Consider the following 144,179-nt stretch of genomic DNA (forward strand, 5'->3'; position numbering starts at 1 on the left):
CTAATCAGCCGGATTACTTAAACCTGGCTCTGGTTTCTAATCAGCCGGAGTACTTAAACCTGGCTCTGATTTCTAATCAGCCAGATTACTTAAACCTGGCTCTGGTTTCTAATCAGCCGGAGTACTTAAACCTGGCTCTGATTTCTAATCAGCCGGATTACTTAAATCTGGCTCTGATTTCTAATCAGCCGGAGTACTTAAACCTGGCTCTGATTTCTAATCAGCCAGAGTTCCGAAACCTGGCTCTGATTTCTAATCAGCCAGAGTTCTTAAACCTGGCTCTGATTTCTAATCAGCCATAGTTCTTAAACCTGGCTCTGATTTCTAATCAGCCAGAGTACTTAAACCTGGCTCTGATTTCTAATCAGCCAGAGTACTTAAGCCTGGCTCTGTTTTCAAATCAGCCAGAGTACTTAAGCCTGGCTCTGATTTCTAATCAGCCAGAGTACTTAAACCTGGCTCTGATTTCAAATCAGCCAGAGTACTTAAAACTGGCTTTGATTTCCAATCAGCCGGATTACTTAAACCTGGCTCTGGTTTCTAATCAGCCGGAGTACTTAAACCTGGCTCTGATTTCTAATCAGCCGGATTACTTAAACCTGGCTCTGGTTTCTAATCAGCCAGAGTACTTAAACCTGGCTCTGATTTCTAATCAGCCAGAGTACTTAAGCCTGGCTCTGATTTCTAATTAGCCAGAGTACTTCAGCCTGGCTCTGATTTCTAATCAGCCAGAGCACTTAAACCTGGCTCTGATTTCTAATCAGCCAGAGTACTTAAAACTGGCTTTGATTTCCAATCAGCCGGATTACTTAAACCTGGCTCTGGTTTCTAATCAGCCGGAGTACTTAAACCTGGCTCTGATTTCTAATCAGCCGGATTACTTAAACCTGGCTCTGGTTTCTAATCAGCCGGAGTACTTAAACCTGGCTCTGATTTCTAATCAGCCGGATTACTTAAACCTGGCTCTGGTTTCTAATCAGCCGGAGTACTTAAACCTGGCTCTGATTTCTAATCAGCCAGAGTTCTTAAACCTGGCTCTGATTTCTAATCAGCCAGAGTACTTAAATCTGGCTCTGATTTCTAATCAGCCAGAGTTCTTAAACCTGGCTCTGATTTCTAATCAGCCGGATTACTTAAGCCTGGCTCTGATTTCTAATCAGCCATTGTACTTAAACCTGGCTCTGATTTCTAATCAGCCGGATTCCTTAAGCCTGGCTCTGATTTCTAATCAGCCAGTGTACTTAAACATGGCTCTGATTTCTAATCAGCCGGATTACTTCAACCTGGCTCTGATTTCTAATCAGCCGGAGTACTTAAACCTGGCTCTGATTTCTAATCAGCCAGAGTACTTAAACCTGGCTCTGATTTCTAATCAGCCAGAGTACTTAAACCTGGCTCTGATTTCTAATCAGCCAGAGTACTTAAGCCTGGCTCTGATTTCTAATCAGCCAGAGTACTTAAACCTGCCTCTGATTTCTAATCAGCCAGAGTACTTAAACCTGGCTCTGATTTCTAATCAGCCGGATTACTTAAATCTGGCTCTGATTTCTAATTAGCCGGAGTTCTTAAACCTGGCTCTGATTTCTAATCAGCCAGAGTTCTTAAACCTGGCTCTGATTTCTAATCAGCCAGAGTTCTTAAACCTGGCTCTGATTTCTAATCAACCGGAGTACTTAAACCTGGCTCTGATTTCTAATCAGCCGGATTACTTAAACCTGGCTCTGGTTTCTAATCAGCCGGAGTACTTAAACCTGGCTCTGATTTCTAATCAGCCGGAGTACTTAAACCTGGCTCTGATTTCTAATCATCCGGATTACTTAAACCTGGGTCTGATTTCTAATCAGTCAGAGTTCTTAAACCTGGCTCTGATTTCTAATCAGCCAGAGTTCTTAAACCTGGCTCTGATTTCTAATCAGCCGGATTACTTAAACCTGGCTCTGATTTCTAATCAGCCAGAGTTCTTAAACCTGGCTCTGATTTGCAATCAGCCGGAGTACTTAAGCCTGGCTCTGATTTCTAATCAGCCAGTGTACTTAAACATGGCTCTGATTTCTAATCAGCCAGAGTTCTTAAACCTGGCTCCGATTTCTAATCAGCCAGAGTACTTAAACCTGGCTCTGATTTCTAATCAGCCGGATTACTTAAGCCTGGCTCTGATTTCTAATCAGCCAGTGTAATTCAACCTGGCTCTGATTTCTAATCAGCCGGATTACTTAAACCTGGCTCTGATTTCTAATCAGCCGGAGTACTTAAACCTGGCTCTGATTTCTAATCAGCCGGAGTACTTAAACCTGGCTCTGATTTCTAATCAGCCGGATTACTTAAACCTGGGTCTGATTTCTAATCAGCCAGAGTTCTTAAACCTGGCTCTGATTTCTAATCGGCCAGAGTTCTTAAACCTGGCTCTGATTTCTAATCAGCCGGATTACTTAAACCTGGCTCTGATTTCTAATCAGCCAGAGTTCTTAAACCTGGCTCTGATTTCCAATCAGCCGGAGTACTTAAGCCTGGCTCTGATTTCTAATCAGCCAGTGTACTTAAACATGGCTCTGATTTCTAATCAGCCAGAGTTCTTAAACCTGGCTCTGATTTCTAATCAGCCGGAGTACTTAAACCTGGCTCTGATTTCTAATCAGCCAGAGTACTTAAACCTGGCTCTGGTTTCTAATCATCCGGAGTACTTAAACCTGGCTCTGATTTCTAATCAGCCGGATTACTTAAACCTGGCTCTGGTTTCTAATCAGCCGGAGTACTTAAACCTGGCTCTGATTTCTAATCAGCCAGATTACTTAAACCTGGCTCTGGTTTCTAATCAGCCGGAGTACTTAAACCTGGCTCTGATTTCTAATCAGCCGGATTACTTAAATCTGGCTCTGATTTCTAATCAGCCGGAGTACTTAAACCTGGCTCTGATTTCTAATCAGCCAGAGTTCCGAAACCTGGCTCTGATTTCTAATCAGCCAGAGTTCTTAAACCTGGCTCTGATTTCTAATCAGCCAGAGTACTTAAACCTGGCTCTGATTTCTAATCAGCCAGAGTACTTAAACCTGGCTCTGATTTCTAATCAGCCGGATTACTTAAGCCTGGCTCTGATTTCTAATCAGCCAGTGTACTTCAACCTGGCTCTGATTTCTAATCAGCCGGAGTACTTAAACCTGGCTCTGATTTCTAATCAGCCAGAGTACTTAAGCCTGGCTCTGATTTCTAATCAGCCAGAGTACTTAAGCCTGGCTCTGATTTCTAATCAGCCAGAGTACTTAAGCCTGGCTCTGATTTCTAATCAGCCAGAGTACTTAAACCTGGCTCTGATTTCTAATCAGCCAGATTACTTAAAACTGGCTCTGGTTTCAAATCAGCCGGAGTACTTAAACCTGGCTCTGATTTCTAATCAGCCGGATTACTTAAATCTGGCTCTGATTTCCAATCAGCCGGAGTACTTAAACCTGGCTCTGATTTCTAATCAGCCAGAGTTCCGAAACCTGGCTCTGATTTCTAATCAGCCAGAGTTCTTAAACCTGGCTCTGATTTCTAATCAGCCAGAGTTCTTAAACCTGGCTCTGATTTCTAATCAGCCAGAGTACTTAAACCTGGCTCTGATTTCTAATCAGCCAGAGTACTTAAGCCTGGCTCTGATTTCTAATCAGCCAGTGTACTTAAACCTGGCTCTGATTTCTAATCAGCCGGATTACTTAAACCTGGCTCTGATTTCTAATCAGCCGGAGTACTTAAACCTGGCTCTGATTTCTAATCAGCCAGAGTACTTAAACCTGGCTCTGATTTCTAATCAGCCAGAGTACTTAAGCCTGGCTCTGATTTCAAATCAGCCAGAGTACTTAAGCCTGGCTCTGATTTCTAATCAGCCAGAGTACTTAAACCTGGCTCTGATTTCAAATCAGCCAGAGTACTTAAGCCTGGCTTTGATTTCCAATCAGCCGGATTACTTAAACCTGGCTCTGGTTTCTAATCAGCCAGAGTACTTAAACCTGGCTCTGATTTCTAATCAGCCGGATTACTTAAACCTGGCTCTGGTTTCTAATCAGCCGGAGTACTTAAACCTGGCTCTGATTTCTAATCAGCCGGATTACTTAAACCTGGCTCTGGTTTCTAATCAGCCGGAGTACTTAAACCTGGCTCTGATTTCTAATCAGCCAGAGTTCTTAAACCTGGCTCTGATTTCTAATCAGCCAGAGTACTTAAATCTGGCTCTGATTTCTAATCAGCCAGAGTTCTTAAACCTGGCTCTGATTTCTAATCAGCCAGATTACTTAAGCCTGGCTCTGATTTCTAATCAGCCGGAGTACTTAAACCTGGCTCTGATTTCTAATCAGCCAGAGTTCTTAAACCTGGCTCTGATTTCTAATCAGCCAGAGTACTTAAACCTGGCTCTGATTTCTAATCAGCCAGATTACTTAAACCTGGCTCTGGTTTCTAATCAGCCGGAGTACTTAAACCTGGCTCTGATTTCTAATCAGCCGGATTACTTAAATCTGGCTCTGATTTCTAATCAGCCGGAGTACTTAAACCTGGCTCTGATTTCTAATCAGCCAGAGTTCCGAAACCTGGCTCTGATTTCTAATCAGCCAGAGTTCTTAAACCTGGCTCTGATTTCTAATCAGCCAGAGTACTTAAACCTGGCTCTGATTTCTAATCCGCCGGATTACTTAAGCCTGGCTCTGATTTCTAATCAGCCAGTGTACTTAAACCTGGCTCTGGTTTCTAATCAGCCGGAGTACTTAAACCTGGCTCTGATTTCTAATCAGCCGGATTACTTAAATCTGGCTCTGATTTCTAATCAGCCGGAGTACTTAAACCTGGCTCTGATTTCTAATCAGCCAGAGTTCCGAAACCTGGCTCTGATTTCTAATCAGCCAGAGTTCTTAAACCTGGCTCTGATTTCTAATCAGCCATAGTTCTTAAACCTGGCTCTGATTTCTAATCAGCCAGAGTACTTAAACCTGGCTCTGATTTCTAATCAGCCGGATTACTTAAGCCTGGCTCTGATTTCTAATCAGCCAGTGTACTTCAACCTGGCTCTGATTTCTAATCAGCCGGAGTACTTAAACCTGGCTCTGATTTCTAATCAGCCAGAGTACTTAAGCCTGGCTCTGATTTCTAATCAGCCAGAGTACTTAAGCCTGGCTCTGATTTCTAATCAGCCAGAGTACTTAAGCCTGGCTCTGATTTCTAATCAGCCAGAGTACTTAAACCTGGCTCTGATTTCTAATCAGCCAGATTACTTAAACCTGGCTCTGGTTTCAAATCAGCCGGAGTACTTAAACCTGGCTCTGATTTCTAATCAGCCGGATTACTTAAATCTGGCTCTGATTTCCAATCAGCCGGAGTACTTAAACCTGGCTCTGATTTCTAATCAGCCAGAGTTCCGAAACCTGGCTCTGATTTCTAATCAGCCAGAGTTCTTAAACCTGGCTCTGATTTCTAATCAGCCAGAGTTCTTAAACCTGGCTCTGATTTCTAATCAGCCAGAGTACTTAAACCTGGCTCTGATTTCTAATCAGCCAGAGTACTTAAGCCTGGCTCTGATTTCTAATCAGCCAGTGTACTTAAACCTGGCTCTGATTTCTAATCAGCCGGATTACTTAAACCTGGCTCTGATTTCTAATCAGCCGGATTACTTAAACCTGGCTCTGATTTCTAATCAGCCGGAGTACTTAAACCTGGCTCTGATTTCTAATCAGCCAGAGTACTTAAGCCTGGCTCTGATTTCAAATCAGCCAGAGTACTTAAGCCTGGCTCTGATTTCTAATCAGCCAGAGTACTTAAACCTGGCTCTGATTTCAAATCAGCCAGAGTACTTAAGCCTGGCTTTGATTTCCAATCAGCCGGATTACTTAAACCTGGCTCTGGTTTCTAATCAGCCAGAGTACTTAAACCTGGCTCTGATTTCTAATCAGCCGGATTACTTAAACCTGGCTCTGGTTTCTAATCAGCCGGAGTACTTAAACCTGGCTCTGATTTCTAATCAGCCGGATTACTTAAACCTGGCTCTGGTTTCTAATCAGCCGGAGTACTTAAACCTGGCTCTGATTTCTAATCAGCCAGAGTTCTTAAACCTGGCTCTGATTTCTAATCAGCCAGAGTACTTAAATCTGGCTCTGATTTCTAATCAGCCAGAGTTCTTAAACCTGGCTCTGATTTCTAATCAGCCAGATTACTTAAGCCTGGCTCTGATTTCTAATCAGCCGGAGTACTTAAACCTGGCTCTGATTTCTAATCAGCCAGAGTTCTTAAACCTGGCTCTGATTTCTAATCAGCCAGAGTACTTAAACCTGGCTCTGATTTCTAATCAGCCAGATTACTTAAACCTGGCTCTGGTTTCTAATCAGCCGGAGTACTTAAACCTGGCTCTGATTTCTAATCAGCCGGATTACTTAAATCTGGCTCTGATTTCTAATCAGCCAGAGTACTTAAACCTGGCTCTGATTTCTAATCAGCCAGAGTTCCGAAACCTGGCTCTGATTTCTAATCAGCCAGAGTTCTTAAACCTGGCTCTGATTTCTAATCAGCCAGAGTTCTTAAACCTGGCTCTGATTTCTAATCAGCCAGAGTACTTAAACCTGGCTCTGATTTCTAATCCGCCGGATTACTTAAGCCTGGCTCTGATTTCTAATCAGCCAGTGTACTTAAACCTGGCTCTGATTTCTAATCAGCCGGATTACTTAAACCTGGCTCTGATTTCTAATCAGCCGGAGTACTTAAACCTGGCTCTGATTTCTAATCAGCCGGAGTACTTAAACCTGGCTCTGATTTCTAATCAGCCAGAGTACTTAAACCTGGCTCTGATTTCTAATCAGCCGGAGTACTTAAACCTGGCTCTGATTTCTAATCAGCCAGAATACTTAAGCCTGGCTCTGATTTCTAATCAGCCAGAGTACTTAAGCCTGGTTCTGATTTCTAATCAGCCAGAGTACTTAAGCCTGGCTCTGATTTCTAATCAGCCAGAGTACTTAAACCTGGCTCTGATTTCTAATCAGCCAGATTACTTAAACCTGGCTCTGGTTTCTAATCAGCCGGAGTACTTGAACCTGGCTCTGATTTCTAATCAGCCGGATTACTTAAATCTGGCTCTGATTTCTAATCAGCCGGAGTACTTAAACCTGGCTCTGATTTCTAATCTGCCAGAGTTCCGAAACCTGGCTCTGATTTCTAATCAGCCAGAGTACTTAAACCTGGCTCTGATTTCTAATCAGCCAGAGTACTTAAACCTGGCTCTGATTTCTAATCAGCCAGAGTACTTAAGCCTGGCTCTGATTTCTAATCAGCCAGTGTACTTAAACCTGGCTCTGATTTCTAATCAGCCGGATTACTTAAACCTGGCTCTGATTTCTAATCAGCCGGAGTACTTAAACCTGGCTCTGATTTCTAATCAGCCAGAGTACTTAAACCTGGCTCTGATTTCTAATCAGCCAGAGTACTTAAGCCTGGCTCTGTTTTCAAATCAGCCAGAGTACTTAAGCCTGGCTCTGATTTCTAATCAGCCAGAGTACTCAAACCTGGTTCTGATTTCAAATCAGCCAGAGTACTTAAAACTGGCTTTGATTTCCAATCAGCCGGATTACTTAAACCTGGCTCTGGTTTCTAATCAGCCGGAGTACTTAAACCTGGCTCTGATTTCTAATCAGCCGGATTACTTAAACCTGGCTCTGGTTTCTAATCAGCCGGAGTACTTAAACCTGGCTCTGATTTCTAATCAGCCGGATTACTTAAACCTGGCTCTGGTTTCTAATCAGCCGGAGTACTTAAACCTGGCTCTGATTTCTAATCAGCCAGAGTTCTTAAACCTGGCTCTGATTTCTAATCAGCCAGAGTACTTAAACCTGGCTCTGATTTCTAATCAGCCAGATTACTTAAACCTGGCTCTGGTTTCTAATCAGCCGGAGTACTTAAACCTGGCTCTGATTTCTAATCAGCCGGATTACTTAAATCTGGCTCTGATTTCTAATCAGCCGGAGTACTTAAACCTGGCTCTGATTTCTAATCAGCCAGAGTTCCGAAACCTGGCTCTGATTTCTAATCAGCCAGAGTTCTTAAACCTGGCTCTGATTTCTAATCAGCCAGAGTTCTTAAACCTGGCTCTGATTTCTAATCAGCCAGAGTACTTAAACCTGGCTCTGATTTCTAATCCGCCGGATTACTTAAGCCTGGCTCTGATTTCTAATCAGCCAGTGTACTTAAACCTGGCTCTGATTTCTAATCAGCCGGATTACTTAAACCTGGCTCTGATTTCTAATCAGCCGGAGTACTTAAACCTGGCTCTGATTTCTAATCAGCCGGAGTACTTAAACCTGGCTCTGATTTCTAATCAGCCAGAGTACTTAAACCTGGCTCTGATTTCTAATCAGCCGGAGTACTTAAACCTGGCTCTGATTTCTAATCAGCCAGAATACTTAAGCCTGGCTCTGGTTTCTAATCAGCCGGAGTACTTAAACCTGGCTCTGATTTCTAATCAGCCGGATTACTTAAACCTGGCTCTGGTTTCTAATCAGCCGGAGTACTTAAACCTGGCTCTGATTTCTAATCAGCCGGATTACTTAAACCTGGCTCTGGTTTCTAATCAGCCGGAGTACTTAAACCTGGCTCTGATTTCTAATCAGCCGGATTACTTAAACCTGGCTCTGGTTTCTAATCAGCCAGAGTTCTTAAACCTGGCTCTGATTTCTAATCAGCCAGAGTACTTAAACCTGGCTCTGATTTCTAATCAGCCAGAGTACTTAAGCCTGGCTCTGATTTCTAATCAGCCAGTGTACTTAAACCTGGCTCTGATTTCTAATCAGCCGGATTACTTAAACCTGGCTCTGATTTCTAATCAGCCGGAGTACTTAAACCTGGCTCTGATTTCTAATCAGCCAGAGTACTTAAACCTGGCTCTGATTTCTAATCAGCCGGATTACTTAAACCTGGCTCTGGTTTCTAATCAGCCAGAGTTCTTAAAACTGGCTTTGATTTCCAATCAGCCAGTGTACTTAAACCTGGCTCTGATTTCTAATCAGCCGGATTACTTAAACCTGGCTCTGATTTCTAATCAGCCGGAGTACTTAAACCTGGCTCTGGTTTCTAATCAGCCGGAGTACTTAAACCTGGCTCTGATTTCTAATCAGCCGGATTACTTAAACCTGGCTCTGGTTTCTAATCAGCCAGAGTTCTTAAACCTGGCTCTGATTTCTAATCAGCCAGAGTACTTAAACCTGGCTCTGATTTCTAATCAGCCAGAGTACTTAAGCCTGGCTCTGATTTCTAATCAGCCAGTGTACTTAAACCTGGCTCTGATTTCTAATCAGCCGGATTACTTAAACCTGGCTCTGATTTCTAATCAGCCGGAGTACTTAAACCTGGCTCTGATTTCTAATCAGCCAGAGTACTTAAACCTGGCTCTGATTTCTAATCAGCCAGAGTACTTAAGCCTGGCTCTGTTTTCAAATCAGCCAGAGTACTTAAGCCTGGCTCTGATTTCTAATCAGCCAGAGTACTTAAACCTGGCTCTGATTTCAAATCAGCCAGAGTACTTAAAACTGGCTTTGATTTCCAATCAGCCGGATTACTTAAACCTGGCTCTGGTTTCTAATCAGCCGGAGTACTTAAACCTGGCTCTGATTTCTAATCAGCCGGATTACTTAAACCTGGCTCTGGTTTCTAATCAGCCAGAGTACTTAAACCTGGCTCTGATTTCTAATCAGCCAGAGTACTTAAGCCTGGCTCTGATTTCTAATTAGCCAGAGTACTTAAGCCTGGCTCTGATTTCTAATCAGCCAGAGCACTTAAACCTGGCTCTGATTTCTAATCAGCCAGAGTACTTAAAACTGGCTTTGATTTCCAATCAGCCGGATTACTTAAACCTGGCTCTGGTTTCTAATCAGCCGGAGTACTTAAACCTGGCTCTGATTTCTAATCAGCCGGATTACTTAAACCTGGCTCTGGTTTCTAATCAGCCGGAGTACTTAAACCTGGCTCTGATTTCTAATCAGCCGGATTACTTAAACCTGGCTCTGGTTTCTAATCAGCCGGAGTACTTAAACCTGGCTCTGATTTCTAATCAGCCAGAGTTCTTAAACCTGGCTCTGATTTCTAATCAGCCAGAGTACTTAAATCTGGCTCTGATTTCTAATCAGCCAGAGTTCTTAAACCTGGCTCTGATTTCTAATCAGCCGGAGTACTTAAACCTGGCTCTGATTTCTAATCAGCCAGAGTACTTAAACCTGGCTCTGATTTCTAATCAGCCAGAGTACTTAAACCTGGCTCTGATTTCTAATCAGCCAGAGTACTTAAGCCTGGCTCTGATTTCTAATCAGCCAGAGTACTTAAACCTGCCTCTGATTTCTAATCAGCCAGAGTACTTAAACCTGGCTCTGATTTCTAATCAGCCGGATTACTTAAATCTGGCTCTGATTTCTAATTAGCCGGAGTTCTTAAACCTGGCTCTGATTTCTAATCAGCCAGAGTTCTTAAACCTGGCTCTGATTTCTAATCAGCCAGAGTTCTTAAACCTGGCTCTGATTTCTAATCAGCCGGAGTACTTAAACCTGGCTCTGATTTCTAATCAGCCGGATTACTTAAACCTGGCTCTGGTTTCTAATCAGCCGGAGTACTTAAACCTGGCTCTGATTTCTAATCAGCCGGAGTACTTAAACCTGGCTCTGATTTCTAATCATCCGGATTACTTAAACCTGGGTCTGATTTCTAATCAGTCAGAGTTCTTAAACCTGGCTCTGATTTCTAATCAGCCAGAGTTCTTAAACCTGGCTCTGATTTCTAATCAGCCGGATTACTTAAACCTGGCTCTGATTTCTAATCAGCCAGAGTTCTTAAACCTGGCTCTGATTTGCAATCAGCCGGAGTACTTAAGCCTGGCTCTGATTTCTAATCAGCCAGTGTACTTAAACATGGCTCTGATTTCTAATCAGCCAGAGTTCTTAAACCTGGCTCCGATTTCTAATCAGCCAGAGTACTTAAACCTGGCTCTGATTTCTAATCAGCCGGATTACTTAAGCCTGGCTCTGATTTCTAATCAGCCAGTGTACTTCAACCTGGCTCTGATTTCTAATCAGCCGGATTACTTAAACCTGGCTCTGATTTCTAATCAGCCGGAGTACTTAAACCTGGCTCTGATTTCTAATCAGCCGGAGTACTTAAACCTGGCTCTGATTTCTAATCAGCCGGATTACTTAAACCTGGGTCTGATTTCTAATCAGCCAGAGTTCTTAAACCTGGCTCTGATTTCTAATCGGCCAGAGTTCTTAAACCTGGCTCTGATTTCTAATCAGCCGGATTACTTAAACCTGGCTCTGATTTCTAATCAGCCAGAGTTCTTAAACCTGGCTCTGATTTCCAATCAGCCGGAGTACTTAAGCCTGGCTCTGATTTCTAATCAGCCAGTGTACTTAAACATGGCTCTGATTTCTAATCAGCCAGAGTTCTTAAACCTGGCTCTGATTTCTAATCAGCCGGAGTACTTAAACCTGGCTCTGATTTCTAATCAGCCAGAGTACTTAAACCTGGCTCTGGTTTCTAATCAGCCGGAGTACTTAAACCTGGCTCTGATTTCTAATCAGCCGGATTACTTAAACCTGGCTCTGGTTTCTAATCAGCCGGAGTACTTAAACCTGGCTCTGATTTCTAATCAGCCAGATTACTTAAACCTGGCTCTGGTTTCTAATCAGCCGGAGTACTTAAACCTGGCTCTGATTTCTAATCAGCCGGAGTACTTAAACCTGGCTCTGATTTCTAATCAGCCAGAGTTCCGAAACCTGGCTCTGATTTCTAATCAGCCAGAGTTCTTAAACCTGGCTCTGATTTCTAATCAGCCATAGTTCTTAAACCTGGCTCTGATTTCTAATCAGCCAGAGTACTTAAACCTGGCTCTGATTTCTAATCAGCCAGAGTACTTAAGCCTGGCTCTGTTTTCAAATCAGCCAGAGTACTTAAGCCTGGCTCTGATTTCTAATCAGCCAGAGTACTTAAACCTGGCTCTGATTTCAAATCAGCCAGAGTACTTAAAACTGGCTTTGATTTCCAATCAGCCGGATTACTTAAACCTGGCTCTGGTTTCTAATCAGCCGGAGTACTTAAACCTGGCTCTGATTTCTAATCAGCCGGATTACTTAAACCTGGCTCTGGTTTCTAATCAGCCAGAGTACTTAAACCTGGCTCTGATTTCTAATCAGCCAGAGTACTTAAGCCTGGCTCTGATTTCTAATTAGCCAGAGTACTTAAGCCTGGCTCTGATTTCTAATCAGCCAGAGCACTTAAACCTGGCTCTGATTTCTAATCAGCCAGAGTACTTAAAACTGGCTTTGATTTCCAATCAGCCGGATTACTTAAACCTGGCTCTGGTTTCTAATCAGCCGGAGTACTTAAACCTGGCTCTGATTTCTAATCAGCCGGATTACTTAAACCTGGCTCTGGTTTCTAATCAGCCGGAGTACTTAAACCTGGCTCTGATTTCTAATCAGCCGGATTACTTAAACCTGGCTCTGGTTTCTAATCAGCCGGAGTACTTAAACCTGGCTCTGATTTCTAATCAGCCAGAGTTCTTAAACCTGGCTCTGATTTCTAATCAGCCAGAGTACTTAAATCTGGCTCTGATTTCTAATCAGCCAGAGTTCTTAAACCTGGCTCTGATTTCTAATCAGCCGGATTACTTAAGCCTGGCTCTGATTTCTAATCAGCCATTGTACTTAAACCTGGCTCTGATTTCTAATCAGCCGGATTACTTAAGCCTGGCTCTGATTTCTAATCAGCCAGTGTACTTAAACATGGCTCTGATTTCTAATCAGCCGGATTACTTCAACCTGGCTCTGATTTCTAATCAGCCGGAGTACTTAAACCTGGCTCTGATTTCTAATCAGCCAGAGTACTTAAACCTGGCTCTGATTTCTAATCAGCCAGAGTACTTAAACCTGGCTCTGATTTCTAATCAGCCAGAGTACTTAAGCCTGGCTCTGATTTCTAATCAGCCAGAGTACTTAAACCTGCCTCTGATTTCTAATCAGCCAGAGTACTTAAACCTGGCTCTGATTTCTAATCAGCCGGATTACTTAAATCTGGCTCTGATTTCTAATTAGCCGGAGTTCTTAAACCTGGCTCTGATTTCTAATCAGCCAGAGTTCTTAAACCTGGCTCTGATTTCTAATCAGCCAGAGTTCTTAAACCTGGCTCTGATTTCTAATCAACCGGAGTACTTAAACCTGGCTCTGATTTCTAATCAGCCGGATTACTTAAACCTGGCTCTGGTTTCTAATCAGCCGGAGTACTTAAACCTGGCTCTGATTTCTAATCAGCCGGAGTACTTAAACCTGGCTCTGATTTCTAATCATCCGGATTACTTAAACCTGGGTCTGATTTCTAATCAGTCAGAGTTCTTAAACCTGGCTCTGATTTCTAATCAGCCAGAGTTCTTAAACCTGGCTCTGATTTCTAATCAGCCGGATTACTTAAACCTGGCTCTGATTTCTAATCAGCCAGAGTTCTTAAACCTGGCTCTGATTTGCAATCAGCCGGAGTACTTAAGCCTGGCTCTGATTTCTAATCAGCCAGTGTACTTAAACATGGCTCTGATTTCTAATCAGCCAGAGTTCTTAAACCTGGCTCCGATTTCTAATCAGCCAGAGTACTTAAACCTGGCTCTGATTTCTAATCAGCCGGATTACTTAAGCCTGGCTCTGATTTCTAATCAGCCAGTGTAATTCAACCTGGCTCTGATTTCTAATCAGCCGGATTACTTAAACCTGGCTCTGATTTCTAATCAGCCGGAGTACTTAAACCTGGCTCTGATTTCTAATCAGCCGGAGTACTTAAACCTGGCTCTGATTTCTAATCAGCCGGATTACTTAAACCTGGGTCTGATTTCTAATCAGCCAGAGTTCTTAAACCTGGCTCTGATTTCTAATCGGCCAGAGTTCTTAAACCTGGCTCTGATTTCTAATCAGCCGGATTACTTAAACCTGGCTCTGATTTCTAATCAGCCAGAGTTCTTAAACCTGGCTCTGATTTCCAATCAGCCGGAGTACTTAAGCCTGGCTCTGATTTCTAATCAGCCAGTGTACTTAAACATGGCTCTGATTTCTAATCAGCCAGAGTTCTTAAACCTGGCTCTGATTTCTAATCAGCCGGAGTACTTAAACCTGGCTCTGATTTCTAATCAGCCAGAGTACTTAAACCTGGCTCTGGTTTCTAATCATCCGGAGTACTTAAACCTGGCTCTGATTTCTAATCAGCCGGATTACTTAAACCTGGCTCTGGTTTCTAATCAGCCGGAGTACTTAAACCTGGCTCTGATTTCTAATCAGCCAGATTACTTAAACCTGGCTCTGGTTTCTAATCAGCCGGAGTACTTAAACCTGGCTCTGATTTCTAATCAGCCGGATTACTTAAATCTGGCTCTGATTTCTAATCAGCCGGAGTACTTAAACCTGGCTCTGATTTCTAATCAGCCAGAGTTCCGAAACCTGGCTCTGATTTCTAATCAGCCAGAGTTCTTAAACCTGGCTCTGATTTCTAATCAGCCATAGTTCTTAAACCTGGCTCTGATTTCTAATCAGCCAGAGTACTTAAACCTGGCTCTGATTTCTAATCAGCCGGATTACTTAAGCCTGGCTCTGATTTCTAATCAGCCAGTGTACTTCAACCTGGCTCTGATTTCTAATCAGCCGGAGTACTTAAACCTGGCTCTGATTTCTAATCAGCCAGAGTACTTAAGCCTGGCTCTGATTTCTAATCAGCCAGAGTACTTAAGCCTGGCTCTGATTTCTAATCAGCCAGAGTACTTAAGCCTGGCTCTGATTTCTAATCAGCCAGAGTACTTAAACCTGGCTCTGATTTCTAATCAGCCAGATTACTTAAACCTGGCTCTGGTTTCAAATCAGCCGGAGTACTTAAACCTGGCTCTGATTTCTAATCAGCCGGATTACTTAAATCTGGCTCTGATTTCCAATCAGCCGGAGTACTTAAACCTGGCTCTGATTTCTAATCAGCCAGAGTTCCGAAACCTGGCTCTGATTTCTAATCAGCCAGAGTTCTTAAACCTGGCTCTGATTTCTAATCAGCCAGAGTTCTTAAACCTGGCTCTGATTTCTAATCAGCCAGAGTACTTAAACCTGGCTCTGATTTCTAATCAGCCAGAGTACTTAAGCCTGGCTCTGATTTCTAATCAGCCAGTGTACTTAAACCTGGCTCTGATTTCTAATCAGCCGGATTACTTAAACCTGGCTCTGATTTCTAATCAGCCGGAGTACTTAAACCTGGCTCTGATTTCTAATCAGCCAGAGTACTTAAACCTGGCTCTGATTTCTAATCAGCCAGAGTACTTAAGCCTGGCTCTGATTTCAAATCAGCCAGAGTACTTAAGCCTGGCTCTGATTTCTAATCAGCCAGAGTACTTAAACCTGGCTCTGATTTCAAATCAGCCAGAGTACTTAAGCCTGGCTTTGATTTCCAATCAGCCGGATTACTTAAACCTGGCTCTGGTTTCTAATCAGCCAGAGTACTTAAACCTGGCTCTGATTTCTAATCAGCCGGATTACTTAAACCTGGCTCTGGTTTCTAATCAGCCGGAGTACTTAAACCTGGCTCTGATTTCTAATCAGCCGGATTACTTAAACCTGGCTCTGGTTTCTAATCAGCCGGAGTACTTAAACCTGGCTCTGATTTCTAATCAGCCAGAGTTCTTAAACCTGGCTCTGATTTCTAATCAGCCAGAGTACTTAAATCTGGCTCTGATTTCTAATCAGCCAGAGTTCTTAAACCTGGCTCTGATTTCTAATCAGCCAGATTACTTAAGCCTGGCTCTGATTTCTAATCAGCCGGAGTACTTAAACCTGGCTCTGATTTCTAATCAGCCAGAGTTCTTAAACCTGGCTCTGATTTCTAATCAGCCAGAGTACTTAAACCTGGCTCTGATTTCTAATCAGCCAGATTACTTAAACCTGGCTCTGGTTTCTAATCAGCCGGAGTACTTAAACCTGGCTCTGATTTCTAATCAGCCGGATTACTTAAATCTGGCTCTGATTTCTAATCAGCCGGAGTACTTAAACCTGGCTCTGATTTCTAATCAGCCAGAGTTCCGAAACCTGGCTCTGATTTCTAATCAGCCAGAGTTCTTAAACCTGGCTCTGATTTCTAATCAGCCAGAGTTCTTAAACCTGGCTCTGATTTGCAATCAGCCGGAGTACTTAAGCCTGGCTCTGATTTCTAATCAGCCAGTGTACTTAAACATGGCTCTGATTTCTAATCAGCCAGAGTTCTTAAACCTGGCTCCGATTTCTAATCAGCCAGAGTACTTAAACCTGGCTCTGATTTCTAATCAGCCGGATTACTTAAGCCTGGCTCTGATTTCTAATCAGCCAGTGTAATTCAACCTGGCTCTGATTTCTAATCAGCCGGATTACTTAAACCTGGCTCTGATTTCTAATCAGCCGGAGTACTTAAACCTGGCTCTGATTTCTAATCAGCCGGAGTACTTAAACCTGGCTCTGATTTCTAATCAGCCGGATTACTTAAACCTGGGTCTGATTTCTAATCAGCCAGAGTTCTTAAACCTGGCTCTGATTTCTAATCGGCCAGAGTTCTTAAACCTGGCTCTGATTTCTAATCAGCCGGATTACTTAAACCTGGCTCTGATTTCTAATCAGCCAGAGTTCTTAAACCTGGCTCTGATTTCCAATCAGCCGGAGTACTTAAGCCTGGCTCTGATTTCTAATCAGCCAGTGTACTTAAACATGGCTCTGATTTCTAATCAGCCAGAGTTCTTAAACCTGGCTCTGATTTCTAATCAGCCGGAGTACTTAAACCTGGCTCTGATTTCTAATCAGCCAGAGTACTTAAACCTGGCTCTGGTTTCTAATCATCCGGAGTACTTAAACCTGGCTCTGATTTCTAATCAGCCGGATTACTTAAACCTGGCTCTGGTTTCTAATCAGCCGGAGTACTTAAACCTGGCTCTGATTTCTAATCAGCCAGATTACTTAAACCTGGCTCTGGTTTCTAATCAGCCGGAGTACTTAAACCTGGCTCTGATTTCTAATCAGCCGGATTACTTAAATCTGGCTCTGATTTCTAATCAGCCGGAGTACTTAAACCTGGCTCTGATTTCTAATCAGCCAGAGTTCCGAAACCTGGCTCTGATTTCTAATCAGCCAGAGTTCTTAAACCTGGCTCTGATTTCTAATCAGCCATAGTTCTTAAACCTGGCTCTGATTTCTAATCAGCCAGAGTACTTAAACCTGGCTCTGATTTCTAATCAGCCGGATTACTTAAGCCTGGCTCTGATTTCTAATCAGCCAGTGTACTTCAACCTGGCTCTGATTTCTAATCAGCCGGAGTACTTAAACCTGGCTCTGATTTCTAATCAGCCAGAGTACTTAAGCCTGGCTCTGATTTCTAATCAGCCAGAGTACTTAAGCCTGGCTCTGATTTCTAATCAGCCAGAGTACTTAAGCCTGGCTCTGATTTCTAATCAGCCAGAGTACTTAAACCTGGCTCTGATTTCTAATCAGCCAGATTACTTAAACCTGGCTCTGGTTTCAAATCAGCCGGAGTACTTAAACCTGGCTCTGATTTCTAATCAGCCGGATTACTTAAATCTGGCTCTGATTTCCAATCAGCCGGAGTACTTAAACCTGGCTCTGATTTCTAATCAGCCAGAGTTCCGAAACCTGGCTCTGATTTCTAATCAGCCAGAGTTCTTAAACCTGGCTCTGATTTCTAATCAGCCAGAGTTCTTAAACCTGGCTCTGATTTCTAATCAGCCAGAGTACTTAAACCTGGCTCTGATTTCTAATCAGCCAGAGTACTTAAGCCTGGCTCTGATTTCTAATCAGCCAGTGTACTTAAACCTGGCTCTGATTTCTAATCAGCCGGATTACTTAAACCTGGCTCTGATTTCTAATCAGCCGGAGTACTTAAACCTGGCTCTGATTTCTAATCAGCCAGAGTACTTAAACCTGGCTCTGATTTCTAATCAGCCAGAGTACTTAAGCCTGGCTCTGATTTCAAATCAGCCAGAGTACTTAAGCCTGGCTCTGATTTCTAATCAGCCAGAGTACTTAAACCTGGCTCTGATTTCAAATCAGCCAGAGTACTTAAGCCTGGCTTTGATTTCCAATCAGCCGGATTACTTAAACCTGGCTCTGGTTTCTAATCAGCCAGAGTACTTAAACCTGGCTCTGATTTCTAATCAGCCGGATTACTTAAACCTGGCTCTGGTTTCTAATCAGCCGGAGTACTTAAACCTGGCTCTGATTTCTAATCAGCCGAATTACTTAAACCTGGCTCTGGTTTCTAATCAGCCGGAGTACTTAAACCTGGCTCTGATTTCTAATCAGCCAGAGTTCTTAAACCTGGCTCTGATTTCTAATCAGCCAGAGTACTTAAATCTGGCTCTGATTTCTAATCAGCCAGAGTTCTTAAACCTGGCTCTGATTTCTAATCAGCCAGATTACTTAAGCCTGGCTCTGATTTCTAATCAGCCGGAGTACTTAAACCTGGCTCTGATTTCTAATCAGCCAGAGTTCTTAAACCTGGCTCTGATTTCTAATCAGCCAGAGTACTTAAACCTGGCTCTGATTTCTAATCAGCCAGATTACTTTAACCTGGCTCTGGTTTCTAATCAGCCGGAGTACTTAAACCTGGCTCTGATTTCTAATCAGCCGGATTACTTAAATCTGGCTCTGTTTTTTAATCAGCCGGAGTACTTAAACCTGGCTCTGATTTCTAATCAGCCAGAGTTCCGAAACCTGGCTCTGATTTCTAATCAGCCAGAGTTCTTAAACCTGGCTCTGATTTCTAATCAGCCAGAGTTCTTAAACCTGGCTCTGATTTCTAATCAGCCAGAGTACTTAAACCTGGCTCTGATTTCTAATCCGCCGGATTACTTAAGCCTGGCTCTGATTTCTAATCAGCCAGTGTACTTAAACCTGGCTCTGATTTCTAATCAGCCGGATTACTTAAACCTGGCTCTGATTTCTAATCAGCCGGAGTACTTAAACCTGGCTCTGATTTCTAATCAGCCGGAGTACTTAAACCTGGCTCTGATTTCTAATCAGCCAGAGTACTTAAACCTGGCTCTGATTTCTAATCAGCCGGAGTACTTAAACCTGGCTCTGATTTCTAATCAGCCAGAATACTTAAGCCTGGCTCTGATTTCTAATCAGCCAGAGTACTTAAGCCTGGTTCTGATTTCTAATCAGCCAGAGTACTTAAGCCTGGCTCTGATTTCTAATCAGCCAGAGTACTTAAACCTGGCTCTGATTTCTAATCAGCCAGATTACTTAAACCTGGCTCTGGTTTCTAATCAGCCGGAGTACTTGAACCTGGCTCTGATTTCTAATCAGCCGGATTACTTAAATCTGGCTCTGATTTCTAATCAGCCGGAGTACTTAAACCTGGCTCTGATTTCTAATCTGCCAGAGTTCCGAAACCTGGCTCTGATTTCTAATCAGCCAGAGTACTTAAACCTGGCTCTGATTTCTAATCAGCCAGAGTACTTAAACCTGGCTCTGATTTCTAATCAGCCAGAGTACTTAAGCCTGGCTCTGATTTCTAATCAGCCAGTGTACTTAAACCTGGCTCTGATTTCTAATCAGCCGGATTACTTAAACCTGGCTCTGATTTCTAATCAGCCGGAGTACTTAAACCTGGCTCTGATTTCTAATCAGCCAGAGTACTTAAACCTGGCTCTGATTTCTAATCAGCCAGAGTACTTAAGCCTGGCTCTGTTTTCAAATCAGCCAGAGTACTTAAGCCTGGCTCTGATTTCTAATCAGCCAGAGTACTCAAACCTGGTTCTGATTTCAAATCAGCCAGAGTACTTAAAACTGGCTTTGATTTCCAATCAGCCGGATTACTTAAACCTGGCTCTGGTTTCTAATCAGCCGGAGTACTTAAACCTGGCTCTGATTTCTAATCAGCCGGATTACTTAAACCTGGCTCTGGTTTCTAATCAGCCGGAGTACTTAAACCTGGCTCTGATTTCTAATCAGCCGGATTACTTAAACCTGGCTCTGGTTTCTAATCAGCCGGAGTACTTAAACCTGGCTCTGATTTCTAATCAGCCAGAGTTCTTATACCTGGCTCTGATTTCTAATCAGCCAGAGTACTTAAATCTGGCTCTGATTTCTAATCAGCCAGAGTTCTTAAACCTGGCTCTGATTTCTAATCAGCCGGATTACTTAAGCCTGGCTCTGATTTCTAATCAGCCATTGTACTTAAACCTGGCTCTGATTTCTAATCAGCCGGATTACTTAAGCCTGGCTCTGATTTCTAATCAGTCAGTGTACTTAAACCTGGCTCTGATTTCTAATCAGCCGGATTACTTAAACCTGGCTCTGATTTCTAATCAGCCGGAGTACTTAAACCTGGGTCTGATTTCTAATCAGCCAGAGTACTTAAACATGGCTCTGATTTCTAATCAGCCAGAGTACTTAAGCCTGGCTCTGATTTCTAATCAGCCAGAGTACTTAAGCCTGGCTCTGATTTCTAATCAGCCAGAGTACTTAAACCTGGCTCTGATTTCTAATCAGCCAGAGTACTTAAACCTGACTCTGATTTCTAATCAGCCGGATTACTTAAACCTGGCTCTGGTTTCTAATCAGCCGGAGTACTTAAACCTGGCTCTGATTTCTAATCAGCTGGATTACTTAAACCTGGCTCTGATTTCTAATCAGCCGGAATACTTAAACCTGGCTCTGATTTCTAATCAGCCGGAGTACTTAAACCTGGCTCTGATTTCTAATCAGCCAGAGTACTTAAACCTGGCTCTGATTTCTAATCCGCCGGATTACTTAAACCTGGCTCTGATTTCTAATCAGCAGGAGTACTTAAACCTGGCTCTGATTTCTAATCAGCCAGAGTACTTAAACATGGCTCTGATTTCTAATCAGCCAGAGTACTTAAGCCTGGCTCTGATTTCTAATCAGCCAGAGTACTTAAGCCTGGCTCTGATTTCTAATCAGCCAGTGTACTTAAACCTGGCTCTGATTTCTAATCAGCCGGATTACTTAAACCTGGCTCTGATTTCTAATCAGCCGGAGTACTTAAACCTGGCTCTGATTTCTAATCAGCCAGAGTACTTAAACCTGGCTCTGATTTCTAATCAGCCAGAGTACTTAAGCCTGGCTCTGTTTTCAAATCAGCCAGAGTACTTAAGCCTGGCTCTGATTTCTAATCAGCCAGAGTACTTAAACCTGGTTCTGATTTCAAATCAGCCAGAGTACTTAAAACTGGCTTTGATTTCCAATCAGCCGGATTACTTAAACCTGGCTCTGGTTTCTAATCAGCCGGAGTACTTAAACCTGGCTCTGATTTCTAATCAGCCGGATTACTTAAACCTGGCTCTGGTTTCTAATCAGCCGGAGTACTTAAACCTGGCTCTGATTTCTAATCAGCCGGATTACTTAAACCTGGCTCTGGTTTCTAATCAGCCGGAGTACTTAAACCTGGCTCTGATTTCTAATCAGCCAGAGTTCTTAAACCTGGCTCTGATTTCTAATCAGCCAGAGTACTTAAATCTGGCTCTGATTTCTAATCAGCCAGAGTTCTTAAACCTGGCTCTGATTTCTAATCAGCCGGATTACTTAAGCCTGGCTCTGATTTCTAATCAGCCATTGTACTTAAACCTGGCTCTGATTTCTAATCAGCCGGATTACTTAAGCCTGGCTCTGATTTCTAATCAGTCAGTGTACTTAAACCTGGCTCTGATTTCTAATCAGCCGGATTACTTAAACCTGGCTCTGATTTCTAATCAGCCGGAGTACTTAAACCTGGCTCTGATTTCTAATCAGCCAGAGTACTTAAACATGGCTCTGATTTCTAATCAGCCAGAGTACTTAAGCCTGGCTCTGATTTCTAATCAGCCAGAGTACTTAAGCCTGGCTCTGATTTCTAATCAGCCAGAGTACTTAAACCTGGCTCTGATTTCTAATCAGCCAGAGTACTTAAACCTGACTCTGATTTCTAATCAGCCGGATTACTTAAACCTGGCTCTGGTTTCTAATCAGCCGGAGTACTTAAACCTGGCTCTGATTTCTAATCAGCTGGATTACTTAAACCTGGCTCTGATTTCTAATCAGCCGGAATACTTAAACCTGGCTCTGATTTCTAATCAGCCGGAGTACTTAAACCTGCTTCTGATTTCTAATCAGCCAGAGTTCTTAAACCTGGCTCTGATTTCTAATCAGCCAGAGTACTTAAGCCTGGCTCTGATTTCTAATCATATACACAATAAGGAGCACAGAGGGAAAAAGAACCCAAGTCGCCCTCCACTCATATAGTCACCAATACAACAATGACTGGGTCCTATAGGCAATTCCACATATCTCATACGTGTACCACGTATTTCAATTTTTTACAATGATCTCCCCTCGGGGTAGAGAGTATCACGTTTATTTTGCCACTGTAAAATAACTTATATCCCAACTAGACAGTCTGCATGCATGACATTAGTGTGAATCTAATGTGAAAAAAGTGTGAGAAGGCAAGATGACACCTCACGGGCGAACCACCATCGGGATATCTGGTAGGTACTCACCAGATGCACCCTGTTCTCATCATCGGCTGTCATCAAGCCCAGAAATGAATGTGTCCAACAGAGGAGTAATAGAAAAAGAAAGTGCAGTGAAAAAAGGTGAGGAAATAGAGAAATCTCATAAAGTGTTGCTAAAATGCATAGGTCTGCACGGTTTTAACACTTTATTCTTTACTTCGTGCACCCTATCAATTTAAAAAGCAGGGCTGGCTGTTAAGCATACACACCAGTACCATACGAGATAAGCAGCTAGAGTTCTTAAACCTGCCACTGAGTCATAAGCAGCTAGAGTTAGTAAACCTGGCACTTGGGTCATAAGCAGCTAGAGTAATTAAACCTGGCACTTGGGTCATAAGCAGCTAGAGTTATTAAACCTGGCACTTGGGTCATAAGCAGCTAGAGTTTTTAAACCTGCCACTGAGTCATAAGCAGCTGGAGTTGTTAAACCTGGCACATGGGTCATAAGCAGCTAGAGTTATTAAACCTGGCCCTTGGGTCATAAGCAGCTAGAGTTTTTAAATCTGCCACTGAGTCATAAGCAGCTAGAGTTCTTAAACCTGGCACATGGGTCATAAGCAGCTAGAGGTATTAAAACTTGCACTTGGGTCATAAGCAGCTAGAGTTCTTATACCTGGCACTTGGGTCATAAGCAGCTAGAGTTATTAAACCTGGCACATGGGTCATAAGCAGCTAGAGTTCTTATACTTGGCACTTGGGTCATAAGCAGCTAGAGTTATTAAACCTGCCACTGAGTCATAAGCAGCTAGAGGTATTAAACCTGGCACATGGGTCATAAGCAGCTAGAGTTATTAAACCTGGCACATGGGTCATAAGCAGCTAGAGTTCTTATACCTGGCACTTGGGTCATAAGCAGCTAGAGTTATTAAACCTGGCACATGGGTCATAAGCAGCTAGAGTCCGTATACCTGGCACTTGGGTCATAAGCAGCTAGAGTTATTAAACCTGCCACTGAGCCATAAGCAGCTAGAGGTATTAAACCTGGCACATGGGTCATAAGCAGCTAGAGTTATTAAACCTGGCACTTGGGTCATAAGCAGCTAGAGTTCTTAAACCTGGCACTTGGGTCATAAGCAGCTAGAGTTCTTAAACCTTCCACTGAGTCATAAGCAGCTAGAGTTCTTAAACCTGCCACTGAGTCATAAGCAGCTAGAGTTCTTAAACCTGGCACATGGGTCATAAGCAGCTAGAGTTCTTAAACCTGCCACTGAGTCATAAGCAGCTAGAGTTCTTAAACCTGCCACTGAGTCATAAGCAGCTAGAGTTATTAAACCTGGCACGTGGGTCAAAAGCAGCTAGAGTTATTAAACCTGGCACATGGGTCATAAGCATCTAGAGTTCTTAAACATTCCACTGAGTCATAAGCAGCTAGAGTTCTTAAACCTGCCACTGAGTCATAAGCAGCTAGAGTTCTTAAACCTGGCACATGGGTCATAAGCAGCTAGAGTTCTTAAACCTGCCACTGAGTCATAAGCAGCTAGAGTTCTTAAACCTGCCACTGAGTCATAAGCAGCTAGAGTTATTAAACCTGGCACGTGGGTCATAAGCAGCTAGAGTTATTAAACCTGGCACATGGGTCATAAGCAGCTAGAGTTATTAAACCTGCCACTGAGTCATAAGCAGCTAGAGTTCTTAAACCTGGCACTTGGGTCATAAGAAGCTAGAGTTCTTAAACCTGGCACTTGGGTCATAAGCAGCTAGAGTTATTAAACCTGGCACTTGGGTCATAAGCAGCTAGAGTTAATAAACCTGGCACATGGGTCATAAGCAGCTAGAGTTATTAAACCTGGCACATGGGTCATAAGCAGCTAGAGTTTTTAAATCTGCCACTGAGTCATAAGCAGCTAGAGTTCTTAAACCTGGCACATGGGTCATAAGCAGCTAGAGGTATTAAAACTTGCACTTGGGTCATAAGCAGCTAGAGTTCTTATACCTGGCACTTGGGTCATAAGCAGCTAGAGTTATTAAACCTGGCACATGGGTCATAAGCAGCTAGAGTTCTTATACTTGGCACTTGGGTCATAAGCAGCTAGAGTTATTAAACCTGCCACTGAGTCATAAGCAGCTAGAGGTATTAAACCTGGCACATGGGTCATAAGCAGCTAGAGTTATTAAACCTGGCACATGGGTCATAAGCAGCTAGAGTTCTTATACCTGGCACTTGGGTCATAAGCAGCTAGAGTTATTAAACCTGGCACATGGGTCATAAGCAGCTAGAGTCCGTATACCTGGCACTTGGGTCATAAGCAGCTAGAGTTATTAAACCTGCCACTGAGTCATAAGCAGCTAGAGGTATTAAACCTGGCACATGGGTCATAAGCAGCTAGAGTTATTAAACCTGGCACTTGGGTCATAAGCAGCTAGAGTTCTTAAACCTGGCACTTGGGTCATAAGCAGCTAGAGTTCTTAAACCTTCCACTGAGTCATAAGCAGCTAGAGTTCTTAAACCTGCCACTGAGTCATAAGCAGCTAGAGTTCTTAAACCTGGCACATGGGTCATAAGCAGCTAGAGTTCTTAAACCTGCCACTGAGTCATAAGCAGCTAGAGTTCTTAAACCTGCCACTGAGTCATAAGCAGCTAGAGTTATTAAACCTGGCACGTGGGTCAAAAGCAGCTAGAGTTATTAAACCTGGCACATGGGTCATAAGCAGCTAGAGTTCTTAAACATTCCACTGAGTCATAAGCAGCTAGAGTTCTTAAACCTGCCACTGAGTCATAAGCAGCTAGAGTTCTTAAACCTGGCACATGGGTCATAAGCAGCTAGAGTTCTTAAACCTGCCACTGAGTCATAAGCAGCTAGAGTTCTTAAACCTGCCACTGAGTCATAAGCAGCTAGAGTTATTAAACCTGGCACGTGGGTCATAAGCAGCTAGAGTTATTAAACCTGGCACATGGGTCATAAGCAGCTAGAGGTATTAAACCTGCCACTGAGTCATAAGCAGCTAGAGTTCTTAAACCTGGCACTTGGGTCATAAGAAGCTAGAGTTCTTAAACCTGGCACTTGGGTCATAAGCAGCTAGAGTTATTAAACCTGGCACTTGGGTCATAAGCAGCTAGAGTTAATAAACCTGGCACATGGGTCATAAGCAGCTAGAGTTATTAAACCTGGCACATGGGTCATAAGCAGCTAGAGTTCTTAAACCTGGCACTTGGGTCATAAGCAGCTAGAGTTCTTAAACCTGGCACATGGGTCATAAGCAGATCGATTTCTTAAACCTGGCTCATGGGTCATAAGCAGCTAGAGTTCTTAAACCTGGCTCATGGGTCATAAGCAGCTAGAGTTATTAAACCTGGCACTTGGGTCATAAGCAGCTAGAGTTAATAAACCTGGCACATGGGTCATAAGCAGCTAGAGTTATTAAACCTGGCACATGGGTCATAAGCAGCTAGAGTTCTTAAACCTGGCACTTGGGTCATAAGCAGCTAGAGTCCTTAAACCTGGCTCATGGGTCATAAGCAGCTAGAGTTATTAAACCTGGCACATGGGTCATAAGCAGCTAGAGTTGTTATACCTGCCACTGGGTCATAAGCAGCTAGAGTTCTTAAACCTGGCACTTGGGTCATAAGCAGCTAGAGTTCTTAAACCTGGCACATGGGTCATAAGCAGATCGATTTCTTAAACCTGGCTCATGGGTCATAAGCAGCTAGAGTTCTTAAACCTGGCTCATGGGTCATAAGCAGCTAGAGTTATTAAACTTGGCACTTGGGTCATAAGCAGCTAGAGTTAATAAACCTGGCACTTGGGTCATAAGCAGCTAGAGTTCTTAAACCTGGCACATGGGTCATAAGCAGATCGAGTTCTTAAACCTGGCTCATGGGTCATAAGCAGCTAGAGTTCTTAAACCTGGCTCATGGGTCATAAGCAGCTAGAGTTATTAAACCTGGCACATGGGTCATAAGCAGCTAGAGTTGTTATTCCTGCCACTGGGTCATAAGCAGCTAGAGTTATTAAACCTGGCACTGGCTCATGATTCTCTGATTCATTTTGTTCAACGTTAGTGGAGTAATCCCTAAGATCTGTCAGTATTTAAATGGATTAGGTTATGGATCGCTTGCCAAGACATTGTGTATTTCCTTCCTCAACATCTCTCGTACTGTTGTTAGTGTGCTTACTACAGGAGGCCTTCTCAGCTGCTCTAGTTAATCTCCCCAATCTCCTTGCATTAACAATGTTCATCAGACGCCCAATTGATACATTTTCAGTGGGATGTTTAGGGAAACATCTAGTCCAGAATGTATATGATATCTGAGTATTAAGGATCCCTGTGTGTCTCCCAATTGAATGGTGCCCTTTTCTCCAGGGTCTTCGCGCCGTATCATACTATGTAACAAACTTGTAAAGAAAACTTGTAACCCCAACCCACAAATACTCTGGTAAGTGAGTGGAGTGTGGCTCAATGGTTAGAGCGGCAGACCCTGATGCAGAGTTCTGGCCCGGGACCAGGGTTCGATTCCCGCCTCGGCGGGGTCTCGGGCTCAATTTCCTCGGACTTGTTAATTCTCGCCTCGGTGCCTATTCTAATCATGGGTCCCACTCTGCAACTCTGGGCAATAGCTTGCTTAATCTCCACAATGGCCCCAACATCGCTAAGGATGCCTGGCTTCACCCTGGGGGTGCCCAGGAGTGGACACTTCACAGGGAAAGCCAGGAGGGGTTCCACAGCGGTATGAGTATCAGCGCCAGGAAGCCGAATAGGTGACAGTGCGCTCTATAAGTACCATGACATTTACATTTACATTTACAATGAGGAAACTCTTCCAAGGGCTGAAAACAGCACAGAAGTGCAGACTCACATTGTTCTTAACTTCAGCCCAAACTCGTTGTCAAGGTCACAGTGAGGGTTGTTACTGGTCATAAAAATGGCAGACACTTCAGAATACTGTCATTTCAACCCCTGTCCTAATGTGCTGAAGTTCTTTCATTCTAAAACAAGTTAACATATTTGAGACTACCAGCCTAAATCTTACCTATGCCAGCTGTATTACTCACCATTTGATACTTAGTTCTATACTAATCCAAATGTATCCCCCATATTGAATCTTAAGTACTAAATACCCAGTGGGTTCCATCAAAGACTATATTTTTAAAGGTATACAAGGGTTTGGTTAAAACCAGCATTTTGAAACCCACTATTCTACCCTGCACCGCACTCTTCTGTCTTTTGGCTACATAAGTAATATAAAACTACCACATACATGCATATATGCATACATGAACAGGTAGCATACACCAGCTGATCTATTTCCTATAACCATTATCACTCCTTCAGTGTATTGTATCGTAAAACTCAGGTAAGCAAAGTAAGTTTGGTCTCGTCTGAGTTCCCACCCTGGAGACCACTACTGAAAATTCACTAAGGTACTTGAAGATCTCATGTGGCCCAAACAACCTTGAAACCCACAGTAGGAATGAACATACCAACCAGCCGCAATCATACAGGAACTGTAAAGTCAAAGTGCCATCATCTGCAAAAGTGCCAAGTCACTAACTTTAATACCAAAGTCCCCATCTGCAAAGGGTTTCTAAGAACACAGAGGACAAGGAGGAACCCTGGTTCCAACCCCTGAGCAGTGAGAAGGTCATCAACAAGCCCTCTCCTGTGACACAACTTGTTGCAGGTCACACCGAATAAGAAATAAAGTGGCAAGTGATTGAGATTGCCACCCTGCCAGATAGAGAAGGTGACATCTTACTGATACTCCAAAGCAACAAATGCCGCTGGATAGACAGGGTTAATTCAATAGATGAAGGGCTCAATTCTTCTGAGGAATGGGGGGATATGTCACTACGCTTCGCTAAATATCTGTCGGTGATTAAGCTACATTTACCTGTATCACGCCTGTATGTCCCTTGGTACTCAACTATGCTTATTCCATCAGTTCACTTGGATCTGTTTTCTTGTGACAAACATATTGTACATATCAGATCCACACTCATGTTAATACGCGATTATTGACTCCAATACTGTCAATACGTGTACATTATAACTGTGACATGTCTGGACCCATAGAATGGTCCCACTCATAAGAGTGCATTGTGTGCTTTGGGCAGCACTCACGTCCGTGTGCAACGCCACTAGACCCACTTGCTCCCAACTCGCAGCAAGTGACACGTACCCAGTAGAATTACTTGTGAACCAATTATGTGTTTTGATGTATATTATGTGTGCCTGGGTCACTGTACACCAATATACTATGTGTAAACTGTAAAGACCTGAGCTGCATATATGAGGTTACGCCATTGAAGGAATAACAAGTTTTGACGAGTGAGATCCACATATGAATATCGTCTGCTATTTCCAACGGTATACATGACATTCACCTGTTCGTTTTCTTTGAGTACTTATTACTGGTACATTTTCAATTGTCAACAGCGCAGCGACACCATCAATGTGCAATACTTCTAGAAATCCTACTTCACTTTCTAAACCTCCTACTGAGGTCTTTTTTTTACTGGCTTATGCTCTTTTTATTTCCCCCAATAGATGTCCCTTCATCAATGGTCCTGAGGAGACCCCACATTGATTACAGGGTCGAAACTCTGTCGACAAACAGAAGAAGCGAACCATTTCCCAGCACGTATCACTGTATATAGCTGCTGTTCACATAGAATCATTTTTGATAATGGTCGACTTGTACAAATTGTGGAAACCTTGTATATAGGACTCACATTGTCACTTATGTTTAGGTTCCCGTTCTTACCGGAGACACAATGCACAAGTTTCTTTGATTGACAACAACGTATATATCTATTTTTGTTTGAAAGTCTATAAAATATGTTACACTGAATCTATTGTGTTAGTGGTTCCTTCGCCCTCTGCCATTACTTAACCCTCTATATTGCTATTGTGCTTTTGTATCATAAGTATACAGTATATTATTCCACAGGAACCACTGTTTTTCCTATATAGACATGTACTGCAGCTTTTGCTGTGGTCAATGGCTCTTTGGGGGGACTTCTTGAGGGTGTTCTCTGTCTCATTCAGTTGTTTGTTTTAGCTATGCTTTGCCTTCATACACACACAAGCTCTTCACACCTATCGTGCTGATACCCCTAATTAGATTTTAATGAGCCCTGGCACAGCTGGATATATGTGCTTTACAAGCCAGGGAGGCCTTCAATCATGTTAATTGCATCTTAACAGCTGTTCTCATAAGCCTTTGTTAGTCATTCAATCCCTGAGCTTGGAAGATGGCCAGAGTCAAGATAGAATATCTTGTGTTGTGCAAAAGGGCGGGCCACCTCCGCCTCAGCAGCAAGCCTCTGTGGTGCATTTCCCACACTCTCTGAGAGAAGCTTGAAGAAACAGCAGCTCCCAAGCCTCTGCTGTGTGTACCTCACAGTGCCAGTAGATCCCAGGATCCTGTGGTGTTTTTCTCAGAGATGAGAGAAAGTTGAAGCATTGGCAACTTCCAGGCTTCTGTGGTGCTCTTCTCATACATCCTCAGAGGAGCCGGAACCTTGCGAGATCAAACAATCCTGTGATCCATTGCTCAGACGCTGAGAGGAGCTTGCAGTCTCAGGAGCTTCCAGGATCCTGTGGTGTACTTTGAAACCCTGGGAGAAGCTTGGAGCCCCAGGAGATCCCAGGCTCCTGTGGTGCCCTTCACACCCACCCGCAGTGGAGCTTGAAGTCTCACCAACTTCCAGGATACTGTGGTGCAGTTCTCACATACTTTCAGAGGAGCTTGGAACCTAGGAGCTCCCGTGGTGCTCCTGTGGTGCATTTTTCATACACCCACAGTGGAGTTTTGAATCTTAGGAAATCCTATAATCCTGTGGCACATATCTGAAACTCTGAGAGGAGCGTGAAGTCTCCAGAGCTACTAGGCTCCTGTCTTCAGATCAGATCTTCTTGACATCATGAAGTGGGTGGCCAACACCTCCCTCTTTCTCCTGATCCTCTGCCTCTGGAAAGATCAATGCTGGGCTGCTCCTGTTGAGGGTGAGTACAAAGACAGAGGCATGGAAAGAGCAAAGACCCACCTTCCAGGCAGTGGCCACTGCACTGCATCATAGCAATGCTTGGTGCATGTGCTCCACACAGGGGTTGCTTGTTACACACCCAATAAATGGGAAGGCCTGTGACACTAGGTTCTGGTATGGTCTGCACCATCACTGGGAACGAAATATGACTCTTCATTCTAACCTGGTGTCAGAAGGCTTTTTTGCTGAAATGTTGCACACATTTAAGATATGAGGCTAATGTGTGACATACCAAGTGACTGTATTTCCCTCCAAAGTGATGTAAAAAAGGGGGGGTAAAAAACAAAAGCATTCTCAATTGGATGTCCCATTGGAACTGCTGAATGTAATTACACCAAACGCAGCAAAACCATTACTTAGAATGAATTATGTTTGAGGTGTTGTGTAAATATTTGTGTTACAAAAATGTGTTGCGTAAACTTGATAGAGGTAAACCTATGCATATCTTGATGGTTGAATAAGCATGGTTGCATTTGCTTACAATTTAAACCCATTTGATGAATCTCTCACAAGGCGTGAGTACAAGACATCCTTTGTGTTTACAGAAGCAATGGAGCCTCTTCTCAACAACAGGAGGCTTGCCCCCTTCCACAGAACACATGGTCTCACCACTCTCTTGCCCAATAAATGTGATGGTTTGCTTGAGCATCTCTTGGTCTTAAGGTCAGTGGACCCCACAGTCACCAGTGATCAAAGCTGGTGGTGGATCATGGTTACCAGGAACCCCCCCCATCCTCCTCTGACCTCTGATGTCTATACCTTCTGTTATAAAACAAGAAAGGCGAAGATGCACAGCACAAAAGTTCAATAGTTGTTTGATTGCGAGTTTAGTAAGGTAGGTTGCTCTCACAGGTAGCGTATCCGTCCAAACGCTAACAAATATAGTTCACATGTGCATACATATAGCTGAATGCATTTCGGGCCGAGGTGCCCTTTAACAGGGAATCTAATATCCTGTCACCTTTTTTCGTAGCGTGTTGACTACACACCGACTGAATGATTGTAAGTGCCTTTTTGGTAAATCCCGTCTGTATGCATTTATCATACGGTTTAGCGGCACCCGTGTCAGTCACTTCCTTAACTCTACTGCACCCCGTGGGTTCCTCGGCGTTGGAACACGCGCTTTTAATTACGCTCGTTTTTTCTTTTTTTCACTGTATTTAACACACTTTTTTTACGATCCTGAAGAACCCTGGATGCAATGTACATGGGATCTTAAATTACTGGTACGATAGTGTAGACTAACACCGCATGGCAACGCATGACATGTAATTCATCACCTGCACATGAGGTTTTGATAACACCACTGTACATCTTCATCTTTTCACACTATTCATTATATCTTCTTTGTCCCCCACAGTACTCCTTGATAAAGGGCACTTAGGCACGAAATGTATTGGAGTTGAAAGTAATTCTATGATGAATGAGATGTCAATCATTACATCAAGTGAATTGAAATATTGAATACAATGAATGAAATTGTTTATCATACATAAACTGTGAACACACAAACTAACTTTCAGTGGAGTCTATTTTTGAACCTTAAGGAGTGCCTCATACAGGGATGCATTCAGCTATATGTATGCACATGTGAACTATACCTTCTGTTATTACATCGGTTAGGTCGGTGCTTCATATAATGCTCACACAATCAGGTGACTCTTCTAGTGTGCTAGGGAAGTGGAGGTGACAGAGAAGCAAGGTTGTCCATGTCCTGATGAAGGATAAAGTTTGAGGAGAGATGAGGATAATGAATGAAAGCAGGTCTTACATGGGCATACCCATCTATGTGAGAAGATGAAATGAACCAAGTTTAGAGGTGTTTGTAGAAAAGACCACTGAGAGAAGATGTTCTGGGAGTGCATGAGGTAAGCTAAGCTATGAGAGAGAACAGATACCCATTCTAGCACCACCTCCTCAAGCAGATTCCAGACATACCAGGACAATGCCACTGACAGCACAAAGAGTCAAACCAGTGTCCTGGAATTCATTTAGGGACCGATGTAGGTAATCCCAGATTACGATTCTTAAATACCGAATCATACCGATTCAGTATTTAAGAACAGGCAAATGGGATGTAGGTAATTCTACCGAAAAAATTACTGAATCGGTAAGGTTCTGTAATTACCGAATCGGTAAATACCGATTTGGTAATTGCCATTCATTCCTGTGGGCCTGGAGGCCCATAGGAATGAATGCCAATTACCGAATCGGTAAAAAGGGGAAACATTGAAGGGTGGCAGGGTGTCACTTTGACACCCTGTTGCACCCCTCAATTGTGTATGGGTGCACATGTTGCAGACATACATGCCCTAAGGGCATGTATGTCTGCAACATACATGCCCTAAGGGCATGCATGTCTGCAACATGGCACTGCTGGAAAAGCAAAAAAAATGCTTTTTCCAAGGTTTTCATTATTTACCACCAACTTGTAGTTGGTGGTAAATAACGAATCCTAAAAGGGGAAAAGCACTCATTTGAGTGCTCCCTACATAGCAAAATTCGGTATTTTAAGGAATCGGTAACTTACCAAATCAGTAAAATGCCCACCTTCATCTCATTTTTCCAAATACCGGTCAGTAACGGCCGAAATTATTGAATTTCGGCCGTTACCGACCGGTATTTGCCTACCTACATCTGGCCCTAGGTTTCTTATTAGCTGCCAATGAAGACCATGAGGTGGCCCTTGAGCCTGACAACAAGCAGGAAGTGCCACAAATGTTTGACAGAGATCAGCGTGTCAGCGTCCATATGCTAAGCAACGCAAGTCCATCTTCAGTTCAGCGTGAGGTGAAAATACAGCGCTCAGGAGTTCTAGAGCTATGAGAGATATCAGATAAAGGGTTTGCTCCAAAACAGTATTTGTGGGTGGCAGGCAGTGTCATAGTGTTCTGATGATGATGGAAGAACCAAGCCACAGTCAATCAATCAATCATTTGATTTGTAGGGGGCAGCTTGTCACCCGTGAGGGGATCCAGGTGCCACAGAAGCTTGTGAGGGTCATGACAAGTATAGTGAAATAGCCTAGCTCTTCTTATGGAAGTAAATACATATTTTTCATGCAGAGCAGAAGTGGCCAACCATGTTAACACAAATTTAAATTGTCCCAGTAATGTTTACAACGTTGGCAAACCTCACAGTTCATGAAGATTCTGTTGTTTCATTAACAAGGGCAAACATTTCTCGCAGAGGGAGATTATTTTAAAAAATAAATACAGGAAAGAATGTATGAAAAACATTCTTGGCAATGGAACTATTTGTTTGCCAAAAGTAGGGTTTACAAGTAATTTTCCTTGCAAAGCTTGCATTTGTGGATTGCTGCCAAGGGTCTTCTATACAAAGCATCAGTGAGTTTGCAGATGACGACCTTCACAACTCTATATACCTCTAAGATACAAGTCACTTCTGAAAGACTGCTCCCTAATGGGAGGCATTAGATTTGGCAGTGGGCAGCAGACCTGGGGAGGCCAGGTAGGTAGATTGTGGTTAGCCCTGAAGACCCTGAAATTAAACAACTCTTTTCTGAAAGATCATACCTCACACCTGTATGATTTCACCAGTTTTTACATACCTGCAAGAATTTTCAGTTACTGTCCAACCAAATCCTTTTAATGAGTACTGGTTTCAAAACTATGTTGTGCTGCAATCTAACACTAGTGATGACCGCAACGACCGGTGCACTAGTGAAGTTCTGCCTGTGCATCACCAGAGCTTGATAGACACTTGAGTGGGCAGGGGGAGGAGCTAGGGGACCCCTGGTAAAGAATCAAGGCTTATCAAGCATCTCTCCCCTTTGATGGTTCAAAGGACTATTCCAACTTCTCTGCTCCCCCTCCTCGGATATAAGATTACTGATAACCCTGTAGCAGCAGTGGTCCGTGCAGGTAAAAACGGTGGTGCTAAGTGGGTGGGGGGATCTCGACATGCGACCATGAGGAAAAATTAAATAAATAACATTTTTCCGTGTGATCGTCTATTGAAATCCCCCCCCACCAGGCCACACCGCTCCACCGCTCTTACCTGCACAGACCGCGGCTGCCCCGTAGTCATATAATGCACAGATTTACTTACTGTACACATGTGGGTTTGGAGGCAAGCATGATTGCGCCTGTAGAAGGTTATGTGATTTACAAATCACCAAAGTTTGGAGTGAAAGTATTCCTCACCGTGTTAAACAAGGTAAAGGCTGAGCGAACCTGATGTGGGGTGCAGAGGTATGTTTCAAAGTAGGTGGAGACTTTGAGCCAAAGCTCACCCCAAAACATCTGTGAGAAAACTCGAACCATCACAATTCACAATAGATGAACTACCAGTGGATATCCGGGCACATGCTCACATTCATAGCTCAAACTAATCCCCGGTGGGTAACTCCACTCTGCCAGCGGAGTTACAGAGTTTTGCCCACTCCGCGCTCCGTTGCGAGCGCGGAGTTTAGGCAAAACTCTGTGTCCGTGGCGGAGCAGAGTTAGCCGGCCCCTCCACCCTCCCTTATTAATTATAATTATAAAAGCTCTTACCTGCTGTGGCTGCCTCCTTCTCGCCATGGCCGCTCTCTTTCCTCGTCCTTGCCATCCTGGTCTATTGGAAGCCCCTACGTTGTACGTCTTGCAAGAGGGGCAATGACAACACAAAGTATCAGGGAAGGTGGGACAACAGCATGCTCAACAAGCATTTGCAAAGCAATAGGTCTCGCATTAGTTAGAGTTAGAGCTATTGCCATTGTAAATGATACTGTTTTTAGCTATGTGTTCTGTTTTGGTGTGTAGTGGATGTATATGGTGTGGAGTGGTATCATGTGGGGTGGATTGGAATTGTTAGTTCAGTAATTGTGTGTTGTGTACTGTATTTGTGTAGTGGAATTGTGTGGCATGGTGACTAGATAGTGGAGAGAGCTGCAGAGAATAGTCAGAAAGGAGGAATAAGAGGGAAAGGTAGTTGTGCAGGACATGGCCATTTAATTTGAGATGGAGGAGCAGAAATAGTGTGTGAGAAAGATAGAAAGAATGGGAGAGCAGGCCATGGACGCACAAAGAGGGAGGTTATGTGTGCACAGAAGACACCTTAAGAAGAGGAGTAGAGCGTGGGTTTGATGAACAGAAACTTTGAAAAGCTACGGGATAGAAACTGTTGTTGAAGACCAGAAGTTAACCACATGAGAGAGGTGGGAATAGTGCATGAGAGAGTGAGAGAGATGGGTGAGAGACAGTATTAGAGAGAAACCTAGTGGAACAAGTGGAAGGGGCACCCAGAGGGGCAAGGCGAGAGGTGACCTAGTGCACAGCGTGTTGGAGGTACAGGAAGGTAGCATGTGTTAGCTGGCAGTATAGAGAGGAGACAGGTAGTGAGAGAGGGATGAGAGAGGGCGGTGGTATTGCGAGAGAAGAGTGGGTCATGGGAGTGTGAGAGGGAGATGAGAGGGGAAGTGGGTGAAGCAACAACCGACCAGCCTCGGCTAAACTGTTCATGAGGTGCGGCTCACGTGGATTTGTTAAAACATTTATTTCACTTTAGAGTGCCAATTCCTGCAGCACGGTGTAAGTCAAAGAGAAGAGTGTGCTATACCTACCTTGTAGTCTAGTAATGGTTAATGCTCTATTACTTACCGGTAATCTTCATTACTCCTGGTCCCGTTGTCCTCGGCCCATTCAGAACTTATGGAGATAAACATCTCCTGACAGAAAATAAAACAAGAGGAATGCTGGGATATCCCTACTGCCCCTCCCCCCGGGAGTACAAAGGTAGGATCTACCCAGCAGCCCTCCTGTACAAACAAGCCCAGACAGGAAGGCCGGCCACCCGGGAGGGAGGGAGGGGCGTATGAATGGGCCGAGGACAACGGGACCAGGAGTAATGAAGATTACCGGTAAGTAATAGAGCATTACCCCCAGGTCCCTTATGTCCTCGGCCCATTCAGAACTTATGGAGAAATACCAAAGCAGAAAAAGCCGGCCTTCCCAACCCAACAGAAGCCAACCCAGGAAACCACACCAAGGCAGCAACCGCAGAAGGAAAAAGGAAGAACCGGGGAAACCCCAGGCAGAGCCCCCGACAAGAGGAACCCCACCAGACCAGCACACACCCAACAAGAGCAAGGGCGCACAGCCAGAAGACCAGACCGGCCACCAGAGAGGCCAACCAGACCACCGCAGGAACACCCCACAGCCAACCAGCGACAGGGGGAGCACAGACACCCAAGCCACCACAGGCAAGAGGACAAACCGCAGAAGAGAGGCCAAACAAGAGAAAGGCCAAGATCCACCAGGCCAACAAGCCAGAAGCGGGCAGAAGAAGACAACCCAGGCAAGAACAGGCAGGAGACAAGCGGACCAGAGGAACCAAAGGCCCAACAAAGAAGAACAGCGGAAGCCCACCAGAACTCAACCCGAAAGGCAAGACTGAGCCCCAGGCCAGGGAAAGAGAGAAACCCCAGACACCAGGGAACGAAGAGCAAACCCCAGGAAGCCAAGCCACCAGGTCCCGCAAGACGAGGACACAAGGCAAAGGGAATCAGCACCTCCAGGAAACCCGAGCAGGAACAACCAACAAGGGCAACCAACCAGGACAAAGATACCCGGAAAAGAGAAAAAAAGGGGACCGAAGGAACCCCAGGAACCCCGAAACAGAACACCAGCCAAAGCGGAGGAACAGGAGCAGGAAGCCCCAGCCCGAGGAAGGCAAACCCGAACACCAAAGCAGGAGAGCAACCGGACGGGCCAAGCACCCGGAGGACCCAAGACGACAGCAAGGGAACCGTGAAGGACACAACAACCACAGCCAAGCCAAACCAGAGACAGGCCAGGCACAAAGACCCCAAACAGCCCAAGCAAAGGACCGGGGCAGAAACCCAGAGGCCAGAGAGACCGAGGCAAAACCAACCCAGAGGACCTCACAGAACCAACCGCAGCCAGGGAGGAAAGCACAAGCAAACCACACCCCACAGCCCGGCAAAACCCAAGGCAGGGCACGCACAGGGGACGAACCCCGTACGGCGAAGCCGCAACCTAGGACACAGACAGGAAGCCAAAGCCGAAGCCAAAGGCAACCCGCAGAACCAACCCAAAACAAGGGAAGGACAAAGAAGGAAAGACCCCAACAGAGCACAGGCCCGAGAGCCAACAGCCCCGCCGACGCCCCAACGAACCCCAGAAGAGGCAAGAAGGGAAAACAAGAAGGCAACAGCGTGACGGTCAGAAACAAGAAGAAGACCGGAACACAGCACACCCACAAGCAACCGGAACCCCATGACACAGGGACCAGCCACCCCAAAGGCAGACAGGGCACCCGCAAAGAAGCGCCAAGCCACCCAAGAAACTCCCAGAAGAGACTCAACCAGGCAGCCCAGGACCGCAGCAAGAGCACAACCAGGCAACCCAGAGCAGGACGCACAAACAGAAGGCAGACCAGCCCAGAACAGGAGCCAACAGGGAGGAAGCCCAAGGCAACAGGCCACCACAGAAAGCCACGGCCGAAGCCAAGCAGAAGCAAACGTAGGCCACAGCAACCAGCGCAGCGCTCCACCCACACGGCCAAGCAACGGGGAGACGCGCAGAGCGACCCGGAAGAAACGGGGAGGCGGCGCCCCCGCCCCAAAGGGCCGAGAAGCCGGAACACCGGCCAGGAGGAAGCCACGCAGCCCAGCAAGCCCGGCAGGCCGGGAGGCAGACCCAGCAGACATCCGTGGAGACAAAAACCCACAGGCCCAGGAGAGGCAACAACAACGGCCACCCCTCACCACCACCAAAACCAGAAGAGGCAGGGAAGAAAACCAAAGGAAGAAGCCAATCGCACCCCGCAGCTCCAGGCGGCCAGGCAGAAACCAACCAGGCCAGACCAAGCTACCGAGCAGACAGCGGGGCGTGGGAACAACACACCAACCCCGAGAAAAGGAGGCAAGACAGGACCCGGCAGCCGCCAGGAGGCCCCAGGCATACCACACAGCAGACACAGGAGGGGATGCCAGGAAACAGCAGAACCCAGCAAAGGGAAGGCCACAGCACCAGAAGGACTCAAGCAGGCCCCCTCCACGCACCACGCCCGAAAACAGGCGCAGGCCGGGAGGAACAGAAAAGCCGGACCCAAGGCAGCATATGCCACCCAAGCAGAGGCAGAGGGGAGAGAGCACCCCAAAGAACCATCGGCACCCACGAGAGGAACCAGGCGCAGCCATTGCAAAGGAGGGAAAGAACCAGGAACCCGGAAGGGAAGAACCAGGATCCCCAAGCAGGGTAGAGGCCACAACAGCCAGCCCGCAGAGGAGGCAAGACCACCGAGGAAGAACAGGACGGCAGGCCAACCTGAACGAGGGGAGCCCAAGGATCCACCGCGCAGCGGCCCAAGAAGCAGGAACAACGACCCACCACCAGACGGTGCAGAGAGCCGGAAGCAGAAGGCAACCCAAACAGGCCGCCGAAGCAGGAAAAGAAGCGACACGGACACCAGAGCACCAGAGGGCACGGTGCAACCCAGCAGGCAGGGAAACCCCAATCACACAGGGAACCCACGAGCAAGCAAAGGCAGGAGCAGCAAAAAGAACCAGCCACCACAGAGGCGACCGGAACCCAAGCCAGAAACAGAAAGGGCAAACACCCCCAGAGGCGCCAAGAGCAGGGGCACCCCCGAAGAATAGAACCAAGGGAACAGACCCACGGAACGTCCACCACCGGAGAACCGGGGCCAGCCGAAGGCAGCGCGGACCCCAGAAACAGCAGCAGCAGGAAACCCCCAAAAGGGAAGGCAGCACAGAGCCCACAAGCAAGCCCCGACACCAAACAGAGGCGCAAAACCGCAGAGCGGAGGCCAACCAAACGCCGCACAGGGGACCGGAGGACCGACAGAGGGCAAAGCGCCAGCCAACCAACACAGCAAAAGGAAGTGCCAGCCAATGCAACGCAGGAGGCAGACGAGCAGCAGCACGGCAGCGAGGAGCCCACATCAAGGAGAAAGGCACCCAGCCGCAGCGCCCAGACACCGAGACCCAAAGCCCAGCGCTGTACTCAGAAGCGTGGCGAGTCGACAGGAGGCACGAACCAAGGGTGGCAGCACCAAAGACGGCAGAGGCAGCCTACAGAACACAACCACTCCCAGACACCGAGGAACCCTGCCAAGTCGGAAGGAACCGCGAGAAAAGGAGATCCGCCGAGAAACACCGGAGGAAGAGCGCCCCCGCCGAGACTAGAACCAGGACCACCCACCGCTAAGTCGTCCGTCCAAGTCGGAAAGGCATGACAGGCAGAGCATCAGGGACAGAGCAGCCCCACCACAGAGGCAGGTAGCACCCCCCCCCCCCCCCCCAGACCCGGGTCCATGAGAGGAAGGGACAGAGCAGCGGCCCAGCTGACACGCAACATCTGCAGCAAACACGCTCCCAACAGTGAATAGCCACACAAGTCAGCCAGCGCAAAGCATGACATATGTACAGTGCGCACCCCTGACAAAAAACCACAGGCCCCTTCACACTGACGTCGGGAAGAGTGGCTCAACATTCAACCCTGTCAAAAATGCAAAACGCATGACGGAGGGAAAATACATCAAATCGCAAACAGTAAAGCACAGGCTGCAGAACCAATGCCGAGGACCGAACATGGGACACCAGCCCCAAGCCGGCAGCACCCGCCGTAACCATGTTGCACAGGCACAACAAGGAACACACCGGAACAAGCCATGCCGCATCCGAGCACCCTCCGGGGGAAGCCAGGGAACAGCAGCCGGAGACCGAGCACCACGCTCCCAGGTTCAGGCTCAGCAGCAGCGGCAGCCTCGAGATATCCGAGGCAGGAGTGCAAACACAAGCGCTCCAGGAAGTCAACGCTCCGGAACAAACAGCACAACACTGACAGAGGGAGCAAAAACACCGCAAAAGCGGGACTTACCCGGAGCGGGGGCCTGAGCAGCAACAGCAAGGCCCCCACACACCAACAGCCGGATCCGGGATCGACCATCCAGCGCAGCGCGTCTCCCACCCGGCCAGGCTCGGGGAGACGCGCACAGCGACCCGGAAGTAACCGGGAGGCGGCGCACCAGCCGCAAAGGGCCGGAAAACCGGAACAACGGCCGCAAAGAAGTCAATCCCCCCCAGCAAGCCCGGCAGGCCGGGGGGGAGACACACAGGAACCACACCCCTGCCCGAGAAGCCAGGCAGCCGGGCAGGAGGAGCCAGAAGAGGACTGCACGCCACTCAAGCCCAGCAGGAGCCGGTGCAGCCCCCAACACCAACAGCATCCATCCATCAGCCATTCTGTCGAAGACAGAAAAAAAGAACAGGAGGGCTGCTGGGTAGATCCTACCTTTGTACTCCCGGGGGGAGGGGCAGTAGGGATATCCCAGCATTCCTCTTGTTTTATTTTCTGTCAGGAGATGGTTATCTCCATAAGTTCTGAATGGGCCGAGGACATAAGGGACCTGGGGGTAATGTCTGTAGGCAGCACAGGGAGATGCAACGCCCCTGCCCCTTCCCCCAGGGGCGGCCTTAGGCATGTGCAAGCTGTGTACCTGCACAGGGCCACCAAACCTCAGGGGCCACCACACCAATATAGATCCTTAATATAATAATCCTCTGAGGATGGATACATATTTGCGTGGCGGCCCCTGGCAGGGATTTGTTCCACTTCCAAACACCCTGAACCCCCCCCCTCTTTACTGGCCTCCGCGTTCCGCCCCGCTCGGACCCCCTCTTCCGTGGCCCCCTACCTACGCTCCCTGCCCAGGGCCCCCATGAGCCTAGAGCCGCCCCTGCTTCCCCCTTCATGAGCTGGGCTCTCAGGCTGATGCATTGCAATGCTGGGAGAAAGACAACAGCAGAGACAAATGGCAGGGTAATGCGATTCCCTTCCTGCCACTCGCTTTTTAATCAAAATAAAACCAAAAAACAGACATATGGAGAGGGGTCAGCGGGGCGGGAGGAGTTAATTAATTCAATTTGTATTGTGGTAAATAATGGACTGACATTTTTACACCAAGGCAGCTGAGTAGAAATTGTAAGGGAGAAATACATTTGAGCATTCTGAAAACGGAGTACTTTGACCTTTACCCAGGGTCACAACAGATGGTTGTTTTCATCTGACCCAAACCAGTAAAACACACCCATAAGAACCTGGGTTACTCTGTACAGATAATTATTCCTCATCATTCTCACGAAAAAGCTGTAAGAAAAAGTAACCAAAGTATATTTTGTGGCTAAACAGGTGTTAAAGGCCTGCAGGGAAAGGCACTGTTTGTTTTTCCCAGAGAGGGCACGCTCTACGCTTCCACTGCCCTGACCTGCATTGTGCGGTGCCAGTCTCCACTCATTCACTCATTCACGTAAGACTTACATTGTATCCTCAGCTAAGTACTGATTGTGGAGAACATTAGGGTGTGGCTGATGTGCCTGCACTGTCAAAAGCACACATGTGTAGCACAGGGCATATGTCTGTCTCCCTTTGCTTGTTTTGTTCAGTAGGGTTTGAGCTCTGCCGTTGGCATGGAGAGGATCGCCTGCTGTTCGCTCAGCATGTGGAGACAGCATGCAGTCCCCCAGGCTTCACAACCCACTGTCAGCATGTGCAGACAGCATGCAGTCCCCCAGGCTTCACAACCCACTGTCAGCATGTGGAGACAGCATGCAGTCCCCCAGGCTTCACAACCCACTGTCAGCATGTGCAGACAGCATGCAGTCCCCCAGGCTTCACAACCCACTGTCAGCATGTGGAGACAGCATGCAGTCCCCCAGGCTTCACAACCCACTGTCAGCATGTGGAGACAACATGCAGTCCCCCAGTCTTCACAACCCACTGTCAGCATGTGGAGACAGCATGCAGTCCCCCAGGCTTCACAACCCACTGTCAGCATGTGCAGACAGCATGCAGTCCCCCAGGCTTCACAACCCACTGTCAGCATGTGCAGACAGCATGCAGTCCCCCAGGCTTCACAACCCACTGTCAGCATGTGCAGACAGCATGCAGTCCCCCAGACTTCACAACCCACTGTCAGCATGTGGAGACAGCATGCAGTCCCCCAGGCTTCACAACCCACTGTCAGCATGTGCAGACAGCATGCAGTCCCCCAGGCTTCACAACCCACTGTCAGCATGGGGAAACAGCATGCAGTCCCCCAGGCTTCACAACCCACTGTCAGCATGTGCAGACAGCATGCAGTCCCCCAGGCTTCACAACCCACTGTCAGCATGTGGAGACAGCATGCAGTCCCCCAGGCTTCACAACCCACTGTCAGCATGTGGAGACAGCATGCAGTCCCCCAGGCTTCACAACCCACTGTCAGCATGTGCAGACAGCATGCATGCAGTCCCTCAGGCTTCACAACCCACTGTCAGCATGTGGAGACAGCATGCAGTCCCCCAGGCTTCACAACCCACTGTCAGCATGTGCAGACAGCATGCAGTCCCCCAGGCTTCACACCCCACTGTCAGCATGTGGAGACAGCATGCAGTACCCCAGGCTTCACAACCCACTGTCAGCATGTGCAGACAGCATGCAGTCCCCCAGGCTTCACAACCCAATGTCAGCATGTGGAGACAGCATGCAGTCCCCCAGGCTTCATAACCCACTGTCAGCATGTGCAGACAGCATGCAGTCCCCCAGGATTCACAACCCACTGTCAGCATGTGCAGACATCATGCAGTCCCCCAGGCTTCACAACCCACTGTCAGCATGTGGAGACAGCATGCAGTCCCCCAGGCTTCACAACTCACTGTCAGCATGTGGAGACAGCATGCAGTCCCCCAGGCTTCACAACCCACTGTCAGCATGTGCAGACAGCATGCAGTCCCCCAGGCTTCACAACCCACTGTCAGCATGTGCAGACAGCATGCAGTCCCCCAGGCTTCACAACCCACTGTCAGCATGTGCCGACAGCATGCAGTCCCCCAGGCTTCACAACCCAATGTCAGCATGTGGAGACAGCATGCAGTCCCCCAGGCTTCACAACCCACTGCCAGCATGTGGAGACAGCATGCAGTTCCCAAGGCTTCACCACCCACTGTCAGCATGTGGAGACAGCATGCAGTCCCCCAGGCTTCACAACCCACTGTCAGCATGTGGAGGCAGCATGCAGTCCCCCAGGCTTCACAACCCACTGTCAGCATGTGCAGACAGCATGCAGTCCCCCAGGCTTCACAACCCACTGTCAGCATGTGGAGACAGCATGCAGTACCCCAGGCTTCACAACCCACTGTCAGCATGTGCAGACAGCATGCAGTCCCTCAGCTTCACAACCCACTGTCAGCATGTGCAGACAGCATGCAGTCCCTCAGCTTCACAACCCACTGTCAGCATGTGGAGACAGCATGCAGTCCCCCAGGCTTCACAACCCACTGTCAGCATGTGGAGACAGCATGCAGTCCCCCAGGCTTCACAACCCACTGTCAGCATGTGGAGACAGCATGCAGTCCCCCGGGCTTCACAACCCACTGTCAGCATGACTTGTAAACACTCCACTTGTCACCACTTACTGTACGCATAGAGCCTGTACTTATGGCAATGCAGATGCAAAGCAGAAATTGAAAAATTGACTACATCTACCGCTCTGACTATTATAACTCTTTTTCCCTGCTATTTGATAGAAAAAAAGACTTTCAGAAAAAGCTTATGTACTAATATTAATAATGCGTTTTGGAACCCTGAAGAGAAATTCCAAATTGACCTACCCAATTAGTACGACCAGAAAGCAAGCACCAGCCACTGTCACATGTTTATATTGTTGAGTTTTGAATCCTGGATACTGTTACCATCAATAGACCATCCATGTCCCTACAGAGAGACCCATGGGGGAGGCAACACGAAAGCAGATTTCCAAAGATAATGTTAATGAACACTCCATCTCTCCCAGCCTTCAAGATTCTTTTTCGCCCTCACCTGCTACAGGGTGAGGTCACAGATGGTACCTGGAACAAGTCTGGTTTAAGTGTATACGCTGGGCGCCCTTGGGCAAATATGAGGAGAAACGAATAATTTTTAAAAGCCTGTTTATCGGGAAAGGTCCTCCGTGTGAGGGATAGGTGAGCCGGGGAGAAGGCACCGGAACAGAAAGTTGTGCGAACTAAACACAACTCCCCCTGCACCAGGGCGGGCAAAGGAACATGACAATGAAACTAAAACCTGAAGCGTGGCGCACGTGTTTCGGGCGCAGTGCTGATAGTTAAAGTATGTTCACAATTATTAATGAGCAGGAAATAAAAGAAGTAGTCCCAATAGGAACATGTACAGACCTACAGTGTAAGAAACTATAGTTGGCAGGTGCTCCTGAGTGAAAAGCGGAAGTATTATACCAGACGACCGCACGAAATACGAGACGCCGAATTTCCACTATTGGCTGACAAATTGCCATTCCTTATTTGAAAAATTGAAAACTTGGTGTATCTTTCATATATGATCTCCTTATTTATTGAAGATATTTGAATTTCAAGTGTGAAGACCAATGTGAAGCAGTACCAAATAGAAAGTTCGATAAAAAGCCCTGAAGAAGTCCGGCCACGGACGAAACGCGTTGGCTATTGGTTTTAAACATCAACTTTGAATAAAAGAATCTGCTTACAGAAGAAACTTGACTTTGGAATTCTTGGGAGAACTAATGTAGTGATTACGATCATATGCATAAATAGCATTTAAACTGTTTTGTTTACTATTTTTGAGGTGTGCAGGGTCACTTTTTGTAAATTTGATTTGTAAAACAATCTTTGTTTTCCAACCTTGGGATTTAGGGGATTGTATCCCAGACCTTTTGCACCCACACATATACATACTCTAGGGACTGTATTACCAGTGCAGGCATAGTAGCCTCAATCCCTCTTTTCTGGCTTGAAATTTTTTTATTCACAGAAGGCATTTAGGAGTTCTAAAGTTAGGACTCCAAACTTCTGTGAATACCGAAATGAGTAAGTGCCTTCTGTGTATACCAAAATGGTAATAAGTTTAGGATTTTGTCTTAAGTTAGTTCTGTAATTCGGGCCCAATGTAATTATAAGAAAAAATACCAACTAACCTGGGTGGTAAAACCTTGGAACTTAAGGTTACTAAAAAGGGCCTGATTGGTGAAGGTGCTGTCTGGTTAGGGATGTGTGGTAAATGTTGCCTACCATTCAAAAGCTGCTCTGACCATGCGGCCAGGCTGTGTTTACAAAGTTGAGGAGGTGTCAAGGTGTCAGCATGTCAAGTTGTGTTCCTAGAGCTCAAGGCTGCCCTGCAAGCTATACAAGGATAATGGCATGACATTTTAAGGTACAGCTATGAGGCTCAGTAATATAGCCAAACAGAAGGGCGTGGGCTGTAGCTGAACTCTCTTCCCATGTCCAATCAGATTACTGGGTTCTTCTTCGTTGGTGATCATTTTTGAAAGCAGGAAATATGAGTCAATTCTAAAATGAAATATTTTATGTTTTAAGATTTAGACCCATGCCCCACAGAGTGTGATGCTGAGAAGGTTTGCCTGGGGACACATGAGTGTGTGAAGATGGACTGTGGAGGAAGCATGTGCCAGCCCACGCGTGCCACAGGTAACATTGTAATTGTTATTGTAAATGTATTTATATAGCACTTACTACCTCTGACGAATCATTGAAGTGCTTTTTCGGCAGTGGCACACTACTCTGGAACCCAAAAGGATTACTGGTGAATTATTATAGGGAAATATGAGTTGATTTGAAGGATAAACATGTGAGTCTGTTAGTTGGATTGAAGAGGATAGTGGAGGGATAGAGGAGGGAAGGGTCTAGAAAGTGTTTATTGGGAGATCATAGCGGTAAGAAGAGGTGTGGGGTAAAGAAAGAAGAGATGGAGGGAGAAAGAGTCTCTAGAAATGGATTAGGGAGATCATAGTAGAAAAATGAGTTTTGGGATGACTCAAAGGAGATGGATTCATGAGGGAAGAGTCTAGAAAGGGTTTATTGTGAGATTGCGAGATGACGCAGAAGTGGTGGCCACACAGAGGCAGGGGCGTTGCTTCAGGCGGGGTGTTTTGGTTGTTACACCCCGTTAGTTATGGTATTTTGTGATCAATATTTTTGTACAGTTGGTTTTAGATGGGTATGGTGAGGTGTCTGTCAGACTTCACCAGGAGTTTTTACAGACAAAAAGGCACACACATTCTTCCCCCCTCTCTGTTTTGAAAAGCGTCAAAATGTTGGTTATTTTACAGAATATGGGCCCCGATGTAGGTAATAGCCCATTACCGAATGGTAAATACCGAATTTTACCGATTCTGTATTTACAATTCAGTAATTGCTATGTAGGTAAATAATTCGGTAAAGATACCGAATCGGTAATATTCGGTAATTACCGGTTCGGTAATTACCGAATCGGTATTTGCCATTGATTCCTATGGGCCTTTAAGCCTATAGGATTCAATAGCAAATACCGATTCGGTAATTACCGAATCGATAAAATTACTGAATTTACAAGGGGGACAGGGTGTCACTTTGACACCCTGTTGCACCCCTGATTCTGGCTTGTGTGCCATGTGACACACTTACATGCCCTTAGGGCATGTCTGTGTGCCACATGGCACAGGTGTACATGCACAGATGTGCATGTACACTGGAATTCGTTATTTACCATGGAATAGTATTCCATGGTAAATAACGATTCGGTAAGGGCCTGTGGCACTGATTACAGTGCCACCTACATCTTGATTTACAGAATCGGTATATTTACCCATTCAGTATTTTACCGATTCTGTAAATTTACCGAATCGGTAAATATACCGATTCTGTAAATAAAATGCCCCCTACTTGCCAATTCCCAAATACCGGTCGGTAACGGCCGAAATCGGCCGTTACCGACCGGTAATTGGTGACCTACATCTGGGCCATTGTGTTTTCTCTTTCATAGTAGCCCACCAATTCACATTCCTCTCTCTTTCCGCTTGCCTTTAAGCAGTGCGCCCTGCTTGTCGTATAATGTATTTTAACATTATTTACCGGGGTGATTGTTGGAAAATCTGAAGCTTATTCCCCCAGTCATACTGACCAAGCTACTCCCCTGCACACCTGCCGCGTCACGGCAGTCGCGCTCTTTACGCGCCTCATGGGTGGTTGCCTACCCCGCCGGGGGGCTGGCTTGAAACATTCTTTCATTATCCTCCCAGGCGTGCTCAACCAGAGGTGATCAGCTTTTCAGATTCAACAAAAACTGGGACTTGAAATATGACTACAATTTGATGATAACTGGGGCAGCCACCAGAAGCACTGCAGTAAGAGAACCTGGCACCCATGGCGAGACTGGCATTATTCTGACCACCACACAGAATATGAAGTGCTATTTAAGTAATTCTTTGTATGGTTTCCTATTTGGAATTCTTTCTAGATTCTTTGTTCATCATTTTTATAACAAATGCCCTTAGCACACTTACAGCCTTCGTCCGCGCAGTATACTATGCCATAAACAACATTCTAACAAGGAGTAACTAACCCTTCTCTCCACTTTCTAAGCAAACCCCAACATTGAAGTAGTCAACTCTTCTGTTTACCAATCTTTAAACTTCAGTTAAAAGTCTTGCGGGCACATGCATCAAAGGAAATTACATTCGCAAATGGTGCGAATCGCAAAATTCGGCCGTTTGCGAATGCAATTCTCGATGCATTATCATTTTTGTAATTTTCGCAATTTAAGAAATCGCAAAATTGCGATTTCTTAAATTGCGATTGCATTTAAGGAATCTCAAATTGAGATTCCTTAAATGGAATGCATCAAACTTTTAAAATTTGTGAATTCGCAAATAAGAGGAGCAAATTACCATGAAGTTGACCTTCATGGTAATTTGCGAAAACTTTGAAAAATGCACTAATGTGCATTTTTCAAAGTTCCATTTTACACACACACATGCCCTTGGGGCATGTGAGTGTGCAAAATGTACTTCTAAGCAGATTTCAGGGGTGGACACCCCTGTACCCTTGAAATTGCATTCTTAATTTGCGAATTTCTAATGGTGAATTGCAAATTAAGAATGTCTTTCCATTCACTCCTATGGGCCTATAGGCCCATAGGAATGGATGGGGAGGTATTCCTTAATAGCGATTCTCAATTAGAGAATCGCAATTAAGGAATTTTAAGAAATCGCTATTTTTTCAGCCATTTCTTGATGCATTGCAGTTTGCAATTCCTTAATTGCGATTCCTTATTTATCGCAATTAAGGAATCGCAAAATGCAATATTGATGCATGTGCCAGTTGGCATAAAGCTCATATATGCTCTTAATGCTTCCAAAACTTTCTTAGGAGTCACACTACAACACCAGGATTACTCTAGCTGCACCTTTTCTTCTCTTACCCCTACCACTGCCTTTCTTCCATTCACTTGTTAACCACATCTCTTGTAGTCATTATGCCACTACCAGAAACAATTCCCATGAGGTGATCTTTCTATTCTCCCACCTAAAGCCTGCACTGACTACCATGCCTTCATTCAAGGTCTCCAAGCACAACCTGTTACCTAGTAAGGAAAGAAGAATTTCATGGTTTTGAAAGAGTACCAGACATTCAGACTCAATGGTCATTGGGTCTAATACCCTCAGTTAAATTTAGCTTGGAATAGCCCCACAGGTCTCTCTACACTTCCTTCCTTGCCCTGCTAATAGCTTCCAGCTTCTCAGCTCAACAAATTCTTCACTGGGTGGCGCATAGCCTCGTTGTTGACAAGTGTCACCAACTGGCCTTGCAGTTCCTTACCTACAGCCTCAGGGCCAACACAGCTGGGAAGAATTCCATCATAGAGATACTGGGCCCTATTCACAAAGGTCAGCTTAGACATTTGGTCAAAACTTAAAACAAATGTCCAAGTTTACGACCTTGGGAATTCTCAAAGGGCATTTACGAGTACTATCTTATTGTCTGCACCTTTGTGAATCGGGCCTAATGTGTCACTTCTCTTCCTTATCACTCGCCCCTATCAATGACCCTTCCGGCGTGTAGTGTCTTGTGAGTTAGTAATGATGGAACCCTTGTGACTCCTGATGGACTCCGTAGAACTGTGACGTATTAGAGCGTAGTGAAGTGAATGCAGGTTTGGAATGTTGAGCTCACTCTTACACGCAGATGAATAAAGACTTGTTATATAAAGCTCCGAGTGCGGCATAGTAATTGGTGAGTACCCGGGCTGGGGAGGATGATACACAGTGCACAGTCTCAGGGTCCTAGCACTTGACTTATCAGAGAAAATTCTCCTCTATCCATATCACCATGTTGGCCAGTAGCCATAAGTCAATCCCTTTTAATGGCCTAAAAATATTAGCGAGACCTGCATAATCTTCCATGCTCTATTTGTAATCCTGATCCTGTGGTGGGACTTTCAATCCCCTTCTTTATAAATGGAATCTGCCTATAAAAATACAATTTCTGGCATCATCAATTTGCATGCAAAATTCAGGCAGCCCAATACCGGTTGCAAAAACTTCAATTCACCCTTTTCCTCACTCACCACCTCAAGTAGTAAAGCATCAGAAAGTGAAACCATTTCCATCAAATGTATATGGATGTCTAGTAAAGGTAGGCATCTATAGAGGCCTCATCTTTTTGGGCACCTGTGGCAGAGCAAAGACCCAGGCCTCTTTGTCAAACATCACCCTCTGTCATTTGCACTTCCCTTCACAGTTGTCTTACTGACCACTATCCAATTGATTTGGAGTGCAGCACCTGCTTAGACATGAATTTTATCTTCATATTTTCATAAAGATTGAATAGGTCACACAACAAACCCCTGGCATTAATTTGTGCACAAAGAAATGTAACTGAAAATGAATGTCCAGCAATTGAAGACCCTAATGGTGCACAAGTAACAGCCAGAGCTCTAATTTATTGTCACCCTTTCCCATTTCCTATCTACCCTCACAAATATTCATTAGCCAAAGTACTTATATGTTTATATTGTAATTTTAAACAGAGCCCCACCTCCACAACAATGCCCAGAGGTGAAATGATCAAATCATCCATGGGGAGAAAGATGGGTGGCAAGGGGTCGTACGTCATCACTTCATTTTCTGCATCACGTTGTCATCTACTACCTGCGCCTTGTCTTTTCAGCCAACTTACTTACCTGAAGTCACAAATAAGGAATCCTGACAGCTTCTATGAAACCTCTCCTCAACACCAGTGTTCTCTTGTTTGGGCATCTTGTCTACTTGTCCAATCATTTGTACAGCAGACTGATGCTCTTGTGTCATGTTTGCGGTTTATAAAGCACTTTAAACGAATAAATATATATATTTAAGAGACTAGGGGCCAGATGTAGGTAATTCTCATTTACCGATTCATAAATACCGAATTTTACCGATTCGGTATTTATGAATCGGTAAATTAGAAGGTGGGAGATGTAGATAAAATTTAATTTTCAATTACCGAATCGGTAACATTCGGTATTTACCGATTCTGTAAATACCGAATCGGTATTGCCCATTGATTCCTATGGGCTTTGAAGCCCATAGGAATCAATGGGCAATACCGAATCGGTAAATACCGAATCCTGCAAGGGTGCAGGGGGTGTCACTTTGACACCCTCCAGCACCCCAAGTACAGGCTTGTGTGACATGAGGCACACATGCATGCCCTAAGGGCATGTCTGTGTGTCACATTGCAGAGGTGTGCATGCACAGATGTGCATGCACACCTGAATTCGGTATTTTACCACCCAATAGGATTGTGTGGTAAAATACCGACTCTTAAGGGCCTGTGGCACTCTTAGGAGTGTCAGCTACATATGGATTTACAGAATCGGTATATTTACCGATTCGGTAAAATACCGAAGTGGTAAATTTACCGAATCGGTAAATATACCGATTCTGTAAATAACGACACACCTACATCTCAAAAGCCAAATACCGGTCGGTAACGGCCGAAATCGGCCGTTACCGACAGGTATTTGGCTACCTACATCTGGCCCATATTATTAGTAAGAGTCCAGGTTGGGTGGTGTGGAATAAAAATGTTCTTAATCATGGGACTGGTTTGTGGAGTGGCATGTAAAGGAAGACTTCCAACACACAGAAATACAAATATTTTGATCAGAGGAAAAAAGTTAACTTGTATAAAGTTTTGTGTTGTTGGAGATTGTTAACAAATTAAGCCTGATTGGTCTAAATACACTAGAGTCATGATGTTGGTCAACTGTTTCAAGACAGAGCAAGCACAAATTTCGAACAAATGTATAGCAGTGGTAATTAGATCAGTTTCACCTTAAACTTTACAGGGAAGAATTGATAGAAATGTATCTTGTGAGGTTGGTGGATCTCATGAGAGAATGGTGAGTGCTCCGCAGTCCGCAGTAAATCTGGCATTGTACCAGACCGGGGAGTCATTTGGCTTCACCCGGTGGGGCCCAATGATGAACCATGTCACCAACCAGGTTGGTGAGTGAGGGCCTTCTATACAAATCCAATTGATTTGCACACTCTGTTCCATGCTTTTTGGCTTTTGTTATTTTTTTACGAATTTACATTCTTCCGTTGTTTATATTTGTTCATGAGAGAAGTCATGAGGTGATTTGTAGTGGAGGCAGGAGTAGCGGAAGAGTTGTCAAGTAACTCTAATACTTTTGGGATTCTGTGATACGTCAAGCCCGGCTTATTCATGACCATCTTCTATCCTAAAAGTGAAATTCTTTGCTATTGATTTTCTGTTTTACATCTTGCAGAAATTTCTCTTTTCTTGTTTTTTTTTTATTTTATTGGTGATGATTTCTGTAGTTCACTTTATTTTTGTATGCATTTTCTTGGTTTCTGTACATGACATTGCTTATTAAAATATTGATTATCTAAGGAGGAAGTATCATGGTTTGAGTTCTATACCTTTAATTTGGCCTTGGAATTATCTGAAAAGTATTTTATGATTCAACTGGTGCCTTTAGGAGTGGAAACAAAAGAAGAGATTTCTTGGTGGCTATGGGCCCGATTCACAGAACTAACTTAAGATAAAATCCTAAACTTACTACCATTTACTCATTACTCATTAGTATTCACAGAAGGCACTTACGAATGTTGGTATTCACAGAAGGCACTTACGAATGTTGGTATTCGCAGAAGGCACTTACTCATCAGTGAGTAAGTGCCTTCTGTGAATACCAAAATGAGTAAGTGCCTTCTGAGAATACCAAAATGAGTAAGTGCCTTCCGTGAATACCAAAATGGTAGTAAGTTTAGGATTTTGTCTTAAGTTAGTTCTGTGAATCGGGCCCAAAATCACATAGGTGCCAGGAACAGGCACACAGTTTTCGCTACATCCCAGATGGAGCCGTAGAATCAGGTACCAACCAATGTAGATGGTTATGGCTCAGTGTGGCCAGTTCTCAACTGGTGGAAGCTAGTCCAAGAAGGAGCAGCTAATATAGGCTTCTTTGCAATCCACAGCTTTATGTTGCAAAATGCAAACTTGTGCTGTGCTGCTATGCATGGACAATCCCACAGGAGTCAGGTGTGTACACCAGTCAGGGACACACACTCCAAACCATTAGCAGAAATAGCAAAAGCATTTTGGGATTTCTGTCTAGAAAACAGTGAGGCTTATTTACAAGGATCTGATGCATCTCTGCATTAAAGCAGTGATGGGTCTGTTTCTGTGCAGCAGGGAAAGAAACCCTTGCACCACCATGGATGTGTGGTATTTGCAATACGGCGCACCATGTTGCAAGGATTGACAGATGCGTCGGGTATCCTGGTGCATCTGTTGGCGCAAAAGTCACGTATTGTTGGAGTTGTGTTGTAAGCCTGATGCAACTCCAGCAATGTTTGTGGAGGCCTATACGTAATACACAGGCATAAGAGTTTGGCGCAGTGAAACCTTGTAGATTTCTCAGCGTCACTTCTACAAGGTTTTCTCATGAGCGAACGCCCACCCTGCATACATTATACCGGAGGCAGGTGTAACGTAGTGCAGGGGTTTACAAGGTGCCGCATCTGCCTCGATGCATCACGTTGTAAATAGGTCGCAACCTGGCACATTGTTTACGCCACTGCTGAGGCTAAAAAAATGATGCAACAGCGTCGCAAAAGTGTAGTAAGGGGCTTGTAAATAAGCCCCAGGATTTCAGTCGGGGAACAATACCTCCCAAAATTCTGAGGCAGATTGTTTTTCACACCACTTGAATAAATATAGCGGTTGGAGACTAAATCAAAGGCCGTTCCAAGAATTGAACGGTTTCTGAAGACTATTCTCCATAGATCCATTTCCCTCCATACTGGAGGCAGAGAGAGGAGGTAACCTTGATCTCCTCTTTATGGAGGGCTCAACCATGGAATCCTCTTCTTCTGGAATTGGCCACAGATATTCCTATATGTGTTCCGTCACTAGACAATGATTCACTTCATAAATATGGACAAGATGCTCCAGCTGATGTCATGGAGTCTCGCGGCTCCTGACCTCATTTAACCCCTTCCCAGCGGGGCTAATTCCCCCACTGAGATGGGGGATGGGTGGGGCACGCACAGGGCCGTGGTGCTCGTTACGAGCTCAGCTCGTCACCCAGCACGGTGGCGCTGTGCTCATGACGAGCTGAGCTCGTCATGACCACGCCCGTTTTCATAGAACGCTCAGCACAGTGGGGGAATTATCCCCGCGTGTGAGTGCTGCGCGTGTCATGACGAGCTGAGCTCGTCATGAGCACAGCGGCACCGTGACTCATGGCGAGCTAAGCTCGTCATGAGCACGGAAGAGGTTAAGTATCCTGGACTTCATGGACTTCACGATTGTCCAGAGCTTAAAACCCACCTTGAAGACTTTGGTGAAGTTGGTGCTTGGAAAGCGCAATTATTGAAAATTACAGCAACATTATGCGAAATTAAAATAACTATGAGAAATGCATCTCACTCTCAAAAAATTACCTGAATAGTCCATTCGGGTAAGAGCGCAACTCAAAAATTTAATTTAAATTGATTTCATGTTTCCCAAGTTCAAAACACTGCTGTTACCATTTGGAGCTATAATTGTTTGTTCAGAAATTACCCGAACTGTCCGCCTGAGTAAAAAATCTACCTAAATGTTTGTTGACCGCCCATATTAAGGGAGCTGCTACTCACCGCAACCTTGTTGTTTGCATTTATACTTATAGTTTTGTGCTCATAAATTACCCCAATGGTCTGCTAGGGTAAACAATCTACCTGAAATGCTGCATGTGTTAAAAAAATTATCTTAACAGTACATTTTGTTAAAATTTCGCCCAAAAAGTACACAGTTACATAATGGAGTAATCTTTGTAATTTATCTCAAAATCTGGTTTGCAAAATATTGTTTGTGGTAAGGGTGCACCGCGTTGTTTTGGAAACATGTCTTCCACGAGGAACGATCTGGTTGCCAAGCAACCTCTATAGGTGGAAGCCGCTGCCATAGTGTGAATCTGTTTTAAAACATAGAGGGGCATATTATCAAGGGGGTTTATGTCCGCTTTTTTGGCTTTAAAAGCCAAGAAAGCGGAGATAAAATTATCTCCCTATTACCAAGCTGTCGCTAACACCAGTTAGCGACAGCTAGTAGGAGATAGCGACCATCTTGGGCCCCGCTTTGCATGTCAGTGATATTTATCACTAATGACATGAAAAGTGGGCGTGCCAAGATGTTAGCGACTGGAAACAGTCGCTAACATCGCTATCTCCTATTACCAACTTTTGGAGATATTCGCGCTAAGCGCGAATATCTCCAAAAGCTAACACCTGCCCTGAGCAGTTCTTCACCATGTTATCCAATGGGAGGTGGATAACATGGCTAAGAGCATTTGCTCGATAATGCATGAATATCGCTGACTTTTCAGCGATATTCATGCATTGCGGCCGTTTTTTATCGCATTTCCGATAAACCTTGATAATAGCAAGGTTTATCTGCGATAAAAATCGCCGATGTGCGGTGATAATTTTTGTCTCTAAACAAGTTAGAGACAAAAATTATCGCTAGTTGTTGGTAATATGCCCCAGAGCAACTACCAAACACCCCTGCAACGTCGTTGGCAGAGGAGGAGTTTTCAGAGCCAACCTTCAGACAATGACAGGTGACACTGTTAGTCCAACTCTACCACAACTTGCATTAAAAATGATGAAAACTTTGTCTGATGATGACGAGGAAGAAGGCTGCACCACTTCAAGGAGATATACGCAGGTGACACGGTTACAAGATATGCTCAAGGATATTAGAGATATATTGGGGTTTCAATATATGGACACTCAAAATTAAGATTTCTTGTTACGGTATAAGTTCCCAGCAGCCAGTGATCTTTAGTTCCATGAGATTTATGAAGACATCAACTTAAAAGAGTGAAAATAAATAGACAAAACAAATTTTCCACTTATCTATCAAAGAGGTATCCTTAGCAATCATTCAAGGAGAGGTTTCTCCAGATACCTAAAACTAATATTATTTTTGCTAGAAGGACATTGCCACCTTCCTTGCATCAGAAGAGCCGTCTTTGTCAGAAGCACTTGATTAAAAAGTGGCTGAGAGTGCAAGGGTTGAGGTCTTCTTCCATGGTCACGCTTCCATCCAAATCCTATAGTTCAACATGTTCATGAGCACTGACACCCAAAATCCTCAGATCACAAGGTGGTGATTCCAGTCTCTTCAGAATTATTTCAACTCCTTCAAAGGTGGTTCTGTGCCCACAGCCAACACAGGTACAGACGGTAAACATGCCCCACTCACTCCAATGCCACACACCATACAATGGGTGTGATCAGGAAACTCAATCTAGTTAGTCCCGGGAAGAAGCCCTCAATTCATCCAATTGGAGGAAGTGGATGCAATAGGAAAACACCCTGCAGAATTTTGCAACTTGCATGGTCAGCAGCCCAGCCCCAATTAGGATGGACAATTGCAGAATCATATATAAGCAATCAGGGGGGCAGCATATTACGATCCTTGACAATCCTGGCCAACAAGATTCCGACTTAGGCAGAAAATAATCCTTTACCTATTTGAGCAATGCAGTCAATCTCCAGGCAGGTTGTTTAAGTCAGAATCTTCGCTCTTCTATAGAATTCCATCTCAGCCTTCAAGTGTTTCACTTAGTGATGGACCTTCTCGGCCTCCCGAACCTGGACTTGTTTGCATGTCCTACTAATTCCCGTTTACTCCCCTTTTGTATGGAAACCCTCTGTCGCTTCCATAGTCCCATGAGACACTGTATGCTTTTCCTCCAATTCACTTATCCCAGAGGTTCCGTTGTAGAGAAGCGATGATGGTGAATCTTGCTGCACCTTTCTGCCAAGGAGACCTTGATTTCCTTGGCTAACTCAGCGAGCAATAGGACCCCATCTTCTTCTTCCTTTCGATGCGAGCCGGCTGCAGTCTGCTATCCTGTCATTCAGACAGATACATCAGATAAGACTGTAGACCTGGAAATTGAGGGGACTGGATTACAAGATATAGATTGTGTAGAAGTATCCTATGACATCCAGGCAGTAAAGAAGAATTCCTCCCTTCACACATATGGGAAACATTGGAAAAACCTTTGATGCTTTTCCTGAGTTCTCAACCTGTGTTAATTAAGCCGTGTAAAATGTGGGGTTTTTAAGGGATGAGTTTGACAAGGGTCTAGTCTCTTCAACATTATCCTCTCAATGAGCCGCCATTTATTCTTGTAAACAATCAAGGGGGTCCTCTCACCCATTTTTTGTTTGTTCATAAATCTCCTAAAAACTTTCCATGTAAGGAATCCCTCCGATTTCTTAGAAATCTTTTACAGTTTTTGAAGGTTTGCAAAAGGTTCCTGTAGTAATTAGTTAACCTACCATCCCCTTCTATGATGTCAGTTTCATGATTACAGAATTGTACTGTTTGAACACCAGGGTCTGTTGATTCATTCCCTGGAAGCTTTGAAGAAGAACAGTCAATAAACATAGTGCTCTTAAACTCTCTTGCTTCTGTGTAATCACTACAAATTTTGGCAACGAGTTTGACCGTTCCACTTCTCCACCCATGTGTGCAATGTTAGAGAAACAATTGATGTAGAAAGCAGTCTAGTTGTAGCCAGAGAACAAGAAGCTGCCGAAGCATTGTGTCCTATGTGGCAGCCCTGCGTATTTTGGCCTCAAAATGCAAGCTTGAGCGCTTCACCTCCCAGCTGATCAGGGATCAGGTTGTAGTGCATTGTAGAGACAAAAAAGCTCAGGAAAATTTGTTAACTTTGAAAAATCCATCTTTGCAAGAAACCATTACTATTGTTAAAAGCATAGAGTTATCTCAGAAAGCTTCCAAAGAGTTCCAACCTGTCAACGCTGTTGTGGCGGAGGTAAGAGAATGCAGAGATCAAGGAGTAAAACAACAGAGTGAGCAGAGGGGCAGGAAGTACACAGCTGCCAGACCTGAGAAAAAGATGGGTCAGCAAAGAAATCTGTGCACAAAATGTGGGTTCCCCTCTCATTACCCTAAAACTCGATTCTGACCAGCGTGGAATGCCTCCTGTCGCAAATCTGGCAAGCAACGGCACTTTGCCAAAGTGTTTAGTTTCAGGGGCAGTGTCAGTACTGTTTACACTGAAGGTGATAAGGGTGACTTGTCGGGGGAGGTGGTGAGTTCCATGAGTAATTTGATTGTTGTGGTCAAGGTGAGTCTGATGATTGTGTGGCTCCTGTGGTGGGATTTGGTTGTTGATGGAAAGCCTATTCAACTGTTGGTGGATTATGGTGCACGTATGACCATGATCAAGGAGGAGTTGTTTGAGCGTAATTGGGTGGACAAGCATCTCAAATCACCAGACAGAAATCCTGTATCCTATGAGGGTAGGAAGATTGAGTTAAAGGGTTTTGTTTGGAATCAGATACATTTTCAAGGACAGGTGCATTAGGGGAAGGTCTATGTGGCAAAGAAAGGACTCAACATATTGGGGTAGTATCACCAGAGTCTTTTTGGCATGACCCTCAGACCAGGCACTCAGGAACAAGTGTTGGTGTGGAAATGCGCATAGTTGAGGAGAGAATCTGATTGTGTGGTCCAACAAATTCAGAAGTGTGTTTGATGACAAATTGGGGTGCATCAAAGGGTTCAAACATCTTATCAGGGTGAGGACCAGATAGTTCTAATCAAGCATAAACTGCCAAATATGTCCCATAGTGTCAGAGATGATCTCTCTGATGAGCTTAAGAGGATGTGTGAGTCTGGGGTTATCGAACAGGTTGAGTCTTCCTTATAGTTGTCTCTGCTCACTGTTGCCCGCAAGAAGAATGGAGGTCTCTGAGCGTGCATTGACTTGTGCAGTCTGAATAAGGAAATCTGGGTTGACTCGCATCATCTTACTGCATTGATGACATTCTTTCTAAGTTTGTTGGTGCAAAGTATTTTTCCAAGATAGACCTATCCCCCGCCTAGGTGGAATTGGATGCTGTTTGTAAGCATTTGGCTGCTTTTGTGTCTCCGGCTGGGACCTTTCAATTTAAGGGGATGCTATTTGGGATATCCTCTGCAGCCTCAGTATTTCAGCACATCATGGAAAAAGTCCTGGAGGGGGTTGAGGATACGGTAGTCTTCCAAGATGACATTCTGGTTGCTGGGAAGTGCAAAGCATCACATGACAAGCATCTCACAGAAGTACTAAACAGACTTTAGGAGAGAGGCATTGTAGCTAACAAGCTTAAATATGTGTTTGGGGTGGAATTGATTGAGTATTTAGGGCATTGTATATCTGGTGAAGGAAATTGAACCAAGAGAAGGTTTGATTGAGGCCATCGTGAATGCCCCATTCTCCAAGTCTAAAGCACAGGTCTCTTTATTTTTGGGAGTGTGTGAATATTACACTAAGTGCATTCACAACTTTGCAGCTAAAACTGTCCAATTGAGAGAGCTACTTAAGAGGAAGGTCACCTTTGTATGGGATCAGGTGTGCCTCAATGAATTTGTTCGCATTAAGCAAGAACTTGGGATGTGCAAGATTCTCACCGCTTTTGATCCCCACAACCAGTGTATTGTCCTGGTAGATGCAAGTTTGGATGGTTTGGGTTGTATGATCACTCAAGTTAAACACGGCAAGGAAGGGGCATGGGGCAATCTCAATGGCCTCAACAAAGCCCTTCTCTTACTTAAATCCCTTCACCCCATATACAATGACCTAAATACTCAATCGATTCTACCCCAAACAGTCATTTAAGCTTGTTTTTCTGTAGTGCTTGTTTCCCCTCTTTTATTCCCTCTGGGAAAGAAAGGAGATGTTGTAGTAATTTTTTAACCTACCATCCCCTTCTATGATATCAGTTCCATGGTTACAGAATGATAATGTCTGAACACTAGGGTTCTTTGATCCAATCCCCAGAAGCTGTGGAGAAGAACTGTCAATAAACATAATGCTCTTACACTTTCTTGCTTCTGTGTAATCACTACACGTCCCTTTTAACCTCTAGACCAAGATGGTTTTACCAGGGTTTCTGTGAAGGCAGCATTCCTCATTGCAGTAAACATTGCAACAAGTCTGGGGAAATTAACGTCTTTGCTGATCTCTTATTCATATTTACAATTCCTCTGGACAGATTGGTAATCAGACCTGGAGCTATGCTTAAGCCCAAAGTACAATCAACCTTTCATTCTACAGAAGAAAGCATTCTTCCTGTTTTCCAGGCATCTGATTGCATACCTTCAACACTGGATGTTAGAAGCTCACTATTGATAAATTTGGAGAGAACAAGGGAATTTATATCCTCCCAGACTTTATTTGTGTCTCGTGGTACTGCCTTAAAGGGAAAAAGACTTCAACTTCCTAGATATTAGGTGAGTTAGACCAGTAGTTTCTCTGCCTGGTAATGTGTTGGCAAGATGAACCAGGGCAGTATCTGCATCATGGGCTAGGCAGGTGTGTGTTTTGCTCCAAGAAATATGTAGGGCACCAACATGGGCGAACACTGATACTTGTCTAGCTCATTATAAATTGGAGATGTTTTCAAATGCTACAAACAAATTTGGTTTTTCAGTTATAAATACGGCAGTTAAGTTATTTTCACAAATACATTTGATTTTCAGCAGCATATAATTGTGCCTGTTATTTTGCTTTGATACATCCTAAGTAATTACTGTAATAAAGAGAGCATACGTAGGGTTAATGTACCAAGGGCCATATTATCATGCAAGGGCGATCCATTATCGCTGCTTTTATCAGCAGGAAACTGCCGCTAAAGCGGCGATAATGGGCTTGATAATATAATGGCCTTGATAATATGTCCTTGAGAATTCCCATAGAAGCCCAGGTTTTGGTGTTAACCTGGGCTTATATGGGAATTCACAAGGGCATATTATCAAGCCTATTATCGCCGTTTTAGTGGCAGTTTCCTGCCGATAAAAGCGGCGATAATGTATCGCCCTTGCTTGATAATATGGCCCCAAATGACTTACCAGAAATCTTAATTACCCTTAGGATAGTTTTCCTCAATATATAAAGATCCCTCTCTCCCTTCATTCCTTCCTTTAGCACAATTATACTGGTGGGAGGGATCCACACATACACATGAGGGGATATTTAAGAAAGTTTTGTGCAAGATAATGCAGCAAGCCACCTTTCTGCACTGAATGGGACAGGGCATGAATGTTCTGCATTTTCCTGACTAATGCCAAAGCAGGCTCCTTTGCCCCATGGTACAAGGGTTGTCTGCATTGTAGGGAGGAATCTCCGGAGGCATTTTCCTCTTTGTATGTGTGGAAAGAGGAAGAAATAAGAAGAAATAAACATATTTCTCCTCATTACGCATCCCCAGCGGAGGCATCGCATTCTGACGCATTCCCCGGTCTACCACTAATGGTAAATCTGGGAACGCCTCCCTGGGGCAGAGCAACGCAAGGCAGCGACTTACATGACTTCAGATTTATCAAGCCACACAGAGCCATGCAAGGTGGACTTGCGTGTCTTGACAAATCTCATTATTGGTTTTGCGATACCCTGCACCCCCTTTCATGGTGCAAGGGTAACGCAAAAAACATTGGTAAATATGCCCTGACGTTAGTATTTTAATCAATATAGAGGAAAGCTTTGGTAGCGTCCTGTCAGAGGCTGGAGGAGCCTCACTAAGTAATAACTATAATGAGAAGGACTACCCTAAGGTTAATAAAGATAACAGGTAAGTAACTCAGTTAATTTGTGCTTGAGGTCCAGGTGCCGTATCAATAGACTTCGAACTTAGGATTTCTGCAGTTGCCGTCCTCTGTCACAAAATTACATGCATAGAGCTGGTTGAGCAAGACACACATGAGCTCTCCTGATGTGGCTCCTGAGTCATTGCTCATCCTGGTGACTAGTGAGTCGCCACTCTTGACACCCTGCAGCCTCTCATCCTCTGTTTTCTTGATAACCAGTGCTTTAAATGGGCCGGTACTCACCGGTACTGAGTACCGGCACTTCAAAATTTTCTAGCTGTCAGTACCGGCACTTTTCTTTAGTTCAGGGAGAGTACCGGTACCCTGATTGATGGCACAGCAGGAACATGGTAGCCATGAAGTAGCCTTTTGCAGAGAGGCTGCTAGATTAGCAGCTTCCATTTGATTTTCGCAGACTGCTGGGGTTGGCGAGGGCTTGCGTCACACTGTGATTAACAGGACAAGGTCTCATCAGACCCTGCACTGTTGATTAGCCGTCAACGTCCTTTCAGTTGAAAGGGCTTTAGCCTCCCCCCTGCTGGTCAGTAATTCAGTCCCATTTAGCGTACTGCACTAAAACAAGTAGCAGGGAAACACAAACCTTCACCTTCGACAAAGCCGGTTTTCTTTTCAACACAGGAGCTGCTTGCCTTTGAGCGCCCTTCCAACACTAGTCGCTGAATTTACATGATAACAGCGACATTACAACGGTTTCATGAGTGTGAAGGTGCCCTGCCCAAAGAGCAATGAATAGCAGTGACTACTGCAGCACTCCAGGAACTGGATCTGGTTGGGGGAAAACGACATGAACATAGAAGGAAGGGGGAGGGAGGAATGGAAAAAAGTGAGGTGACAGCTAAAGTTAGAATTGCCACTTTTTTCAGATACAAATACCAGATATTTGATCATGTCTGAAAAGGGTGCTTAGAAATGGTATGCTAACACAAATCTGTGTAAAGTAAAAATATGTTGTATTTCTTGAAGTAATTGGTTTAACTATTGAAGAACCACATGTGATTTCAATCAAATCGTCTCCTTTAATGCTTGGAAGCAGTCTGATCAAGAGAAATTAAATAACCTTTAGCCTGAAATCTAGTTTAAACGCTGCCTTGCAGAATTTACAGGGCCCTGACGGCGCTGGCGTGCACACGCACACTTTCACAGCTTAGAAATACTTTTGTACTTTTGAAGTGATTAAATGATTCATGCTTTTATTTACTGGAAAAATTATAAATCCTGATTTAGCAAGTTTTTTTTTTGCAAGCCTATATTTAAAAATACAGCCCTCAGCAGTAAGCTTACTCTATCAACAAAAATAACGATGTATAGCACAACGAAATACTCCTTTGAATGTGGGGAATGGGTTTGTGTACATGTCTGCTTGTTTCTTTCTGTGTGTGTGCATGCTTAAGAATATATAGCATTGTGCCAAACAACAACAAATAATGGTATGACACTGCAAATATTACAAAACTAGAAAAAGTTACCATATTATCCTGTTTGGCTTTGATTTTGTGTAATGATTTAATCTGTTTTGTTTACATAAATACATTTCTGTTGTGTTTTGATATGTTCTGCAAGTGGTATAGTAGTTATTATGTATCATCCTGTCTTGCCCTAAGCCCCGCCCACTTGCCACACCTCTAGCTCATTTTAATGAGTACCTGCACTTATTTTTCCCCATTTTAAGCACTGTTGATACCTATTGGTGTTCATTGTAGAACATTGATTTGCAGTTCATTCTGTGCTGTCTAATCTTCCTCAAGTGTTGCTTGTTCTCCATTCCAGACCCCTGCCCCAAACAGTGTGATGCCAACAGGTTTTGTCTTGGAACCCATGACTGTGTCCTGCTCGACTGTGGAGGCGCGTATTGTCGGCTAAAGCCAGTGGCAGGTAATGTGTCGGGCTTCTGACTTCTTTCTTCCACGCCAAGGCTGCTCGAAGTGATGGAGACAGCAGTGTGATGTGAGGGTGCGTTGGTGTTCAGTGATCTCCCTCCCACACACACACACACACATCTATCATGAGTGGAAAATCTGTTTCTAAAATTTAAATACATTTGAAGGGATAATAGAAATGTACAAGGATTGCCTTATCTTCACAATTCTTTTGAGCTTTTCAAGGAGGCAACCCTGCCCAATGAGGTGCCCAGGTGGACAGCAGTCTGTGAGCTCTCTGTAGGCACACTGGTTTGGTAAATTTTTTCAACAAGACACAAAGCTCATCTTTTCACATGTTACACCCAAATTTAGCCCCCTTCTCACTAGTTTCTAGTGCCCCCTCATTCACCAGAGTGTGCGTTCCTACGGATCGCAAGAGCACAGACACTTTGGGTCTTGCGGTTCTTGAACTTGAGGTTAGGAAGGACCTTTCCTCTCTTGACCGTCTCCTCCTTGTCCTCATTGTCACAGCATCAACAAGCTTTCCTTTCTCTGACAGCTTTACAGGGTACAGATTCTCCAACGTTGGATGGGTTTACACATTCACACACCCTTGAGTAAGTAACTTATTCAAGAGCCTGTGAATGTAGAAAAACCAAAGGTGGTGATGGACGGAGCGTTGACAATTCAAACACTCATCCTCAGTCAACTGATCTGGGTTTAATCCATCACCGTTCTTTAGCTCACTACACCACCCCAGTTCAGACATGGCCATATGCAAATCAGTCTGACCCTGTGCCTCATGGGAACAGTCCAGCCCGAACTGCCAAGCCATGCCTTCCCTGGACCGGAAACAAGCTTCGGAGGACCGGTTTCTGGCATTACAGCCGTCTTCAGCCGGGCTTGCTTGATTCCAGTGGCAAAGTGTGCAAGGGACTCACGTCTGAGCATACCCTGCCAACTTAGCGCGAACAAAGAAAAACCAAAGGTGGTGATGTACGGAGCGTTGACAATACAAACACTCACCCCCAGTCAACTGATCTGGGTTTAATCCATCACCGTTCTTTAGCTCACTCCGCCACCCCAGTTCAGACATGAAAACAATACCCTGACTAGAGAACTGTATTTACAGGTAAGTAGTGCAAAGGAGCATCTGCACAGCATGTGTTCTGTGACCTGTGCAGGTCTTTAAGTGTCACTGGAAGCTCAAGTCCAGCACAGGGCAAATGGGCCGTTTGCAGGAAGTCCCCGTTATCTGGTCTCAGCCATGTGTGTAAAGCTGATCTTCAGCAGTTATTTAAGCAGTGTGTTGGCTTTACAAACTTAGGGCCTGATTCAGAGCTTGGTGGATGGGGGACTCCATCACAACACAACATCACAAAAGATACCTCATTCATCTTATTATACGGGGCATAGGATATAATGCATTTGTAATACAGTGGACGGAATATCCGCCACATCTGTGACAAAGTGATCCATCTGTCAAACTCAAAGTCCAGCCCTCCTCTGTCCCCATAGGGTGAGGGTAGCTGAAGCAGTCTACACATGAGTGATCACAATACACTCATTTATGCTCTTAGTCTGTTAGTTTGTGTTATTGTTTATCATGATATATTTTTTAATTGTTGCTGTTGTATCAGTGTACTGTGCTGCTGGGGTCTGTTTTCTAATCATGTGTTGCTATATTGTTCTTCTTGTGAGTTACTGCGTGTGGTGTTGGTGTTGTGTTTGGTAGTTTGTTATTGCTTCTTCTGTTGTGTTGTATTGTGGTTGCGTCCTATATGACTGAGAAGAACTCACTTCATATGATTTAAGTCTGTGCACATTTACTGAGTAAATATAAAGAAATTGTCATAGCACAAGAAAAAAGACAAAGGTCTCCCCTTGACGGAAGTACACAATGAATAGTAATTCCCTCTGGACATGTTATAGATTTGTACACACAGGCATCAGTGGAAGACCACTGGCATAACACCAATTGATGGGGAATGTGGTGAGCGGCCTCTAAGTCCACCATATCTCACAGATAATCATTGGTCTTGGGCTTAGTGAGGGTCTCTTAAACGGTTGGGGGCTCCACTTGCCACAGACGCCACAGGGGCCCGTGTAACTCCCCTGTGGAACATATACAACAGAAACTGAGGCAATTAACTCATTGCATGAGTGCAGCTTTCTTATGAGAGTGGCAGAGAAGAGCTTCCAAAATATAGAAGAAATATAAACATTCAGATGCCGAGCTGTCAACTAGTGAATCCTTATTTATGGTTGTGAAGTATGAAGAAGAGGCCAGATACATCAGTGGCGGCGAGGCTTGCATTGCCATGGTTAGCATTGGCAAAGATGGCAACTTCAGCCAGCTACATGGTGCTAAGAGCAAATACCTCCTGTTTCTTATGTTCTGTTAGACTTACAGTGAAAGAAAGAAATATACCCTATATAAGATGTTAAAGTGCAGCCTCTCAGGTCTCCATCATTATGTGATAACCATACATTTAGAGCACTTTCTCTAATCATACCGAAAAATAGCAGATTAACCATACATCTCTTTTTCCTTAGATCATAAACAGCACTGTGATTGCTTATGCCATGTTGTTAACACTTTAAACTTTTTCTCTCGGCAGACATATATAAACTGATGTCTGTTTATGTTATGTTGGATCAGTCAAGTCTCATAGTGCTCATTCACTTAATACTATGCCCTAAGATCTTTATCTGACCTGCTTCCTCATCCAGCCATCATGTATGTATGTATAAACCATTTTGTAACGCGCTCCATTACTTGAGAGTATCCTGGCGCGGTGTGGGAAAGACAGAGAGCAAAACAGCAAAAGAACGCTCTAATTTGTACTCAAGAATAGGTGTGTTTTTAAATTTTTCTTAAATAAGGCCACAGTTTGCGTGGAGCGCAGGTGGAAAGGAAGAGCATTCCAGGCTCGAGCCACGATCACCCAGATCGATTGGCCGCCGAGCCTTGCTCGTTTAACACGGGGGAGAGTCAGTTTAAACAGAACGGATGATCTGAGGGTGCGTAAAGGGGTATAGCAGATGAATCTTTTTCGTAAGTAATGGGGGCCTTGATCATGAATAGCTCTGAAAGCAAGCACCAGGGATTTAAACAGAATGCGCTGCGCAACAGGGAGCCAATGGAGAGTGCGCATTTCAGTGCGTACACTCTTCCATCTCGGGATACTGAATATCAGACGGACAGTCGCATTCTGGATAATTTGCAGGCGTTTCACCAAGTAGGCCGGAATGCCACTAAACAGTGCATTCGCGTAGTCCAGCCTTGCCAGTATGAGAGCCCGAGCAACTGTCTCCTTGGCCACCCTAGGGAGCAGTGGAAAAAATTTGCGGAGCGTTCTCAGCGTGGCAAAGCAGGTGCCAGTCATTTTTTTTATGTGATCTTCGAATCTAAGATCCTCTGCAAACCAGATACCAAGGTTTTTTGCTGGTCTCCCCATCTCTCCCGGGCAGGGAATATTGGGAGGCCACAGTGTGTTTTTAAACGAGGAAGGAAAGGAACCGTAAAAGAGCACCTCAGATTTGTCCTCATTGCACTTCAGCTGAGCCCGTGTGAGCCAGCGAAATACAGAGGACAAACATAGATGCACTGCCGACACATCCAGATTGCTGTCAGGCCACGTAAACAGCAGCTGGTTGTCATCAGCATACCCTATAATCTTAGCCCCACACTGTTCCGCTAGATAAATCAAGGGAGTGATGTAAATATTAAACAGTAGGGGACTAAGAGTAGAGCCCTGGGGGACCCCCGTAGAAAGTGGCTTAGGTTCAGATGCATATGGGGGAATCCAGACCTGCTGAGACCTGTCAGAAAGAAACGAAGACAGCCAGGCTAGCACAACTCCCCCAATACCAATAGCAGACAGCCTGGCGAGGAGAAGATCATGGGGAACAGTATCGAACGCGGCAGAGAGGTCCAATAAAATGAGGACCGCTCTGCCGCCTCCGTCTAAGCAGTCCCGGATTGCCTCAGTCATCTCCACCAGTGCTGTCTCAGTGCTATAAGCAGCCCTAAAGCCCGATTGGGCAGTGTGGAGGGCACTGGAGGTTTCAACAAAGTTCTCCAATTGTTGAAAGGCCACCTTCTCACAGATTTTCGAGAGTGCTGGCAAAAGGGATATGGGACGGTAGTTCCCTGGGGGCCATAGCGTCCAATCCCGTTTTTTTCAAAAGCGGCAGAAGTTTTGCTCGTTTCCAGCCTAAGGGCACCTTGCCCGAGGCCAGGGAGAGATTCACAATCTGCGTGATCTCGGTGCAGATTGTATCTGCCACTTCTGAAAGCACACGAGCCGGGCACGGGTCGGCGGGAGAACCAGATTTCAGGGATTGAAGAAGAGGCAGGATAGCGCACTCCTCAGCTTGCACAAAGTTCAACAATTGTTGTCCGGAACCGGAGCAAAGTGAGGAACACATATCAGCCGCCGAGTCATCAGCGGGCAAAGCCGCTAGTAGGTCCTGCTGGATCCTCGTTATTTTGCTGCTGAAAAAGATAAATCCTCACACCACTGCGCAGAGGATGGAAGAGTAGCTGCATCAGCAACCGGCGTGACAAAGCTTTTAACAATAGCAAAAATCTCTCTGCTATTGTTATCTGCTTTCGCAATACGCCCTGCGTAATAGTTCCCTTTTGCTACCTTAATGGCTGAATAGTATTCCTTTTGTGCAAAACGTAGGGCAGATTTAGCTTCAGAGCTATAACTAAGCATCCACACACGCTCTAATTTTTTACAGCCAAGTTTCCTCAGCCTCAGCTCAGAAGAGAACCAAGGTTGAGATGGAGAGCGTCGTGACCTGGACACAGTAGTGTGTTTAGTGGAAGCAGAAGCCGCCTGCCGTACCCATTCGTTGAACTCGCCGACTGCCTCATCCAGAAGTGCCATAGATTTAGGGCGGGCTCTAGACAGGGCCTGTCGGAACGTGGGCACATTGATCTTTTGAGTGTGACATAGGGGGGGAGTAAAACCCGGTTCTACCATTGCCCACGCGAACCTGACCAAATCGTGGTCCGACCAGGTTGTTTTTTCCACGATCACAGACTGAATAGGGAAATTAGGACAGACCAGGTCAAGCAGATGGCCTCCCGCATGAGTCGGGGCAGTAACCCATTGCTTAAGCTGGGCCAAATTAAGAATTTCACCGAGCCTACGGCCTTCCGGTGAGTCAGGAGCATCAGCATGAATATTTAGATCGCCAACCAAAAGAAACTTAGGAAAACTTAGGGCCCGTGACACTATGTATTCTTCTAGGGAGTCAAGAAAATGATTAGCCTGGCCCGGAGGCCTGTAAATCAGGGAACAACCTAAGGTGAAATGGGGGGAAATTGTTAAAGAGAAGTGAAGGACCTCGCTGCCAACATCCACCATCGGTGGCTCAGAAGCGAAGTGCCACCCATCCCTGAAAATAACAGCTAATCCACCCCCTCTCCCCAGTGGTCTATCTACCCTAGCAATCTTAAAGCCCCTAGGGACCGCCAGTTCCACACTCGGAGCGGATGTGCTGGTCATCCACGTCTCCGTGATGAACAGCACATCCACCTGGCCATCCACCAGAAGTTCAAAGACATCTGCAGTATGTCTCACCAAAGATCTGGCATTAATCAGACCCGCCCCAATGATTGTGGCATCAGCGCTACTGACTGAACGTGGGGGTAAGGCAGGTTGGGGGAGAAAGCCACAACTAGGACACTTCACCCAAGCACAGTCTGGGTCTGCACGTAAACACGACAGTCCTCTACTGAGAGAGGCAAGTTTCATAAGATCGTTACGAGAGTACTTGCGTTTCCCAGAGCTGGCCATCTCTGAAGGTCGCCGGGCAGAGTAACAGGCCCTGGGCCCGTCCGGGGCACGGACGGGCATAGACGGGCCCTCCTTTGGTGCTCCTTCGGCGCGCAGACGGCGCGCCCGCTGCGCGCGACCGCTGCGCGCTCTATGGGGTATCATTTTTTATCGCCCAAGCCCCTCCCCGAGCTGGACCGCATAACTCCCGACCAGCCGGGTACCGGGACTCACCAAAGATGGCGCCGCCCGACCTGGCCCTCCACAACAAACGGCACAGGTAAGCCGCGGTGGACCGGGGCCCAGGGGAACCGGGAAACAGCACAAAAGGTTTTTAAAAACAATACAATTTATTAAAAAACATACATCACAATTCGTATTCAATTGAATGTAAAATCAGAATAATATTTAAAAGTGCGCTAGTGAAGCAATGCTGCGGAGAGCGAGTGGGCAGAAGAGGAACTCTCACAGTCTGCCCGTCTTTCCCCAGCGAGGTCTCAGAGTGCTGCCACCACCTAGATCAGTCGCGAGGAATCAGAGCGTTTAGGATCTATTTATCGCCCAAGCCCCTCCCCGAGCTGGACCGCTAACTCCCGACCAGCCGGGTACCGGGACTCACCAAAGATGGCGCCGCACGACCTGGCCCTCCACAACAAACGGCACAGGTAAGCCGCGGTGGACCGGGGCCCAGGGGAACCGGGAAACAGCACAAAAGGTTTTTAAAAACAATACAATTTATTAAAAAGCATACATCACAATTCGTATTCAATTGAATGTAAAATCAGAATAATATTTAAAAGTGCGCTAGTGAAGCAATGCTGCGGAGAGCGAGTGGGCAGAAGAGGAACTCTCGCAGTCTGCCCGTCTTTCCCCAGCGAGGTCTCAGAGTGCTGCCACCACCTAGATCAGTCGCCGATCTAGGTATCGATCATCCATGACAGCAAGGCATATACACCGAACACAGATCCCTAACCAGCAGTGCTTCCTCCCTCATGTTCTTGTTTTACTGCTCATGGGTCCATTGCAGCAAACAATGCTTCCATCAGAGAGTTGAAGCATCTCCAACTTACCACCTCCGCCTTCACCCCTTACGCCCCCCTCCCCTGCTTCTGCATCCTTCATAGAGCCAGGCTCTTGCTTTACAAGGGATGGTCCAGTTCCCTAAACCATCTACTTTATGATTTTCTATTTTGTGACACCCTACCAGGAACCCTCCTTACCATGTCTGTCATTAATGTGAGCTCTGAATCTTCATCCATGATTGGCTCATCATGGACCCGACTGCCTGTGACACGTGTTCAATTAAAGGTTTCCAAATGATTAGAAAAGCAAGGCTCAGTCCAGTGAGCTCACTTGAGATCAACCTCTCTTTGCCATGATCTGATATGGTTTATGAAGGCAAGGTCTTGTGTATCTCTTCCCCTGCAATCTTTCTCTGCTATAGCCTCAGCCTCAACAGGCAAAGAAACAACATGAGTTTGGGTACCAAGATGTCCTTTCACTTTTCTCAGAACCTGCTTTCAAAATCCTTAATGGGGTGAATGGCCATCATACATGCAGGGTCTGTCCCTGCTCCCACACCTCGGGCTGGTCCATGAAATATCCCTCCAGGCCGTTTCTTCTAGAAAGCAACTTAGGGGTTGCAGTTCAACCCTTGTATTCTTGCACCTGGATGGTGGTAATGCCCTGCTACATGGCCTCCCAGGCTCCACACTGGCACCCTCTAGGGGCATCTTACACGCTGCAGCAAGTCTCATCCAAGGTCTGAATAAATATGATCACATCACCCCCATCCTGATGGAGCCCCCCCGGCTCTGGATCCAGCGGCATTATTTACAAAGACATAAGTAACAGCATCTCCAATCCCCTGCAGACAAACTCACCATCACCGGTGGTTCTCGGTGCACCCGTACCCAGGACACAACCAGACTGCAAGTAAAAAGTGTAAAAGGGAAAAAACAAGACAGAAAGCCTTACCGAGGATCTGGCGCAGCATCCCGTATCCACCAGCACTGCCTCACTCCTGCTCCAATTTGGGAAATGTTTGCAGCCGCATCTCTTTAACGAACAATACGTCACTATGCATTACCTGTCCACAAAGAAGCCTCCTCTCCTGTCACTCGTTGACTTTATAGTTGTTGTAACCCTGTACAGCGAAGTAATGGCTTTTGGCTTGCTTTGCGCTATAGAAATGGCACCTCATACATGCTCATTTGCAGATAAAAATTAATCCCAAATTCAATTTTCCTTCTAGATTCCTCTTGATTCAAAGAACATGGCCTGTAATTATAGCAGGGAATTGTAATGCTCATTTTCAACTGCTTGAGCAGTTCATGTCTCTGCCACTAGAAGAACATGATGTGTGGAGAATCCCAGATCCCATCAAAAGAGGAGTAAATATGGTAAACCAACTCTTTCACATAACTCTTGAGGATGGGCTGCGAGCAACTAACAGACGCACTGAATCAGATCATCCGGGTAAACCCACCTTTCAGCGGGCAGATCTTTAAGTGCTGTTGATGAGATATTATTGGTCCTTCTTAGGTGATCTGAAGGTTGCGTTCCACCTGACAGTGACTACAATGCTCTGGTTTTAGATCTTTCAGGAGTTATTTTTTCCATCTCTCAAGATCATGAAATAGAGCCTTACTCTGTGCCTTTGGCACTTACTAATAATCTATTGAGCAGAAGGCACTTATTAATTGATGAGTAAGTGCCTTCTGTGAACACCAAAATGAGTAGGTTCCTTCTGTGAATACCAAAATGGTAGTAAGTTTAGGATTTTGTCTTAAGTTAGTTCTGTGAATCGGGCCCAAAGAAACCCAAGCCTTTTGGAAAATCCTAGCAACAGGTAGCAGAAGGAGCAATCCCAGCCTGACTCATTGGTCCCAGCTGATCAGAGTTACCACTTAACCTCTCTTTTTAAAGTATGAGAATCCTATAGAATAATTTTAATTGAAACAGTGAGCATGAATCGGATACCCCGAGGTTACAGCTTCCCAAGTGCAACTCTACCACTTACACTTTGTCCTGAAAAGTGACTGAGGTGGCTTTAAATTCAATGAAGTGGGGAAAAACTCCTGGCCTATATCCTATCCCAGGCCACTTGTAGTACTATGGACTAGGGGGCATATCAGCAAGGCCATGCGATAATTATCGCTAAGCGCACTTAGCGCTAGGATAATAATCGTAGGCTAACGCTGGATCCTATCGCGGAGACAGAGTACTATCAGAAAAGCATATCTCCAATAAGATAGGAATCCAAGCGTTAGCTGGAAAGCAGTGTGATTATCGCTGGAAATCCAGCGATAATCACACTGCGACCGGCGATACCTTGCTGGTAGGGCAGGATGTTCTTAGCCATGTAATCCACCTCCCATTGGATTACATGGCTATATCAGATTACAAGCAGGCGTAAGGAAAGTGGTGGTAACCCTGGTTAGCACTACTATTCTTATTGCTCGGCCTGTTAGCGTGCAGCTTGATCATTGGAGAAATGTCGGTTAGTGACATTTCTTCAGGTATTTCGGAGATTATTAGAGATGCAAAGCTGGACGTTGCTGTAACTGGCGTAAAATCAGCAAAACACGCGGTAGCAAAAAGTGCCGATAAATTCATAGCGCCGCCTTGATGATATGCCCCTAAGTGTTTAGATTTTCAGCCATTTGCTGGAAATATGTCACAATAACATATGACCATCTTTCTGTGGCCTTAATAGATTTTAGGGCTGCATTCCAGCTAGTCCCTAGGTATCTTCTGGCGGGGTTTTGAGGCAACACACTATGCCTGAAGACCCCTCAACCATTTTATTTAAACTCCACTCTGACACATATGTTAGGTGGAATAGGCTCCTACTGATAGGATCCCTATTATCTGTGGGGTTAGACAGGGGTGTGTATTAGCTCCTGCTCTTATTTTGTTTGTTTATTAATAGCCTGGTGGGGGTTGATGAAGAGCTGCCAACGTGACGCACTAAACTTGCAAATGTCCGCAATCCTTTGCTGGTGATTTGCTGGAACCCTACCTCCATCACGCACCCCAGTGGACCTCCAAATCTTGCGGGGAGAATTAAAAATATTCGGTGAAGCTAGAGGCCTTCAAATCAATGCAGGTAACACAACGTTGTGCCCTGAAATCCCCAATGTACATTAAACTCAAGATGGCGGTCGCTGGGACTCCGATTGAGCGGGCAAGGAGTTTTGAATACCTAGGGGTGAAACTCACTTGGAGGATCCAACTGGAAAAGAGCAAAGAGCTTGGGGGAAGTGTGGCTCACTGGTTAGAGGAGGCAGACCGTGAAGCAGAGGTCAGACCCGGGACCAGGGTTCAATTCCCGACGCGGCAGGGTCTTGAGCCCAAATGTCCATGGACTCGATAATTCTCGCTTCAGTGCCTACTCGAATCACGGGTTCACACTCTGCAACTCTGGGCAATAGCTTGCTTAATCACCACTACGGCCCCCCCCCCCCGCGGCGGGATGCCTGGCTTTCACCTTGGGGATGCCGAGTATGGGTTATCTCACAGGGAAAAGCCAGGACGGGTTCCCAAAGCAAGCGCCTTGAGACCTTGCGGTGATAAGGCGCTATATAGGAACCTTTGACATTTACATTTACATCTGGTGCTATCTTAAAAAAGTGTAGACCCATTTCCAGTAGGGCGCTTTCACTGGTTTTGAGGTGGATCTCTGGGGATACAGTGACACTAGTCGGTTAGTACCTACCGCAAACAGATGTTTATAGTGTTTTGCTTAGTTTACCTAGTAGAACCCCAATGTTACTATTAAGATGGGATTTGAATATCCAGAAGTTGACCATATTGTCCATCTCAGGATCCTAAGTACTGGATCAGACTTTGGTCCACCCCTGGATAGGCGTCCTATAGAAGGGCCTTCAGGGAGCTGATTGCACTTGATAGGAACTGATGCCCACCTTGGCTTAAGGCGAGTAACAAACTCTACCATAGGTTTCAGCTTTCCGGTGTGTGTGATAACCTAGAAAATCTTGGCAGAAACTTGGGCACTCAGATCAAAATCTCATATTTGAATCAAACCCTTTCGGAAACCTGGCGCAACCTGCAACCAGAAGATTTGATAGACAAGTTCCTAGCTCATAAGTGTACAACAAAATATGACCCTTTATGGACAGGATCACCCCCCACTCAGCTAAGACCCGGTACTCCCGCTTTAGATTTGGCACACTTCCGCTTGACACGCTGACTGGCAAATGGCAGGGGGGTACCGGTGCTTTGGGGGATTGCCCCTTCTGCCCATTATTCAGAGAAACAGAGGCCCATTTCCTATTCTTCTGCCCCAAGTAATTGTCACCCCAATGAGTGGATTATTTCGATCTGTCGCCCTTTGGGTGTCACCCGCTGTCCTTAGATCTGACACATACCAACCAGTCGTCTGGGCGCTCTCAAGGTTTGTAACTTATTGGGCCTGGTGCATAAGTGTCAGAAGTGTGATGTAGGCTGTTGAAATCCCCCACCCCCCAGCTAGTGAGATGTTAACACAGTGATGCTTTAGACCTTGGTGAAATTGGCATTCTATTATTCAGATATTGTGGGCAGGTGATACTACTTTTATGATGCTGTGTTAATTACATTCGTTTTTTCAGATGTTATACATGTTGGTTAGAGCACGTGCCACCTTACCATGAATGATGTGCTCTTGCAAACCCTGGACTGTAATTGTGGGTCGAATTTCTAAAGGCCCATCATGTCCAAAGAACCTCTGTTTTTTTAGGTGTTTCCCTGCCTCCTATTCTTCTGCTGGTGCACCTTTCAATGTGTGTAAGTTCTCTAGATATTTCTCACTGAATGATTTGGGGGCATATTATCAAAACTGGCTATAAAATTATCGCAGTTTTAGCGACGGAAAACTGCTGCTTAAACGGCGATAATGGGCTTGATAATATGCTCTATGGAATTCCAATTGAAGCCCAGGTTAAATGTGAAGGACATCTAACCTGGGCTTCCATTGGAATTCCATAGAGCATATTATCAAGCCCATTATCGACGTTTTAGCGGCAGTTTTCTGTCGCTAAAACAGTGATAATTTTATCGCCAGTTTTGATAATATGCCCCAAAGTGGGAGACGCTTTACCACGCACTTTTAGTTTCTGTCAATGATGGTTTTACTGAAGCTCCATTAACTGAAATGTGTGAATTGTTAGATTCTTTCCACTTCTTATTTTTACTTTGATGTTGCACTCGAGTGAGTTCCTTGACACTTTGTATTGTTTGTCTATAGCAGGTGTCACTTTAGCAGCACCTTAGACTCTTAACAGTTGCAGAAATAATGTGATATCAAAACCCTAAACTCTTTTTGTGCCTGAGGAAATCTACAGAATTTTGCAACATAGTTATATGAGTCCACCCATCATTTGTTGTAAGCTGTTGAGACTGGAATATAATTATTATGGCACCTGTGAGGTAACTGAAATCATTGGGACATTGTTTTATATGTGATTTTAAATGTTCTTTTAGGGTTATATTTATGTAACAACAATAAAGTTATTACTACTACTACATGCAAACATATTTTCCCTGACACCACCACATCCATTTATCATCACAGTGTGCACTCAAAGCCTCCTGAGCTGCCTCTCTCTTATGCTGCTCTCCCATCTCAACGGTGATTGATATCCCGTCCATTGAAACATAAATCCCAATATATCCCATTATTATATTTCCTCAACCAGCATGTTTGGGCCAAGGTGCCAAAGAAAAGGGGGAGGTAGAAGACAAATTTATAACAGGAGGACCCATCCTCCAAAAACAGTCATGTAATAATTATCATAGAGTCCCCCTGTTATGGGATGGGTCTTCTTTCTTTCCACTTAGATGTTTTTCCAAGGTAAACACTGTGTTTTCCTTCAATAACTCTCACCCACCAGAGTTGCCCCTTAGTGGCGTGCTACATCATCGGGGTCTTCCTGTCCTGCTGCGGACGGGGTGTGCTATGACCTATGGAGACGTGGGAGGTCTGAGTGTGGGGAACTAAAGGTTAGAAATACCTATACAGTAGGAAAAATATTTATTATCACCCCTGTCCGGTACAGTTAAAATATGGGGTAATTAGCGAATCTAAAGCTAACATTGTACCCAGGTCCACTGGTCGACATGTTTCTACCCCTGCCCCAAAGCTATTCTTCAGGACCAAAGAGGAACGAATTTCCTGGTACCACTCTTGTTGTTAGTAACAAATATAATATTTATAAATAATACATGTATGTATACAGCACCCACTGGTGTTGAAATAACCATAGATAGATTATTCAATTAATGTTGCCTCCTAATTGCAGCATGAGACCATACGAGGGGAAGGGACGCCTGTAGTCACACTTGCCTCAAGGCTACTCCCTCGCTTCAAGGTGAGTGCCCGCCCATGTCTCAGATGAGGGCCAAGTCACCCCTGTCTGCCTTGTGCCTCCCTGAACTCGGCCTAACACTGAGGGACTGGTCCTGGTGGGTTGTCAGCTCCTCTGTACTTACAAATGGAATCTAAATAGAAAGCATGAACAGTGCCTCACTCCTGCTTGATGCATAACTGTGGTGGTCTCTTTAGGATACCATAGACACCAAGGGGCATATTTATGATAAAGGGGCGCTGCACTGTGACACTGAGAAAGGGCCGTAGTTAAGGCATACAGTGCATTCCCGACTTTTGCCACTGCCCTGGCACACAAGGGGCTGCCTAGCGACAACACCAGCACCCTTGCACCACTATGCAAGGATTCTTGAGTTGCAAGCAGGATTGTTTTTGTGCAAGAAGGGACCCATTCCTACACAAAAACAATCCTGAGAGGGAACTTCCTCTATCTATATAGTTGGAAGATGTAACAAAGTGAAATAAAGATATTTCTCCTTATTATGGCTCTACTGGGGAGGTATATAGGGCCCGATTCAAAGAACTAACTTAAGACAAAATCCTAAACTTATTACCATTTGGGTATTCACAGAAGGCACTTACTCATTTTGGCATTCACAGAAGGCACTTACTCCTAAACTGAAAAAAATCCTAACTGTAAGACTTGTTATTCTCAGAAGGCATTTAGGAGTCCTAAAGTTAGGAGTCCTAACTTTACTGCTCCTAAACTGAGAAAAATCCTAACTTTAAGACTTTCTGTATTCACAGAAGGCATTTAGGAGTCCTAAAGTTAGGACTCCTAACTTCTGTAAGTAAGTGCCTTCTGTGTATACCAAAATTAGTAAGTGCCTTCTGTGAATACCTAAATTGTAGTAATTTTAGGATTTTGTCTTAAGTTAGTTCTGTGAATCAGGCCCAGAGTTTTGGAGCATTCACAAGTTTAAAAGTTCCTGTAAATGTGTTAAAATCCATGAGAGTTGCATGGAAACACCCGCACAACACCCACGGAATGCCTTCCCAGGACAGAGTAACACAATGCAGCGATTTGTTGTGTTGCATCAATCCAGATTTTTGGAGCCATTCAAAGCCACGCAAAAGGGCTTTGTATGGCTTCATAAATCTTACCTAGATGTTTGTATCACGCATGTACCACATTGCGTGGTGAAACTTGATGCAACCTTCTCATAAATATACCTCCAAGTGTGGCCATGAGTTGTGGAGGAAGATAAGTGAGAAGAGTGACTAGAAATCTATCTATATCAATGAAAGCCACATTTCTACCATCCATATTCTATTGTTCATTGTTGCTTTCTTGTGTCTCCTCCAGGTTCAATCAAGGCACCATGAAAGTGTTCTCTTTTGGAAGTTTTCGGAGCTCGTTCAGGTACAGTTCCTGAAGCGGCGGTAGAATGAATGCCAGCCACCACTGCAGATAGTTTTCCTAGTCCTTACCACTTTGTGTCCTCTCATACTACTTTCTGCTTTTTGTCCAAGAGTTGTACTTTAAAGAGTTTGGTATTTGGGTATCCAAAATACAGGAGAGTCTAACTTTCTTTTGAACAGACTTATTCAAGGGCTACGCAAAGCTGCACAGTTTTGTTTATTAGATTTGGGTGTTTTGAAAAGCATTGGTTGTGATTCAGTGATAAATTTATAACAATGTACAATTATCAAAGTATGGGGAACAATATACAGCCCATCTTTTGAGGATGAAGTGAAGACTGTCAATCGGTATTTGTCAGCAGCAATACTCAGAAAGGTGGATTTAGGCAAATTCACTTTAGTTCTTACCTTAAATGACCTCAATCAGGGGAGGTTTGGTTCATCTCTAGTTTGGAGGTCCAGTGTAATCCAGAGCTTGGGACCCAACCGTCCCAATGATCTGACACTACAATCCAGAGTTTGGGACTCAATCCTCCGAATGATCTGACACTACCTTCGATGGTTGCATTGTCACAGCGGGATCTGGTGTTGTGAATCAGGTAAAGGTTCCTGCTTTTATTGTATTTTGAGGCTAGTTTTTGTAGGTATGTCGGGCACGTGTCCCACTCCACCTCATGGATAATACAGAATCTGATCCTAGCCTCTGAAGGGAGCAAGCAGAGTGCCTTCTGTGCTGGTTTAGAAAATAGTAAACTTTTGGCAGTTTAGGCACATCTTTTGAGGTTAGTTTTGTAGTCTTTGAAGAATGATCATCAGATTCAGTGGGATCACTTACAGAGACAATCAAGGAGTCTTTACATCACATTACCAGACATTTTGTGATCTCACTCCCTTGGACGGTTTGAAGGATAAGTCGGAATTTTCAAAGCATAGGAAGTTACAAATTGGGACTTTCAACAACGGCATTGATGTGGGGTTGAATGAGTGGTCTGAATCAAAGATGATTATAAAGATTTTAGCTCTGTGGGGTGGAATGACCAGCCAATCAAGGTAAGTGTAGGGTAGAGAAGTTGAATGAAATCCATCTAGGACTAAGATTTAATTTTTTTCATGAAACTATAAGCCAGCATATCCAGTTTTTAATATTACTTTATCAACAATAAATCAGTAAAGTAGCTCTTTTTATATTTGACCTATTGCTCAATTTACTTCCCTAAGTGTATCTACTTTTTTTCAGGATGTAGTTTGTATGTAGAGGCATATTTCTGAGAGGCTTGCGTCACATTTGCAACACACAATGTGGTACACCCATGATGCAAACCTCTAAGTTAGATTTTTTAAGCCAAACAAAGTACTTTGCGTGCCTCTGAGTAGCTTGAAAAATCTGGAGTAACGCAACACTACGCAAATCGCTCAATTGAGTTACTCTGCCCAAGAAAGGAATTCCCATGCAACTCCCATAGATTTTGACACATCCCCAGAATTGCAAGAGCTTGTAAACCTGGGAATGATCAACAATCCTAAAATTTCCCTGGGGAGGTGTAGCAAGGAGAAATCTCTATATTTATCCTTCTGTCTTCCTCTATCCAGGATTGTTTTTGTGATAGCCCTTCCCGCACAAAAACAATACAGAATACAACACAGTTCATCTATTGGCGTTAGTCTGCCAAAAAGGTGCCAGAGCAAGGGAAAGGACAGGAATGTGCTGTATCACCTTAAATACGGCTCCACAGATTTAGGAGAGGTGCCCTTCTAATCCAAAAGGGACAGGGTCTCAAAGTTAATGTGAACAAGCAAGAATTCCCTTTGTTTCACACACTCATCAATTCACACCTTTCCTGACTATGGGCCGGATATAGATAATCCTGATTTACCAATTCTAAAATACTGAATTTTACTGATTCGGTATTTTAGAATCTGTAAATGGGATGTAAGTATTTATTCGGTAAGTATTACCGAATCAGTAAGATTTGGTAAATACTGAATCGGTATTTACCGATTCGGTAATTCCCATTCATTCCTATGGGCCTGGAGGCCCATAGGAATGAATGGGAATTACCGAATCGGTAAATACCGATTCAGTAAAAAGGGGAGCACATTGAAGGGTGGCAGGGTGTCACTTTGACACCCTGTTGCACCCCTGAATTGTGTATGGGTGCACATGTGGCACTCATACATGCCCTAAGGGCATGTATGTCTGCCACATGGCACTGTAATAATTTGCAAAAAATTGCTTCTTTTGGGGTTTTCGATATTTACCACTTGTAGTTGGTGTTAAATAACGAATCCTAAAATGTGAAAAGCACTCATTTGAGTGTTCCCTACATTAAGGATTCAGTAATTTGCCGAATCGGTATTTAAGAATTCGATAATTTACCGATTCCTTAAATTACAGATTCGGTAAATTACCGAATCCTTAAATTAGGCCCCTACATCTGAAAAGCCTAATACCGGTCGGTAACAGCCGAACTTCGGTAATTTTGTCCGTTACGGACCGGTATTAGGCTTCCTACATATGGCCCCAAATCTCTTATTTTTGTATAAGAGAAAATCAATTGGTTCTTTTATCAATCAGTGTCTATCCACACTCTCACCACTGTATCATGTAAAATGTCCAATTTATTACATATTGATACATACAAATATTTAAAATTATTATAAACAGCATTACATTAAGAAATAAAAACACATATTGAAATCGCATACCGATTTAGATAACAATTCATCACAAATACATCTCCAAATATTTTTCTTCAACGAAAGGGTATGGATGACAACATCCTCAAATTTATCAAATGTACATACAGTTATCACAAACTCATACAAAAACACAAGTCTTTGTCACAGGTTGTCGACACGGCGTTTCAATGGTTAGTTAACTTTAATGAAGAACAAGTCGAGCACACAATAAAAGATCTTAAGTTAACCCGGGCAGCAGGCCCAGACAATTTACCTGCAATAATTTTGAAGACCGAGGTCAAATGGTGGGCAAGATTCCTTGCAAAGATGTTCCAGGTAGTGCTAAAAGAAGGAGTAATACCCCCAACCTGGAAAGGGGCCATAATCAGGCCGATCCATAAAAAGGGGAGCAAAGATGCTCCAGAAAATTATCGGCTAATTAATCTCCTAGACATTGGAGAAAAAGTATTCGCTAAGATCGTCCTAAAACAATTGAATATATGGGTTGAGGCGCATCAAATAATCCCCATAGAACAGGGCGGTTTTAGACCGGGCCACTCGACTATAGACCACGGGTTTGCCCTATGGGCGATGGCGAGGAAGTCGACGGAACAAAATGGCAAGTTATGCTGTTGTTTCGTCGACTTTAAAGCAGCCTTTGACTCTGTGGATCGAGTTAGACTATGGGATACATTAAAGAGGCTAAATATCCCAAAAGACCTTCTCAGTATAATAATAGAACTCCATAGGGAAAATTGGGGGCAAGTAATTAAAGACACTGAGGGCTCCCTAACTCCCAAAATACCCATCGTCAACGGGCTAAGACAGGGTTGTGTGCTGGCCCCCCAGTTATTTTCGATTTTCCTGTCAGACCTTCCGGCACACCTTGAGGTGGAGGGTAGTGCCAGCCCCAAAATGGACGGAAACAAGATACCCTGCCTATTGTACGCGGATGACCTGGTGATAGTAGACCAGACCGAGAGAGGCCTCCAAAGGAAGCTAAATGCTTTCAATACCTACTGTGCCAACAAATTCTTAACCATCAATCTGGACAAAACTAAAACCCTATGCTTTGGGAAAAAGCCAAGCAGATTTAGATGGTTTATAGGGGACCTCAAATTAGAGTCAGTAGATGAGTACCGATATCTGGGTATCTGGTTCGACAGGGCCTTAAACTGGTCTACCCACCTGGAAACGCAAAAAGCAAAGGCACTCTCCTCCATATGCGGCCTAAAAAGGTTCAATGGGGACTATGGCGAGAAATCACACCGACCATTACTCAGAGCCTTTGACGCAATGATCCCCCCGCAAGCTCTATATGGTGCAGAGATCCTTTATTTGAGCGGTAAGGGATCTTGGGACACGATGGAGGGTAACTGCATAAAAAGGCTCCTATCTCTTCCTCAATCTGCAATGATACAAGCCATCAGAACTGAATTAGGTACAAAGTCTTGGGTGACATTAACCCAGATGGCTGTGATCAGATTTTGGAAGAGACTAGACGACCCCGAAAGTAAAAAAGTAGCATATTGGTGTCGGAAAGAAATCCAGAAAAGCGAGTTAAAATGGGCAAAGCCCAGCAGGGAAAAATTGAAGGGAATCTGCAACGCACTTGAGATCGATTTGGATTTGAGTTCATATCAAATACTTATCTCCAAAGGCGATCTGAAGCAAAGGGGGAAAGAGGTCTCGAAATCAACTGATATGGGTTACCTAACTAAGAAAAAATCTGTGGCACACATGCTAAATGCGTGGCCCCAGGAAAACTGGTTCCCATATCTCGATAGATTACCCAATCGTGGCCTCAGGCAAGAGATACTGAGGCTTCGAATTGGTATTAACCCATGGGTAACAAATAGAGACCTCAATATAAGAATGCTAGATGAGGAAGGTCACTGTAGGTGTAACTTGGGAACCAAGGGGGACCTGATGCACTTCCTGCTAGACTGTGCGGTACTCTTAGAATATAGGAAAAGGTGGCTGCGCCCAGTATTTCTAAAATATGAGGTAAAAACAAGGTTTCAGGCGGCCAGCCTCCTATCTGAAATCCCATATTTGGATATTGTAATAGCCCTCTGGAAGTTCTTAAAGGAGGCCCTGAGTGCGCTGAGGGCCAAAGAATAACCTGCATTACTGTATTTTTATCCTAGCAGAAGGGACTTTTGGAGGGATAAGAATGTGTATAGGTTTTAACATTTGTATATAACCTTTGTAGTTTTAATAATGGTGTGTATGATATTTTAATGGACACGTTTTTAAAAATAATAAGTGTACAATTTTATGTCGCATACTCAAATCGGCGTTTTACTCACTGTATTGTTTAAAGACTAAGGTCATAATAAACATATATTTTGACTTGACTTGACTTATTTATAATGATTCACTCCACTGTCTTCAGAACAAACAATTTATTTAAATGACATACATTCATTTTTTTTAAATTGGCTTTTTTCCTGTCTCTTTACTTATTTGGTAGTGTCCTCACTTAAGTAGGATTGCGACTATTCCTATTGTTCTAAGTATGGTAGTGCCATTTTTATGTTACTATCTCCAGTCACTCTTTGACCAGTATGATAGTCCATGACAGAATCGTACTACTTTTCAATATCCTGTCCATGGATTTACTGTCAGACCTCATGATTGTAAGATTTATGTGATAACTGTTTGTACATTTTATGAGTTTGAGGATATTGTCATACATAACCATTGTTCTTATCACCTTAAATATGGCACACTCCTGCCCAAGTTGACTTGCTTCATTGCATCACAATCTCATAAATGAGTCCCTTGATGTTCACTTGTGAATGAGTGTGTTGGTGGTTTGTGTGGGATGGAGCAGTGAAGAGATGGAGGGAAGCTAGTTCAGAGGGGAAGGTGAAAAGAGGATGTGGAAGACGAAAGAGATGAGGTGTGAATTATGCAGATGGAGGATAACACAAGGACAGGGGGAAAGATGACAGAGAGGCAGTCAAATATTAGGTCACACACTGTGCGAAACACAGGATTGTCGTTTGCATATTTTAGGCCACGGTCTTAATTCCATAGGTCATTCCTCTACAAAAGGCTTTCACCTTATGCTTCTTTGACCACACCTCTATTAGAGACACCCTGCCTTTTTAAATCCCACTTTAAACCCTTGAGTGACCCATGGAAACTTGCCTTGGCAATATTTTGCTAATCAATATTTTTTGCTATGATATTATGGTAGAGCAGCGTTAAAGGCTCAGCATTATGGTAAAAGACCTCTCACTATTCAGCCTTGAGGGCACCACATAGGAGTCTGCTTCATCAGAAATCTGAGGGGTCCTTTCCAAGCCCTGCTCGCCACCTGAACGTCACTTTTAATGATGCTCCGGCGGCACACGTTGCAGAGCCAAATTTGCAAGGCAGCGTACAGACACCCTGTATGGCTTTTCATGACCTTGTAGATATGTGAGGCAACGCGGAGCAAAACACTGCGTTGTCTCACACTACGAAGGGGAGGTGTCCCGTGGACCTTGCGGTGGCTGTTCCCATGTAACACCCTTGGCAGGGGACACATTCCCACATTTACAACAAGCTGCAAACCTGAGAATACGCCAAGCATCTACGCCTCCCCATGGGTGGTGTAATGGTTGTTTTTGTGAAGGAAGGTGTCTCTTCCTGCACAAAAACAACCTGATTTCAACGCAGGCACCCACATGCGATGGTGCAAGGGTGCCTGTATTGGCGCATGGCAGCCATTTGAGCACAAGCACCGTGAAAGAGGACAGGAACTTGCCGTAGCTCATAGATACAACACATTTCTGCCCTTTTCTGTTGACACGGCAGTGCAACAGGAAGGCTTGCGGTGCTCCCCTACGCCACAACTAAGTAAATGAGGCACTGAAAACCTCAGACATAACTGCCCAGTTTGGTCACTGATGAAAGAACTGATTCCTGAAATCCAGAGCCGTACTTCAAATTTGAGTAGCAGAATGTGTTGTCATTAGTGTTGTAAGCTGCTGTAAGGTCAAGTGACATGGAAGTAGGGAGCTGTTCCTCTTCTACATTGATTTTGTATGCTAAATATGGATTTTGGATTGCAGAGGTGCTAATGTAGCCTCAAAACCTTTTCTTGTAATCATAATGGTCTTTTGACAACCTCTTTGGTTCCCTTATCTAGCAGAAGAGTTATTAAACTGTAGTTTACACCATGGGAAGTGAATGTTTTTAAAAGAGTAATGGAAGATTCTGACCCCGATTCCTAACTTTATTACTCCTAAATGCCTTTTGTGAATACCGAAAGTCATAAAGTTAGGATTTTGTCTCAGTTTAGGAGTAGTATAGTTAGGATTCTTAACTTTACTAATCCTAAATTCCTTTTGTGAATACCGAAAGTCGTAAAGTTAGGATTTTGGCTCAGATTACTTTGGGGAATCGGGCACTAGGTTCATAAATTCTCTTATGTCATTTCTGCTGCTGAAGTCACTGTAAAAGTCAAGTTATGACACTGTCGGCAATATCATAAGAGGGTTGACCGCGACAACACAGTGTTTCATTACAAGATGATACTGGAAAGATGGTCATTGCTTGGACTAATAATTACTTTTCCTTTTACGTTGCAGAGAAACTATCATTTCAGACTTTCCTGTCCATAATCTGCATCAAGCTGAACAAAAGCAAGAATTCTTTCCTCTGCACAGGCTCCTGGAGAGAGACTGATGAGTCCTGGTGGTGGAAAGTCGAGAGAATTTATTCTGGAGGAGGACTCACTGAAACTTGGCTTCTAGTAGATATTTAGAAAGCACTTCTAGCAAATGAATGATGACCTTCACCAGACAAATACTCTTTAAATGACCAATTATAAGTCAAATCTCTAAAGTAGAGTAAATTATGAGCGGATACTGTCAAAATCACTTTAATTCATAATGTTACGTTAATCAATTTGATGTGTAGTTGTTACCTACTGATGATTGACTATTTTTCTGCCTGATTACTTTATGTACCCAAGGAGTACTCTTAGACTGAGGGCCTCTGTTTGTATAGTGTGTGTGCACCCTTGTAGAATTCCCTGTGAGTGCTGCCTCCGTAACATGCACTCGTACACTGAGGGCAGCTCTGTAAAATACTCTGTGTGCACCTTTTAGAACCTGCTGTGAGAGTTGTGTACCTTCATTTTGTGATGTGTTCATCTTTTATGTGTACTCATACACTGAGGGCAGTTCTGTAAAATACTCTGTGTGCACCTTTGTAGAACCTACTGTGAGAGTTGTGTACCTTCATTTTGTGATGTGTTTGTCTGTTATGTGTACTCGTACACTGAGGGCCGGTCTGTCAATTAGTGTGTGTTGAACTTTGTAGAACCTACGGTGGGAGTTGTGCACCCTCAATCTGTGCTGTGTTACTCTGTAACATGCACTCATACATTGAGGGCCGCTCTGTAAAATACTCTGTGTACTCTGTGTGTGCACCCTTGTAGAACCTACCGTGAGTGTGGTGCACCCTCATCCTGTGCTGCCTTCCTACGTAACGTGCACTTGTACACTGGGGCGGCTCTGTAAAATACTCTGGATTCTCTATGTGCAGCCTTTAGAACCTACTGTGAGTGTTGTGTACCCTCATTTTGTGATACGTTCATCTTTTACGTGTACTCCTCGAATGCTGAGGACAGCTTTGTAAATTTCTCTGGGTACTCAGTGCGTGGAGCCTTGTAGAACCTACGGTGAGAGTTGTGCACCCTCATTCTGTGCTATTTTACTCTGTAACATGTACTCATACATTTGGGGCTGCTCTGTAAAATACTCCTGGTACTCTGAGTTTGCACCTGTGTAGAACCTACTGTGAGTGCAGTGTACCCTCATTCTGTGCTGCGTTCTTCTGCAACATGTACTCTTACACTACTCTGTGTGTGCACCCTTGTGGAATGCAGTCAGAGTGCTGTGCACCCACATTCTGTGCTACCTCTTTCTGTAAGGTAAACTTTTACACTCAGGCCCACTCTCCTGAATTCTCTGGATGCTCTTAGTGTAGACTCTTGTGGAATCCACTGTGTAAGTGCTTTGTGGTCTCTTTCTGGGCCATGTTCCTCTGCAAAATATCATTTTATCTGCGGGCAGATACTTCAGGACACCGAGCACACCCTTGCATAATCAGCTTTTGGGGGGCGTGTTTACTATTGGCTGTTGGACACTTGTGTGGCACTTCACATGTGTGCCCCTGTAGACTTCTATGATGATCATTAAATGGACTCAATGTGTTTCATCACTTTGAGGCACTCTGCAGCACATTCTGACATGCGGAGCACCTTGGCAATAGCTCCCTGAGTGTTGCATGACTGCAGCCTGTGCTGCATGTCTCTATATAGTATAGTCATTCACTGAGGTCTGCTGGTGCCAGGTACCACCAGCAAACAAGCAACAGAACAGGAGACGGAGAGAATCAGAGGAGGATATACTGCTGGTGGGTGGGCAAGTGCTGAGAAGTGCATAACGCAGAAGCAGGGTACCCCGTACCATTCCTGTAATGCAGGGTCTAGAGAGTCAATGAGGCAGAGGGAAGCCGCCTCTTAATTTTCAATAAAGCGCGCACTATGGAAGCAGAACTATAATACTTGTAAACCCTTTTCTTGTTTTCGGGTTAAGATGATGCTGCGCTCCGCATAAGTGCGCATATTCGGGTCATGTAGAAATGCAGTTTATTTTACATTTGTTTACTGCATGTGTGCATAAGTGCAGTTCTCCAGTGATCACCTGAATGGAAGCCTTCAATGAGGTTATGAGGCCACTTCCATGCATATGGGCTCGCCGACACACCTTGGGCCTGGGTGCCTACATTTGAAATGGTGGCTTGGCCTTTGTGATGTCTGCCTTGTATAAAAAGCCTTCTTTTCACTGAATAATAGCATGGTTGAGCCCTTAGATCTAGAAGGTCTCGCCTCTGGTAAGCACCTTTGAGGTTCTTCAGAAACTTCACTCCCCTCTTTGAGGACCAGTGATGGCCACTCTTTTCTTCTCCTGAGGCCCTCTGCAGCCCCTGTCTGTCTTTGAGGCCCTTATCCACCCCCTACTCATCTTGTAACTTTGTTTTACATCAAATGCAGACTTCAAGTGCAGGGCTTTATTGCTGGAACAGAGAAAACATTCTTCCCTGTCTTGTTACATTTGTTCTCCTCAGCTTCTATGTTTCTTTTGCAGTGTAAACAGGGGTCAAATATTCTCCCAGTAGGTGTTTGAACAACTTGGGGGAGTGGCCACCCAACCTATTTGCAAATGTTTGTAACTGTGGGTTCCCTGCCTCAGCAACTTTGTCCTTGTGCAGCAGATTACACGGTTTGTGAGTAAAGTTCCTGTACTTGAAACCTCTTCTGTTGTTTGTATGTGTCTGCCCATAAATGTACTCTCTTGTAGAATCCATTGTGAGTGTTGTGCCCTCCTTCTACAAAGTATAGTGTGCACCGTTGTGGAATCCATTTGGAGAGTTGTCTGACTACTTCATCTTCGGCATGTCTCTGCAGAGCACATTATTTCACCTATCATTGCTGAGGTAAAACTACGGGTGGGGGAATAACTAATTTCCGCATAGAATCTTAGGGAAATTTACAGACTTTGGGGCATATTATCATGGGGGGGGCGATAGCGAATTTTCACCGCCTTAGAGGCCGTTTTCTGCCGCTAAGAGGCGATAATTCTATCGCCCTATTAGCAAGCTGTCGCATACAACAGTTAGCGACAGCTTTTAGGTGATAGCGAGTGGTTTGGGGCCCGCTTTGCATGTTAGCGATATTTATCGCTAATGACATGCAAAGTAGGCGTACCCAAACTGTTAGCGACTGAAAACAGTCGCTAACATCGCTATCGCCTATTAGCAAGGCAGGTGTAGCGATGGAAATATTCGCGCTAAGTGGGAATATCTCCAAATACTAACACCTGCCCAGACCAGTTCTTAGCCATGTTATCCAATGGGAGGTGGATAACATGGCTAAGAGCATTTGGTCGCTAATGCGTGAATATCGCTGTATTCTCAGCGATATTCACTCATTTCACCGCTATTGCCGGAAAATGTATCGCTTTGGAGATAAACGTTGCTAATAACACGTTATCACAGCAATAAATTCTGGCGATGCTCAGCGATAAAAAAATCGTCACTAAGCCTATTTAGCGATAAATATCGCTACTTGTTGGTAATATGACCCCACATTTCCTGAAAAGTTGCAAAGTTATCCATCTGTGCCTGCAAGTTATAGTTCTTGAAAGTGAGATTTTTTGCAAAAAATAAATTCAGCACAAAAGTGTTTTCAGTTTAGAAAAGGATAGTTTTGCTGATGGTTTTCTTGTAATCTACAATGGTTGCTAGGCTGCCAACCTTCCCAAAGTGCGAAGAACTCTCCATAGGACCGCTCACCAGACCAAAGCTCATTACTAAACAAAAGTAAATGTAAATCCTTTGGAAATCCCATCACTTGCCTCTTGAATATTCTTAACAAGGATTAGAATAAATAGTGTAATGCACAATTTTTAAGTGAATCATGTGCTACTCACTCCATTCAAGTCCTGTCAGCACTTTGTGCTGTAATGAGACTTCAGCCTGATTTAGATCTCAGCGGACAGTTTACTCCATCACCATGGTGACAGGTACCCCGTCCGCCGAAATATAAATCCCATGATATCGTATGAGATTGTTACTCCATCACAATGGTAACAGATATCCCATCCGCCGAAATATAAATCTCATGATATCGTATGAGATTGTTACTCAATCACAATGGTAACAGATATCCCATCCGCCGAAATATAAATCTCATGATATCGTATGAGATTGTTACTCCATCACAATGGTAACAGATATCCCATCCGCTGAAATATAAATCCCATGATATCGTATGAGATTGTTACTCCATCACAATGGTAACAGATATCCCATCCGCCGAAATATAAATCTCATGATATCGTATGAGATTGTTACTCCATCACAATGGTAACAGATATCCCATCTGCCGAAATATAAATCTCATGATATCGTATGAGATTGTTACTCCATCACAATGGTAACAGATATCCCGTCCGCCGAAATATAAATCCCATGATATCGTATGAGATTGTTACTCCATCACTATGGTGACAGGTATCCCGTCCGCCGAAATATAAATCACATGATATCGTATGAGATTGTTACTCCATCACTATGGTGACAGGTATCCCGTCTGCCGAAATATAAGTCACATGATACCCTATAGGACTTATATTTCTGCGGACGGTTATCCGTCACCATTGTGACAGAGTAACCCATCCACAAAGATCTAAATCAGGGCCTCGGTCTCTGCCCAGAGGGGTCATGTGGGTATCTGGACACAAGGTCTCTATTGAATCTAGTTCTGACTCTGCACTCTGTCTCCAGCTACAAAAGAGACATAGCGTTGAGTACGGAGCACCGTTGAATGTCCACAGTTTTAATAAAAAATCTGATGTGAAGAAAACAACAAGACAGCCCGCGACAATGGGACAAGCATCCGACACTATATCCCGATCGTCTATCCGCCAGTCAGTGCACATCGTTTTAAATGCTATACTCCCCACATTAAAGCTGACACATTGCACCACAATCTGTGAATGACTCAGGCTCAGTCCTTAAGTGATATTTACTAAGTCACGTAAGGGGTGATTGGTGATGCCTAGGGTGACTTTGTCAATATGTGTTACGTAATAAAGCATTTGCGCTATGTTGCTTTACATTTTGTGATAGCAGACATTCCGTGTTGGATCATGGGCATTCCAATGCATTGCCAGGGTTGTGTTCCACTTGAGTGTGGCATAACGAGGAGAAATATTTTGACTATTCCCCATGACTTTGTCCTTCTATGCGTGATGTATTCTGCATCATGTATAGAAAGAGGAAATTGCCTCTTAGAATTGTTTTTGTGCAGGAGGGTATCGATGGCACCATACACCAAGGTGCAAGAGTGCCTGCATCGGCAAGAGGTAGCACACGGTTCACCAGTGCAAGGAGGGAGCAGACGTGTGTACTATAAGAGTAGAAATGATGCATTTCTGCTCCCTCTGTTTCACACAACACAGTGCTGCAAGTTTCCTTGGTGTATCATGGTGCGTTAAAGTTTAGTACATGTGTCCCTTAATGCACAGGTCCACACAAATGAAGTCAACCCAATGTACTTACAATAAAAATGTGTTGAAATAAAAAAGACACCCCAATACCCTATGCAAAAATAGTCTCATAATTACTAAGCCAACTACAAAATAGTGTAGCAGTGCAAGCATTAGTGAAAGACTGAGGCAGGATATAGGAGTGGGAGAGACATTTGATAACAAACCTTAAAGCCCCTTGAGCACCCACTAAAGAAATCCGTTTTAGGAGTCAGTCTAAGGGTCCATCAGGGCAGTGGGGTCTGTGGTCCAGACAGGAGTCTGTGGGAGGGGTGCTTGCCACGGTCACTCCCACTCAAGAGGGCCTACAATGACTTGAGAAACCAATACAGAGAAATCAGCCTCATTGACATTCAGGAAAATTATTTACCAAATGCATCCCATAACATATGGAATAATGGGCTCAAGGCAATCATATCTCCAAACCAAAAGGAGGGGCTTTATGCGAGTCCTATCCACAACAGACCAGATCTACATATTATAACACATTGGCCATATATTCTCTATCCAACGTTGACGCCTTCTTAGACTAATGTCAAGCGTATCAGCTGGTGGAAAGGGAGCTACTATGGTTTAGATTAAAAGTCTGTGGGCATATGTCTGGCCCTTCTGAGGATAGCAAAGAGCCTCTACTCCGACTCAAAGGCATAAGTTAGAGTTGGCACCATCAGAGCAAGATGTGAATTGTTTTCTTCCAACAGAGGCGTTAAGCAAGGTTGGAGCTTGATATATCTGCACCTCGACCTCAAAATCTATGAAGATGCCATTTTCATGCGAACAACAGAAAACGCTGTAAAGCCGAACACAAAGCAAGCAAAAGCTATTGTGCGAAAGATCCTATCAGAATTCATGCTTCAAAGTCCACGGTTATGGTTTGGTTGCCATGATACAAAAGGGCGTGAGATACACCAATAACCCTGTTAAAGCTTGTCTCAGTAGTAAAAGGCCTTCAAGTATCTGGCAGTCACTGTGTCCAAGTGCGTGCATACACACTTCACGTCTGAGCTTCTTGTATTTTCGATCACGTTTATGTTACTTCAGTCGCCTCCTGCTAGAATTACGGCAGCAAAAGCGGCATAGATTATCTGGATACATTATAAAAATTGGCTTATAAAAATACAGCGCTAAATTTTGAGAACTTATATCATGCCATCAATTAAGAAGCCCTGAAGAAGTCTCCTAAAGAGACGAAACGCGTTGGCTATGTCAAATAAACTTTCAAAAGAAGAATTTGTTTGAAACGAATGAAGAATATTTGGATAAAGAAAACCACATCTTGGATCTGGACATCCTTCTTTGGTCTCTATGTGCTGAACTGTTCTGACTAGTGAAAACAACAGTGATACTGACACTATTGTGAAGTGTGCTGGAACTAATATTGTGTTTATATACTGTGTGCAAGTCACTAGCCTGTAAGAAACATTTTTATATCAAACTAGATAGGGCAGCGAATACACCAAAGCCTATTTCAAAATTTGATAAACGTCATGGCAATGTGCACCTACAAACAAGTGAAGCTGTGGTGGAGAATAAAGCAGGAGGAATGATAGCCACTGACGGAATGTGAAGCCAATTAGAGAGGCATCCATGGAAGAAATTTCTTGGACTCATGAAACACCCAACAACTGCAGCACTGGAAGCAGATCTAGAGCATGCATCTGTTGAAAATAGAGCAGTAAATGCCTTGCACTACACCATCAGAAAAAAATTCAGCCAGATCAGTCATCTCATCGCCAGAGAATGGGTGGAGACGCTAAACTCGAAACCCCGCTGATGTATTTAGGCACAGAACTCCCTCACCAAAACAAAAAAGACCTTAAGAGTCTTTCCTACAGTGCAACACCGAGCAAAACCAGTTTCAAATACCATTGACACAATGAGTACCAGAAAAGACCAGACAATGTATTCCACCCTACAAACAAGAAAGACAGCCTCCAGTCCACTAGTACTTATGTCTGGAAGGAAATAAACTAAGTGAATTCTGATCTTCCTTCTGGCTCAGGATGTTGAAAAATGCATTGCAAGAAGGAGCCGCTTCCTAGAGGAGGCCTGACAAAGACATCACCACAAACTAAAGGGCAACAAACTGAAAGTTCCAGCTGCTTGATGGTGAGTATGCTTCAGCATCTTCTACAAAACCCACAGACAGAAAAGAGGGAAAGCAAGGAAAGAAACCAGAAAGAAAGAAAAGGCTTCTCCGGTATTTTCTGATAACCCTGCTTCTAGAACACTATCCCTGCTTTTATCTTCCTCAATAGACCTCCTCTCCCTGCTGTAGTTCTTTGTATCACGCCATCTTCTTCATTCCTCACACTATGGTACACTATATTTAATTATTTAAAACTTTGGTCAAAAAAGGCCTAAAGCTGAAAGCTTGAATACAATCTGGTCTAAACTGGTGTGGATAAGGATGCTGGAGGCTGTTCATCTAAGGTCTGAATCATGTGAGTGAGTGTCACCAGATTCATCAGCTTCCAAGACTGAAGGGATGAAAGGCAATTGGTGAGGTATGGATTTTGATGATTTTATTCAAACCTCTAGTTACTCTTTATTTTCAGTTCTTTTCCCTCACTGCTCCACATTTTTGTGGAGGAACAATCCATGCAGCCAACAAGCAGATGCTGTACTTGTTCCCGTAACATTTAACATAGAATGTCCATTGTATATGTTTGTGCCCAACTGTGGGGCATTGTAGTTTGTACACCGCAGCAAAAGGAAATTCCATCCTAGATGATGCAATGAAGCAGAAGCTCATGACGCATGACTAGAAAATTTACTCCGGATGCGTAAAGGACTTAGTATCATCAGGGGAAGATGTGGAAGAGACTGGCATGAAGGGGCAAACACAAAGCCCCGGACTAGGCTGGAATCAGTGCTTTGAAAAGAATCAAGAATCATGACTTTTTTTAAGATTTGTTTTGTGCAAGCTTATATTATTGATCTGTACGGTCTCATCACATAGGTTTTGGTGGTTCATGGTTGTCAAAGACACGAGTAACCTTTATTCATTGCACGTAAGTAAGGAGTAATGATTATGTAGATTTATTCTGCTTACATTTACAGAGCAGGGAAACACAAATGTGTCCCTCTTTGTGCCGTGGAAGCCTCTTTCTTCTCCTGTCTTTTCTCCATATAGAGAACTTCATTTGTGTGACTCTCTGTGAGCTAAAGTAGTGGCAATGCCATCTCTCGCACAATCGGGTAAAGAAGTATCTACCCTAGCTAATTTGATGATTGACACATAGTCTCAGATCATCTTTGAAAGATGTGTGTGGCATTATCATTTATTTCAGAAATAAGCTTGTAACAGCAAACTCAGTCCTCATAGGAGTTGAGAAGTTTCAAGTCATTACCCTCAAATGCAACTTAATGAGTGAACTTACTGAGGTGAAATGTAACATTGCCTTCTAGATCCATAGCTCTGTCACATAATTTCAATTGTCAACATTGGGCCTATGAGAGTCAGCCTCTGTCAGGCAAGCCCCTGATTACTTAGTACCTTGATTTAAGGATGTTGGAAGATTCTCTTAGAAAATGCTCATTATAAAATTGAAATGCATTATATAAGATGTGGTTTTTGTCATTTGAAGCATTCGGGAACACATATACCATATACCATATACTCTATTGATGGGTTATGTGAATTGTACTTTTAAAGCATTGATGATGACAATTGTTCCTGCTGTGTTCTTTTAACACATATCATTCTTCTGAGATATTTGAATCGGGAATAGAATTGAATTCTAAGTGTCTCATTTTGAAATATTGGTTTCTTAACTTCTTTCAACTATTGTTACTATTTTTATGTTATAGCTAATAAATTCTTAACAATTATATTCAATGCAAGAAAAATCTGAAATTCTAGTGGTATTTATAAAATAAAAAAAATCAAATTATGAATTTTCTTTCTTTGCTGGAAACTATATGTACATATGTTGAAATTAAGCACGTTTAAAAAAAGGAGTTCCTTATTAGTGTGCCAATGTTTTTTTTATTATAAACTAAATTCTAATTTTCTAAGATATTTTATTATCATGTCTTAATATACATTTAGGGACCAATTAACAAGCACAATATGGGTATGAGAAGTAATAATACAGTAGTACCCTTTTAGGTACTTTCACATGCCTTTGTGAATTGGACCAAGATATCCAACTCCATATTAAAGTTGTGAACTCCCAAAATCAGGCTAGATTTTGGGTGCCCCACTCCAGCAACATAAGTAAAAGTGTAAGGAGGGTGCAGTGTATGTGAATATCCCATGGATCTTTCATTTTATTCATATTTTAGATGTTATGGTCTTAATTCAGAAAGGCATGTAATAGTACAAAAAACAGTACCACAGGAGTACTCATTCTCCACTACGGGCCTCGTTACGATACGGTTTGGACTGCAACCAACGGCTTGTTGGTTGCGGTCCGAAAGGCATCTACTACTGTAGTCCGACTGACGCACGATGATGTGTGTGGTCAGAGGCAGCAGTCAGAAGGACCCTCCGACTGAATTCAACAGGCTCATGGAGCCTGTTGTTGATTGGAATCTCCTCATAATCCCTTAAGAACAGTGTTTTCTCCGGCGGGATTATGATGTTGGTTTCCGACAGCCTTTTATTGACGGCCTTTCTGACATGGAAAGGCTGTCAGAAAGTGACTTTGGGGGCTCCTAGCAGTATCTAACGCTGAAGTAATCACACTACACTAACTGTGCAAGTACTCACCACTGTGCATTTAAGTACATCATAGTCACTCACACTGAAATACTCACTCTATACTAACCGCAAGTACTCAGCACTGTGGATTTAATGTAATCATAGGAACTCACACTGCAGTACTTACACTACACTAACTGTGCAAGTACTCACCACTGTACATTTAGGGTCGTCATAGTAACGCATTCGGAAGCACTCACTCCACACTAACTGTGCAAGTACTCAGCACGATGCATTGAGGTTCATCATAGTAACTCATTCTGAGGCACTCCCTCTGCACTAACTGTGCAAGTACTCAGCACTATACATTTAAGCTCATCATAGTAACTCACAATGCAGTACTTACTGAACACTAACTGTGTAATTACTGAGCACTGTGCATTTAGTTCATCATATTATCTCACGCTGAAGTATGCACCCTGCCCTAACTGTGCAAGTACTCAGCACTGTGCATTTAGTCCCATTGTAATAACTCAGGCAGAAGTACTCACACTACACTAACTGTGCAAGTACTCACCACTGTGCATTTAAGTACATTACAGTCACTTACACTGAAGCACTCACTCTACTCTTACTGTAAGTACTCAGCACTGTGCATTTAAGTTCATCATAGTAACTCACACTGAAGAACTTACTCTTTACCAACTGTACACACACTCTGCATTGTGCATTTAAGTTCATCCTAGTAACTCATGCTGAAGTACTCACTCTACACTAACTGTGCAATTACACAGCACTGTACATTTAAGTTCATCATAATATCTCATTCTAAAGTACTCACTCTATATTTACTGTGTAAGTACTGAGCACTGTGCATTTAAGTGCAGCATAGTAACTCATGCTGAGGAACTCACTCTAACACTAATTGTGCAAGTACTCATCAATGTGCCTTTAGGTTCATCATAGTATCGTATTCTGAGGCACTCACTCTTCACTAACTGTGTAAGTACTCAGCACTGTGCGGTTAGGTTAATCGCAGTAACTCATTCTGAAGCACTCACTCTACACTAACTTTGCAAGTACTCAGTACTATGCATTTAAGCTCATAATAGGAACTCACAATGCAGTATATACTCTACACTAACTGTGTAAGTACTAAGCAATGTGCATTTAGGTTCATCATAGTAACTTATTCCGAAGCAATCACTCTACACTAACTGCAAGTACTGAGCACTGTGCATTTAAGTTCATCATAGTAACTCACACTGAAGTACTCACTCTACACTAACTGTGCAAGTACTCAGCACAGTGCATTTAAGTCCATCATAATATCTCACGCAGAGGTACTCACTCTACACTAACTGTGTAAGTACTCAGCCCTGTGCTTTTAAGATCATCATAATATCTCACGCTGAGGTACTCACTCTACACTAACTGTGCCAGTACTCAGCCCTGTGCTTTTAAGATCATCATAATATCTCACGCTGAGGTACTCACTCTACACTAACTGTGTAAGTACTCAGCCTCGTGCATTTAAGTTCATCATAGTAACTCACGCTGAAGTAGTGACTCTACACTAACTATGCAAGCACTCAGCACTGTGCATTTAGTCTTGTCGTAGTAACACACGCTGAAGTACTCACTCTACACTAACTGTGCAAGTTCTGAGCACTGGGCTTTTAAGTTCATCATAGTATCATAGGCTGAGGTACTCACTTTACACTAACTGTGTAAGTACTCACCCATGGGCATTTAAGTATATCATAGTAACTTACGCTGACGTACTCACTCTACACTAACTGTGCAAGTACTGAGCACTGTGCATTTAAGATCATCATAGTATCTCACGCTGAGGTACTCACTCTACACTAACTGTGCAAGTACTCAGCCCTGTGCATTTAAGTTCATAATAGCATCTCACACTGAGGTACTCACTCTACACTAACTGTGTAAGTACTCAGCCCTGTGCATTTACGTTCATAATAGCATCTCACGCTGAGGTACTCACTCTACACTAACTGTGTAAGTATTCAGCCCTGTGCATTTAGGTTCATCATAGTAACTCACGCTGAAGTACTCACTCTACACTAACTGTGCAAGTACTCAGCACAGTGCATTTAAGTCCATCATAATATCTCACGCTGAGGTACTCACTCTACACTAACTGTGTAAGTACTCAGCCCTGTGCATTTAAGTTCATCATAGTAACTCACGCTGAAGTAGTGACTCTACACTAACTATGCAAGTACTCAGCACTGTGCATTTAGTCTCGTCGTAGTAACACACGCTGAAGTACTCACTCTACACTAACTGTGCAAGTTCTGAGCACTGGGCTTTTAAGTTCATCATAGTATCATAGGCTGAGGTACTCACTTTACACTAACTGTGTAAGTACTCACCCATGGGCATTTAAGTATATCATAGTAACTTATGCTGACGTACTCACTCTACACTAACTGTGCACGTACTGAGCACTGTGCATTTAAGATCATCATAGTATCTCACGCTGAGGTACTCACTCTACACTAACTGTGTAAGTACTCAGCTCTGTGCATTTAAGTTCATAATAGCATCTCACACTGAGGTACTCACTCTACACTAACTGTGCAAGTACTCAGCCCTGTGCATTTAAGTTCATAATAGCATCTCACACTGAGGTACTCACTCTACACTAACTGTGTAAGTACTCAGCCCTGTGCATTTACGTTCATAATAGCATCTCACGCTGAGGTACTCACTCTACACTAACTGTGTAAGTATTCAGCCCTGTGCATTTAGGTTCATCATAGTAACTCACGCTGAAGTACTCACTCTACACTAACTGTGCAAGTACTCAGCACAGTGCATTTAAGTCCATCATAATATCTCACGCTGAGGTACTCACTCTACACTAACTGTGTAAGTACTCAACCCTGTGCATTTAAGTTCATCATAGTAACTCACGCTGAAGTAGTGACTCTACACTAACTATGCAAGTACTCAGCACTGTGCATTTAGTCTCGTCGTAGTAACACACGCTGAAGTACTCACTCTACACTAACTGTGCAAGTTCTGAGCACTGGGCTTTTAAGTTCATCATAGTATCATAGGCTGAGGTACTCACTTTACACTAACTGTGTAAGTACTCACCCATGGGCATTTAAGTATATCATAGTAACTTATGCTGACGTACTCACTCTACACTAACTGTGCAAGTACTGAGCACTGTGCATTTAAGATCATCATAGTATCTCACGCTGAGGTACTCACTCTACACTAACTGTGTAAGTACTCAGCTCTGTGCATTTAAGTTCATAATAGCATCTCACACTGAGGTACTCACTCTACACTAACTGTGGAAGTACTCAGCCCTGTGCATTTAAGTTCATAATAGCATCTCACGCTGAGGTACTCACTCTACACTAACTGTGTAAGTACTCAGCCCTGTGCATTTAAGTTCATCATAGTAACTCACGCTGAAGTAGTGACTCTACACTAACTATGCAAGTACTCAGCACTGTGCATTTAGTCTCGTCGTAGTAACACACGCTGAAGTACTCACTCTACACTAACTGTGCAAGTTCTGAGCACTGGGCTTTTAAGTTCATCATAGTATCATAGGCTGAGGTACTCACTCTACACTAACTGTGTAAGTACTCAGCCCTGTGCATTTAAGTTCATAATAGCATCTCACGCTGAGGTACTCACTCTACAGTAACAGTGTAAGTATTCAGCCCTGTGCATTTAAGTTCATCATAGTAACTCACGCTGAAGTACTCACTCTACACTAACTGTGCAAGTACTCAGCACAGTGCATTTAAGTCCATCATAATATCTCACGCTGAGGTACTCACTCTACACTAACTGTGTAAGTATTCAGCCCTGTGCATTTAAGTTCATCATAGTAACTCACGCTGAAGTAGTGACTCTACACTAACTATGCAAGTACTCAGCACTGTGCATTTAGTCTCGTCGTAGTAACACACGCTGAAGTACTCACTCTACACTAACTGTGCAAGTTCTGAGCACTGGGCTTTTAAGTTCATCATAGTATCATAGGCTGAGGTACTCACTTTACACTAACTGTGTAAGTACTCACCCATGGGCATTTAAGTATATCATAGTAACTTACGCTGACGTACTCACTCTACACTAACTGTGCAAGTACTGAGCACTGTGAATTTAGTCTCATCGTAATAACTTATGCTGATGTACTCACCCTGCACTAACTGTGCAAGTACTGAGCACTGTGCATTTAAGATCATCATAGTATCTCACGCTGAGGTACTCACTCTACACTAACTGTGTAAGTACTCAGCCCTGTGCATTTAAGTTCATCATATTAACTCACGCTGAAGTAGTCACTCTACACTAACTGTACAAGTACTCAGCACTGTGCTTTTAAGATCATCATAGTATCTCACGCTGAGGTACTCACTCTACACTAACTGTGCAAGTACTCAGCCCTGTGCATTTAAGTTCATCGTAGCAACTCACACTGGAGTACTCACTCTACACTAACTTTGTAAGAAGTCAACACTGTGCATTTAAGTTTATCATGGTGACTCATTCTGAAGCAGTCAGTCTATCAATCAATCAATCAAAGCATTTATATAGCGCACTACTCACCCAGAGGGTCTCAAGGCGCTGGGGGAGGGGTGTCCGCTACTGCTCGAACAGCCAGGTCTTGAGTTGCTTCCTGAAGGCGAGGTGGTCCTGGGTCAGGCGGAGGTAGGTCGGGAGGGAGTTCCATGTCTTGGCGGCGAGGTAGGAGAAGGACCGTCCCCCTGTGGTCGCTCTTCGGATGCGGGGGACAGCGGCGAGGGCGTGGCCGGTCGATCGAAGCTGGCGTTTGGGAGCGTAGAAGTTGAGGCGGCTGTTGAGGTATTCTGGGCCTTGGTTGTGTAGGGCTTTGTGTGCGTGGGTGAGGAGTCGGAAGGTGATTCTCTTGTTGACCGGGAGCCAGTGCAGGTCTCTCAGGTGTCCGGAGATGTGACTGCGACAAGGGATGTCCAGGATGAGACTTGCTGAGGCGTTTTGGATCCGCTGGAGTTTCTTCTGGAGCTTGGCGGTGGTTCCGGCGTAGAGGGAGTTGCCGTAGTCCAGACGGCTGGTGACGAGGGCCTGGGTGACCGTCTTGCTGGTCTCGGTGGGGATCCATCGGAAGATCTTACGGAGCATGAAGCACGACGAGGAGACGGCGTTGACTTGTCTGGTCATGGAGAGGGAGGAGTCCAGGATGAAGCCTAGGTTGCGTGCGTGGTCTGTTGGTTTGGGTGCGATGCCTAGGGCGGGGGGCCACCAGGAGTCATCACAGGCGGAGGGTGAGGATCCCAGGATGAGGACTTCCGTCTTGTCCGAGTTCAGTTTCAAGCGGCTGTTCTTCATCCAATCGGCTACCTCTTTCATCCCTTCGTGAAGGTTGGCTCTGGCGGTGGCGGGGTCGTTGGTGAGGGAGAGAATCAGCTGGGTGTCGTCGGCGTAGGAGATGATGTTGAGGTTGTGCTGGTGTGCGATGTCTGCGAGGGGTCTCATGTAGACGTTGAAGAGGGTTGGACTGAGCGAGGAGCCTTGAGGAACGCCGCAGATGACTTCGGTGGCTTCAGATCTGAACGGGGGGAGGCGGACTCTCTGTGTACTTCCGGCGAGGAAGGAGATGATCCACTCCAGTGCCTTCTCCTGGATTCCGACGTTGCTGAGTCGCTGCACTAGTGTACGGTGGCAGACAGTGTCGAAGGCCGCGGAGAGGTCTAGGAGGATGAGGGCTGCTGTTTCTCCGTTGTCAACACTAACTATGCAAGTACTCAGCACTATGCATTGAGGTTCATCATAGTAACTCATTCTGAAGCACTCCCTCTGCACTAACTGTGCAAGTACTCAGCACTATAAATTTAAGTTCATCATAGGAACTCACGCTGCAGTACTTACTCTACACTAACTGTGCAATTACTCAGCACTGTGGATAAAAGGTCATTATATTAATTCATACTGAAGTTTTAAAACAGACAGAGCCTTGTTAGGAGCGCCTAATTGTATGCACTGGCTGGTACACTGACACTGTTTAAATACCGTTACAGCTGGGTGTAGCATTTACCTGGAGCTGTATCACCTGCCTGTTTTGCATCACATAATGGTGGATAATGCAGTAATACTGCATGTTTTCAAGCATTCTGAAGGATCAAACTTGTAATGTTACATTCTTCCTAGCACAATTCTCATAAAGTCATACCTGACAAAATGTGTGTGTGGCAACACTTCAGTATGTGGTAATTCACAACAATTTCACGTTAACGTTTTATGTGGAAGACTGAGTCAAGTAGGAATGAGTTCTTCTGCTACCTGCACACCCTCAGCTCTCGTGCCAAGCATGCGCTGCTGCAGCAGAGAGAGAGTTTGTAAGGGGTTCTAATTGTGGCCGGGGGCCCCAAATGTGGTTTAAATCGAGACACAAGCCTCGATATTTCACAAAACAAATTTGGACTTTAAGTATTCATTAAAAAAACAACACTTCAGAATAGCTAGAAATCCCACCCAGCGCTTTAGCAGACAGGCTTACAAATGTGACAACATTTCCCTAAGAATCCTAGATAAGAGATGTTTTTGAAACCCTACTGCAAAATGAGCCGGAATCAAATTCAGTTTTGGCCAAAGTTTCAGCCCAAGCTTTTAATTTATAAAATAATAAGTGCCTTCTGGGAATACCAAAATGAGTAAGTGCCTTCTGTGAATACCAAAATAGTAGTAAGTTTAGGATTTTGTCTTAAGTTAGTTCTTTGAATTGGGACCCTACTCAAAAACCCACTCAGAGACTTATACACCTCCTCAGATACCCATTTAGAGAATCACACACTCAATCAGAGACTCATTCAGAGACTCATACACCTAATGAAACACTCATGCGCTAATTCATACCCTCACTGTCAAAGGTTAGTGGTAACAGTTAGGAAAGATATATTTTTTTAAACTCACTTAAAAAAAACAACGGTTACAGGTACATTATAGTTAGGAAACAATATCACAAAAACTTTAGAAATTCACTGCAAAAACACCTAAAGTTTCAGGGATGTTATAGTAAGGAAATAGAATAAAAAACCTTAGAAATTCAATGAAAAAAACCCAGAGGTTAAAGGGGCATTATAGTTAGGCTCACATTTAACTCATACATAACAAGTGAACCCCCCTGCAATGTACTGCTTATGACTTCACATATTACATCACTCATGACATGGGCAGTGACATTACTGATGACATAATGGATGCATGAATGGATGGATGGATGGATGGATGAATGAGCAGAGAGATGGATGAGTTAAAAGGTGAATGGATGGATGGATGAGTGAATGGACAAATGGGTGAATGAGTGAGTGAAAGGATGTATGTATGAGTGAAATGGCAAATGGATGAATGTGTGAAAAGATGGATGGCTGAGTGAAAGGATAGATAACAATGGATTGGGTGAAAGGGAGATTGGATGATGGATGTAGCAAAGGGGTAGACAGATGAATGGATGGTTGGAGTGAAAGGCTGGATGGACGAGCAAAAGGATGGATGGATGAATAGATGGCTGGATACATTGATGCATTAAAAGGGGATGGGTGAGTGAGAGGACGTATGACTGAGTGAAGGGGTATCTGGATGAATGAATGGATGGGTGGATGGATAGGGTTAAATGAATAGGTTTGAATATGCATAGATAGGTTTGGATAGTAATAGGTGGACAGGCAGATGGAATAGTGACAGACTGAATAAGGGATGAAGATTGAATGGATGCCAGTATTTAATCGGGAAATGGTGGATATCAATGAGTGGATGGAAGGATAAAAATGTGAATAGATAGATTATTGGATGGATGAGAAAAGCAAGCTGTTATGGAGAGGGTCGCAGTGGCTTGCTTCATTTGCTTGGTGCCATAGGAGCTGTGGTTCAAAGTGGGGTGTATTTTCATTTTCTGACTACTCCTTTGCTGCATACCTTGCACTAAAGCCAAAACTATAGCCTTGGTTTTTGTTTCTTTTGTGGGTGAGATGATTGTATTGTTCTATTCAATCTTTTTAATGAAACTCTCCTTGCATTGGTTTAAATTAATGTTGCTTTTTTGTGTATGTTCTATATCAGTTATACCCCTATTACATAACTTGCAAATTTGCTTTTCTATTTTTTCATTATGCCATGTACCAGCTATAATCCTTAAAGTGGGCAAATCTAATCTCATTTATCAAACAATTCTTCACACCCTGTGTAGGAACTGGGGTCACCAGTTCCCCGGGGGTAGCCTGGCACGAGCAGGTAGGCACCCGAAAGATTAGGTGTTAAGTGACTACACAGCACACACCCACCGAGACAATAAGAGGCACGCAATGACTGACGCCACTCCAGTGTGTTTGATTAAAAATCAAATAACTTTTATATACGATTAAGGTTCAGGAGTGGAAAATCACAGTATCAATTACTCATCAAAGCATTTCATAGGAGGGGAGAAAAGGGAGCAGTTCAATAATCAATGTAGCATATGGCGAAAACCATTTCATGAAGGTATTAGCATTTCATTAGTTAACAATAAACTTTTCATGAAAAATTTAGCTTGGACAACCAGCTCATCAGGCAAGGATGAGCAATCCTATAGCAAGAGTCCACAGGTCTTCAGGTAAGTAACCTGTTCAGTAGGTATCGCAATTAACCTCTCACCAAGCAAGGGTGAACATTACTTACAACTCCTCCGCAAGAGCAAACATTTCCTTCCGCAGGAATCAACGGTGCCTTAAATGAGGATAGAACATTTCATTAAATGTAAAACATTTCATGCAGAATAAACATATCATCAGGCCACACTAATCATGGCATAAGGCAGGGATAAACAACCCTGTCAATATAAACCTGTAGGCAGTTAGTTAACATTTCTTTAGTCGGGAATAACTATCTCCATGAATAGGGATAACCGTTTCAGCAGGTAAGACCCACCATCTCCTTCCGCAGCACTAAACATGCATTAGGCGCTCATGACCATTTCATTCTATGAGCAACTCAGGAGTTAACCTTAGACTTTCATTTAGCATCTCCTGAGGCAGGAATGAACCCCCTTATGCAGGAATACAAAACTTCCCTTAAGCAGGTGTAGAACCTCTCAGTAATCCCTTTGCGCAGAGGGAGGCACTTCCTTACGCCCGGGTACACATTTTTTTGACTGGGGAGAACATTTCACAAATCATTCCCCTGCAGGAGTAACAGGTTTAATTCCCTAATCAACACAGTATTCCTCCATAAACACCTCATGAAACCAGCATACCAGTAAACTAAAGTAGAAGTTCCCAGGAGGCTGGAATAAAACAATTAGTGAATTAGAAGTAAACCTTTCAGAAGGCAAAACTACACATCTCCTGAGGCATGAATAAGCAGGGCATTACCCCTATTGATCAAGCACGAACATTTCATGAGAGGGGCCTAACATTAGTAGAAGTAAACATTTCGTTAGTTAATTGTAGGTACTCATGAACCATTGCATTACATAAGCATTGAGCCCTTCACCCCACAATAAACGTTTCATTACTCAGCACCAAAGATTTCATAAGGCCCCAGGGACAATTATCATGCAAAAAACCCTTTTTGATGTGACCTTAGCAGTGGTCTAAACTGGGGCAACACAACAACATAGTTCCAGCATTACCGGTTCCCCTAGTCAGGGGTTAGCTTTTAGTAGCTGAGGCCCCCATGGTGACTTTTGGGGGCTCTTGACCAGTTCCAGTATTCGAGGGGGGCCAATGGGGGCCAACGGGGCCCAATTTCAAATTTTCCCCGGGGAGGGTTGAACTCAGGGCCTCCCGCCCTCCTCCCCGGGGTTACATTCTCTCTTCGGCCCTGCCAGGGTCCTTGCGGAGGTTTTCGTAAGTGAGAGGACTCGTGCTCTTCCAGGAGCCCTCCGGCGTGTTGTGGGCCAGTTACTTCGGGGCCTCCCTACAGCCCAAACGTTGCCCCAGCCTTCCGGGGCCGTCGCTGGCAGGTGGGGGGGGGGCTTGAACTCTCTCGGAGCCCTCCCCAGCGATGACCCACTTTTCCTGGGCCTACTGCGGCCTCCACGGCCCGGGAACTAATCCCGATGCGGCTCTGGAGGGGGCTCGACCAGGCGGCCAATCGATGCACGGCGGGGGTGTGGCTTGACGCGCCCCCGTCACGTGAGGCTGACAGGACGGCTTCTTCGGGCCTAGCGCGGCCCACTTTGTATTCCGGCGGCCCTCTCCTCACACCGGGGACCGCTGAGGGGGTGATAAAAGCAGCACTGGCACCAACAAGAGAGCGCCGGGCCGCAGCGGCAGGCACAAGGCCTCGTGAGCCCCCGGGCGGCGGCGGTGATTTCGTCCCTCAGCAAAGGGGCGGCAGCCCTCTCCTGGCACCGAGGGCAGCCGAGGGGGACACAAGAATGCGCCGAGGCTCCTGCGATGACCGGGGCTGCGGCGGTGAGTTGGTGAGGACAGCGCAAATAAGGGCAGTGCTCCAGGGGTGCACACAGCGCTCGGCCTTTGCAGCGCTTCACTGGGCAGAGGGGCGCTAGGGTGAGCTGCGCGTCAGGGCTGGCCAAAGGCTCGGCAGAATCAGCTGAGGTAAATTAAGCAGTCAGGGGGCTAGCGCTAAGGAAAGAGAGCGCTTAGCCAACACGCAGTTTAAGCAGTTTATGCAGTTTAGTCCAGGGGAGCTAGGCAGGACAGCGCAGGGGCCTGGTTGACGTCAGGGGGGGGCAAATGCAGCACAGTCCGATACCTGGTGAATCCCCAGTAGTCCTGTAGCAGTTAGACTTCTTCTTCTTGGCGCTTGATGGTTTTGGCGCCCTTGTAAATAGCAGTTTCTGGTTTCTTGTTGCTTGAAGGGGGGGTTGAGTTGGGGGCTTGTCAGCAGGTCACTGTAGATAGTCCCTGGGTTCCCCTTCCGCCGGGCCAGATCAGTGGGTAGTTCAGGGTACCTCACTCAACTTAAGAGGCAGCACCTAAGCCCTGTCACTCTCAGTGGCATAAATCCCTGACTAGGCCCTACCGCCTAAATCTCCAGCGTGGGTTCCCCAGGTCATTGATGCCCCAACTGACTGGAAAGTTTCCATCCCTTTCCTTATATAGGCCCAGGTCAGGTGACCACCCTCTAAGGCGGCAAAACTAAGCTCCGCCCCTATTCTAGAAGGTGCCAGGAGCTTCCCTACTCTAACTGTGGGCAGGCAAGGCAGGCTGGAATGGCAACAATGTATGGGGTCTCAGCCAGCTCCTGGCAGCTAGAATACGCCTTAACAAGACCACGCTGCAGTCACAGGGGTCAGTGGCAGCCATGTTGAGGGTAGAGGGCACCTGCACCTAGCATTGATTTTAACATTACCCAGGGCATTTTAACCTCACAGGGCCTATACAACTACATTACAAGGGGGGACTTCCTGAATTCGGGGAAGCAAAAAGCAAAACAAATTCAGGGAAAAGGGCCAAGTCCAATACCCTGTGATCTAAGTTCCATTTTACATAAAATGGTGCTATTTTTATTTACAAGTAGAACTAATATCCAGAAATGTGTGTTTACTAATACAGAACTTTATACCTCTTTGCACACTAAGAGCTGGGCAACATTTCTTAAGAAACTGCTTTAATTCCACTTTCAGATCTTTAGAAATACCTATGTCTCCAATTTAAAGAAAACTGTAAGGCAATTAATGTACTTTTGCCAGGTTGCACCATGCTTAAGACATAAACAATGGTCAACCCCATGTCTAATCTAATTGTAAAAAATGGTGCCAATGTACTTACAGAGCATAACTTTCTAAGTACACTTCCTTCCGCTAAATCCATAAATCCCAGTTAGTAATGTCAATTAATTCTGCTATGTATAAAATGATTAGGGGGATTTGTATGATGATAAGAGATGATTTCAATGTTTTAATCTATGTGCATTATAAACGTTTTAAAGGACATTGGCATGATTCATTGCTCCCTGTGCAACATTGGCAATATGTGCTTTATTGTCCAGGGAGGAGCTAAAAATCAACCCCAGATATGTATACACCTTTACTAGTTCCAGTGAATATTTCCCTACTCACCACCTAAAATTTGGGACATTCCGTGTATATCTACCCTTAAACAACAACATTTACCTTTTTGCAGTATTCATTTTCAGATAGTGACTACCCAAAAAGTTTTTACACTTTTCAAACCCTTTTCTAAACCTATCAGTGTCAGGTCAAGTATTACCATAGCATCTGCATGAAATAAGCATGATCCTTTACCCCACTCCACACTTTTGGGGTGGGTCACCTAGTGCAGTGGACCAAATAGTTGTTAAATAGGAAATATAAAGTGAAAATAATAATGGAGACAATAGGCATCCCTGTTTTAGACCATTATATTAGGAGTAACTCCCTGAAACCCCCCAAAGTTCAAAACACCGGGTTGAGGAATATAAGGCAACTAGCTTACCCGTCGCGCGTTGCTGCGATCTCAGAAGAAAGGAAATTTAAGGAAACTTGTTATGATAACATTCAATTTACATTGTGTAATTTTTATTGAAACTTATTCATTTTAATATGGAAAACATTTTAAAGTGTTGTTTTAATTTTGCTTATTTATTTGAGGGCTTGTGGATACACAGTATTTTTTGTTTTTCCATCTGGTGCGTACACAAATAAATCAGAAGGTTTTCCGATGCGTGAGCTGGCCACATACAGTTGTCCATGTGAGAAGCACGGATTCTCCAAATCTAGTCCACACACTTGCAGTGATTGTCCTTGTGCTTTCTTGATGGTCATTGCAAAAGCGAGTCGCACTGGAAACTGTAAACGTTCAGTTTTGGGAAGATTATGAGGGCCCTGGGGGGCCGGGGTCCAATATTTAACAATGTATTTCTTTTTTTTTTTGCCAGAAACCCTCGCTAGAGTGTACTCAACAACTTCCTAAAGTTTTATGCCGATCGTATGAATGGTGTAGTAATGCATAAAGACATACCCACACACATACATTTGTTTTTATATATATAGATTATCAATCAGGAGGACTACAGAATTCCAACACGTTTCTTCAATAATGTGGTGTAGGAAGATGGCTCTCTATCTAGGGCACTAAAACGAAGTACACTGTGCAGACAGTTCAGTGAGTCTCCAATCGGTTTACAGAGGCAAAACCAGATAATACTAATGTTCTATTTGTGATAGTGTGTGCGAGCAGTTTAGGCTTATCAGAGGGTAGTGCTAAGCATTTTTTGTACTCACAATGGCAATAAACGAGACACACCTCGAGAATAAATACGAGACCAATTTGCAAAAATATCTATTGTTTTTATATATTTTTTAGGATTCAAAATCAGTACAATCAGGCAAGTTTCAGAAGATACAGTTGTAAACAGTTGCAGAAGAAAATTTAACATTGTCAAGTATTACTGTGATGGTGGATGTAGAATACACAGCGGTAACCTGTGTCACCGCCAAACAGTTTTAATATTGCAGGCAATAGGGGATGGGCAGGACTGTTGATGAAAGACACAGCAGTACCCTGCGTCACAGTTAAACAAGTTTAGTACTGCAGGCAAATGGGAGACGAGGGACGGGCAGGTCCGTCTATTAAAGGCTGTCAAGGTCAGGGGTTAGAGCGCACAGGCTTTTGCATTACTTGTGCCAATGGGCCCTAGGAGTAAGATTTGGTCTCTACTCTTCTGCAACAAAGGTCTTTGAGATTCAAGGACACAAGTGGAACAGGCAGTTCTCTTTTACCTTGCCCAGGGATGCCGGAGGCAGGGCCATGTGGAAATGTCCGTCACCCGGGTGGGCGCGCCAAAGATTGGCCTTGGTCATTCCCTCAGCGGAGCACGGTTGTGCCTAGACGGTTTCTGCCACACAGTCAACACCACTAGCCAGGAAATGCAAAAACAGGGGGTTGGGGCTGTTCCCAACATCGGTCAGAGGTGCTGTAAAGTGCCCTCTTGCTGGAGTGAAGGCTGGAGCATTAGGTGGCTGGACGGGCTACCAACAAGCCTTGGTATTGGCAAAGGTTGAACAGATGGACCTCCCAAGCTGTAGGTTGTAGGGGCTCAAAGCTTTGTGGAGAGCTGGCTACCACTCTTGGGGGGCTCTAATCACTTTGCTGGGGCACCACCACCTCAATGGTCCAGGAGGCGAGCGCTTCAGGAGTTATTCTGGATGTTGGTTTGACCTGCGGTGAGGTGGGGATTGGTTCCACCAATCCAAAGGACTTCCTGGTTCTTTGTCAAAGGCAGGCAGTCCTCCAGGGGTCTTGGAGAACAGCTGCAGGATGAAATGACTTCGGTGCAAGGATCAGAGTCAGCAGGCAGGCCGCAGGTTTGGTGCCAGGTGAGTCACATGTTCTCTTCTCCTTGCTCTTTACGGCTCTTTGGTGTCCTTTGTCTTCTTAGGTTAGCAGGATCCGAAGATGAGGGCCCAGGGGTGCTACCTATATAGTGAATCTAGAAGTGTTAAAGGGAGTGCCAGGTAGTAGCCAACGGGCTTCCTACATTTAGGGTGACTACACCCTCATATGATCTCCACCATTGGGAAGTGGGCATAACCTTGACTCTGGGTGGCTAATTCTCTCCAAGACAAGATGGAGGAATTTGAAGAGAGGTGTCCCCATCACCTTCCCCACCTTAGGGGTGGTGCTGGCTGACTGTGGGACTCCTTCTAATCTGACTAATTTTTCAAGCTTTCCCCTCAGAAAATGTGAAGCAGGAAAGAGGTGGGGGTGGCATCCTCCACTAGTTGTAGACGCCTGAATTGAATTTCAAAGGTGGCATCGCCTTTGAGGCTTCCTGCCTTGGAATGCCATTCCAGCCGGGTGGATGGTGAGAAGCATCTCCACCCAGAGCAGGCATTGTTTCTGACCTCTGAAAGTGAAGGTTCTCACCCCATGAGGCCAGAAACATGTCTGGTGGTGGCAGGCTGGGTAAGACTAGTCAGAGGCCACACCAGTGTTTGGTAGGTTTTCAGATGACCTTTTAAAGTTTCCCCTGTGTGCATTTATGAATAAATCCGTCACTGGAATCAGTGAGGATTTATTAATATGAGATGTGTGGTACCAAACGTCTTAGGGTAGAGAAAAGCCATCATGGAGCTAGGAAACTTATAATGACAAGTCTTCAGCCCATGCACTCTCCGTGGCTTCCCTGTGCACTTACAATATCCAAGAATGGACTGGAAATTGTAGGATCATATCTGCTCATGCAGATATGTCCACAAATGGGCTATAGTGCTCCTTGCCGTAGGGCTATAAGTCCTGAGGTAGGGGTGACTTACCTATACCTCATGCAGTTTCTAGGGCCATGGCACACAAGGATGGGTGCCATGTTGACTCTTCAGTTTTTTCTGCACCAGTCTGCAATGGCAGTATGCATGGTAATGGTGAGGGGTCCCCAGAGTGGCACAATGTGTGCTCCAGCTATAGGGGACCTTCTTCAGTACCAATGCCCTATGCAGCAGGGATACAATTTTCTAGGGACTTATAGGGGTGACTAAAGTTGTGCCAACTGTGGTAGAGGTTTGGGGAAAAAGCACTGATACTGAGAATCTGGTTAGCAGGGACCCAGTACACAATGGGGGGCGGGGGTGGTTGGTTGGGATAATGCAACAAGAACCCAGTTTCTCACAAGGTCCGTATTAATATTCAAATTATTTGCATTAATCAATGATAGATTCATAACATACTCTGAAATTCTACGATAACTCAACTGTGTGCTCCGACTCCCCATATCAAACAACCGGCCATATATATCATAGGAACAAATTATTAGTCTAAAAATAGTTGCCCCGAGATCTTGTTATAGGTATAATTTACGGGAATCTTAACCTAATCTTCCATTTACTATTATACCATCTGTGCCTGATTCTTTTTAGGTATTCACAAAGGTAAAGTTAGAACAAAAGTCTAACTTAGATCAAAAGTCTGACTTTACCACGTTTCTATATTCACAAAGTTAACGTTAGATCAAAAGACTAACTTTGACCAAAAGTCTAACTTTACTACTTTTCGGTATTCACAAAGGTAAAGTTACACCAAAAGTTTAACTTTACTTGTAGTAACTTACCTTAGTAAATACTGAAAAGTAGTAAAGTTAGACTTTTGCTTGAAGTTAGACTTTTGATCTAATTTTACATCTGTGAATCAGGCCCACAGACTCTCTAAGGAATTCTAGCAATCCTTTCCCTCGAGAGTCCACTCTTGTGTCACTTGGAAGTGTAGTTCATGGAATATTGTGTGCCTGCTCTTTTTCAATACCTGCATACATGCTAGCTGTGTACTTGGAGATTTTTGCTTTCAAATCCCTACAATCAAAACTGCACAACCTCTTTCTGCTTCCCAGTTTCTGCTATAAACTTGAAAAGAGCTTTACCAGAGCATTATTCTTGACGCCCGGGAGATATACAAGTAAAAAACCCTTGGTCTAGGTCCACTCTCTCCCCACAGCTCTGCTGTGCCGTCTCTTGCCTCCAGACCCCAACCTCCTCCTTGAGAGGTTCGAGGCTGCTGCCCGCTCTTGCGCCTGCTGCCAGCTCCCTGCTCTCTGCTCCAACTGGGACCAGACTGCCTGCAACCACCGTAACTTTTCTCTGCCGTTTTTTTCTTAATGTTTCCCTGTTGTGCCACTGTTATTGTGCCCATCTGTGTCTTGCTCTAATTCCACCTCTGTTTTTGTGTGTGGTAATACTTTATTCTATATAAATATCATAAAGTAACATACTTACATTTTAATAGCAAATAGAAAGTTTAGAAGGGCAATTAATAACCAGTTCTTAATAAAATGAGATTTAAAAACAATAAAAAGATGTCTATGTTCACATTAAAAACAGATGTTTTGACAATCTCACATTCAATAGCATCAATACAAAAACAGCGATTATGCTCCCACAGACTCTAAACATTGTCGCTATTTAACAACTTGGAGCGGGTAAACCAGGCGCTTGATAAATATTTAGCAACTCCGCATACAACAACCAGAGATGTAGTGTCAGTTGAGAGGATGCGCAGCGCGACCCTAAAATCTCTAATACCCAAAACCTTGCATACTGGTTTCAACCATCTTGCTCTCGCCTTCTTATAAGCCTTACATCCAAACAAAAAGTTCGATAGGGATTCAGTCATACAAGGACAGCTTACAAAAAGTGCGATAGGGATTCAGTCATACAAGGACAGCTTACAAAAAGTGCGATAGGGATTCAGTCATACAAGGACAGCCTCTGTTTTTATTTTCTCATGCCTGCCTGTTCCTTTCGCCTTTTGCCGCTGCTGCCCCTGCGGCCCCTCCCCCCCGGAATTCCCCCTGGGAATTCCACTCAGAATTCCCAGCTGCCGCCTCCCAGTCTCTCCTCCCTCCTACTTACCCTACTTAATGGCAGACGGTGCGCGGGAGGCTTGCCAAAGGCAAGCCCGTTAGCACCCATCCGCGACCCGACTGCGGCCTGCAGCAGAAACCCTGGACCTCCCACTACTCATCGCTACAACACCACCACCCACGCTGACTGGGCAGGTGCACCCACCTGCCAGTCCCGAAACCTTCCCTTTTCTTCATATCAGACACCCCTATGGTAGGCCCAAGGGCAGGTTGCATTGTAAGTATAAGGTGTGACATGCCCTGATGTGTGTGGCATGTCCTAATAGTGAATTACAGCCATTTTCATTTTTCACTATTGCATGGCTACCTGTTCTCTATAGGCTAGAATGGGCAGTTAGATTATTACATTCTTATAATCCTAACTGACCCAGAAAACATGGTAGAAATTCGAGTTTAGTATGCCTGGACTCAGAATGATAAAATACATCTTTTAGTGAAGTTGATTTTAACATTCTGTGTTTGAAAATACCAATTTTAGAAAGTAGGTATTTTCTTGTCTAACTATCCAAAGCCTGCCTTTGCTAGGTTGTGTATTCCTTGTCTGGTGTTTTTGAGTGGCAGGGTTGGGGAATTCCAAGAGACAGAATGAGTCAGCCCAGTGGTCAATAGAGAGATCTGCATCTAGATGGGAGGGATGAGTTGCACCTGAACCTTGAATAGGGATGTGCCTGCCTTCCACAATGCCGGCTCCACCTCCTGGGGAGCGGCTGATGTCTCTGCCCTGCACAGTGAATGAAGAGAAGGAATCTTGTCAACAAAGTGCTTCAAGGCTGTGCTTTCCCTCCACAATGCTGGCTCCACCTCCTGTGGGGCGTCTGATGTTTCTGCACTGCACTGTGAAAGGAAAGAAGGAGTCCTGTAAACAGAGTGCTTCAGAACTGGTTTGGACTGGGCAAAGGCCCCTCTGCCTTCAGAGGACAAAGGATTTTGGGGTATAAATATTGGGACCCTGCTCCCAGGATATTAGATCACTTTTTACTACAAGAAGAAACCTTTACTGAGGAGAGGAACCTGAAGAAACTGAGGAAACACTATCCCTAAGCTGAAGTGCTGCTTGGGGGATTGGCCTGCAGTGGTTGCCTGACTGCCAAAGGAAGGAGAAAGGAACTTTGTGTACTTTGCTTTCAAATAATTTTGAAGGATCTTCAAGGGCTTTGAAAAGAGATTGCCTCCTGCTGAAGTCTCAGAGACAACAGACTTCACCCCCCAGCTCCCCAGAGTTCTTTAGAAGTGCCTGCTGCTGTTTAAGGCCTTCTGAGGGACTGCGTGTAGCAAGGAGCTGGAAGCGCGACTCAACAAAGAAAAAGCACGTAGCCGTCGCACTTCTGAACAAGGGTGTCGCCGCTGGAGCTGTCGTATTGCACCGCATTAAGAGAAGTGTCTCACAACGAAGAGGAAGCATGTCGTCGTCACTGCTGCTGCCGTCACACTTCTGAACAAGAGTGTCGCCGCTGTAGCTGTCGTATTGCACCGCATCGAGAGAAGTGTCTCGCAAAGAGGAAGAAGCGTGTCACTGCTACTGCCATCGCATTTCTGAACAAGGGTGTTGCTGCTGTAGCTGTTGTATTGCACTGCATAGAGGAAAGCGTCTCGCATCCCCGGAGAAGCGCACTGCCGGGGGAGCTGCTGCATTCGCATTTCTGAACAAGGGTGTCGCCGCTGCAGTTGACGCATTGAATCGAGACTTCTCGCATCATCAGAGAAGTGTGCCGCATCTGGAAGATCTTCACGTCTTTATTTTTTTGCACTCGAACTTTGACGCATTTTCCATCGATGCAACATTGCTTGTTGTGGAAGCGCAACGCATCATAAGGTACATTGACGCAAAGTGTCGAATCTTAAGAACTGAACTGAACTAAGCTAAAACTACCATCTTAAGTATAGTATTGTGTATTTTAAAAGAATACTTTTTTTATATAAACCTTGTGTGGTGTCCATCTGTAGTGTTGTCACTGGGTTACTGTATGTGGTCACAAATGCTTTACACACTGCCTCTGAGATAAGCCTGTCTGCTCGTGCCAAGCTACCAAGGGGGAGAGCAGGGGTTATTTTATGAGTGTAACCCCTTTCCCTGAGAAGAGGCAAGGGTCCTTATTTTCACAGGTACCTACCTGTGCCAACTAGAGACCCCCAAATCTAACAGCTCCCAAATCCTTAAGGAATAGTAATTTTGTAGTATTTCCTGTGTTTCCTGCCATATTCTAAGCTACAATTTTTAATGTAGCACTAAAGATGGCAATGTCTTCTAGGGGCTGAAGAACCAGTGGTATTTAGGGCACTTGCCACTCAAGACCATGTATTCAGATCATCTTCCTGTCCTATCTGCCAAGACCTATTTTCCGGACCTATCATTGTCACCGACCTCCCATATTGTCAAATCGTAACTATAGTAGACTGGGCCTTTTAAATTAACTCATCTTGATTTTGATTTATATCACGTCCCCAATTCTTTCATGACCCTAGCGGTTCCCTTTTCTTTATGAGATCCTTGTTTTTGTGGATAAAGAGGGAGTACATCGATACGTCTATGCAAAAAATAATCACAATTCGCCAAAACCAAATTTGTCACCACAACAGAGTGAAAAGTTACTCAGGATCTCCCATCCCCATCTTATTTATAATTATGACAGACTCAGGTGATTATTTACTAGCCCTGTGCGCCGCTGGAACATCACTTCTTTTGATGTTCCATCGGTGCCGAGTGTAGAACAATATCCACAAGGCCTTGGATGACACCCAGCATGGCTTTTCATGGCCTCGTAGATATGATCTAAGGCAGTGGCTCACACTGCGGGCCTCATTTACAAACCCTGGGGCATATTTAGAAGGAGCTAGAACCGCCAAGGCATCATTTCTTTTGCGCAGTGGTGGTGCAATCACTTCTCTACACTGCTTCATATTTACGAACTGACGTATTGTGCCCAATCCATCAGTTTGTAGAGGCCTGCTTCAGATTATACCTGTGCCAGGTCTAATGTATTCAGGGTAGGAGTTCCTACATTAAAAGCCACGTAGAACTGATGCAGTGAAATGCACAACTTTTCACTGCGTCGCTCTACGACTTGACAAAATCGCTGTGCCTTCTCAAACCAGGCGTAAGGGGGGACTCAGGGCTTTTAACATGGGATTCACCTTCGTATTCTGATGCATTGCGGCAGTTGTGTCAGTCTTACGCCAACTCCAGCAATGCATTACTTGTGCCATAGAGCCCTGTATTATAAATACAGCGCATCCATGGTATCGTCAGTGTATTTGTGGTAGGTGTAAGAAATCTGATGCGCCAATGCTTCAATTCTTGTAATATACCCTCCCATGCACAGAGGAACGTCCCTTTTTGTGGCATTTCAGTGGTTCACAGGGCTTAACTATATCGACAGTGGTTTTAAAACTACCCCGGCCTTGTTGATATGGAGTGAGGCAGCGCAGCGCAAGTCGCTGCTCTGTCTGAAACAAAGATGGGGAGGCGTAACATCCACAGCATTTGACATATTCCAAGATTTACAACTAGCAGTAAACCTGAGAACGCATCAAAAGCCGATGTCTTCCTCAGGAAGATGTAGGGAAGGCGCTATGAGGAAAAATAACATTATTTCTCCTCGTTTTTTCCTCTTTTTTTGTATGCTGCATTCAGCAGCACACCTAGAAAGAAGAATCTACCTCTAATGATAGGAAGGTGTCCCTTTCTGCACAAAAACAATCATCCCTACAAAGCGGACACCTGCATTGGCGCATGGTGGGAATTTGAGTGCCAACGCAGTAATAGAAGACAGGAATGCGCTGTGTTCCAGAGCAGTGCAGCAAGAAGGCTTGCGGCGCTGCCGTACGCCAAATCTTTGTAAATGAGGCCCTGCATCCAGGAGGCATGCCATGGATGTTGTTGTTTCTGTACAGGAAGGTGCCCCTTTCAGCACAAAAACAACTGGATTTCAATATAGACATGCCTGGTGCATGGGTATCTGCATGGTGCAAGGGTGTCGGCGTGGTGCGTGGGTGTCTGTGTGGTGCAAGGGTGTCTGCCTGGCGCGTCTGCGTGGTGCAAGGGTGTCTGCATGGTGCGTGGGTGTCTGCATGGTGCAAGGGTGTCTGCGTGGTGCGTGGGTGTCTGTGTGGTGCAAGGGTGCCTGCATGGTGCGTGGGTGTTTGCGTTTTGCAAGGGTGTCTGCATGGTGCAAGGGTGTCTGTGTGGTGCAAGGGTGTCTGCGTGGTGCAAGGGTGCCTGCGTGGTGCAAGGGTATCTGCATGGTGCATGGGTGTCTGCGTGGTTCAAGGGTGTCTGCGTGGTGCAAGGGTGTCTGCCTGACGCGTCTGCGTGGTGCAAGGGTGTCTGCATGGTGCGTGGGTGTCTGCGTGGTGCAAGGGTGTCTGCGTGGTGCGTGGGTGTCTGTGTGGTGCAAGGGTGCCTGCATGGTGCGTGGGTGTCTACGTTATGCAAGGGTGTCTGCGTGGTGCAACGGTGTCTGTGTGGTGCAAGGGTGTCTGTGTGGTGCAAGGGTGTCTGCATGGTGCGCGGGTGTCTGCGTGGTGCAAGGGTGTCTGCATGGTGCATGGGTGTCTGCGTGGTTCAAGGGTGTCTGCGTGGTGCAAGGGTGTCTGCCTGGCGCGTCTGCGTGGTGCAAGGGTGTCTGCATGGTGCGTGGGTGTCTGCGTGGTGCAAGGGTGTCTGCGTGGTGCGTGGGTGTCTGGGTGGTGCAAGGGTGCCTGCATGGTGCCTGGGTGTCTGCGTTATGCAAGGGTGTCTGCGTGGTGCAAGGGTGTCTGCATGGTGCAAGGGTGCCTGCGTGGTGCAAGGGTGTCTGCATGGTGCATGGGTGTCTGCGTGGTTCAAGGGTGTCTGCGTGGTGCAAGGGTGTCTGCCTGGCGCGTCTGCGTGGTGCAAGGGTGTCTGCATGGTGCGTGGGTGTCTGCGTGGTGCAAGGGTGTCTGCGTGGTGCGTGGGTGTCTGGGTGGTGCAAGGGTGCCTGCATGGTGCGTGGGTGTTTGCGTTTTGCAAGGGTGTCTGCGTGGTGCAAGGATGTCTGTGTGGTGCAAGGGTGTCTGTGTGGTGCAAGGGTGTCTGCATGGTGCGCGGGTGTCTGCGTGGTGCAAGGGTGTCTGCATGGTGCATGGGTGTCTGCGTGGTTCAAGGGTGTCTGCGTGGTGCAAGGGTGTCTGCCTGGCGCGTCTGCGTGGTGCAAGGGTGTCTGCATGGTGCGTGGGTGTCTGCGTGGTGCAAGGGTGTCTGCGTGGTGCGTGGGTGTCTGGGTGGTGCAAGGGTGCCTGCATGGTGCCTGGGTGTCTGCGTTATGCAAGGGTGTCTGCGTGGTGCAAAGGTGTCTGCGTGGTGCAAGGGTGCCTGCGTGGTGCAAGGGTGTCTGCATGGTGCATGGGTGTCTGCGTGGTTCAAGGGTGTCTGCGTGGTACATGGGTGTCTGGGTGGTTCAAGGGTGTCTGCGTGGTGCAAGGGTGTCTGCATGGTGCATGGGTGTCTGCGTGGTTCAAGGGTGTCTGCGTGGTGCAAGGGTGTCTGCGTGGTGCAAGGGTGTCTGCCTGGCGTGTCTGCGTGGTGCAAGGTTGTCTGCGTGGTGCAAGGGTGTTTGCGTGGTGCAAGGGTGTCTGCCTGGCGCGTCTGCGTGGTGCAAGGGTGTCTGCATGGTACTTTTTACCAATTTAACAGTCTTTATTTCAGCAAAACAATTAATGAAAAAGAAACAATTGTTCAAGTTTATGCTTGTCTTCAAACTGATAATAAAGTCCAATATACTATTATCATTATCGGTCTTGGGTTTTGTTTTTCCTCCTTTATAACAACATTTCTAATGTCCTCAGGCTTATAATACTTTGCTGCCCCCTTGTGTCCATTGCCGATATATATTAAAGTTTTTTTATTGGTGCATGGCAGCCCAAATGCAGGGCGGCCTCTCTTAACTTCACACATGAAGTCTGCCCAGAAACATGGCAGCACTGGGGGTCTCACCCTCTGATTCCTTGCAGGGGTCCCTGGATGCCCCACCAGAGAAGGCCTTGAAAAGTCGTGTTGAATCTGTGATTATATATTTCCTGAATTTCCAGTGAAGAAGCCTGAACTCCTTTTAACTCGTACATCCTTCCTGACTCCTCTGTGAACATGAGTAATGTGTAAAGAAGCTCAGCGGTGCTGTGTGCTTGCAGCAGTGTAAACAGGAACTGGGGCTGAGTGCTGTACGCTGTGGAGCAGTGCCCTCATGTACTCAGTGCTGTGTGCTGTTTATGTGTTGCAGTACTGTGCACCTGTACTGGACACTGTGTGCTATGTAGCAGTATCCACATGTACTGTGTGTGGGGAGCAGTGTCCACTTGTGCCGCACACCATCTGCCATGTAGCAGTATCCATGTGTACTGTATGCTGTAGACCAATGTCCTGAGCAACCCGCATGAGGAGCATCCCAGGATGCATTAGGAGAACAGCAGCCCGCACGAGGCGCACCCCAGGCTGCACGAGGAACACCACAGGCCACACAAGGAGCATCGCAGGCCACACGAGGAGCACCGCAGGCTGCACGAGGAGCACCGCAGGCCGCACGAGGAGCACCGCAAGCCTCACGAGGAGCACCGCAGGCCACACAAGGAGCACTACAGGCCAAACGAGGAGCACCGAAGGCCACACGAGGAGCACCGCAGGCCTCACGAGGAGCACCGCAGGCCGCACGAGGAGCACCGCAGGCCACACGAGGAGCACCGCAGGCCGCACGAGGAGCACCGCAGGCCAAACGAGGAGCACCGAAGGTCACAGAAAGAGCCAGCAGTCCACACGAGGAGCACCACAGGCTGCACGAGGAGCACCACAGGCCACACAAGGAGCACCGCAGGCCACACAAGGAGGACTGCAGACAGTCTGAGGTGCACCGCAGGCTGCACGAGTAGCACCGCAGGCCACACGAGGAGCACCGCAGGCCGCACGAGGAGCACCGCAGGCCGCACGAGGAGCACCGCAGGCCACACGAGGAGCACCGCAGGCCACACGAGGAGCATGGCAGGCCACACGAGGAGCACCGCAGGCCGCACGAGGAGCACCGCAGGCCTCACGAGGAGCACCGAAGGCCACACAAAGAACCAGCAGTCCACACGAGGAGCACCGTAGGCCGCACGAGGAGCACCACAGGCCACACGAGGAGCATCGCAGGCCACACGAGGAGCACCGCAGGCCACACAAGCAGGACTGCAGGCAGTCTGAGGTACACCGCAGGCTGCACGAGTAGCACCACGGCCACACGAGGAGCACCGCAGGCCACACGAGGAGCACCGCAGGCCACTACTAAGAAAAGATCTCAGTGGTGTGACAACTACTACTAATCCAACTTTACAAAGAAAGCACCTCAGAGGTATGAGAACCACTACACCACTCATTATACTAAGAAATTACCTAGGTAGTATGATAAACACTATACAATCTACTCTACTAAGAATGGATCTAGGTAGTATGAGAAACATTTCACCGCCTTCTCAACTAAGAAAGGACCTCAGACACCTAGTCTACTAAGAAAGTACCTCAGTGGTGTGACAACTACTACTCCACCAACTTTACAAAGAAAGCACCACAGAGGTATGAGAGCCACTACACCACCCATTCTACTAAGAAAGGACTAGGTAGAATGATAAACACTACACCATCTACTCTTCCACCGGCAAAGGATATCCAACACCATTATCCTAACTAGGCACACAGCATGGATAGGATTCCTGATGCTACAAACCTATCACAGAGGCCACCTTGCTGGAATAATTATCAGGTTTATCTTGGAACTCACAAGTTCTTACATATATCAGCCGCATCTCTATCTGGTCTCTGCTTCCATCGAAGACCTCCTTTGGCCTCTTGGTCTTGCTTCCTTTTACAATGTGTTCTCTGAGACATGTATGACGTTTCTAGTTGTGGGCACCCCTAAATCTTCTTGTCAGGCAACTGTCTATGCCCTACTCCTGCGTGTGCCTACCGTGCCCACCGTTCATTGCCCTTGCAGGACACCTGCTCAGCATGGTCAACTGCAGCATCACTCCCCCTCTGGGTGGCACTTGTCCTCAAACTGCTGACATGCCAGCTAGCTGCTGCCCTACCTGTGCCGCGTCTGATGGACTAATACGCCCATGGTGCGGGCCTGTGTTTTACTTCATTGTCACAGGTTCAAATCCTGGCGGATCTGCTCAGCCTTTCATCCTCCTGAGGGCGATGAAATGAGTACCATTGAGTCGGGTAACAATAAAAATCTGTTATTCAAGATGGCCTAAGGTAAACGTGCGCTTTCAAATGCTCATGTTATGTGCATTCTTCTTTCTTCTTTGTCCTTTCATGAGATGAAGTGAACTGAGGAGAACTGCCTCACCTGAAGAAGGGTTAGACTCCTGTGGCGGGTGAAGGTCACAGAGAAGAGATGAGTGCCACAATAGCACAGCCTGTGCTGGCCTCTGATGCCCTTAAATCTCTTTGGCTGTTTTCCCGAAGTTACTTTGCCAAACCTTCAGGTGGGTATTAGGAAACCGTTAAACAAAAGAATGGTTCTGTTGGGTAAGACACATTACTTTGACACTGCTAATTAATGCAATCAAGGTTCAATGCTCTCTGGTACACACATATACTGAGAAATAAATGCTCAAGCAATATAAAAATAAAGGCCGTGAGATCAAAAGGTTATTTCATGCAATTTATATCAGAATTCATTCATGTTTCGTCTGAATTACTTCATTCAATGATAACATTTGATGCATGATAAGACCGTCAAAAACAGATACAATTAAGTGACATTTGGTGAAAAGTGCTCAATGCGTGAAACAATATACAGTGATATGGAGTTTCCTATATACAAATATATACAAGTATTTCATTGGCCAGATGCTAGTTCACAACCAAGGATTCCTAGTGCTTCTACTGGGATCCTGGAGGTTCTGGACCTACGACAAGCGTCAACATTGGGTATTAGGAAACCACCACATTTAAAGGCTATGAGACGGGGAAGGGATATCTGTGTTTATAATTTCTAAAACATTTAAAGGTTTAAAGTTAAAAGGTAAATATATGTGCTAGCCAGTGAACCCTGATAATCTGGGTAGAGTCCTGCCTTCATTGGCTTTTAGTGTTTTAATAAAAGCCCTTGTCTAATAACTTTTGTTGCGCGGATATGAATTTACCTATAAAAAAATGAAAAGACAAGAGGCATTTGGCAAAACAGGAAGAAGTTGGCTTGATTAAAAGCAGTGGATGGTAGAGCATCGACAGAGCCTTGTCTGAAGACCGTGTCAATGTACAGAGGTTTGGCCTGTAATATATACAGTTCTTGATGTACAATAAAACAATTACATTTTCTTGTACAGCATGTAGATGCGGGTCTAGTCATGAATCATAAATAAAACCATCTGACAAGGGGGATACAGGTGGTTTTTGACCTTGTGGAGAGGTAGTGTGGACAAGAGTGTATTTGTTCAGATGTCCTGCATGGGGAGCATGTGATCACTACATGTATTGTGCATGCTGTGTTCTTATTGGCTGAGTGTTCTTAACTACATGTGGTATCTGAGTTTGTGGTATTTAGGGAATGCGCGCCTTTGGCAAAACATGTTTTATTGGTGCCAACCTCCTCTGCCCTGTTTCTGGTGTAAATGCCTATCTGTGGGATTGATCAGGGTTTTCCCTGGCTGTGCGTTTGTCTTTGGGCTAAGTGTAACTCCACCTGTGACCTATCAATCGGTATCAATCGGCTAGGGTTGGGGGCAAAGGGCCTATCTGACCACGTATCTCTGACTCAGGGTTGATGGGCAGGTCATCTCGGGTGAATTCAACAGCAATGTTACGAGTTCATTATTACGTGTACATGTAGCACGGCGGTCGTTAATATCATATTTACATATATTTTCATTATTATGCATACATTTGTCATAGTGTGCATCATCATCTTTTTCACTGGTAGTGATATTGACGCGTGCATAGATTATGGCATTCACTGACATTGCATTTACAGGTATTGCGTGCCTATTTCATGGTGTATATTGACATCACATACACCAATGTGAATATTTGTATTGTGTCACATGACCAGATACTGTCAAAAAGTTTTTAAAAAAAATAAATTTAGTGGCACAGGGTAAACACTCTTCATTGAACCAAAATATGTATTTAAACATTTATTATTTCTGGTTTCAGTCGTTTATTTGATAACAGTAGCCGTCTTTCTACAGTTCAAAGATGCCTGCAATGAAGAGGTATTTGAACAAAATATTGAGTTGTAAATATTGGGAGACAAAAATACTGGAAAAAATATTGTAATCCAAAACTATCATGGTGCTGAACATCGTTGTCAAGAACATCCTTTTTTCAGGTTAGTAAAAATAAAGAATATCGTTGTTGTTAATATCAATTTCAAAAATATAGTTGAAAAAATATAATTTTCTTAATTATCCCATATTTGAGCTGATATATTAATGTTATGTTTTATTATTGTGTATAAACTGTTAATAATATATTTAAATATGGCTTGTAATTTTAAGTGATGTATATTTTTTATTTAATTTAATTTTACAAAGTAATTTATAATGTTGTAGTGGATTGCTAGGTTTGAAAGGGTATAGGATGGGACGTTAATTAAGTAATTATTTAACAATTAATTATGCATTTATAATTGATAATGTATTTGTTATAAATTGTGCAAATTGTGAAATATTTCTATTTTTTATATTTTAGGGGCAGGCTGCAGGGTTTGTAGAGTTATAGTGTAGGAAGTTAATTAAGTAATATGTAATTAACAATTCATTATTCATTTATTAGGTATTCTTTAATTGATTTAATAATTATGTAGATTAATCAATATTTATATTTTTTGTTATATTTTAAGTGTGTGTTCCTGGCTTTGTAGGATTATAGGGAGGGAACTTAATACAATTTGAATGAATTAATTGTTAATTCATTATTAATTATTGAATTCATTATTAGGTCAATTTTGTAATAATGTTATTTTTTGTAATAGTTTTAGTGCCGGCTCCTGGGTTTGTACAGGTATATGGTGGGAAGTTAATTAAATAATTAATTAACATTTATGACAGTATTAATAAACTGCAGCCTGCCCTATGGGATGATTAGGGCCTATCTTAATAAATATTTAATTGATGAATAGTTATGTAAAACGAGTAATAACTATACTTCAGTTATATTCTAGATGTGGACTGTTGGGATTGTGGCTATAGAGTGTGGGAAGTTAATTAAGTAATAATTAATTAACAAGAAATTATGTATTTATTATTAATGGTTTAATTGATAACTAATTAGGCACAGTACGTAATACTGATTTATTTTAGTTATATTTTAGCAGCAAGTTTCTAAGTATGCAGTGGTATTGGGTGGGACGTTGATTAAGTAATAAGTAATTAATAACAACGTATTAATTGTTAATCAGTCACTTAGTTATCAATTGTGTAAACTAAATTACACTTATTTATTTTAGTTATATTTTAAATGTTGTTTGCTAGGTTTGTACGGGCATAGTGTTGGAAGTTAATTCAGCAATAATTAAATAACAATTTGCTTAATTGATCATTATGAAATGATTTAATAATCATGTAAATTCAGAATCAGAATTCTCCTTATTCGGCTGTATACAGCCATAAAAACGTGCACTGAAATACATACAAATTATTAAAAACACGCAAATAAAATACATAAAATCATCAAGGTTGGTAATATTAATGAACTAAATTCTCAATAAAACAGTCTGGGATAAACAAATCATGTACATTTTTTCATTATCTTGGTTAAGCAGTTCATATGAATAGTTACTTGTTCTAAATGAGTAGAGTTATTTCAATATGTAATGTGTTTGAAGTGAAGTCTCCACAGTTGCTAAGACTGAAGTCGGAATGGCAGTCAATCAAACAATCAGGGTGTGTAAAGCACGACTACTCACCCTTGAGGATCTCAAGGCACTGAGGGGGGGTATTGGGATTCAGTTGACGCACCTGGTCATGAGATCCTTCCTGAATTGAGTCAGTGGCGGTGATAGCCTGGGGTGGAGAGGCAGGATGTTCCAGGCCTGGCGTCGAGGTAGGAGAAGGATCTTCCTCAGGTCCTGGAATTGCAGAACTGTGGGACGGTGGCCAGGGCAATGTGGGTGGAGCGGAGGTGTCTGGTGGATACGTGGAATGAGAGGCAGTGATTCATATATACTGGTCCTGCATCATGAAGAGCTTTGTAAGCTTGTTTGAGGAGCCTGAACATGACTCTTTTGTTGGCTGGGAGACAGTGGAGTTATTACAGGTTTTCGGTGATGCTATGTTGAGGACCAGTCTGGCTGCGGCGTTTTAAACGTTCTCTAGTTTCCTGAGGAGTTTCTGTGTGACGCCAGCATAGAGTGCATTTCCGTAGTTGAGTCTGCTGCTGATGAGTGTGTGGGTGACCGTCTTTCCGGATTTGGTGGGAATCCATTTAAAGGCCTTTTGAACCATGCAAAGATTGTGTTGATCTGGCGGTTCATAGAGAGCGAGGAGTCCAGCGTAGAAAATGTAATCGCTCCGAAGTCCAAAGCTTTCTCAAAGGTAGCAAAGACTGGAGTGGGAATAGTAAATGTAACCCCTCTGAAATCCAACGCTCACTCTACTGTTGCGTGGACTGATGTAGAAGTAGTAAATAGATAGACAGACAGACAGACAGACAGATAGATGGATGGATGGATGGATGGATGGATGGATGGATGGATGGATGGATGGATGGATGGATGGATGGATGGATGGATGGATGGATAGATGGATGGATGGATGGATGGATGGATGGATGGAGGGATGGATGGATGGATGGATGGATGGATGGATGGATAGATGGATGGATGGATGGATGGATGGAGGGATGGATGGATGGATGGATGCATGGATAGATCGATCGATAGATAGATAGATAGATAGATAGATAGATAGATAGATAGATAGATAGATAGATAGATAGATAGATAGATGCACATTTGAAAATACACTCACATGTATATGTGTGTGTTTATATTAGTTTATATTTAAATATAGTATTAAATATAATTTACAATTATTTAATTTACATTACATTAATGCCATATATGATTCACTATTTCTTAAAAAATGATATTTGTGTATGTTATTTAACTATATTAATGTGAAACAAAATATTTTTGCAGTTACCATTCTGACTATAGGGACAAAAAATGTATGTAAACAATATTTTTGACACAATATTTCTGTTTCACAATATTGTTGTTTTCGATATTATATCAGTGAGGGAGAGGTGTGGCGCAGCGGCCAGGGTGGTTGACTCCTGAGCGGGGGGCTCATGGTTCAAAGGCTGGCGGCAGCTCCATCAAGTGACTCTGGGCAATAACTCCCTTAATCTCCCTGACGGCACCCAGCGCCTTGAAACACTTAAGGGGCTGATATGTTCACGCTTTACAAATAGGAATCAGAATTTCCATAGTGATCCCATTGTAGAGTAAGAATGCGGAGCCTAGCTGCTTATAGGCAGGTTTCTATGCACTCCCAGGGGTGAAGGTCTCTGCCCTCCAGTGGGTCTCTGGGACCTCGGTCACGTGACTGTCCGCACTTCCGTATCCGGTGCCTCCTCTGGGGTAGGGAGCTCTGATGGTTGTGCCCTGTCTGACCAGTGGTCATCGGTAACCTCTGCCAGTCACCGGAGCCCTGGACCAAAGGCTTCCATGGTAGAGGCCCATGGCTATGGACTCACTTCCGGAACCAGTGGTGAGTGGAGGTTGGCGCACATCAAGTTCACATGGGCTTGTCTCTGAGCTCTGGAGCAGGTCGGTGTAAATACATTTTCACCTTTCTAAACCTACTGCTCTTGTGTGGTAAATAAATAACATCAGGAAAGTTTCTATTTAAATTCAAGAAAAAGCCACCACTGACTCCTCCAGTGAGTAACCCAAGCTGCCACACCTACCCATCTCTCAGCCCCTTCCGTCCCACTACATCACAATACAGCCCTGCACAGGACACTCTGCACTGAGATACCACAGTATCTCTTTTGTTACAACAGAAAGTTACACAATCAAAAAACAACACAATACAAACCTAACCTCAACCAAATATTACTTGGCTTAAGTACAATAAAGCTAGCAAGAAACCTATCCAACAAGAGACTGTATTAAATAATGTAAATGAAGCTAATACATAAGGACAACAATATCTACAGTATACACTTAATGCTGAAAATAGACGAAAGTGTATCTAAACCTCAGTGGTAAATTGAGGGTTCGAGATGATCCACGTAAATTGTTTTCACAAAATATAAGGTGACTATTTTTAGAAGAAGATGAAGAAGTAGATTGAAACCCCGCAGCTCCTGTCACAATATTCATAACATTTTGTAACCTTTGTGTAACTTTGTTGTCAACATACAATGGCCAATATTAAAGTTTCTCATTCATTTTCAATTGTCAAAGTCAAAGTCAAAACAAACTTTATTTCGATTGAATTTACAATCATAAAAGTTCATTGTAATAAAATTTTCCAACAATTAAAAGAAAAAAGAAGAAACACTATTAATTGCTATATACAAAGATATAAAATTAGCATTTCCAAACGTCATCTGTACATTTGGAACCTCTGGGATCCCTGTAAGAGTTTATACACACAGTCAACAAAAATATTTTACGATGCAGAGACAGCAGATAGAGAGCGAATTTTCAAGCAGGCCTTTAAGAAACAGGCTATGGATTTGGCAACATATGGAGTGTCTAAAAACTGTAATGCCAAAAGGGCAGGTCTGCATCTTCTCAGCCCAAACTGACGTAGTAGTGGAACCAGCCAGCGTTTACGCGGGGTCTCATACAAGCTGCAAAATAATGTTATGTGCAGGGTGGACTGGACAGAACAATCGTCACAAGGACATCTGGATAGTTCACGGGACCAGTCTAGAGGCACAGGGAATGACACAAGACGATAAAAGCTATCAAAGCGAAATCTGGCTAGAACATATCTATCGTAACTTGATAAATAAAAAGACAGATATGGTTGCATACCAAAGGAGGATTGTACCATCATTAAATGGGTATTAGTATGTTTACCGATTTCAGAAGACATACGTAAAGCTCTTAAATGGGTGACACATAAGTTCTTCAGAGACTTTCTTGGAATAAACGTTAATGAGACAGGGTTTGTGAAAAACGCTGGGCAATTCAGATCATTCAGGAAATTAAAAACATACAAAAGCCAAGGGATCCTTTTCCAGTGAGCCAGTGTCAGGCAGTCAGTGATTAACAACCGAGTGAGGAGACATTGCTCCTTAATCCAAATACGATGCCAGAGGAGGATCGGTTGGTATCTGATGGTATCAGTGATATAATCCCAGCCGAGCTCAACATGGCTGCCGTAGTTGGGGGCACTGCGAGGGAGAGCTAGTACATATTTTAAGAAGTCATTTTCAATAACTTGGAGCTCATTAACGGGAGCATAGCCCCATACCCCCGCTCCGTAAGTGGCCACACTCAGGCATTTGGCTTGGTATATTTTCATGAGTACAGCAGGAGCAGGTTTACCCAATTTCCTAGAAAATGAAGACAGCGCCGTTGTAGTGCGTTGGAATTGCAGTGTCTTACTAGAGGTGGCAGGTTTCCACGACAACCGGTCATCGATGAGAATCCCTAGATATGGATATTTTCTGGCAAATTCTAACCTAGTACTGTCGATATAGAGAGGCTTACATTTAGAGGCTTTTTTGCCAGATTGCATAACGAAGGTCTTGGTTTTGTTGACTTTTAGGCCTAGCGAAAGCATATACTGACAGTACTTATCCAGTTGGAGCTGGAGTTGGATCGGTGTTCTCGCTAGGATGACTGAATCGTCGGCGTACAGTAATGCGGGGATTGGGCGGGAATTTATGCATGGAAGGTCTTTACTGTCCACCAGCATCGCTTGCTCCAGTCCATTTGTATAGATATTAAATAGGAATGGAGCAAGGACGCACCCCTGCCTGACGCCCTTTGTGATGTTAAAAGTATCCGATAGCTCACCGTTGATGCCATACCTCACGCGAGCGTTGGCATCCGAATAAAGCTCACGTAGGAATTTCAGTAGTGGGGGATCAATACCAAGGTTGTGCAGGATCTCCCATAATTTAGAGTGGATAACGCAGTCAAAGGCGGAGCTTAGGTCCACATAGACCAAATAAAGCTTACCGCCTTTGGCCCAAGCATATTTGCCCAGGAGTAGAGTCAGGTTGAGGGCCTGCTCAACAGTGCCCATTTTCAATTGATTTCCTTGGATAGGCAATCTTTTTAGGTCCATTTAGCATTAATTGTTCCCAACGGCTACCATTATTTTTAAATCTATCAACCCCATTTTCGTTCATTCCAGCATCTGAGCTGTCAGAGTTCCCTGTTGCTGCTCTACAGATTAGGTAGGAGTAATTTTTAATTACTTTGGGGATTTTGTATTTGGGGGAAGTGCTTAGGCTTAGTATAGTTAGCGGAGGTTAATGTTTTGTTTCGGGTTAGTTGTTAAGTGTTAGGCTGTAGTTTTAATTTGGGCCGCACACTGCTGCAGGCCTTAATGTATTATGTACGTTGTATTTAATGTTTTGCTAAAGTGTTTTATGTCTATCATATTTTACGATTAATGTTATTTTACTTTGATGTTTAAGAGGATATTTGTGTTTTGTGCACGTGGGAATTTTGTGGTTGTTTTTACATTTTTAACAGCAATATTATTTTAATCGATGCTTGTGTTTAAACATAGATGACAATGTGTTTTTGATCAATATTTTTGGCAGATATTTCGGTATTTCAATAATGCTGTTCTCTGCATTCCGTCCATCAATTGTGTGTTCTTTGCGTTCTTGATATTGTGTCACACAACTCAACAACAGTCAAGACAATGCCCAATCATTGGTCTCTGTGGAAACATATATAGTACTTTGCAGTAGGAAAAGTTTCTTAGACAAATGAGGATATGCGAGGAAGCCACACAATAAAGACACATATTTAGAACTCACAACAGTGGCACAGTGCTCCAACAAAGAAACACAGAGACTGTTTTTTGTTGTAGTTGGATGGCCAATATCGACCTAGCCATGACTTTTCAGGTGGCTCGAGGACTTCAAGGTGGCTTCTATAATTTGTAAGAGAATTGAAATTGCACTCTTGCACAAAATTGAATGCCATTCAATTAATTAAATGTACCATAGTGTTATTTAACTAAATCTATCTATACATACCTGAACTTTCCTGTAATGCCCAAGGTAATGACAGCAATGAAATATCAGATTCAGAGCATTCTATAGGTATACTCAAACACCAAAAACTCACCTTACAATAGTAAAGATGACCCAAAACAAAAGTGAAATCTTTGGATTGTGTAACAAATGTTCTTGCAGATTATTTAGATGGCGTATAGGAAAGAAGAGTCAGTATACTCTAGGGAGGTGCTGGTTGTTGGTCACCAACGGCCTTGTTAATAGATGTCAAGTAGGTGTCACAGAACTGGAAAAATTATAGTTCTTTGGTTTTATGGTTACTTGAAGATGGAACAGAGTCAATGGTTAGCACAAGAGTTAGCGGTTCAATATCAGAAGCCTTTATTCAAGGGCTAGCTTCTAGTTGCTACGATTGTTGGTGCTAGAGTATCATGTATGTGTTGACACATGAGCCTGTCACAGACTATTCCTGAAATTCCGTCTCTTCTCCATTAGTGCAGGAAAAATCCTCCATAAGGAACGAGACAAACCACCCGATCTTGACAAATATGAGCGGAACTTGATTATTTATTTCTTTCTTCTCGTCAAATTCCCTACTTCGGCATAAATCGAGTGCCCTGAGAAAAAGTATCAGGATTAAAAAATCTCCTGAATGTGCTCCGGAACGCCTCAATCAGGCTTATTTCTCATCACTACATGATAACAGTGTTGAAACTTATTAGTAGAAAAGCCTGAGAAGGAGATTGGACCTGTGTATGCCTCCGAAACGCGTCGCTTTTTGGCCTACTTGTTAACAAAAAAGTTCCTGTGAACTTTATGGATTGGTGTGCAATATATGAAAAGGATAATCAGATCAAATGTTGAATTATTGCTTATGATTGTTTTGTAACGTGCACTGATTGATTTGCATTGTCTATGTGATTTTAATCCTTTTGTATTTATGTGGATATTGATTTTTATGCATTTTATTGATTATTGAAAACCTTAATGTATGAAGCATTCTTCGAATCAACTGAATAAATATTTTCTACATATTTGATTTTCAGGCTACTGCGATATTGATCTGGTGACAATTGAGTGTTGTTTGGGGTGTGGGAGTCTTATTGGAATGCAGAAAAAATACTCCAAAGGGAGTTTATTTTAGACAAGGTAGAAGAAATCCAGCTATTGAATCCAGGTCCCTAAAAAATGTACTCTCTGAGGGTAGAGTGTTTGTTCATCGAGAACTGTGGTTTTGCTAAGTGCTGCATTTTGACAGCTATGGTGGATCCTGTCATTAACCTCCCCCTGTAAGTATTGTATTTTAAGTGTGTTTTATCTCATTGACTTTAATGTTGAACGTTTGACAGCTTCAACTGCATTTCTTCTCTACAGTTTTTAAATCAATAATTCCGGTTATCTGCAAGGTATTGTTTGTTTTGGTGTCAATACTTATATGAAAATATAGTCAATTTTTATAAATTGGTGTCAAGGTTTCTTTTGAGTCGTCAATAAACAAAAAAAGAGTGTCCAATGGTTGTTTTCGACCACAAAAAGGAGCAAATAAACGGCTTCACTTAAGACGTTAAAGAAAGCCCTCACTCACCACCTAGTGATGACATGCTTCATCATCGGGCCCCACCAAAGAGACCGAGTGTCTCTTTGGTGTGCTGCAACGCCAGATTTAATGCGGAGCGGGTTGGTGAGTTCAGGCAGTGTTGTGCAAAGAAAAGAAACTAGTGAGTGGTGGATGGTTAAAAAACAGTCCGTAGTGTATCAAAATTGACTTTATTTTAATGATCACTAAGGATAGGTTTATAAAAAATTATGTGTTGGAAATTTGTCCACAATTAGTTGAGTGGTAGTTTCCTAAATATCAGTCGACATGTTTCAGCCACGAAACGGTGTGATTTTACCTGGCATTCATCAGGACTCTGCGTGTGCTAAACCCTGGTGGAATGGACGCGCTAAGGCCCACCCTTACCTAGGGGCGTGAAAGTGAAAATTAGCAAAAAGGTGAAAAGTGTAAAAAAAATTAGGAAGGGGAGAATGTCTTCCTAATTACTCCTGGTTTAGGAGGCTTCCAGCTTAAGGGTTTCTGCACTTTCGTGGTGTTAAGAATTCACACCATGGGTCACAGGAGGGGGTAGGGAACATAATTGGCACACCGCCCTCGACGCTCTGCACCCGCTATGTACCTGCATCTACCCTCGACCGGACCCCGAAGAGTCGTGTCAGGTACTTATTGCCAATGTTGGTACTATGAAATGCTTACGACATGTTCCTCTGAGTACGCCTGACTGCTCAAGATTTAATACCTGGACCAAGGTAAGGCTGGTAAGGGTGAATCTGAGGTCCACTTTTGTGTATTGTGTTAGGATTACATGATAAGGCCTCCCAGCCATATAACATAATACTGCCACCTTGCAACACCTTGGTATCAGAGCCCTTGCATCTACCAAGGCTTGTAGCATGTCCAGGCTAGACACCACCAACACTGACCTTCCGTCCAAGGACTTCAGGATCCACAAGGCCTTCATCGAGAGTGGCCCTGCCGCGCTGTTTTCTCTCCCTCCTATGGCCATTTGTAGGATGCTGAAATTCACAGAATTTCAGCGTTTGCGTTTGCAAATTAGCAGTATGCAATGTAGCACACAAAAACCCCCTCGCAAAATAAGGAATCGCCACAAAATTTGGGATTCCCTATTTTGCGATTCCTTAAATGCAATGTAAGAAGCACATAAGAAAGTGCGATTTGATCTTAAGGAATCGCAAATTACCACCAACTTCAAGTTGGTGGTAATTTGCGATTACATTTAAAAAATAACTTTTTTGCTTTTTTAAAAGTTCCATGTGGCACACATTCATGCCCTTAGGGCATGTATGTGCGCCACATGCACATTTAAGGGGTGCAACAGGGTGTCCCTCTGGAACCCTTGCACCTTTGAAATTGCACACGCAATTTGCGAGTACCTAATGGGTACTCGTAAATTGCGTGCGCAATTTCCATTCATTCCTATGGGCCTTTAGCCCCATAGGAATGAATGGGAAGATATTCCTTGATTGCAAATTGCGAATTGCAATTCGCAATTAAGGAATATTAAGGAATCGCAAACAAATATTGCTATTCCTACCTACATGGCATTTTGCAAGTCCCTAATAGCGATTCCTTAAAAATCGCTATTAAGGACTGCTTTTACCTACATATGGCCCTTAGTCACCAAAGCCAATTCAGAGCCTTTAACTACAGCAACCCACTTGACAAAACACCTCTTTACCCGAGACAACCAGCCCAGGTTCACGTAAACCAACTGTGTTCCTGTGCTCCAGAGCCCCTCAAGAGCAGAGCCCCCTTCAAGTTCTGTCAGCTTGTCTGCAAGTCTCTAATTGCAGACTTTCTTTTGCAGGTATTTCTTCTATAGACTTTAACAGGTAGCACTTGGGGCTACCAACGCGACCAGCCCCTCTGCACATGGACACACCTGGGCAGGTGAAATTAATCTGCTGTGGTTTCTTGGACTGTGGCCCCCAAGCACCTTAAGTCCTGAAAGGTACCCTCAAGAACCGCTCGCAAGTATATGTATAAAATGTATGTTTCTCTCATAGGAAATCATTACCTTGTTCCTGGCTCATACCTCAATACAGTTATTCAACTGTATTTTCTATTTCCACATAAATCTATAACTCTGAAAGTACTTACCTGATTCCGATAATCTTGGTGTCTAAAATTATATAAAAAAACAGTGTTATTTTTCTAAATTGGTCTCAAATTTCGGTCTCAAATTTCTTTTTGAGTATGTGTCACATTCATTGAGTCTGTGTGTACAACAAATGCTGAACACTACCCTTTGAAAAGCCTAAACTGCTCCACCACACAACCACAAATAGAGCACTTGGGATTATTAACATAAACCCTGCAAACTAATAAGGGTCATCAGTACACGTTGAATGGTTTGCCCTGACACTCTCACATAAAAAGCCAGCTTCCTACAGGGGTCTCCAATTTAAGCGAATATTCTTAACGTATATGCAAGCACGTGGTCATTCCAGAGGTAGGCAGGACCTGGTATATGATCCCAGTGCCTGCCAAGCATTGATACATTCAAAAGGACTGGCATACATCAAAAAGTGCAGTGACTCTTCTATTCATCCATGCGCTAAATCACTCATTATCCATGCACTCTTCCTTACACATATGCACTTATTTATCTGCCCAGGTGATGCATTCAGCTAAACATACACAGTGCAAAGCAAGACCATTGCCATCCTATCAGACAATATAAAGAGAATGTGTGATGCATTCACCACTCGCCCACCCACAAAATCACACACAAACGCATCGGTGAGTGAAGAGGCACTTTCAGGAAAATCGCGAACTCTGGAATATTTTGTTAACTGCTGTGGCGCGTGACGGTGCTTTTGATAGAGTGTGACTGCTGGTTGGTGAGATGTGAAAAACTGGCTTAACACAGCACATGTCTTCATTTAGAACCAATGCTGTAAGTGTCATTCCTGGTAGGAGTCCTCCTCCTTCTCTTGGGTCTACTTACCCTACTGAGGCTGCCCTAAGTCTCAAGGAGGGCACTGTTGACCCTGGCTGTCCATTCGTTCACATTTGAGAGCCTTTGTCCATTTACCACTGTCATGTCAGCTCCACCCACCAAACCCCAATGTGTCAACAAGCACCACTTCAACCAACAAACATAATTTTAACCCTTGCCCCTGAGTTGGCTAACTGCTCACAGACACTCACACTCTGCACCATCTCACAACATTAGTTTCTAACTTATGATCTCTGCTTAGCTGACACTAATCCCAGTGCACTATTCAATTTCAATTTAGATCTTTATTCGGCACTTAAGAAGACACCATAAAAGTACATGAGCAAATACATTTTTTTAAATATTAAAACAGATGCTTATTTAAAAAATGAATTAAAAAGGCCATAAGTATTGCAATCAATTAAAAACGGTTCTGAAAAAATAAGACTCTAATTACAGGGCAATACAGTCTCTTGCTTCTCTAGTGTTCCTTAACCTTAATGCCACCTTGATAAAGCTTACTGTGCAAAACAGTGTGTGAGCATCCTAGGCTTCCTGTAAAAACATTAATGCTGCTTTCGCTCGTCTGAATTTGGCTTCCTTCAGGATCCCCACTAAAAACTTACGTCTAGGGACAGAATAAAAACGGCATAACAAAACAAAGTGAAGGGTATCCTGCGGAGACCTATCGTCGCAGCCACAGGTACCCTTCAGCTCCAATGATGGAGTGAAACCAGAGGGGACAGACAGTAGATGGTGTAACATATTAAGTCTGAAACCAGTCATGTAGAATCTATCCTGTGCATTATACTGCACGGTGAGGTATGGTTCTATTCCCTGGGTCTGTTTCAGTAAGCAATAGCTCAAGACTGTAGATTTACTCTTTTCAGCAACAGCCCTATTAGTAACTGTCTTGTCCTTGAAGAGTTTTTTGACCATTAACTTGTCCTGGGTGCATAGGGTATCCGGTGCTGTAAAAAAGTTTTTACAGCCAATTGCATCCAAGGAGACCTTTACATAATGTATCCAGGGAATTTGACCCCCTCTGTCTCGTTTCAGGCAGTCTTTAATTATTTGCCTAGTAAGGCCAGCCTCTGGGTTAGACCAGATTTTGATCCAAGATAATAGCGGTCTGATCTTAATTCGGTCCTCAATATAGTGCTCTCCCAACTCTTCATGAGTTATATAGGCTGGAGTACTCTGAGGCACTTTCAAGATTCTTTTGAAAAACTTGTTTTCCTCCAACTGAATCCGATGCATATGTTTGTTTGAGAAACCCCATTCTTCTGCGCCGTACGTTACTTTCGCGCAGCAGATTGACCTATACAAGTTTAACACTTGTTCTGGTGACCATCTGCCAAGTCTTCTCCCATAACCCATTATAGCCCCCGATGAGGCCACCAGTTTCCCAGCATGCTTTTCCATGAGGGGTTGGAAATGTAGGTGTTCATCAAATAACACACCTAAATAGGAGAAAGACTTGACCTGGCCTAGTTTATGAGAGCCTATCTTGTATGCAAATTTCCTGTTTGCTCTCTCTCCTGCTATCATAACACAGGATTTTTCCAGGTTAGCTGAAAGGTCAAGTGTAGCCATAAAATTAACAAATCCGTCAATCAGCTTCTGGAGCCCCAATGGTGTTCTTGCTAGCAGCACCGCGTCGTCCGTGTAAAGCAGCACGGGCACTGCACGATGTCCTATTTGGGGGGATTCCACCCTCAGTTTAGATAGTTCTTTGTCCAGATTGTTAATATATAAAGAAAATAAAAAAGGCGCTAAAATACAGACCTGCCGCACTCCACTCATGCATAAAAATGGGTCCGTCTTGCTGCCCTCTTGATTATATCGGACCGTTGCTGAAGTGTTCCAGTGAAGGGCTTTGAGGAATCCACTAGTTTCTGTTCCACTCCTATATTTATCATCAAAGCCCATAGTTTTTCTCTATTTACACGATCGAAGGCCGCAGAAAGGTCCATAAACCCCTTATAAATGGCCCCCTTGCTAGCGATGGTATACTTAGCGGTCAAAAGATATAAGTTCAGGCACTGATCGGTCGTAGATCTACCCTCCCTGAACCCATATTGTATATCTGAGAGAATTTGATTTTCCTCGGCCTATTCTTGTAGACGGTTTAAAATAACCTGACCCAGTACCTTGGCCGTCACGTCAATTAGAGATATTGGGCGGTAACATTGTGGGTCATCCCGGTTCCCTTTTTTGTAGATTGGAACAATAGTTGGCGATGACCAGGAGCGTGGCAGCCCTGCCACTACTGCCTCGTTCAAGAACCTCGTAAGAATGGGTGCCCACAACTCTATGTTGCTCAGATATAGGTCAGGGGGTGTACCATCGGGGCATGGGGCTTTGTTCTTAGTCAATCCTAAAATAGTCGATTCCACTTCTGCCATAGTAAAGTCTAATCGTGTGGTCAATTTTGGCCTCCGTTCTTCATCGTGAGTGGATTTCCCTGTGTAGTTATAGAGACTTTGAAAGTGATTGTACCATTGATCTGGTAAGATAACATTTGCTAATTGGAGTTTGTCTGGTTCATGGAAGCAAGGTGTATTTATGACTTTCCAGAAGCCCGACATGTCTCCTCTTTCAGCCGCCTCTCTTAGGTCCTCCCAGGCTTGTGTTTGTAGACTTAGTTTACGAGATTTCAAAGCCTTTTTATATTTTGATCTACATTGAGCTATTTTGGCATTGTCTCTAGGGCGCTGCTTCAGGCTATGTTTGAGGTCATTATGCGCCTTAATACAGTCTTGATACAAAAGGGGATGATGGACGGAGCGTTTGAGCAAATCAAACACTCACCCCCAGTCAACTGATCTGGGTTTAATCCGTCACCATTCTTTAGTCCACTCAGCCACCCCATTTCAGACATGGCTATATGCAAATCAGTCTGACCCTGTGCCTCATGGGAACAGTCCAGCCCGAACTGCCAAGCCATGTCTTCCATGGACCGAAAACAAGCATCCTGGGACCGGTTTCGGATTCATAATCCTCATCAGCCAGGCTATCTTGAATCCAGTGGCCAAGTGAGCAAGGGACTCACGTCTGAGCATACCCTGCCACATTTAGGGCGAACAAAGCGATACAAAAGGGGATGATGGACGGAGAGTTTGAGCAAATCAAACACTCACCCCCAGTCAACTGATCTGGGTTTAATCCATCACCATTCTTTAGCCCACTCAGCCACCCCATTTCAGACATGGCTATATGCAAATCAGTCTGACCCTGTGCCTCATGGGAACAGTCCAGCCCGAACTGCCAAGCCAAGTCTTCCATGGACAGGAAACAAGCATCCTGGGACGGGTTTCGGATTCATAATCCTCATCAGCCAGGCTATCTTGAATCCAGTGGCCAAGTAAGCAAGGGACTCACGTCTGAGCATACCCTGCCACACTTATGGCGGCCAAAAGCGATACAAAAGGGGATGATGGACGGAGCGTTTGAGCAAATCGCGGGGGGTGACGTTCTATTTAAAGCGCCTCCTGGCACGTCTTCTCCCTCAGCAGGACCGCAAGGGAGCTTGGGTGCTGTAGTTCCCAGCTCCCCCCGGTCCCCCCCCCACAGCGGCCGCGCTCTAGTTGAAAGGCTGCGGCGGCGGGGAAGGACCGGGTGGTGACACTTGCCTCTGGGAGCCTTGGATCATGGCGATTTTGAATTCTCCCGCTTCTTGCTTCAGCCGGGAACCACAGGGTAGGCTACTGCAGGACAAACGTGAACAGATTAAATCCTCCCAGTGCACTAATACCATAGCCACTTCAGTGCCCCTGAATGTATCCACTCTTAGGGGCATGTTTATGACTTTTGTGGCACTTGGCAATGCAGCAAGTTACCGTGCTGCACTGCCCTGCATCACCTGGAAAGGACAGGACTGTGTCGTATTAGTTTAATACGGTGCATTCCTGTCCTTTTCTCTTGTGCTGATGGCAATTTGGCAGCTTAGCGCCAACGTAAGTACCCTTGCACCCTGGTGCAAGGATGTGTTGTGAAGAGGATAGTTTTTGTGCAGGAAAGGGACCATCACAAAAACTATCCTGAGAGGGTTTTCCTCTTTCTATGTGTGCTGCAGAATACAGCACACATAGAAAGACAAAAAAACAAGGATCAATAAAGATATTTCTCCTTGTTACGCTTCTCCTAGGGAAGCATTTGTTTTTGGTGAATTCTCTGGTTTACAATGTCGTGCAAATCTGGTAATGCATCGAAAGCCATGAGAGTTGTGTGTGGAACATCCATCGAACGCCTCCCCAGGGCAGAGTAAGGCTTTGCGTGGCTTCAGAAATCTGACTTAAGGTTTGCATCGCTCTGGCACCACGTTGGGTGGTGCAAGAGCGATGCAAACTGAGTCATACATGTGGCTGATGGTTTGCATGTGCCCTTTACGCACAAGATGCATGTGCAGCCAGCACGGAGAGCAGCAGATTTCCCACCAGGTGGATCACTATTCTGTGCATGTGATATAGCAAATGCATTCATGCGTGCACCAATGATTGCCACACTCACATACTGTATAAATCACTATAAGCTCTCACCCATAGCTGTCACCACCCACCAGGGTGGAGAAAGCCTAGCAGTGGCCAAAACAGCTGGTGACATAATTACTTCCGGGGAGGCAGGTAGTACTGATCATCACATTTGTTTCTTGTAAAATGTAGCGCTCATCAGCCCACTCCATGTGCGGTTGGATCATTATGGTTGATTGCGGCAGCCATCTTAGGAGTGACGCTGTTTTGAACCAGCTGTGAAGCACAAGGTAACAAATAAGGATCCCACACACATCTTTTCCTCAAGCATCAGGCACCCGATGAAATCTGAGCAACCGATGCAGGACAGGAGTGCTGGCCATAAACCAGCAACTTAAAAGGAAACATAGCGACCAGAATGCTTGCTTTTGACAAGTGAGCTTGCTCCACAAGGCAAGAGTTTGTTTGCTCGTAACAAGTTCTTAAAGGTACTGCGCACTCCATCCATTACTTCATTGTCTTATGGTACAACAGTGTGGCATGAATAAGCATTACCTTTTGCATTGGCAACAAGCACTGTATCTGTGGGAGCTTGCAGTGGCCCTCATAATCTTTCCAATACTGAATGTTTACAGTTTCCGGTGCGACTCGCTTTTGCACTGACCATCAACAAAGCACAAGGACAATCGCTGCAAGTGTGTGGACTAGATTTGGAGAATCCGTGCTTCTCACATGGACAACTGTATGTGGCCAGCTCACGCGTCGGAAAACCTTCTGATTTATTTGTGTACGCACTAGACGGAAAAACAAAAAATACCGTGTATCCACAAGCACTCGAATAAATGAACAGAATTAAAACAACACTTTAAAATGTTTTCCATATTAAAATGAATAAGTTCAATAAAAATGACACAATGTAAATTAAATGTTATCATAACAAGTTTCCTTTCTTCTGAGATCGCAGCAACGCGCGACGGGTAAGCTAGTGTCCAATAAAAACCTCTTGTACACTGAAGGGATTCTGGAAAAGAGCTTCCACTACACACAACGGTGGCCGATTTGGCAAGAAAATTAATCGAGAAGAAGAGTCTGTGCATTTATTGCTGATAAGTATACAGGCAGACAAATCCTGGACATTCCTGTACCTCTACGGATGAGTCAATTTCATTTATTGCAGCAGATGGGGAGCACTTCAACTCACCACATCTGGGATGAAATGGTCAAACTCTGCTGCCTTATCAAGCAGGGATCTGTTCTTCACCACACTTTGATTCATGAATAAGTTATGCAGCAGATGCACTCTAGCTTCACTCTGAGCTCTAGAGGCATCAGGCACCGTTATACAGCAAATGGGTCAGTAAGGATTTAGAGAATTGAGAAAAGACGCTAAGATCATGGAATTTGGGAAAGATCCTGCCATGTGGTCGGTGGTTAGGTCAAAATGTTTCTATTGATTTTAAAAACAAAATGACATCACAATTCATTAACTTGTCTCACCCTCTCTCCCGAAACCTTTAAACAAGGAAAGAGATGTGAGCCACACAGTGTGCAAATACATATAAATCCATACATAACATTGGATCACTCAAACAGCAGAATGTGTAATCTCACATCAAATTACAACAGATCAGCATCACAGACATATCTAAAGAGTGTTAATCATCTGTCCCTCCACATCTTGTATGCTACAAGTGTTCTTGAAACACCAGATTAATACTGCTGCCACAGATGTGGTTCAGGTGCTAGACTGATGGTGGCTCCATTTGTAGAGAATAACAGGCCTTACTCTTGTGACTGGGCTATGATATTATACTCTCAAATCTTGAGGTTCGTCACCAGTGCCCCACCTGAAAGACTACCATCCAAAGATGCCTGTCTCCATGAGGGAGTTTTCAGGAAAACCCAAACTAAATATGGGATCATGACTTGGGGGGAATCTTTACCTTCACAGTAAATTCTGCACTTCGCAGCAACTCTTCTCCAAACAACCTCTATCTCCCATGTACATTTTTCTCTATGTCATTGCGGCGCCATAGGAGCTGATTTCCTACATTTGGCCTGGGACTGCGGTGCTGTTCAGGAATATTGGCGCCAGGTACTTAGGGCCCTAGACCAAATGACATCACTGCACATCCAACATTCTCTCCTTCTCGCTTTACTAGGTTACACTGAGAAACTTGAGGTGCCACACCGCAAATTCATCTCCTTCACCCTCCGCTTGGCTATACAGCGGATAGCGTGCAGATGGGGGCGGGGCAGGGCACCTAAATTTAAGGAATGGATCCGAGATATGGTATTTTGCCTGGAACAAATACATGCATGTTCTGAGCTGCTTCCCCCTACCTCCCGCCCCCGCGACAACTGGGGACCCCTCACGACATGCCTATTCTCTCACCCACTCGATGAAGTTGACAACGCACAGACTGACCTTGTGGTGATCGACAAAAGTATGCTACCTTAAAGACAAGGCAGCGTCACAGCTGGTCTCTTGACATGCTCCTCTCCTGTCTGCAATTTAGGATCATGACATGAACTGGACAAAATCAGGAACTCCAGTCATCTAGCAAGGACCTTTCTTTTGGGTGTGCATGTGATATTCAATCTTTGAAAGAATATTTTGTACACCCAGCTGACATGGGAAGGCATTAGAAAGACAAACCGAACCAAGGAGAGATGCTTGTCCATCTGACAACCTCAACTCCATTCCAAGAACTGGAATAAAAACATAGAAAGGGTCTAGAGAAGTGGAGTCACTTGAGTGTTAACCGAAGCCCTGCACTTATCCAAGGCAAGACCACCAAATGACTACTCCCGCGTACCCTTAAAAACGAAGATGCTAATGAAGGACAGCCAGAGTTATATGTGTTTGAGGCTGCTCCCAGGTTAGAATTTTGAGGGATTTGAGTTGGCCTAAGATAAGATGAATGATGGTGCAGAAGGTTTCATGGTTATTGGGGTTATAGGTTTATTACCCCTCCTTCATGGGAGGTGGAAATACATGATTGCAATGGAACTATAAGTGCACTCTGGAAAGAATGATAGCTGAGAATTGTCTTAACATAAATTAATTTTGTGAAAAAAGTAAGATTTTAAAGGAAAGACAGAGGGAGGCTGTGGACTTAAAAACAGTTGTGTGCTTCGTGTGTGAAACTATGTGGTTGATTGTGTGAGGGGCATGAGGAGCATGTGCTTCTACTTAGCAATCCATTCTTGTTGTCCAACATCAAAACATTCCTACTGACACATCTATTGTCTTGGGTAGATCTAGCATGCTTCATATGACGTAGCATAACACCCCTTCAAGGTAGAAGCCCCTCAAGCCGCTAGCATGCTCCCACCTCTGTCAACCACCTGCTCCCATGAAATGCCAGCTCACTCGCCCATGCCAAGTTCTGCTTGGCCCCACAGCCTGTGCACCTTGGCAGGAAGCATTTATTGTTCAAAATCATTCTCTGGGATGAAAGGTGTGCTTGTCCTGACCATTCAATGCTTGGCGCAGAGCCTTAAGTTTGCCTGTCTTCTGTTGCAGACCGGTAGGAAGTTTCTGAATTTGCTGATGCACAGTTCTGCATATCCTTAGTTTGCAAAAGCGGATTAATAAATATGAAAATAACATATACTGCAGGAATGGAGGGCCCGACGCCACTCATTTTTTGGTGACCGTTACCTATTTTTCCTCATCAGAAGTAAAGAAGGAGGAAGGGAGGGAAAAAAACCATGCCAAAGGATGAAAGCAGGAACCTCCAAGAGTGAGGTAAGGGGGCCTAGCTCTCCGGTGCTGCTGCACCGCCCAGGCTCCTCCCCGTTTTTCTAACATCCACCAACTAGTAAGGAGACATGTATACAGAGTGATAGAGAAAGGACGTCCTTGATGATTGCACAGGTAGTGCTGTATGATACCATGAGTGCCACTGTGAAGGACACACTGCGAATACCGGGGGCAGATTTACAATAAGTGGTCGCATCCCTGCATATTAGCAGGGATGCGCCAGTTATTGTGTGCCGCGGCTCCGCCATCATGGACGCGTCACATTTACAATGCAGCGCACCATGGGGCAAAAACAGCACAGATGCATGACGCATCTTTGCCGTAAAGGGGCACATTGCTGGAGTCGCGTCGCAAGCGCCACGCAGCTCCAGGAATACTCTGGGGGCCCTATCTTGTTAATGCTGCGTCAATCCTTGCGCCTGCTTCAGGCAGGCGCAGGGTTTAGACGCAGCATGGGCCTAAAAATTACTGAGTGAAATCTTTTAGATATCACTCAGCCACTTTTAGGAGGCCCCCCTCCTGCGCAGGAACGCCTACATGTGGCGCAGAGCTTTAGAACGTGACGTATCTCCCAGATGCGTCACGTTGTAAGTACCCCGCACCATGGCACAGGATTTGTGCCACCACCTCATCACAAAAGTGACGCAACGGTGGCGTAAATTAGGCTCAAGGGGCTTGTAAATCTGCCTCAGGGGTTTTTTGACAAAGTGTAAAACACATATACGTAGACATATTTTACAGAAGGTTTCAGTGTAGCTATTTAGTATGATGCTAATTTAACTTTACCCTTTGTATTCATTCGTCTAAATACCTACATCAAAAATGCATTTTCCTTCTACACAGCAACACCAGAGGTCGCATTGATATCAGTAGTCATGAATACAAATGAAAAAGTGTAAAACAGATATATAGACATACTTTACACAAAGTTTCAGTCTTGCTGTTTAGTAATATATTGGTTTAACTTTATTTTAACAACATATTTGTAAAAAAACAGTTTCAAAAAATTACTTTCAACATCTTAACTCATCAACACAACATAAATTTCAAACAAACATCAAACTATCCATTAATATCCAAACTCATGGGGAATCAAAAACTTTTGTAAAACTAGTGCAATGCACAATGTGTGATAGGGCCCTCTGCAGAGGGATGGACAAAAAATATTCATTTGGGATGATGTCCATCTCATATTATCTTAAACCCTATCATAGAAAATGCCACCAACTGGTGGTCTGCAAGAGGGAAGCTGGAGGACCATCGACATCAGTGTCAGCAGCAACAATACCCGGCCAGAAAGTCCCTTTAGAGGTCCAGACTACCACAACAGATATGGCTCTACAGTTTTCAAGAGTGGCCATGTATTGCATTGACTGTAGTGTTTTTTAACAGCTGGTGAGCAGTGTATTAGAGCTATTCACAATGCTGCCCAAACAAAAATACATGGGGGCAGATTTACAAGCCCCTTGCGCCACGTTTACGCCTCTGTTGCGTCACGCAAGGCGGCGTAAACGTGGCACATC

At 44.4% G+C, this 144,179-nt stretch overlaps 1 protein-coding gene across 2 annotated transcripts; it reads left to right on the forward strand.

Moving 5' to 3' along the window:
- The first annotated feature begins 29,843 nt into the window (after positions 1 to 29,843).
- On the forward strand, positions 29,844 to 85,938 carry LOC144772164 (uncharacterized). Of its 2 annotated transcripts, none has more exons than XM_078656307.1 (5): positions 29,844 to 30,496; positions 45,911 to 46,021; positions 63,326 to 63,430; positions 77,909 to 77,965; positions 85,230 to 85,938. In XM_078656307.1, the coding sequence occupies exons 1-4, from the start codon at positions 30,415 to 30,417 to the stop codon at positions 77,926 to 77,928; spliced, it is 318 nt and encodes a 105-aa protein (XP_078512433.1). In that variant the 5' UTR covers positions 29,844 to 30,414; the 3' UTR covers positions 77,929 to 77,965; positions 85,230 to 85,938. The 2 variants fall into 2 exon arrangements, with proteins under 2 accessions (XP_078512433.1, XP_078512434.1); XM_078656308.1 differs by having other exon boundaries at positions 45,917 to 46,021.
- Positions 85,939 to 144,179: the final 58,241 nt, after the last annotated feature.

Source organism: Lissotriton helveticus, chromosome 8 (assembly GCF_964261635.1).
Source record: "Lissotriton helveticus chromosome 8, aLisHel1.1, whole genome shotgun sequence".
Lineage (NCBI taxonomy): Eukaryota > Metazoa > Chordata > Amphibia > Caudata > Salamandridae > Lissotriton > Lissotriton helveticus.

Bases quoted from the DNA above. Each gene is read 5' to 3' on its own strand.
- LOC144772164 (XM_078656307.1), top strand. From the start codon at position 30,415: ATGAAGTGGGTGGCCAACACCTCCCTCTTTCTCCTGATCCTCTGCCTC. The intron at 46,022-63,325 runs GTAACATTGTAA...TCTCCATTCCAG, and splicing joins CCAGCCCACGCGTGCCACAG to ACCCCTGCCCCAAACAGTGT. The intron at 63,431-77,908 runs GTAATGTGTCGG...TGTCTCCTCCAG, and splicing joins TCGGCTAAAGCCAGTGGCAG to GTTCAATCAAGGCACCATGA.